This window comes from Podarcis melisellensis (genome assembly GCF_964234715.1).
Source record: "Podarcis melisellensis genome assembly, chromosome: 12".
NCBI classification, from domain to species: Eukaryota; Metazoa; Chordata; class Lepidosauria; order Squamata; family Lacertidae; genus Podarcis; species Podarcis melisellensis.
The window spans coordinates 38,441,620-38,551,940 of record NC_138544.1 but is presented as its reverse complement, the minus strand read 5'-3'; the positions used below and the strand labels follow the sequence as shown (position 1 = coordinate 38,551,940).

General features: G+C 42.4%; 1 protein-coding gene and 1 long non-coding RNA gene across 3 annotated transcripts; one reads left to right on the top strand and one right to left on the bottom strand.

Moving 5' to 3' along the window:
• The first annotated feature begins 24,303 nt into the window (after window positions 1–24,303).
• On the top strand, window positions 24,304–54,673 carry LOC309353421. Its single transcript, XR_014161833.1, has 3 exons — window positions 24,304–24,343; window positions 51,752–51,913; window positions 54,280–54,673. It is a non-coding gene; the product is annotated as an uncharacterized lncRNA (long non-coding RNA).
• A 220-nt stretch (window positions 54,674–54,893) lies between these two features.
• Window positions 54,894–102,952, bottom strand: SPAG6 (sperm associated antigen 6). 2 transcript variants are annotated; one of them, XM_081882523.1, is made up of 11 exons: window positions 102,206–102,941; window positions 101,323–101,418; window positions 86,835–87,001; window positions 82,396–82,579; window positions 77,085–77,290; window positions 75,737–75,910; window positions 70,669–70,821; window positions 67,946–68,137; window positions 62,195–62,311; window positions 59,369–59,514; window positions 54,894–55,669 (listed from the first exon to the last, which is right to left on the bottom strand). In XM_081882523.1, the coding sequence occupies exons 1-11, from the start codon at window positions 102,228–102,230 to the stop codon at window positions 55,603–55,605; spliced, it is 1,527 nt and encodes a 508-aa protein (XP_081738649.1). In that variant the 5' UTR covers window positions 102,231–102,941; the 3' UTR covers window positions 54,894–55,602. The 2 variants fall into 2 exon arrangements, with proteins under 2 accessions (XP_081738649.1, XP_081738650.1); XM_081882524.1 differs by lacking the exon at window positions 75,737–75,910 and having other exon boundaries at window positions 102,206–102,952.
• Window positions 102,953–110,321: the final 7,369 nt, after the last annotated feature.

Genomic DNA, 110,321 nt, shown 5'->3' with positions numbered 1-110,321 from the left:
CACAAGTGTTACTCAGTTGCTTCCAAACATGATAAACATTGTGTAGCATCCTTGTTTGCACGCCACACTAAACCAAACTATGATTTGCCAGACCTGCGCAAATATGCTGGCATCTGGAGGGGACCTTGTACCCCTTTTGCTGTTTCCCAGTCCATTTTGCTTGGGGTAACATCTAAAGTAAGATTTGGCTTAGGCCCCATCCTCACTATGCATTTAAATTCTGAGTTTCCTGGGAAGGGGGGATTGACTGTTAAATGACTGAGAATTGCAGCTTGATGAGCGGACCAGGGGGTCTCCTAACAACTCTCTGCACCCACAACAAACTACACTTTCTAGGATTCTTTGGGGGGGAGCCACAGCTGTTTAAAGTGGTATCATACTGTCTTAAGTATATCGTAGAGATGGGATCTAAGCTTGTCTGAACCTAGAATCATTGTCAAGATAACTCTTCCTTAACCATGGCCTATGGTCACAGGTTGTCTATGGTTAGAGATCATCCAATGTGGTCTGGAGTCTCTGAATGTCACACTAAGCCAAAAGTATCTGTTTGCTTCTGTGCCACACTGTGCTGAAAGGACGGAGAAAGGAGCAAAGTGGGTGCGAGCTCCTCTCTGAGGCTCAGCAGCTTTGTGTGCTCCCAGTTGGTCAAAGTTTGACTTACCATGATGTGTGAAGCAGGCCAATGTATTACCTTTTTTTTTACTGATTCATATTCACAAAGATTTGTATAATTTTGTTTCTCTTTCCCCTGCTGGCTCAAACATGAGCATTTTGGTCTCATCTCTTGCCACTTCCTTGCTTTGTCTTTCTGCCAATTTCTACAACTTACCCACTTCTCCCTCTTGCTTAATTTTCTCCAATTTTAAATACAGATCCAGTTTGGAGCCGTTCCTCTGGAGCTATCCATTTGCCAACTATTCTGTAAATGAATATTTTGTACATTCCATGTAACTGAAAAATCAGTTCTAGGTCAGTGTCTGTTAATGGGTATAGGTTGTATCTTGGACTGACTCCACCATTTCTATATCTATACACTGGTTTCTTTAGACATTGTTACCTTGACACTCTCAAAACATGTTCTTGATCTACCAAGTGCCTCTTTCTATAATAATTGTTCCTAGTCTTATTGATAGGTTGCACCAGTATTTCTTGCTTAACTTCATCTGTGGCACAGCTGCATTCTCCATAGATTATCCTTCTCCATCCAGATGTTCTCCAGATGTTTTGGGTTATAACCAGTGATTTTTCTGGGGGTACGTAAGGGTACACGGTACAGTGGTACCTCTGTTTTCGAACAGAATGCATTCCGGAAGTCCGTTCAACTTCTGAAACATTCGGAAACCAAGGCACAGCTTCCGATTGCACAGGCGCACCGGAAACAATAGCGGAAGCCGCATCGAACATTTGAATTCCAAAAAAGTTCGAAAACTGGGACACTTACTTCCAGGTTTCGATCGTTCGGGAGCCAAAACGTACAAGTGCCAAGGTACGACTGTACCAGCACCTTTTCTCCCCAAATGTTAAAAGTGGCACTTACTTTAACAACTTAAGGGGAGTATCAGCATCTTTTTTCAACAAAAAAAAGCACTGGTTATAATTCCCATTATCCCTGAATTGGACCTACTTGAATGGGTCTGATTGCAGTTATAGTCCAAAATGCACTCCTTTATTTCCAACCCATTTATTTCCAACCCAAGTTCCTCCTCTCCTTGTTCAGTCTCTACTTGGGCAAGATGTTATCTCCTCCCATGCTCAAAGATAAATATTTTGCCCTTATGGCATCTGGGCATAGGATGCAGGAAAATGCTAAGAAGAGTGAAAGTTGAATACAAAACCTCTCTTCCACCACCACACCCCAAGCTCTCTCTGCATACTTCTTTGTGCAAACACAGCACATAAATTGACTTTGGTCTCTACAGCTTCATCTCATCTGTTTTTTGCCTTATGGGGCCTATAGTTGGGAGTCCTGCATTTACACTGGTACCCATGTTTCTTATCTCTGCTCGCACAGTATTTTTGCAAATACCGTACTTTGCTATTCTATCTCTCAGTAGTCTTAAAGATGCAAACTAGTATTTGCTGCAGTAGCACACTCTGTCCTCCAGACCTAGCTTAACACACTGTTATAGACAGACATAAAAAGCTTATTGCAAGACTTACCAATCCTAGAGTTCTTCCTGCGGCAAAGGCGTTCAGGATTTCAGGATCACCTGAGAAGATACACAAGGCTGCATGCAACTCCTAAGGATGGCCCAGTCCTTTTTATGCCTGTTTTGGACAGAAATCCAAATGCGAGGGTTATACTCCGTATGTGATTAGTTACATCTATATGGTAGAATGCCATGTTATCAAATATGTTTACCTGTCTGCAAGTTTTATTCAAAATGCTGGTAAGAGACTGAGGAGCCTAAATAAAGCTTAGGGTTGATCTACCCTGGCACTTGAGGTCTTCATGAGCAATGGGAGCTTAACTCCCTTCCTAAGCGAAAGCCCACAATTCTGTCACCTTAGTTATCTGACAAGGTAACAGGCTTATTAGAAGTCAGAGCAGACCCAAGTCTCACTCCTAGCAGGCAGAAGCATGTCTATGAGAAGTATAGGTCAGGTTTTTCTCATACCCACTCCACCATGTCAGCCCAGTCCTGTAGCCCATCTCCAGGATCCAAGGCTATCCTGAATGCTTCTGCCTTGCCCCTTCTAGTGATGCTAAAAGTTTTGTGCTAGTATGCGTACAATCTTGCATTTTATGTATTTAAATTGATAACTGTGGCTTGGCTTGATTTATTTCTTCCTTCATACATGCACACTTTCTCTGGCACAACATGAATGTTTTATTTCATGCGATAAACAGTGGTTTCTAAGGTACGATGAGAATGTAAAGGAACTAATAGGAGGTACATGTTACAATAAAAGAGTAAATATTCCATTGTGGCCAATTAACATATGCTGCTTCTTTTTTTAAGAGTTAATTACATCTCTCTCCCCCCCCCCCCCCCGTAACAGTCTTTGTCACTCATTACTGTTAAACTGCTCAGAGAGGGTGAGGACAACTCACTTTATACCTCCTAGTTCTAAAAGCACATTCCAGACATGAGTAAGGCTTTATAAAATAAAGCACTTTGTTTTGCTAGGAAAACCCCTTGTCCTCTTTTCTTTCGTCTCTACCATGTGTTCAATCATTTCTGCCGTTTTATTTTGGGTGGTTTTAATTGGCAAACATGTTAACTTAAACTCAAACCCAGAAGGCTGCTTTTTATTGAATTTGATCTTGACATCTAGATTTGTTTCGTAACACTTCTGTGGAATGACATAAGGCGGGAGACAAACTTGATCCCCACTGCAAGTTCCTAAAGAGAAACTTAAGAGAAGACCTTCAGCTGTAATATGGAGTCCTCCACCCATTAGGCCAGCTATAGAAGAACTTTGTGTTCATAGTAGCTGGATGCATTGTATTGCTGCTTTGCAGAGAAGGGAGTGGGGGCATAACTGGCTATGCTGACATTAAACCTGCAAAGATGGTGGTGGTGCTGCGTTGATGCCATTCTGCTTCTGGAGCTACGTAGGCCCAGCCTCTGTATGTTTGCCTGGGTGGGAAACCCAGTGGGAATCACACAGAAGCTGCCAAGTATACCAAACATAAATAGCTAAAACTGCAGAGACATGCTTCTTCAGTATCCAACAGATGGAGCACGACACTCGAGAGAAGGAAATCTTATTTTAAAACTCACAACTTTAAAAAGTTTGCAAAGTAGTGGGATGCTGTGGCAAGAAGTCATGGCAATTCATGCAATGATCTAAATGAGCAGCTGGCACTTGAGCACCACAGCCTGTAACTATTTGTATGTTTAGAAAGGTTAAGCACAATGCCTTACCGCACACTTTTTCCCATACTAGCCTGCCCATAAGAACGTAAGAGGAGGCTGTGCAGTCGGGCCAGTGGCCCAGCCAGTCCGCCATCCTGTTGTTAACAGGATGCCTGTGTGAAGCCTGCAAGCTGGACATGAGCACAGAGGCACTCGGTCCACCTGTGACTCCCTGCATGATGCCACTGTGGTTAGCAGCTGTTGATGGGCTTGTCCTCCGTGAATTTGTCTAATTCCGTTTTAAAGCCGCTGAAGTTGGTAGCCATCACTGTCTCTTGTGGAAGTGAGTTCCATACCTTAACTACACATTACATAGAATCACAGAACTGTAGATTTGGAAAGGACCATCTCATCCAATCCCCCCTGGAATGTGGGGATCTTTTGCCCAACATGGAACTTAAACCCATGACCCTGAGGTTAAGAGTCTCATGCTCTACTGACTGAGCTGTCCCAGATGCATAAGTACCTTTATTTTATCTGTTGTGAATCTACAACATTCAGCTTTATTGGAATGCCCACAACTTCTAGTGTTACAAAAGAGGGTGGGGAAAAAACTTCCCTCTATCCACTTTCTCTACGCCATGCATAACTTTATAACTGTATCATGCCATCTCTTATTTGCCTTATCTCTAAACTAAAAAGTCCCAAACGCAGCAACCTTTCCTTAAGAGAGGAAACTTTCCTTGAGAGCCAGTGTGGTGTAGTGGTTAAGAGCAGTTGACTCGTAATCTGGTGAACCGGGTTTGACTCCCTGCTCCTCCACATGCAGCTGCTGGGTGACCTTGGGCCAGTCACACTTCTCTAAAGTCTCTCAGCCCCACTCACCTCACAGAGTGTTTGTTGTGGGGGAGGAAGGGAAAGGAGAATGTTAGCCGCTTTGAGACTCCTTAGGGTAGTGATAAAGCGGGATATCAAATCCAAACTCTTCTTAAGGGGAGTTGCTCTGTCCCCAGCTCTACAGAGTCCTTTTGAGTTGTGATGGCCAGAACCACAGGCAATACGTTCCAAGTGTGGTCGCAGCTTAGATTAGCATAGAAGCACTACTATGACTATTTCCCCCACCCTTGTAAAGTAAAAGATCTGGAGGAGTACACTGGATCTTGTCAGCTGGGCTTCAACATTGCTGTGAAATAAAGGTTTGTTTTGGTTTCATGCACGTAGATACTGCACCTTTCAATCAAATGGTTTCCAAAAACGCTCTCATCATAAAGAAACAATAATCAAAATTAGCCCAGATCCTTACAAAATCAGACATAACTCAAAACAAGTAGGATCAGCAGTTAAAAGCAGCAGGTTAAAGCATTTTAAAAACTAAAAAAAAAAAGCCTTGGAGAATTAAAAAAAGGGTTAGACATCAGCTTCTTGGGGGTAAGCTACCGTTGTCAGAAACAGGATACTGAAGTTGATGAAATGCAGAGTTGGTTTGGTAACACATTTGCTTCTGCCACCCAAATGATAAGACATAAAACAGACCCTGTCAGGACTGCAACAAATTGCAGACAGCTACTCACGCCTGCCTATGTATTCCTAGGAGATGCCTCTTTCCCGTTTGCAGGCAATGCTTATGTCTCTTTTACGCCACAGATACCGGGCCAAAATTATTCCATGAATAGATGTTCTCACCGCGCATTGTCCTGACGGACAAATTTAGGTCACAGCTACTTTAGGGGAAAGGTCGTGGCCCAAGGGTACAATGCCTTCTGTACGTGTACAAGGGTCCCGTGTTCAATCCTTTACAGTTCCAGCTTCAAGAGGCTCTGGTCATGGCAGGGCTGGGAAATAGCTTTTGCCCTGCCAGCCAAGGATGACATTTTGTAGGCTAGAGGGAGCAGTGGTTTGATAAGCTAAGGTAGCTTCACAGGAGCATCTCTGTCCTGTGCCCCCCCCCAAAAAGGACTGAGGACGACAAATTGTGGAAAGACTCCAGGCTAGATCCTTTGGCATAGACAGACATAGCTAGGAAAGAGCTGTGGAACCCTGGACAGCAGCTGCCAGTCTGTGATGACAATACTGAACTAAATGTCCCAAACTGACTCAGTGATTTGATTGCAGCTCTTAAGGAAAAGGAATATACTGCTGTATTTTGTTTTACTTTTTTCCTCTTTTTTACTTTAATTTTAACGCATTATTTTTCCTCAAAGTCCTTTTGAGTCCCCTCTTCACCACTCCACAAATCCCATTAGTGTATTTTTTATAGTGTTGGGAAGATATCCCACTGAGAACAAGCATTTAATCTCTCCTACTGTTCCATTACTTGCTTATTCACCCACCCACTTCTGAAAGAGGTTTACGGAGCACTTTTAAAGTAAACCTTAGCATGTTACAACCCTGAGTACTGTGGTAACTTGCTAAACCTGACTGCCATAGCCACAGATGCTCTAGGAAAGACGAAAGAGATCTGGGGGCGGGGGGGGGGGAGCGAAATGGAGCTCTGATGCTGGACTCCAGTTGAAGAGCAAAACCTCAAGACTGCACTTCCTCCCCAAACAACGCTGACACTGAGCTGCAAAGGAAGCGATTTCAACTGACTTAATGTTCTTGTGCTTCTTACCCAAATGAGACCTGACGGATAGACTATGACTCAGTGGTAGAAAACATGCCTTATAAGCCAGTGGTCCTGGGGTTCAGTCCCTGGCACCTCCCCTAATAAGGGTCAATTAGTAGGTAATGAGGAAAACCTCTGCTTTAGAAGCTGAAAATTAACCCAGCATGGCTGGTGGGAGTTGTACTCCAGCACCTGGTGAAGGGAACTGGAAAGCCTACAGTAAATAATACTGATCTAGGTAAACTACCGTATTTTTCGCTCCATAAGACGCACCTAGTTTTTAGAGGAGGAAATGGGGAAAGCCCCATTTTGCGGGGGATCAGCTCACCGTTGTGCAGCTTCTTTTGCAAAGGGGAAAAGCCCCTTTTTTTGAGGATCAGCTCAAAGTTGTTGAGCTTACTTTGCAAAGGGGAAAAAATCCTGTTTTTATGGGGTTCAACTCACAGTTCTGCAACTTCTTTAGGAAAGGAAATGGAGCCGTTTCTACAGTTTCCAGACAGATAATCTAATCAGCCAGTCACATGTCGCTGGGGAAACAAACAGCCTCCTTCTTCAGAATATTCAACAATGGAGGCCTGGGCAAGGGGGCGGGGCCAGCAAGGGAGCCAGCGATCGACCACACATTCGCTCCATAAGATGCACAGACATTTCCCCTTACTTTTTAGGAGGGAAAAAATTGCGTCTTATGGAGTGAAAAATACGGTAATACTGAGCCAGGCTGCCAGCCACAATGGCTATGCTCAGCCTACACAATTGGAAGCAGTAATGCTTCTGAATACCAGTTGCTGGAAGCCACAGGAGTGGAGAGTGCAATTGTGCTTTGATCCTGCTTCCTGGTTTCCCATTGAGGCATCTGGTTGGCCACTGTGATAAGAGGATGCTGGGCCATGGCTCCTGGTCCAGCAGGCTATTCCTGTGTTCTTGTGAGCAATGGCCTGGCTGAGTAAGAGACAGCTTCTTTTTGTTGCTCCTGCTTTGTAATCTGTACATCCTCTGCACAAGTTTACTCTGATACAAATCTTTAACCTTCCCTTTTATTGTGGCAATTTAGGGTGGAGCACCTATGGGGAGCTTGCATAACTTGACAAGAAAGATTTGCTTTTGCTGCGAAAGCTCACTAAAGTGAAACATCCTTTCCTGTTGGTCCGTCTGGGCTTGAAAACTTGGATCACTCTCTTCTGTGCAGTCCAAGCCTTTGATCCATTGTTCACTCGAGCCATATATCTGAACTGGTGCACGCAGAGCCAGAGAGGCCTGGAGGCTTTTCCAGCCATTGATATGCTTTAAAAGGAGAGCAGCCAGGATGCTTAGCTTCGCTCATTTCCAAAACAACAGCTATCACAACAAATGGCTGGCCTGCTCCAAGAGCTGTTAAGTCAGTTAAAAGGGTTCTGTTAATAACTCTTTCTTTTCCCACATACAAACTGAAGCACACAGCAAGGCCAGGTCTTTTGACAGGTCAACTTCACCTGCTGCAATTAATGCAAAACAATTCAGTGCAGTGGAACCTTGGTTCTCAAACTTAATCCGTTCCAGACATCCGTTCCAAAACCAAAGCGTTCCAAACCCAAGGCACACTTTCCCTTCGAAAGTAATGCAAAATGGATTAAACCATTCCCGACATTTAAAAACAATCCCTAAAACATGAATTTTACTATCTAATGAGACCATTGATCCATAAAATGAAAGCAATAAACAAAGTACTGCGGTCACACAGTCAATCAATCAGTAGCTGAACTAGGTTCCACACAGTAACACACAAAAAAGAGCCGCAAAACCAAACAGAGCTCAGCGTAACACTCAAAAGGGAAGTGTGGCACTCAAAATGGAACCATGGATCCCAAAACAGAAGTTTTGGCACTCAAATCAGAAGAGGAGCAGTTTTGGCTTCCAAAAAAAGTTCGCAAATTGGAACATTTTGCAGTGTTTGAGTATCAAGGTGTTTGAGAACCAAAGTACTACTGTATAGGGGGAATGTACATCTGGAGTGGTTTTGGCCTTACCATCAGCTTGACGAAGACCAACATCCTGGGTCAGAACATCCCCAACACTCTACACATCAACACTGGTGACCACATGCTTGAGGTGGTAGATGATTTTGTCTGCCTGGATTCCAGCATAACCAACAACCTTTCCATTGATGCTGAGCTAGACCAAGCGTACTGGCAACGCAGCTACAGCAATGGCTCACCTCTCTGAAAGCGTATGGGAGAATGTGATTCTAATGTCCAATACCAAGATGAAGGTCTACCAGGTTTGCGTGTTGAGCACGCTGCTTTATGGAAGTGAGTCGTGGGCAACTTAAACCTGCCAGGAGCGATGCCTGAATGTGTCAGGATGATTTTGGGCATCACATAGCAGGACAGGGTCTCAAACAAAGATGTGTTTTCCCAAGTCCACATTCCCAGCATGTTTGCACTTCTGTGATGCTTATGCTGGCTTGATCATGTACACAGAATGGAAGGTGACAGAATCTGCAAGGATGTGCTCTATGGGGAGATGGCTTCAGACACCAGGTCTGTTGGCAAACCAACTCTGTTACAGAGATGTCTGGAAATATGACATGAAGGCTGCAAAACATCAGCCCCACTGTGTGGGAATCCCTTTCAGATGACCTCAGAGCCTGGAGACAATCACTCAGTTGATGTATCCACAGCAGTGCCCAGAGGAGGAATGACTGCTGCGAGGAGTGCAGAAGGAAGAAACACATGGTACACCTGCATCAGCACAACTGGACCCCTTCATCTGCCCCAGCTGCAACAAAACATGTCTCTCCATATCAGTCTCTACAGCCACAGCAGGCGCTGCAACCTTCCAACAGTTAGACTCTCACCTCCAAAGGCACACTCTTCCATCGTCTCCCGAGACAGATGGATGCCAATGACATATTGTGGGAGGACCTAGTCATTAACTATGTAACAAAGTTGAGAAAAGCAATAGAGCAAGAGTTTTCTTGCTCTAAACAGGCTGGTAGCTTAGAAAACAACAACCATGAGAGAGAGAGAGAGAGAGAGAGAGAGAGAGAGAGAGAATACACACACACACACACATGACAAACATACCCTTTCATTAGAGATCCTCCCCAAAAGCAATCTTTGCAGACACTTTCTTGCAATAGATAAAAACAATCTACTCAACAATTAAGAGAGAGGCAGTTAATAGGTGTAATCTTCTGAGTGAGTCTCAGACTCAGATTTAAAACTGGTTCATTTTATAGCAGGAAACCAATCAGGAAGGAAATAGCTGGCTCCTTGCAATGGCGGCAGTGCCACTACCCAACAGTGAGATGTCCCCAGTATGACAGCACAGATTGAGCTTTGGTAGGAGATGGCTACCAGCTATTGTGTTTCAGTCAGCGCTAGCAGCAGTGTCAAGACTGTCAGTGTTTGTTCTGCCACATGGGGCCATCTTTCTGCTCCCTTGCATTCCGCTTGCACTTCAAACCAGTAATTAGTGCCAATCTTCTATGGTACGTTGCTCAGAATCCCTCTTTCCATCTCATCTCCTTGGCAGGCAGTATGGCTCCTATGACCTTCAGCCCGTGTTGGGAGACGGTACACTAATGTGTGACGTGGTGTATGTCACTGTATTCAAAAGCCTTGCCCCCGTCATGCAGCCCATGCCTATTGTTTTAGCATCTTTGTAAGCCAAACATGAGAGAGGAGTTCAGAGGAATCAACAATTCAAACTGTAAGAGGCACCCTGGGAAGCGCTTCTTCAATCAATATGCATGGAAGCTTCTTTATTTGGGGGGGTTGTTATACTGCCAGTCCGGCGACTCAACACTGCCACTAAACTTGTAATAAATTATCCATCAACCCAGTGCTTTCGAAAGACGTTTTAGAATTGTTCCCACCATTTTCTACATAGGCCCATAGCCAGAATGCTTGTGATGAGCAGTCAAAGGGTGGGAAGGAATCCTTGCAGAACAGCCAAAACATAAAAACAGAAGGCCTCAATTATTGCATCAAATATTAATACAGTAACATTTAATTTTATAATACTTTTTAAACCACAACAACAACAACAACAACAACAAGGGCCTGTTGCTTGTCAGTCAGGAGAGATGAACACCCCTTTGCTCACCCTGGGAAGTTCCGAGTGAACACTCACAAATGCTTGAGGGATCCGCACACATTCCGTATGAATGCACATGAAACACTCGCCTTTGCCCCTGCCCTTTCCCTTGCTGCCACCCGCTCCAAACAAACAAAAATCATCTAGAGGCTCATCTGAGGCAGGTGAAAGTAGAGGTTAAGAGTGCCAAATCCCAGTGGAGCATCTTTTTCAAGTAGTGGTATCATGGTACTTTAAATGTATAGTGTGAATGTGGCCTTGGACTGGCACTGTTTAACCCACCTTCACTTAACTACCTTGATTGATCCAGGCAGTAAATTCTACACAGGAGCTTTCTGAGGCCAGATGCAAAGGCAGGTGACTGCTTGGGATACTAGGGACCGCAATCAGGATTTCGCACGCCTGGCCAACTTGCTGCAAATCCTTAGACCCTTATACTTCCATCTGAGAAATGATTTGAGACTAATTTTAAATGCAAGTGGTTTGGCTTGTGGCTTCTGGTTTGCAGCCATGATTTTCAGACTTCACGCCACAAATTTGAGAGATCTGGCAGTAATCCAACTGAATCAATTAAACGTTCCAGAAGGATGCCTGGGGGGAACTCGGTGTCAAGCAAATTTCACCGCATTCAATACAAATTAATTCCGGAGTAAGTGTCTTGAGTATATTCAGAGACCTAGTACAAAAACACACGTTAAGAAAACCCGAGGTTAGGACCCCTTTGTACTTAAAAGTCCTTCCTGACTCTCTTGGTATAACACAGCTGACAGTACTGCACAATAGTCTCTGCACAGTTTCAGTGTGTGTGGTTTATTTTAAAGTCCTTATTTTGTCTCCCAACAGAGGGAGAGGGCTCAATACTGATCAGCCTTTAGGGAGAAATGTTGAATGCAACCTTTTTAATAGAAGGATCATCAGTGTGGATCACACAGATTTTCAGCTTACTTTTCTGTGAGATTCCATATTGCTGATGGAGTTTATCCCGGTGTCATCAAAACAGCATCCAGGTTTATCTCCTCATATCTTGCTTCTAAAGCACTATATTTGTATTGATTTTTCAAGGCGTTCCATATAGCATTTCATCTTGCAAGTTCTTGTAAGCATGTATGTAACCCTCCCCTCTTTTTCCCCCTAGTTTTTTGTGTGTGTGGATAGTCCACAAGATTTGCCAGCTAAAAGGGTGAGGTGAGCTCTGAATTAAGGACACAGTCTCCTCTCCCGTCAGGATTTGCAGTAACACAGCCTTCAGCAGCCTGGTGCCCTCCAGATGTTTGGGACTACAACTCCCATCAGCCCTTGCTAGTATAGGATTGCACCAGGCTGGGGAAGGCTTGCAGCAGCATAGGTACGCTGCAGGACATCACAAGCCAAAGAGAAGGGGGGTGTTTTTCTATTCCCCACCTTTCTATCCAGGTCCTCAGCGGGCATGCACCCTGAGTCTTGAAGGGGTTGATGCAACTTTATCTACAAGGGGACTGCTGGATATAGAGACCTGTACCCTCAAGCTCAAGGGCTGAATGTGTGTGTGTGTGTCTCACTCTTTGGCCCTCAGGACACTGGCCTTCCTCTGTACCCTCCTCAAATGATTTTACCTGGCGGGGCTATCATCACTGAACTGTTATAATATGGAGAAATGTGTGTTTATAGAAACCTCTGACTTCTGCTTGGCTGCAGTGTTTACCATGGTAAAATGGTCACATCCATTGTTCCACTCATTTTTGCCTCGGGCTCTGCCTGTCACTCACATGCAGCCACTGGACAGTTCCCCACAAGGAAGTGTGGCCCTCAAGCTGGAAAAAATTCCCCACCCCTGCTTTGAAGTGAGAATCTATTATTGCTGGTTGCCCAGGGCAGGAATGAATCAAACAAATATTGTCCTCCTTAGCAACTTCCTTTCATCAACACTGATGATGCCAAGACTGCCTACATCCATTCTCCTATCTGTCTCTCTCATACACATGCCTAATGACATTGCTCTGCTCTTCTGTTGAGTCTATCCTGCGCACAGTCCCCAAATGCACCACAATATTATCTGCCCAGTCTCCACCAATTTTGTAACATATTATAACTTCCTTTTTGTATTCCCCACCCACCTCAGGTCCTGTAAACCAGGAAAGTTCCAATGTCTACAAAGACGTCAGTCAGCATGCAGGAAAGATACTGCTATGCTCTTCTCGACCTGGGCTACAAAGGACTTTTATGGGGATGAGACTGAAAACCGCAAACCATCTACAAGGGCCTAATTACAAAACTGCAATTGACATACTACAATTTTCTAAAACAAACTTTAAATACAGCGGTTTCCCACATGCTGATCTATGTCCTTTTGCAGACAAGTGAAACCTACAATTAATGATCTTTTGTTCTTCCTTTACTGCTAAAGCACTTGGAACAAATTACTTGATCTCTAAGGTATCCTGTAAATGACTGTAAAATCAGTTGCTTTTTTCTGCTGTTGCCATCTGGTTTTATTTATAAAAACTGGAACACAAAGGAGCTATGTGGTCCACTGCATACCTGTACATCTCAGGACATTTTTGGCTCCAGTTTTATCAAACTTGCTTCAGGTTTTGCTGCAATTGTTAGCAGCAAAATTATTCCAACATACCACATCTAACAGTATATACTGCAAAGTTTAAGCAAAATCCCTGCAACACACAAATAACCTCATTGCTTGCGGAATTGCACTATGGATGAAAGCTTGGTATGGCTTTCAGTCTAGGCATTTATTTGCTGGTACCCTGATTTGGCGGTTCAAATCCCCGTGACGGGGTGAACTCCCATTGTTCGGTCCCAGCTCCTGCCCACCTAGCTGTTCAAAATCACATCAAAGTACAAGTAGATAAATAGGTACCACTCTGGCAGGAAGGTAAACGGCGTTTCCATGTGCTGCTCTGCTTTCGCCAGAAGTGGCTTAGTCATGCTGGCCACATGACCCGGAAGCTGTCTGCAGAAAAACACCAGCTCCCTTGGCCTATAGAGCGAGATGAGCACCGCAACCCCAGAGTCGTCCACGGCTAGACCTAATGGTCAGGGGTACCTTTACCTTTTTACCCTGATTTGTAAACCATGTCTGCACTGCAGGTCATTCTTGGCCCCCAGAATCTGTACCACTTCAGAAGGCAGGTTGGGAGTTCATTACCCAATACTTCCCCATGCTGTAAGCTTGGCAGGCAATCCTTGTCTGGTCTTCTTCCTGCTAGTTTTCTATCTTTTTTATTTATTACACTGGGAACCATTCAATCATGCAAGCTTCATCTGAAGTGGTGTAATCCCAAGACAGCTACACCATGCAACTTTCCTAAATACATGTTAGGAATCAGAATTCTGTTTCAGGGCTCACTTTCCCATTATAATATCCAATGAAGGTTGTCCACACACACCTGAGGGATAGACCTAGACCACTGTAAACTATGGTATACAGATATTAAAGGTTACTGCTTTTTAAAGGACATATTCTGGGTTCTTTGCACGGAGCCAGGAGGGCAGATAGTAATGACAAATCTTCTGGTGTCGCCCAAATCTCACTGAAATCAATGGCTAATTTACTGTGGGCTTTGCTTTTTTCAGGAATGTACCCTTTTACTTTCCTGTTTTATAAAATACTTAGAATAATTAAACACTGTGTTATGCTGCTGAGGCTAGCTTTTCTTTACTAACTTTAATTGGGGAAACACACATCTTGTATGAGGTATATTTGTGATTATGGCATTGCCTCCATTTCTTTGTCATGGGACCTAAAATATGCAATAGAGCATGCAACAAATGGCATCAGGGAAACGAGCGCTTCTCTTCCACTGGTCCGATAAAGATCACTTCCCATCCCAGGGAGAAAGGACACATTTGCATTTATCACTTACAGTTCATTGTCCAGGAAAATGCTGTCACAAACTAAACAAAAGCCATCTCACCCAGTCCAAATGTGCCTGGCTTTAGATTTGCCTTATCTAATTGCATATAGCGAGATCTCTAGCCTGTGTCATGGCAAAAGACACAACTGTCAGTTGAGGCAGGTTTTGGGAACCATAAATGTCAATGCCTAGCTTCTCTTCATTTTGCTGTTTTAAAGGAATCTCCTTCTACAGCTCCAAACAAAGAGGCTACAATCTACCCACCCACAGAAATCCACTGAGTTGAATGGGGCTGGATGTTCCTCTTTGCCCAGCCCAAAACAGCTCCACTCAGATCCACCCCAAAAGTCATCCTGGCTTCACTCCTCCAAGGTGGAGCTCCCTGTTCTGCTGATCAACAGGATTCTTACCAGCTGCAGAAAGTGTGGAAATTGGGTCTTCAGGGATCCACTGGATCCCAAGCCACCCCCCCAGTGCCATTGTGCCCCATTACTATGCTAGCTCCAGGCTGGCATAATGCAGGTCAGGGTTTTGCCAGTCTTCTAGCTTGGCTGGCATGAGCGGAAGAGCTGCAGATGAGGCAGCAGCTGGGCATTGCCTGTGCACCAGAGCAAAAAATAAAATAAAAAATAGCAGGAACTTCTGCCTCTTTGCAAATGAGTGGCTTGGCTAGAGGCCAAATATGCTTAGGGCCTATTAAGAGTGCTCAGATTTAATATACCCCAGAAGTACATGTGCCTGATCTTCCTTTATTATTTCTGTATAGTTATTTGTTTTGATGTTCTGTGCTTTTTTACATATAAACATCTCTTCTTCTTTTTTTAATGCTCATGCTTCCCTCCGGAGAAAATAAGCAGTATATGTGCAGCTGGAAAATAAACTCGGGACTGGGAACATTCTCACAACTTCCGTTCCTCTCAGTTTCTCATTTTTCCAATCTATAAAGTTCAGTTCTCCACATTTCCACATCAGTTTGGCAATTTAAAAACAATAAGTTGTCTGGGAAATTCATCGGCATTTTAGTATGAATTTCTCCTAATATACATATTTTTGCAAAGCAATTTTCCCAAATCGATTGCATTTTTGTATGCCGTTTTCACTAAGGGCTTGTCCACACTTCTGCTTGTCCTATGCCTGGGATCCAAGCAGTTTTGCCTTTGCCCCACCATTGGAAACCCCACTCTTTAGTGCTAAATCGGAACAAATGGCAATCCAAGGAAAACCCATTGCCATTTATTCTGATTCAGCGCTAAACCGTGGGTTCTCCTGGGGGAAAGTGGCAGGGCAAAAGGAAGTGTTGATAAGCCCTAATACATACACATTACATGTACAGTTTAACCCTAGTATTAGAATTTTTGTACACATGACTTGGCCAGAGAACTGCATTGCAAAATTCAAGCACGAATTTGAAAGGATGGCTGTGTTTTTGCATTGTATATTGTTTTGGAAGGTGCAAATTAGGTAGGTTTGATTTTAAAGACAAACTGAATCAAATTTATTCCCCATCCTTCATGAATGCTGGACCCAGCTCCTTATAAAACCTTGCTCAGCATTCTGCTCTGCTGATTATGTGACACTGCAGAGAGAAAATGTAAGCCTTTTGGGAACTTGACCTCTTCTCTATTGCTGTAGGTGCCAAAATGAAAGTGGCACCTGAAAGAGCCTTTGGGATTGGTTCAGGCAAACAGAAATGCAGGTTATCATCATTTGGTAATACAGATACTGCAAATAATACAAGTTATCTTTACTTAATACTGCAAGTGGAAGACTGCATGTTTAAATAAGTCCCCAACCTTGAAAGGAAGAGTCCTATACATAGAAGATCAGTATGTCATACCTTCTCCCTGGCACTTAGTTTTCGATGTGGGAGATTTTATTTTTATTTTAAAAAAAAGTATTGGGTGTGTTCAATCAGACAACATTCCCTCTACTATCTCAAATGGTATGGCCCACAGACAGTCACCGAGACATACAATTTGACATTAGATGGGATGGAGTTGCCATACTGGGGGGGGGCGGGAATTAAGTGCCCATAGAAAACTAGGCTCCAGGGAGAAGGATTCTCTATCCAAGAGAATATAAAACATGATGAGCTCTTTGCCAGGACTTCAATAGTCCTTCAATAGGCTAAACACCGGAAGTTGTGGGAGTTCAACCTCAGTTCTCCATCAAGATGCGCTTTGTTTTTTGCTGTTTCTTTTTTTTTTGTTCAACACTTCATCCACAGATTTGGGCAAACAACAAACAACCTGCCCCAAAACACTCAAGCCAATGAAATATCATCAACAGAAATGCTTAACAACAGGGAAGCTGGACAAAAGCCTATGCCTTCAGATCTAGAGCCGGATAAACACTCCCGCTGCAAAACTCTGCAGCTGACAAATCCAATCCCTGATTTAAAATATGTTGTACGAAGGACACAAATATATCCTGTATTTTATCAGCTTCATGCCTTTTCAGCTATATTAAATATATGAAACACAGATTAATCTGGCATTTAATCAACATGATGCAATCATTTGTACATCCTCTATGAAACAGAAAATCAAGGAACAGATTTGGATATGGCAGGCCACAGGGACAAACAATAACTCATCTTCCTGATGGCAGCACTGTACTTTCAAAGTGATCAAATAATTGCATTGAATTTCATGAGAATTTAGAGGCTACTTCTGGTTCCAAAATATCTCCTGATGCTGAAGCTTCTTTGCTGCTCCAGTCTTTACAAACTGAGATTGTGCAAATAATATTTTGAATTAAAACAATAGAACATTGTGTGCATGAAAGAGTTCTATCAAAACAGAAAATTATGGGACTTCATTTCAGTTGAATTTTCAGTGCCATTTTTGTTATTAAATTAAAACCACACGAGATCATATAATTCCCCTCTAATATGTGGCTGCGTGCCTATCAGATTGGAACAAAATTGGAAACACCCCAAAACAAGGTAGTGACCTCTGCATACTCACAGAAGTGCTTAAGTTTGTGAATAAGATGGGAAACAAAATTGCCTAAAAGGAACCTGCAAACTTTTATAATATGAACATAACTAGTCCGGCATCCTGTTCTCACAGTAGCCACCAGATGCCTCTGGGAAGCTTGCAAGCCGCAAGAGCTCTCTCCCCTCCATAGATTCCCAGCAACTGCTGTTCAGAAGTATTACTGTCTGCAGCTGCAAAGGCAGAGCATAGCCATCATAACTAGCAGGCACTGACAGCCTCCATGAATCTGTCCAATCACCTTTTAAAGCCAGCTGGTGACAATATGTTAATGGCAGATGAGCCTGCAGAGTGGAGTAGGGAGGGGCAAGGTCTAAGGAACCAGAGGTCAGGCAGAGTGTGAATTTACTAATCCAACTTTGTGCCTATTTGAGACACTGACTGTTTGGGTGTCAAAGGCTGAAAAGAAAAGTGGAAGGCAGAGAAAGAGACGGAACTAACCTACTTAAGACCCTGATGTCTTATAATAAATATCCTAGAGCAAGAGAGAAATTAGGAGGAGGATATGCCTCTGCATGCCCCCATTCTCTATTTAATTATAATATACTCGGGCACATGGGTGGGGCCAGAGGGGACAATAACATCAAGACAAATCTGAGGTTCTGCCCCTCCCCAACAAAAGCCTACCCCCTTAAAAAAGCCTTCTCCCCCCCCCCCAACTAAAATCCTGCTCAGGCAGCCTTCCATTCAAAAGATAACAATTCTAAACATGCTTATTGGGCAATAAGCTCAGCGAACACAATGGGACGTGAGTAAAAATTCATAGGATAGTACTGTAAATATGTATTATATAGCCAGAGAAGACAAGTATTGACCTGCAACCCCCTTTTTTCTTCTCCTCACTCCTGAAACACACACTCTCACACTTACCTCCCCAAAGACCTGAGCACTACTACAAGGTAGGTTGACCAGATGCACAGGAAGGCAGGGCTCCTGCATCTTAGCAGTTGTGCATAAGAGGGATTTTCCACAGGTGCAAAACATGACACATGGGCGGGAACTATGCAACTATTAAAGGTACAGGAACCTTTTCTCCCCCGGGGCCCACACACCTTTTTTTTTAAAAAAAATAAGTTTTGCATATAAAAACATAGATTAATAAAGGAACAGAAGTTTGTCACCAATACAGTCAACCTTGTGCATGTACCATAAGGAAGTGTATGAAGTCAAAGGCTGGTGTCTGCTTGATCCACCGTTCATATTTGTGATGAATGGAAACTCTGCATCCAGGAAACTGTCTCTGTTTCAGCTACTACAATCTGCCAAATATTGCTGATTCAATCACTAACCCTGCAGCCAGATACCAACGTCCAATTTTGTGCTGCTGCAAGCATGAAGATTGTTAAATGTTTTAAGCAAAAGTTTGGTTTTGAGTATCTGGAAATAAAGACAATGAACAAATTGAAATTCTGGAGGGATGGGTTATGTATGATATTAGGCCAAACAACTGGAACCCAAAGGTTTTCACTGAGAGAAATTTCTACCACATTTCTACCACATCCACAAGGATGCTGGCAACATAAGATGAGCCTGATGGGTCAGGTCAGTTGTCCGTCCAGCCCAGCATCCTTTTCTTACAGTGGCCAACCAGATTCCTACAGGAACCAAGCACAACTCTCAAGAACCTCCAGCCCATGGCTTAATTAAATCCACCAGGCCTCCATTTGGCCAAAGAGGCTGTTTTGGCCAAACCACACACACTGGCCCTAAACTTGATGTAATAATATGACATCAGGCGAGAGGCAACTACAATTCACAGCCACACCAAAAAGGCATTTGCAGGAGTCACCAATCATATACAAGTGCATTCTTTTTTCAGAATTTGCTTCTTAAAATGCTGTCTTCATCATCCTACTGCTATGAGTTTGAGTGTGGGGGCAGACTCCCCATAATGCTGAAAACCCCTGGATGTGGCGCTGTGGGTAAAACCTCAGTGCCTAGGACTTGCCGATCGTATGGTCGGTGGTTCGAATCCCCGCGGCGGGGTGAGCTCCCGTCTTTCGGTCTCAGCTCCTGCCCACCTAGCAGTTCGAAAGCACGTCAAAGTGCAAGTAGATAAATAGGTACCACTTTATAGCGGGAAGGTAAACGGCGTTTCCGTGTGCTGCTGGCTCGCCAGAGCAGCTTTGTCACGCTGGCCACATGACCCAGAAGTGTCTTCGGACAGCGCTGGCTCCCGGCCTCTTAAAAAACCCCGAGATGAGCGCATAACCCTAGAGTCGGACATGACTGGCCCGTACGGGCAGGGGTACCTTTACCTTTAACAACCCAGACCAGCTTGGCATAGTCATTAACAGGGGACAAAGAAAGCCAGTGAAACCATCCAAGGACAAGACTGCCAGACAGGGAGGAGGATGTCATGAACTAGCTCTCTGACAGAGGGGCTCCTACTCCAGCTGCGTGTGTTAGTGGGTGGCAAAAAGAAAGGGTTTAGGGTTTCAGTTTGGAGGATGAAGGGAAATTGTGGTGTTTTGCAAGTAGATTGAAAGGCGAGGGCGAAGTGGGGCTGACAGAACTCTTGGCAGGCTGGCTAGAGCAAGCTGTAACAAAGGGACAGGTGGTATGGTTGGTTCTTCTGTTTGTAGACCTAATCCCACTGCTCCTCAGAGAGGAGCAAAAAATCGTCTTGAGAAGTGAATACTGGAAATCCTTCCACTGTAGACTCAGGTTGTATATATGTGTAAATACATGATATTCCATAAAGACACTACAGTCTCCACTGCACCTTATATCTGAAGGAAACACAAACTCTGGGTAAGCGCTGTCAACTCCCCAGGACTTCCTGACAGTAAGAGCTGTTTGACAGTGGAATTTGCTGCCAAGGAGTGTGGTGGAGTCTCCTTCTTTGGAGGTCTTTAAGCAGAGGCTTGACAACCATATGTCAGGAGTGCTCTGATGGTGTTTCCTGCTTGGCAGGGGTTGGACTCAATGGCCCTTGTGGTCTCTTCCAACTCTATGATTCTATGATTCTGATTCTAGGACACTCGATCAGAGACTGGAGTGGCGTGTAACAATACCTTGTGGATTTGGTTTACCAAGCCATAAAGTTTTCTAGCGCTTTTATGGCAAATCTGGAGGGGAGGAAATTAAAAAAGTCTAGCATATGATCAGTGCTTCAAATAAAACAGTATATTATGGGATATGGAGGAGACTCTTGAGAGTCCCATGGACTGCAAGAAGATCAAACCTATCCATTCTTAAGGAAATCAGCCCTGAGTGCTCACTGGAAGGACAGATCCTAGAGCTGAGGCTCCAATACTTTGGCCACCTCATGAGAAGAGAAGACTCCCTGGAAAAGACCCTGATGTTGGGAAAGATGGAGGGCAAAAGGAGAAGGGGATAACAGAGGACGAGATGGTTGGACAGTGTTCTCGAAGCTACCAGCATGAGTTTGACCAAACTGCAGGAGGCAGTGGAAGACAGGAGTGCCTGGCGTGCTCTGGTCCATGGGGTCACGAAGAGTCGGACACGACTAAACGACTAACCAACAACAAATGGGATATGCACACTAATGGTGCTGTGTTTTTATTTTAACAGTTTATTCTTTCAGCTGCTAGTATAATTTCCTCCATGGAGGAAAATCACACGGGACAGCGTTAAAACAATTTATTCACTGCCAATTTCCTTCTGAAAGTGAACAATCATACTAGCATTTAGAAGAACTGGACACTTCCCCCAAAGTTTCTTGCGTGTAATCCATAAAGAAACAGAAACTCAGCAGCTTTCTTTATGTATAAGCTAATTTCATCAATGTATTTTGCCTTTCATAGAATTGTTTAAGACAAGGTAAGCATTTAATCTCTTGAACAAATGTTTCAGTGCTGCGGTCAAATTTACACTAGATTGTGAGCAAATTGGCAATTTTAATGGTCAACATAACTAAGCTAAATGTGAATGGTAAATATAATTTTATCTGATTTTGTATTTTTAGCCAACAGAATCTGATTCTGCAAACAGTTGTGCAGAGCTTCGCATTATGATTTTTATTGCAATTAGGTCAATTCCTTGAATAAGCTCCTATTGGTGGTTTCTTTTCTAAGAGCTTGTGCCTCTTTTCACAAGCTACTCAAAAGGGATTGCGGCTGACAACATGTCCCAAGGCACTTCCAGCCACTCTTTTAATTATGATTTACATAGAATAATGGCTTATTATGTAATCTATGGACAAAATTTTACCAGTGCTTTAAAGCAATGCTAGAGCAACACAGCAACCAATAAAAGTCATAGTATCATAGAATCATAGAATTGTAGGGATGGAAGGGCCTCCAAGGGTCATCTAGTCCATCCCCGGCAATGCAGGAATCTGAGCTAAAGCATCCATGACAGATGGCAATCCAAGCTATGCTTAAAAACCTCCATGGAAGGAGAGTCCACCACCTCCCAAGGGAGACTGTTCTCCTGTTGAGCAGAGTCTTCAGTCATTTTAAAGACTAACACATTTATAGTGTGTCTAATTGATTTATGACCCAAACTGATTACAGCTCTTACAGCAAACTCATAGGATCACTACTTATGAATCGCTTTAAAAAAAAGAGGAAATGCATAATCAAAAGAGAATGAAAGAGGAAATAATTTGCATAGAATGTGCATGTGCACCACACACAGACACTTAGAACTGCTATGATTTCTTACTTACAGTGAGGACACCTGTGAATCTGTGTGCCTGCTCAGTCTGTCTAGGTGGTGTTGATGGGAAACTTCAAGGCCACACTTGGTCTCCCTTCTCAGGACTCCTCCTATTTACTGAGGATTCCTCCTGACTTGCTTGCAGGCGTTAAGAAGGCGTTTGTTCTGATCTGTTTGCAGGGAGGTCCTATGACAAGGAGCCAATTCGTTCCTAGGAAATATAGCAAACAGGACATCAAAAAAATATTAAAACAACAAGAAGCACGATTAATATTTTTATTTAAAACATTACAGCCAGTAGGATTTAATTCCGAATTTGATCTTTCAGTTTTCATTTAATTACAGCAATGGGTATTGAAATGTGTGTCTAGATGTGAAATGTATGAGATGTAAGTACGAATAGTATCATGTCTATCATCTACTCCACCTCCCCACCTCTCTACTAATGTAAAACACCTATTGAAAATCCCATAATGAGAAAATGTGTGTATACATATACATATACATATATATATATATACATACACACACACACACACTATATATATATATATATATATATATATATATATATATATATACGAAAGCAAATATATATATATATATATACACATCTGTAATCAAACAGGGCTACCTTGCTAAGCTATTCAGTCTTGTATGCTTAAGCCAAGAAATTGTCTCTTCAAAGATATACAAGTGCATAATTATGAACTTTTGCGTCAAAATTGATTCTTTGTATATCGTGGGAGAATTTATATTTACTCTGTATTCAGTTGAACACCTAGAACTGTACAGTGGTACCTTGGGTTAAGTACTTAATTGATTCTGGAGGTCCATACTTAACCTGAAACTGTTCTTAATCTGAAGCACCACTTTAGCTAATGGGGCCTCCTGCTGCTGCCACGCCGCCAAAGCACGATTTCTGTTCTCATCCTGAAGCACAGTTCTTAGCCCGAGGTACTATTTCTGGGTTAGCGGAGTCTGTAACCTGAAGCGTATGTAACCTGAAGCATATGTAACCCAAGGTACCACTGTATTATGTTGATTCTGATAAGATTCCGTTTGGATTATTATCAGTTAGCACTAGTAAATGCATTGATGGCATGAGACAACTGAAGAAGCCCAGAAAACTGTGCTCAGGGAGAGTGCTATCTACCAACCCCAACAAATTGGCCCCACTGGGGGTGAAACAGCAGCCTCTCAACTGCATGGACTGCTAGGGCGAAACAGGAATAGAATGCTGGCGCCCTGCCTTTTTTTATTACTTCATATGCTGCTTCATCAGCAGCTAACAGAATGACTGCAGCAGCAGTGTTAGTAATGGGGAAAAGTAATATCTGGGAGATCCTGGATTTATCCCTCGGAGTGACCTTAAACTCTACCTCCAAATACAATTTGTGAAATAAGGTAGCAACTTATACTGCAGTATCCTAGAAGGGAGTTTGGCTTTAGGCCAGCTTCTTAAAATATGTGTGTACCTGTGAGAAAGAGAGGATGGGGTCACAGCCAAAAGCAAGTCAGAGTTGTAATTCTTCCTGGCATTTCCATTTAAAAAAGAGGGGAGTGGGGCACCTGTGGCCCTCCATAAGCTATTGGATTCCAGCTCCCATCAGCCACAGTTAGTATAGCTAATGGTCAGGGATGATGGGAATTGTAGTTCAACAGCATCTAGACATTTGGTCTTCAACCCTGGGCTGTTGTTGATGGGACTACAATTCTCACCATCCCCAGCCAGTTGGCACAATGATCAGGGTGATGGGAGTTGTAGTCTAATAATATCTGGGAGGAACCATGTTGGCTACCTCAACATATCCTGGTGCCCTCCACATGGTCTGCACTACAGCTCCTATCATTGGCCTTGCTGACTGGGGGCTGATGGGAATTGTACTCCAAAACATCTGGAGGGCACCAGGCTGAAGAAGGTTGACCTAAGGGTACAACCAGGTGGAATCTTAAAAAAAAACCACCTAATATGTTAAAAGTCATATAATTGAATTAAATATAAATACTATTTATTTATTTAAAAAAATAAGCGTTTGGGGTTTGTTAGATATACTAGTGCAAAGTTGGTTCACACCTGTGTGTTCATCACTTGATAACCGCAGCATCAAGTGACAAGCTGTGTCCATAAATGAGCCATAAATCGCGCACGGTCAGCTGCAAGTTCTCAAGTCCTAAGTAATCAGGTTGATTACTTGCATATGTGAAAAGGTGGAATCATGGAGGGAATCAGTATGGTATGTGCTGTTAGATTGGCATATGCAGGAGAACAAGTGAAATAAGAGCAAGAGAAAGGCTTCTCTTCCTACAGCACATTTTGCACTCTTATTTTCTGGCTATGCGGCTTATGAGATGCATCAGCGCAAGCCATCCTGACTCAAGGTAAGCTCAGTTTCTACACTGCACATCTGTTTCTTCTAAAGCTTTTCAAAGTAAGGGGCAGCTTGCAAGCTGGTCATCATTTAAATTGGGGACAGGGAGCCTGTGGCCCTCCAGATATTGTTGGACTGTGGCCTCCACCACAGTGCCATATTTAGTGTGGTGCAGGCAGTTCCCCTGCACAATGTGCCAAGTTGAGGGGGTGCAAAATAATAGCACCTATATTTAAACAGGTACCTACTGAGAAGATCCATTTAAAAAACTGTAATTCTCAAAGGAATTAATGTGAAAATAAGATTTTAAAATTCCTTCCTGTAGCACCTTAGGTGTTACCGGAAGGATTTTAAAATTTTGTTTCGACTATGGCAGACCAACACAGCTACCTACCTGTAACTGTGAAAATACGAGGTATTGTAAGGGCAAACTTTGTCCTCGCTCAGGCACCATATTATGAAAGTCTGCCCCTCCCTGTCTATCAGTCCCAGCCAGCATGGCCAATGGTCTGGGCCACAGGTTCCCCATCAATGATTTGCATCTTAGAAACAAAATGTGTGAAGTTTCTCTCCCCCACCTACCCTTTGTGTATAACTTAAGCTACGTAGCCACAGGATGATTCCTGATTGTTGAGAGGTATTTCCAGCAAACCATGCAAGGTTTAGGAGGGGGAAAGGCCAAGGTGAATAATGCCAGAGCTCCCTTTTGAGCCCAAACACCATGTTGTGTTCAAACAAGCACCTGCCCCTTGGCCCAAGAGTGCTCTAGAGAGCAGCTTCTGATGCCACCCACTAATCCGGAATCACAGGAGCTTCTCCAAGGAGCATGTTGTTCTCCTCGCCCTCATTTAATCCCCACAACAACCCTGAGAGGGAGGCTAGGCTGAGAGGCAGTGATGGTGAGCTCCATGGCCTAGTGGGGATTCAAACCCAGGTCTCCCAGGTCCTAGTCCAACACTCTAACCCTGTAGTTGCCAAGGTGAGGCACGTGCCCTACAGGGGGGCAATTTGATTTTTAAGGGGGGCAATTTGAGAGTTAGACCAAGTTAATGGCCTTTTAGGCTTCCTCCATGTGAATAGGAGTTCACTTTTTGAATATTAATTGTATGTCACAGGGGGGGTCAGGATATTAGAGATGCTTAAGTGGGGCATAGGGACGCGGGTGGCGCTGTGGGTTAAACCACAGAGCCTAGGACTTGCCAATCAGAAGGTCGGCGGTTCGAATCCCCGCGACGGAGTGAGCTCCCGTTGCTCGGTCCCTGCTCCTGCCAACTTAGCGGTTTGAAAGCACGTCAAAGTGCAAGTAGATAAATAGGTACCGCTCCAGCGGGAAGGTAAACGGCGTTTCCGTGTGCTGCTCTGGTTCGCCAGAAGCGGCTTAGTCATGCTGGCCACATGACCCGGAAGCTGTACGCCTGCTCCCTCGGCCAATAAAGCGAGATGAGCGCCGCAACTCCAGAGTTTGCTGCAACTGGACCTGATGGTCAGGGGTCCCTTTACCTTTTGAAGTGGGGCATGGCCAAAAAAAGGTTGGAAACCACTGCTCTAATCGCTATGTCACACTGGTATTTGAGAGATCAATTTTAAAAAGCACAGGTGACCTTTTATCAATGCAGGCGGGTTCCAAAGAGGTCGGCCATTTTAGAAGAGGCAAGACGCCACCCGCCACCTCAGAAGTGGGGTCTCGGGCATCCCAGGAAAGCTCTCCCGGCCCCATAAAACGGTTAGGCCTTCGAGGTGCCCCCAGACTCCTCCTCCTCGTTCTTCCGGCAAGGACAGACGGACGCAGCGCTGACCGCTGTGGGATTTCGCCCAGCATTGCAGGTAGCTCCTCCTTCGCCTGCTCTGGCGCGAGACTATGCAGCGCCGGTCAATACGGAGGCAGGAAAGCGGGGCTCTCCAGGGACTCCCGCCGCGCGGCTCCCATGGCAACGGGAGCTGGCGGGCTCGCGCTTGCCGCTGCTGCTCCTGCTGCTATCTTGCAGCCGAGGACGCACGGGGAGAACCATTTTGCTCCGCAGACCCGGGTGGGGTGTGTGACATGTCGAGGGTTAATTCGTCTGCGGCTGTTGGGAGAGACCCGCTGACCGGAGGAGGTGGTCGCCGCGGTGCAACCAGCAAGCAGGGCTCTTGCAATCCCATGCAGCGCTTGCTGCTCTGTGCATGGTTTGTTTTTTTTAATAAAAATAAATAGATACTAAGCGCACTTGCGCTTCAGCTCCGCTCAGCCTCTGCCAGGAGACGCAGTAGTCGGGGAGGATAAGACTTGCAAGCCCCAATCGCATCTGAAGGGCCACCGGATTTCTTATGGGCTCCCCCACCGTGCGAAATTGTTTCATTTTATTACTGTATTAATATTTTATTGGAATAATTTCATTTATATAAAAGAGTGACAAAAGAAAAAGCGAGAATGAAAAAGAAAAAACCCTCAATTACATTTCCATACATCGTATACAGATGTGTATAATCTTACTATCCTAATACACACATACACGTGGTTTCATAACTATAATGCAATAATAATTCTCTTCTTCCCAAGAAGAAAATCCAGCTGAATAATGTACAGTACTTGGTCATTTATGCACTGACTTGGGACAAAGTTGTTTCTATTTTTAAAAAAATTCATACTACATATATGAATTAGCTTATCAAACAATTACTGGTTTGGGTTCTTAGAATGGCTGTGCCAACCAATCAGTGGAACTTACTCTGTTTAACTTCCTCCTGATTTCATTTTCTTCAAACAAACAAACAAACAAACCAACCCATATTCTTGTAATACTGAATAACATTGCAAGCAACTGGTGGCATCTAACTACTAGCTCACATTTTCCCCATTTTAATCTGGTTTTACTCTTTCTGGGAGAAATCAGTAATACAGTATTTGATCTTTTTTAAATGTTACCAACAACCTGCTTGCAGTATTAAGCCCCCCCTGGAAGCCCCCTGGGTGCCCATTAGCTTGACTCCTCCATCATCATTTCCAACCATAACCAACTCCCAGACATCTGGTTTATTGAGCATTATCCTGATTTTGTTTGTACGGAGTTTGCAAGGATGTTAGATAATGCTGATTGTTTATGGAGTATATAAGTATATAAGATTGGGAATATTTTTGTTTATTAAACTGCAGTAGTAGCGTTGCCAAAGGATGGAACTGTTTTGCTGATTTTTGGAAAATGTGTTTTTGAGATAGAAGAATGCAAGGTTTGCTCTTGCTATTAATTATAATAGGAATAAAAGTTAACCAAAAAAATTAGAATGTGAATTTTGAAAAATACAATGAACAGATCATACTGAGTTCAGAGTTGCTTACATTTAATGTTAGGATGCTTATAAAATTGGGATCAATAATCAGTAGATATATTGCACTTTACTGTTTAGTCTGAACAACTGCTGTTAAGACTGTGCTTTTAGCAGATTCTGTATTTAATCCTACCATAATCTGGATCATTAAACTTATTAAGATCTTGTTTTTTGAGGGTGAATGAAGCACAATATGCTTTTTGCAACTGATAGCTTTATGACAAAGGGAGAGTCAGACCTTGACAAAATAAGAGTACTGTTGAAGGCTCTCGGGAACACTTTAAAAAAATTTAACATATTGTCCTTATTTATTTGCTTCTTTTTGACTTTGTGTGGTTTGTGGAGTTTGAACTATGCAGATGACACTTATTTATTTATTTATAACGTTTTTTTTCGCTCCCGCCATCCTTGCTTCTTTCCTGATTAACATTGAAATGAGTTTTGTCTACCTCATTTCCTCTGTCTTTGTGCCGTTTCTAATGATTCTGGGCCAATCCTAATTTCCATTAAAGTAATCGATAGACAGACTCCCATTGATTTCGGAGGAAGCTAGTTTAGGGCTTTGATGTTTCCTTTTCTTGCAGCTCAATATTATTTTCCCATTCAAAAATGTAAGAAATTGACTTGTTTAATATTTTTCTTTTTATCCTTGCCCTTTACACTTTTCACCCAAAGTGCTGAATAAAGGAACACTTACTGGTATGACCCTGCTCCATTAAGAGCCCAGATGTAAGATTTTTGCTGGCAAGTAAGTGCTTAGGAATGGGGTGTTCCAGGTCGCCATGTTCTTATTAGGTCTGTCAGTGGCTATTAGTCATGAAACCTTAATGGACCCTCCAGATTCTGAGTCAATAAATTGTTGATTATCCACTGCTGGAACCAAACAATAGGATATGGAAATTTCCATTGTTCCTATACGTGAGAGGCAATGGCTGATCAAAATGAACTTTGCTCTGTGCCATCAAGACCATTTCTCACATGCTTATATACTGGTGAAATGTCACAAAACTTTACTGTATCAAGTTGAGATTCTCCCACTAATTTTCAGAGACTGTATGGCCCAATGAACAGAAAGATAGGCAGGTATGAGTTCTGGTGCCTGCTAAACTTTGGTTTCAGTAGATGGTCCTGATTTGGGCAAGTCATTGGCCAGGTTTTTGGTGTAAGGCTAAACCATTGTTTGTTTAGCTTAGCTCTGGTTTGTTTGAACATGCCTGAAGCAACTAACTATGGTTTCTTTGGGGCCAACAACCACAACCTGAAATTATAGATTGCCTCCATGGCATTGGCATTTTTCAGGAAGGGTATACGACAAATTTAAGTTTGTGCAATTAAAGTGGATTGAAGTATTCTGCTGCCTTAGTGCAACAAATGACAAGAGAGCAACCAAGCAGCAATTTCCTGTCTTCTACAAAACACTTTTGTATAAGAGCCAGGTATACACAGAACGGGCAAGGAACAACAAACCAGTGTTAGTAAAACAAATGCGGTTTGCTTGATCATCCATGAACCTGGATTTTTCTACAAACCACAGATGTTTAAAGCAAATTAACAGTGGGTTTAGCATTATGCTCACATGCAGTCATTGTCTCAGTCTTGGTTTTCTTGTCTGTGAAAATGGGACTTCTACTTATCTACTTCTGTGTGTGTTATAACAGATGTGATAAGGATTGTGAAGCAGTACACAGTAAAAGTTGTTGTTTTGCAACTCCTATAATTGCTATTTTAATATTAAACTTACATGGGCCACTTCTATTGTAAGAAAATGGCTCTTCTAGCTCACATTAACTTAGTGTTCACATGAGTGCAGTGTGAGAGAAGGCCCAAAGTGCTGTTTGTGTAATGTGTATTTCATTGTTCATGTTTATATAAGGCTTTTTTAAAGTGTTGGTCCCATAGTTTGTTTCCCATTCTAACAATATGATGCTGCAAATTTTACAAAAGAAAGAAAGGTGAAAAAGAAGTATTAGGAGAAAACATATATTTTACCTATAGATGGCTACTTTGTATATTTTAAGAAGACAATTCAGTGTGCTGAATTTATCTAATAAATGCTGTCAGTTAAAAGTCTTTATCAATTATACAGAAGTTAAGTTAAAGATTTATTGGTCTGGAAGGTAAATAATGACCAAAGATGAACCCAAAATCAATATTGACTTTGAAGGATAATCAGACCTGAGAACTGCCTCAGTATTAAGTCTGTGGTACAAAAAAAGGAAGTCTTCGCATTTCTAAAACCCACCCCATACAAACCCCACTGCTAGGTTGTAATAATAGAAAAGCAAATGAATTATAATAGAAAAGCAATAAAAGACAATTTGCTTTGCATGTATGTATGCATTGTGTGATGTTTGCCCCAAAAGAGCTAGTTTAGGGAATCCTCAAAGGCTTGTGTATCCCAAATAGGAATCTTTCCTTTTTCTATTTGAACAATAAGCTTTTAAAGGAAAAATGCCTTCATTGCAAAAACCTGCTTGCCATGTAGCATATCAGTACATTCTCCTAACCATGATACTGCCTTACATATGTAAACTTTAGGGCTTCTCAATTTTAACTGGTAGATTAACTGACTGACAGTGCAATCCTATGTGTCTTTAGAATTAAGTCCCAAATTGAAACTGAATCCAGAGAAAATTGAAGTGCTGTCAGTGGGCATGCCTTATGTTCTGGAGCTGGCAGAGTTGCCTGTTCTTAGTGGGGTCAGTGGCGTAGCGTGGGTTGTCAGCACCCGGGGCAAGGCAAGTAATTTGCACCCCCTAACCCGTGGATTTGCGCCCCCTAACCCTAACCCCCAGATGTTGCGCCCGGTGCGGCCGGCCCCCCTGCACCCCCCACGCTACGCCACTGAGTGGGGTTGCACTCCCCCTGAAGGAGCCAGTGTGTTGTTTGAGGCTGCTCCCAGAACCACCTTTGGCTCTCAAGCCACAGGTGGCCTCTGTGCTAGGAGCACCTATGCCTGCCTGATGCACCATTTCTGCATAAGGATATCCTGGCTAGGGTTACGCATGCTCTGGCAACCTCCGAGGCCAAAATGTGTTCTAGGAGCCTTTGAAAATGTTCCAGAAATAGCACCTGATGTAAAATGTCGAGGCAAGAACGCTGTTCGGAGAACTAGGCCACGAATATATCTACACAGGTTGCCAATTGTTTTCCAGCTCCAATTCAAGGTGCTTGCTTTGACATTTAAATCTCTCAAGGGCTTGGGACTGCAAGAACACCTTCTCGCATTCTGTGCTCAAGAATCAGCAGATGGGGCCTTCCTGGTGGTCTCTCCCACGATGTAGTAGGTGGGGTGGGGACCCAGAGACAGGCCTTTTCAGTGATGACTCACATTTTCAGAACTCCCTACTTACTGAGCTGCACCCAATATACCCTCCAACATTTCTCCAATGAAAATAGGGTCATCCTAAGGAAAAGTGCAACATTCCAGGATCAAATCAGAATTCCAGGGGACATCCCTGGAAAATAGGGACACTTTGAGTTTTCCTTGTAATAATGTGTGATAGCTTTTTGATAACTAAATTTTTAAAGCAACTTATAGTTCCTTCAGCATCTTAGAAAACATAATAGACATATTTATTTTAATTTAGTGTATTTGTTTGGTTGACAGCTCTAATTATATTCATCGATTTGTCTGGTTTTGCTCTTTTTTATTAAAAAGACAACAACAACCAATGGGACTAACATAGTTGTGAGAGGCTATTAAAACCCTACTGGGGCACAGAAAATACCAGTACCTATGCAATTATAAATACCCTTTCCAAATAATTTATAATTCCAAAATAGTCCTATTTGCTTCCCCTTCCTGTGCTCCAGAGCAGGCTGTTGAAGGACTTTGCTTTTTGACCACAGTTCTAAAGAATCGTCAACTTTTAATTGGTCCTGGTAAATTTAACTCCAGGCTCTGCTTTTCCAGAATGGCTAAGACGTTTAAGTTTATCATATGCAACATCCTGAATCACTTCTTTTGGATTGCCCTGAATCGTTCCATGGCATTTCTGGCTCCCTTATGCATCAGAGAAGAATGTAGCTTTTATATACCTCCCAAGATTCATTCTGAATTTTGACAGATTACTTTAAGTGCCTTCTTCCTTTGTCATCTCTTTTAATAGATTCCCTGCCCCCCAGGTCTGTCAGTTTCCTGGGCCAAGAAGCTGCTTTCGTTCACCTCGGGAACAAAGAAACTGCTCCTGTTTAACTTAATCAAATACTCTCTTCTTTCTCATAGAAAGGGAAGCAGCCAATTTACGTCCCAGCTCTATTAAGCCTGAAAACAAATTTCCTGCATTCCGCTAATATGAAGTCTTCCCTCCCCTTGTCTACCTTTTTCTTCAGCTTTGTATAATGGTGAACATTTTAAAAGGACTTCACACAAACAGGTTCTATATTAGTTGCAAACCCCATTTGCGTCTTCATTAAAGCATTATAACTTAAATATTTCCCCTCCAAGTCACTTAACTGTTTTGTTTTTTTTCCAATGTAAAAATTGCTGTTTGAAAATCTGAAAGCTTTATTTTTAATTTTGTTTGTTTGCTCAGTTTCTAAGCCACTGTAGAACATTCTTTCTCTGGGTGACTTTGTGGCAAGAATCAAGTTGCATCAAATGCAATTATAATGTAACTGTGATTGTTGTTGTCGTCATGTAAGGATGGGGAAGAAAGTAATTTCAAATTTAAAGGTAAAACCACCTAATTCACACTTTCCAAAAGTATACAAAAAAATCTGAAACAGCCATATTTTGAAATTTGCAATTCTCTGAAGTTTGCAATGCAGTTCTCCTGCCAAGTAATAAGTGCAAAAAAAATTCATATACTATGGTAAACTCAGCATGACAAAGCATGGATTAGTTTTAATGACATACAAAATTGCATTATATTAGGGGGAAATGCATAGCATTTTAGACAAAGTAGCATACAAAAATGTGTATATTGGCAAAAATTATCGTTCAAATGCTGGTGGGGAAATGTGAAAAACTGAATTTAAGATTGGAGAAATGAGAAACTCAGAGCGACTGAAATTGACAGATTCATTCATCCCTAGCGCCACACAGAGAAATACACTGGAAAAACAATGAATGGTGTGGCTAAGTAGCACATAATTTAGATTTTACTTCAGTTGGGATGAGGATTTTGAAGGATTTCCCCCCCTGTAAAAATAAACATGAAAAGCATGACATGTGTCCATTGCATGTGCCCATTTCCCTGCAAGAAAGCAGCAATAGATATGAGCTTACCAGAACACACATGAACAGCAAATTAGATGTGTGTGTGGTTGCCACACATGACGAGGCTCATATTGATGAAACCAGCTTCTGCATGCACTTCTGCTGCAGATTTGTATCACTCTGTAAATCTACATCACAATACTCGGCTTCACTCATTGAAGGGGCTGAATTATTTTGGGGGGAAGCGGAGGGAATATGCACTGCAACACAGAACTGTTGTGCATGATCAGAGCTGAATCAGGAGCACAGTGTAAAAAGCCTGACAGTGCAAACCTAGGGAGGTTTCCTCAGAAGTAAGAAGTGTGTATAGGATTGCAGCCCACATATCAAATGAGTAAGTAATGTTTTATTGGCTATTTAGGTTCATTTAGGGGGAATCTCTGTTTTTGCATTTGTTTTGTCTCTCTGAGTTCTCTTTTTTTTAATAAATAGATTTATTTATTTTTAGCAACACATTCTTTTGAGGGTATTTGGCAGCATAGCAGAATTCCATTCCTGTGCTGAAAGTTAAGGAAAGTGATTACTCATACATATTTTACTTGGATGAATAAGTACTAAAATGCTGAGCAGTAGAGAAATGAATATAAAAAATATATGAAAATGCTCCGTATATAATACAATAAGAGAGATGTTTCAAATAGAAAACCAAATAAAACTGGCTTGAGAAAATAGAATTACTTTGTCTTTAGAGCTGCAACCTTTTACTCACTTCCCTGGGAGTAAATCCCAGTAAACACAGGGTGGCTGACCTCTGACTAGATGTAGATAGGCTTGCGCTGCACACTTATTATTTTCTGTTGATCTGTTTGCACATTGGATTAAAAATTATATATCACACACTTTTTCTCTCCATGATCTATTTTGCAATATGTGTAAATAATACTTTACGTTAATTGTTAGAGTTGTATATATAAAATTGTAAATATATATATATATATTTGTATATACATTTCATTTATAATAAGTAAGCACATCCTAGGTTTAAAAGCAAACCTAAGAAAACCTCTAGGTATATATATTTGAAAGGTAGCAATTTTTTGGAGATCTCATCTTTTTGAGGGTATTTTAAGCAATGACTAACACTGAATTGACACTGGAAGTGATGGTATTCCAGCTGAACTATTTAAAATTTTAAAAGATGATGCTGTTAAGGTGCTACACTTAATATGCCAGCAAGTTTGAAAAACTCAGCAGTGGCCAGAGGATTGGAGAAGATCAGTCTACATCCCAGTCCCAAAGAAGGGCAGTGCCAAAGAAGGCTCCAACTACCACACAATTGCACTACAAGGCAGGCTTAAGCAGTATGTGGACCGAGAACTCCCAGAAGTGCAAGCTGGATTTAGAAGAGGCAGAGGAACCAGAGACCAAATTGCAAACATGTGCTGGATTATGGAGAAAGCTAGAGAGTTCCAGGAAGACAGGAGTGCCTGGTGTGCTCTGGTCCGTGGGGTCACGAAGAGTCAGACACGACTAAACGACTGAACAACAACAACACTGAATTATAATTGTAAATATTGGAAGAGGCAATTCTTAGCATGTAGGCTTTATTTCTGTATTATTTATTTCCTAGAGTAGTTTTAGAATAGATTTCCAAGGAATTTGGGGCATGCCTTTAGAATGGTTTGCTGAAGACTTTAGCAAATGTCAGAGTGACCAGTGTGGCTTTAGCAATGTCAAAAGATCCTTGGAAGAAGCAGGCAGTTAGGTGATTATGTTGCTCCAAGACTATGCAGGCAATTATGATGAAATTAGGCATCTAATACTTTGCCAGACAAGTCTATATCTAGCCCAGCACATGATCCCCCCTAGCAAATGTCAGTAACCAGTAGAGACTGGTGGAATGCAGTTGCATCACCTGACCTCCCAGCACCAAAGTTATTGCTGTTACTGGGAGTGGCAAGGTGGCCCACACCTTGCAGATGCACCAGCAGTCAATACATTGCCTCTGCTGGTGTATCTCCTTGGCACCAACCTCCCTGCCGACTTCCTCTCCCACTCTAAGCAACAGTGACACTGCTGGTGGGAGGTCAGGTAAGTGTTGCCTCTTTGCCCATCATCTGCTACTGGCAGTAGCTCTCCAGAGTCAGGCAGACTTTCCCCGAAGTCCTTTGCAACTAAGCGTAAAGGTAAAGGTCCAGTCGTGACCCACTCTGGGGTTGCGGCACTCATCTCGCTTTATTGGCTGAGAGAGCTGGTGTATAGCTTCTGGGTCATGTGGACAGCATGACTAAACCGTTTCTGGCAAACCAGAGCAGCATACGGAAATGCTGTTTACCTTTCTGCCAGAGTGGTACCTATTTATCTACTTGCACTTTGATGTGCTTTTGAACTGCTATTTTGGCAGGAGCAGGGATTGAGGAGCGGGAGCTCACCCCCTCGTGGGAATTCGAACCGCCGACCTTCTGAACAGCAAGCCCTAGGCTCTGTGGTTTAACCCACAGCGCCACCCACATCCCTGAGCATAGCAGTGGTTGAATCCAGACCCTTTCCCTTCTATATCCAAAGTGTATTATTGTTATCAGTGCAATTCTGTCACAATTATCCAGCTGCAGTGAATCCAGTGGGCAGTGGCATAGTTAGGTCATGTGAGACTCTGGACTCAATGGTCTTAAGAGCGGCTTTCTTAGATGGTAATACTTACTATTTCACTGTACAAGGTGAGAGCCTTTAACAGGAAAAGGACAGGAGAGAGTATGAACCTGTTACTTCTGCTTGACAATTCAACAGCTTTTGTTATCATCAACCAGTATATCCTTCTGGATCCATTCTGTGGTTGGCACTTGGAGCACTGCTCTGAAGTGATTTCAGCCCTACCTTCAGGGCCAGTTCCAGAGTGGGTGACTCTGTAATTTCCCCCTCTCCCACCCCCACCAAACTTCTATATGAAGTCATTGGAAGTGGTCACTAGGATCTTTGGCGCATGATATCGTCAGTATGCTGGTGGCACTCAGCTCTATTTCTCCGTAACGTCTGAATCAGGAGTAGAGTCTTAAACTGGCATCCAGATGCAGTGGTAGCCTGGATGTGGGGGCCAATAAACGGAGACTGAATCCTGGCAAGACAAAGGCCCTGTGGGTAGGTGGCTTCTGGGGCTGAGAAACTGGCCATTTCTCCTTTTCTGGATGGAGTCGCGGTCCCGTTGAATGTGAACAGTTTATAAAGATTTCACAATTAAAAAAAAAAGATGATTTGATTTCAAAATGAAGGGAGCGGGTGAGAAAAATGTAAATAATAACACACACATCCAATTTGTTGGCTGCCAAACTTAATTCCTGCAGTGATCCCAATACTTGGCTGTTTCATTAATGTTACATCTATCAAGCAGAAAGCAACACATCAAGATGAGAGATATTAGTGGGTGGGTGTTTTTTTGCCATGTCGGTAACATCCTGCTTTGGGTTTTTAACATGGCTGCTTGAGCCCTACTTAATTGTGTGATGTGAGCATAGCTCCCTCTGTTGGTTTCTGTCCAGAGTTGCATCTAGTTGATGGTATTCTGAGTGTACCGATGATGATCTGTAGACCCTATTGCAGCGCTGTGGAGAAGATGCCAAGGGTTTTGGTATGCTTGGGTGGCTTGTAGTGCTGATATTCAGAATCATTATAATACCAGGCGTGCATATATTATATTGGGCCCTTTACTAGCAGGCGTTTAAGTAACAGCTACCTGTATGCTGTGGGAAAGCTTCCTTGTATTTTACAAGAAGGATTTAATAACATACTGGAAATTTAGGTTTCCACAATTAAAGTGGATTGGAGCGCTCTGGTGCTATTATACCACTTTAATAGCATCTGCCAAAGAATCTGGTGTAGTTTGCTTAGCCCGGTGTTAGAGGATCCCTGTTCCCCTTGCAGAGCTACAATTTCCAGAGTTCCCTGGGAAGAGGGACTGATTGTTAAACAACTCTGGAAATTGTATCTCTGAGGATTCCTCCCCCCCCCTTTCTCATCAGTTGGTGGTTTTTATTGGACTCACTGCTGATTTTTGCCTTGGTATGGTAATTGTTCCATGCTTGCTCTTTAACAAAAAAAAAAAAAAAATTTAAATGATGTTGCTGGTCTTTGAATTTGTTTTGGTTTTGTGGTTTCTATTGTGTTGTGCCATTCTGGGAGAACTTGGGGGGGGGGGGGCTAACAATGCTTTAAATAAATAAAGTAACAAACAAACCCTGGTGTGACTGTTAGCAGCCAAGACTGATTAAAAAAAAGTTTAACTAAACAAAACTAATTCCTTTCTTTATTTGGGGGAATTGATTTGGTCTGTGAGGGCCGCACTGCAAAACTATATGGTTAGATCCTTTGCTGTGGGCAGTGCCTGCTCTCTGCAGCAACCTGCCTATGAATAGTAGACAAACACATTTTGCTGTGGTAGTTTTTGGTGCCTGCTAACAGCATTTTGGTTGAGTCACACCTACTCAGATGCCTAATTTTTCCATGCAGTTTTGATATGTGTATCTGTTTTAAAACTTCTAGTTTCATTTATATTTTGAAGGGGGCATTACTTCAATTTGCTTTTAGCGTTTTATCACATTTTAATGAATATTTTATATTGCCTTATGCAAACAGCTTAGAGGTTCCTTTCAATTAAGGTATGCACCAATCTTGTCAAATAAAATTCAGAGGTGCCCTTCTGCTAGCATAAGGCCTCTTGCACTCATGAAAGGGCCTGTTTCCAGCTTAGCTGAAAGATGTTTCGTGGGGGGAAATGGGATGCCACCTCCCAAGGAAGTTCTTCTGTCCATACGAGTCTTTGTACAATGCCAGTTTACACTGGTGGTTGTATATAAATTAGTGATGTAACCTTTCCAGCAGTTAATACAATTAGGAAGGGGTAGGGTTAGAAATCTGATTTAGTTTGCAAATTCACACTTTCTGAAAAGCTATGGGAGCCAAAGCATAGCCCGCCCTTCAACATTCACACTTCAAGCCAACTTTACAAGTTAATTTGTACAGATATGCATTTACTAAGGTGGAGTATGCATATAAACACATATATTAGTGAAAATAACATACAAAAAAGGATTACATTAGAGAAAATAGCTTTTGTAAAAATGTAAATTGGGCAATATTGCGTATGAAATAGGAGAAAGTCATATTAAAATGATGACTTTTCATGAGGACTTATGTGTTGTGTGTGTTTATCAAAGCTGGAGCACTGAATTTAAGATTGGAAAAATGAGAACTGAGATGAACTGAAATGGACAGATTTGCTCATCCGTAGCCACAGTTCAGTGGCATAACTCACCCTTTTGCATGCAGAGGTTCTAGTTGCAATCCATGGCATTTCCAGGCAGGACTGGGAATGATTACCCTCTGAAACCTTGGGGAGCTACTGCCAGAACTAGATGGACCAATGGTATGGGTCTGTAAGGCAACTTCCTATATCCTTAAATTAAACAACTTCCTTCAGCCTAGCCAGTGTTCACAATGTGGCATATGAGCTTCTAAATTAAAATGAGTGAGTTTCTGAGTGAGGACTGCTTTGTTAGTTAGTTTCAATCTTACACAGTGATTATAGAAAAAAGCTCCTGGATATTTAATTAAATTAGAAGTGTGCCTTGTCTTGATCCCTTGAGTTACACAGAGACATGGTGGGGGAAATAACCCACAAAAGCTCTCCCCTTTTAAAAATACGGGGGGGGGGGGAGTAGTAAATTGTCACTGTCTCAAGCATTGGTTGGAACTTGCAGGTTATTGCTGAGGCAAAGCAGAGGACATGAATGAAGTAGTCATACGTTAACAAAGCTGGCAGATCTCTGGATGCTGCCTGTTCTTTTAAAAAAGTATTTTTTAAAATATTTGTTTATTAGCTTTCTCACTCATAAAATATAAATACAAATTTGCTGCCTTTGAGATGGCCCCACTGTGTCTCTGGTGGCCAGATTCCAGAATCACTAGCCTGTGATAACTCAGAGTAGATTTGTACTTGTACGCAGTGCTATTTTTCTAGAAAAAGAGGTGCCGGAACTCACCATGAACTAGGGGTGGAGGAAGGAGGGTATGGTGGGTGCAGTGCGCCCCGGGTGTTACCACTGAGGGAGAGTGACAAAATGCTGGGCGGCACTCACCGCGGGGCCTGCAATGTGCCTAAGCCACACGTCTCTCCTGGGAGAGACACGCTGGCTTGGGAGCGCACAGGCTCCGTGCTGCCCAAACGGTGCGCCTGCTGCCTCCCCCTCCCCAGCTGTGGGGTGGCTGAGTGGGAGGAGGCAGGCAGACTCTGGAGGTCCCACAGTGCACCCCGCCCCTATGGACGGCTCGCCCTGCTGCTGGCTGCAGCACCCCAGGCACCCAAGCGGCTTCCTCCGCCGCTGCCATGAACATCTCCCATTTTCTCTTATAATGGCAATGGGGCTTCTCACACACGCAGCCCAACAAGACAATTACAAAAATCCACCAACAGCATACAAATCAATATGGCTAACCTGACCCAAAGCACACACCCGTCCCACTCACACATGAAAACAAAGACCACCACAGCCAACCATAAATGAACAACCACCCCCTAGGCCAACCCCAACCTCTCTCACCACCAAAGGAACACAGGTGAGCAGCAAAGAACCTGCACAAGCAACGCTGACACCAAACCCCACATATATTAAGTAAAATAGAAATATCATTACCCCCCATCCTTCCCCCCCCCCACCTCTTTCCCCTTTTTCTTCCTAATGTCTCAACAAATGAAACTGATTTGTAAAAATGTTACATGGGGGGGGGGGAGGAACGAGAGAGAGAGACATTGCACATACTTTTGTAAATCAAGGAAATCTTTAATAAAAATACATTTTTAAAAATTAATAATAATGGCAATGGGGTCCAGCTGAGAGGTGCCGGAACTGAGTTCCAGTGAGTTCTGGCTGAAAAAAGCCCTGCTTTTATGTGCAGGTTATCCCAGCGTATTGCACAGCATATTGTCCTAAACAAAAAGGACAAAAGGGGGCACAGATCTGCATTTATATGTATAGCTGTAAATTTAGAAACAACTATGGTGGGGAGGAAGATTGTGACTGGTGCTCACAGCTGATGGGCAACTTCAGGGCCTTCAGTCTCCCTTCTTAGGGTTCTTTAACAGGAAACATTCAGCCAGAGAGCCTTCCAAATGAAGGACACATTGAGGCAGAGGTCTGTCTTCTGGCAGCCCTTCAACTAGACGTCTGTCGTCCGTAAAGCAGGACACCTGGGCACCCTAGTCAGCTTAAACATAAGTACTACCTCACCAAATAAAGAATCTATCTATCTATCTATCTATCTAAACCATACTGTGGATAAAGCTGTCAGAATGTTTTAAGTTTACACAGTGAGATGGCGGCCCTCCTTACGCATGTGGGGCTGGAGAATGATGTTCCTTTACCCTGAGCTCAGATGGAAGAGACACTTTCCATGCACAGCAGCTACTACTGCTAATAACTCCTGCTCCTGTAAACACGCCTGACCTCTTTTTGACAGTCGCTAATAACACTGGTGGAGCATCGACAGTGCTATAATTACTCTCAAAAATATGGCCATGTATATGTGACCTTGCCTTAAGACCCAGGCTGAATTTAAAGCAGTGACCTCAAAGGGAAGGGCTCTGAGGCTTTTAACGAAACCCCTGCGCAATACATTTTCCCCTGTCAGGATGTTGTAATCTAAACAAACTCCTGGAAGGTTTCGAGGCTTCTGAGCTTATAGGGTGGTAGCCATCAAGCTCCGGTGAAGATTGTGGGCCCATTCATGCATTGCGCTCCTCAAATTTCGAGGAGGATCTTGTCTCTTCTTTTCTATCCCAGTTGGGATTTTAGAAAGCAGCGTCCGGCAGGCTGGGTTTTAATTATTGCTTTCCGTTCACTTGTTTTGCGGAGAGTCCATCTTTGCTCAGATACTTCTGTGTGACAGACTGTGCGTAAGACTGAAAGACACTTCAGTCTCCAAGGGAACTGCCTGAACTATGATAAGCTGCTTTTGCCCTCATTGGGGACACTCTTTTCCTATTACTGTTTTCACAACCTTAGACTTGATCTGCACCTGGGGTGACAGCTGCTTGTTTAATTGGCTGTCGCTGACATTCCTTCAGGGTTGTCACAAGTGTGGAGAGGCAATGCCCAGAGAGAGAGAAAATATTGCATGTATGTGCTGCGTGCCTGTGTGTGGGCCTGACAGGCGCTTTCTCATATTCTTTCTGGTATACCATTATTTTTCGTACCACTGCAAATGCATGAGGGGTGGGGAGTGGGATATATATATATATGGTGTGATCACACACAGACCATGATACGGGATGCCAGGGATCATGTGTGTGTGTTTTGTGTGGAAAATGCCTTCCCTGTAGCAGAAGCACCAAACCGCGCCAGCATTTTCATTATGATTCCAATATTCCCGTTATCACAAAAGCTGGCAGTTTTAATGACAAACGGCTGTCATCGCATAAAGCATTTTAAGAACTAATAAACCTCTCCTGAATACCAGGGTGAATCATATTAGGGCTGAATTCCTGAATTCATTAGTAAAATCAAATAGTGTGTGGTAGGAATATATATTCTGAAATCTATTCAACGTAACTTGATTCTACGCTGTCGGGAATAACGTGGCGAGCAACTCTCTGTCTCCTGCCGTAGCTTTTCAGCCATCACGCAGCCTCCTCTGCCCTTTTGTGTTCCTAAGCCTGTAGATTTGCATATCATTTTAGATTTGCATATTTTAATTTTCAGGCTTGCTTGTATTTCACAGTTGACAGGTTGGTATTGCTTTTTCACATTAATCCCAGTCAGATGCAGAAGTTAACGAAAAGGCAGGGTGTGGGAAGCCCCAGAAACCAAACATTTGAGCGGTGATCACTTTATATTTGTCAGCAGTTAGTGGTTCCTCATGTCTGATCCCTCATGTCATGCCGGCAATCAAACACTGAAGGATGATACCCACATTGTGTGGCTACACTGAAATACTTTATTGTCACTTGTACAACTTGTATACAGTGAGATTTCACATGTGTCTCCCCACCCTCACCCCATTGGGAATAGAGTTTGCTTTCCCATGGGCAAATGCGAGGCTGTTAGCATGTGTGCAGAAACAGAGTTTTGAGGTATCCCAAAATGAATGATGAGGCTCTTGTCTGGTCCATGGCGAAGCCCTTGCATGGCCTGTTCACTGTGAGCAAACTACAATTCAGTCATGGTTTCAAAAACACAAACAGAAGTTTTCACTTTTCCTCTTTGATTTGCCCCTCTGGAACAGGCCCGGGCCCAGTTTGTTCCATGTTTAAAAACCCAGTACATTTTAAAAAAAATGGTTTGGCAACTACTCATGATAGTAACAACTTCCATAAGGGTAGTTTTAATAGTATGTTGCAGCAAACACAGCCAGGAGCTTTGTGACTCCTCTGCTGGTACAGGTTAAGTACTTAATGTGTTCTGGAGGTCCGTACTTAACCTGAAACTGTTCTTAACCTGAAGCACCACTTTGGATAATGCGGCCTCCTGCTGCTGCCGTGCCGCCGGAGCCTGATTTCTGTTCTCATCCTGAAGCAAAGGTCTTAACCTGAAGCACTGTTTCTGGGTTAGCGGAGTCTGTAACCTGAAGTGTATGTAACCTGAAGCCTATGTAACCTGAGGTACCACTATATAAGATTTTGAGGGGTACAGTGGACAGCTGCTGGCAATATGCACTCTTGAAGACCATCAAGCTTTGCCTGGCAATAGTATAGGTCCAGTGCAGGGTCCCACTGAGAAATCAAAGAAATGCTACGTCACATGATCTACAGTTATTGTGCAACTGTCCTGTAGACCCTAATAATGCACTGAAAGGCAGGGTGTCAAAAATTTAAACAAGCAACATTTGTGTACTATATACAACCAAAGTGAGACAAAAAGCAGCAGCAGCAGCAAAACTTATTCAATACATCCTTTCCTACTATCCTTAACATTCCCACACTTTTTGCAGTAAGGAAAGTGAAAGATAAATGTTCTAGAAATACGGGAAGCTCCATAACCTCTGGACAAACAAATCAGGATAAATGCTCAATAATCAAGATATTTGGAAGTGAGACTAGCACCATGAGAACTCAGTTGACTTCTCTAGGAAGAGGGAATTAATTTTTTTAAATCAGGTTTGCTGTGTTGATTTGCTTCTAGAGAGGCTGACTATCCAAGTTCCCCCTGCTGATTGCAGTAGATGACATCAGAGTAACAGAGATCAAAGCTGCATTAAAGTAAGCAGTGAGCCAGGCACGATTGGAAGCCTGCCTTCTCTCCTTTAAAAAATGAAGAGTGTGCTTGGCTGCCTTTGCAAATATCTATTTCTATACGGCCTGATAATGGAGAGAGCTTGGAGCTCGAAGGAACAATGTTCCTCAGTCCTATTCTGCAAAACCATCCAGTAACATGATTCAGTAGGCCTTTCGCGTTTCTTTTCTGCGGTGGCTCTGGGAGAAAGAAGTGTGCAGCTTATCGGCTCCCACTGCTCTGCCACACTGTGAAACCAGACACTCCTTGAAGGGGCCCACGGCAAAGCATGAAAAGATTAATAAGAATATTGCTCAGCGTTTGGCGGGTAGCTATGGGTTACCTTGCTGCCGACTCACATTACCTCTGAGTTTTCGCTGCATATCCAGCAATACTAGCTGTGTGTCCTCCTTATTGCTAGGACCCCAGAGCAAGATACCCAAGGTAGCTCATGTTTTTATATAAATAAAAGTCGTCCCTGGCAAAAACTTTGCAAGTGCTGTTCTTTTAGTCATGCAGAGACATAATAATGGAGTGAACCAATCGACTATACAGTGGTACCTCGGGTTAAGTACTTAATTTGTTCCGGAGGTCCATACTTAACCTGAAACTGTTCTTAACCAGAAGCACCACTTTATCTAATGGGGCCTCCAGCTGCTGCCGCGCCGCCAGAGCACGATTTCTGTTCTCATCCTGAAGCAAAGTTCTTAACCTGAGGTACTATTTCTGGGTTAGCTGAGTCTGTAATCTGAAGCGTATGTAACCTGAAGCATATGTAACCTGAGGTACCACTGTACAACAGTTACAGATATGAGTCCATTCTTCATTGGATTGCATATTGGGGAGTTTTAAATGAGACAGTTTTTAATACCTCATAATAACTGGAGATATCGGTGGTTGTCATCTGGAGAAGCAATCTTGTATTCTGGAAAAGCGAGGGGCACTGATTACGCCCGGCTCTCTTTATATGGCACCCCTGGCATGGCATTCACCTTTGGGGAAACTTGAACTGGAACTTAATCCTGGCAAGAGAGAAGTACAGTTAGGTACAAATACAGCTGATTTGGAAGAGGTGGCTTAGCTTGTATACAGTGGTACCTTGGTTCTCAAACTGAATCCATTTCGGAAGTCCGTTCCAAAACCAAAGCGTTCCAAAACCAAGGCATGCCATAGAAAGTAATGCAAAATGGATTAATCCGTTCCAGACTTTTAAAAACAACACCTAAAACAGCAATTTAACATGAATTTTACTATCTAATGAGACCATTTATCCATAAAATGAAAGCAATAATCAATGTACTATACTATATGAAATAATACAGTATTGTAGATGATAAAAAAATTAAAAAATCTTACCTGCACTGATGATAGTCATTGTTTGGATGGAGGGCTTCTATCCATTTCTGCAGTCACACAATCAGTCAGTAGCTGAACTAGGTTCCACACAGTCACAAAAACAAATTACGTAACCGAAAAAGCCTCAAAGACAAAAAGGCAAAATAGCAAAAACAAAAGCACCAAACTTAATCCGTTCTGGAAGTCCATTTGACTTCCAAAATGTTCAAAAACCAAGGCACAGCTTTTGATTCGTGCAGGTGCCCCGGGAAAAATAGCCGACAGCCGCATCAGACATTCGGCTTCCAAAAAAACATTCAAAAACCGGAGCACTTACTTTCAAATTTTTGCCGTTTGAGTACCACGGTGTTTGAGAACCAATGTACCACTGTATCTCTAAAGCAGGGCCAGGGAACCTTTTCTCACCTGAGATCTACAATCCTCCCCATGTAACCTTCCAGATTCTGTGTGCTAGTAGCAGGGCCCAAGCATCATTCCCCCTCCCCACCAGGCCCAGTGCAAACATGTAACATAAGCTTCCAAGTTCCACCTGCTCAGTTTCATCGCATCCATACAAACACGTGAGCCGTGATAAAAAGCTTTTCTTTTAATTATGTTTTCTACCTGTCTGAAGTTATACTAGGCCAAACGGCTGCTGATCTACCATACCTTGCCCCCTTTATGTGTGCCTGTTTTAATATAACACCCAGTCTGAATATGAGCCCCTCCAGAGATTGTATTTATTGCTCATTTATGATGATTTATGCTCACGATTCTATAATGGTGGCTATACACAATTGCACTCTCAGTGCCATTTGCACTTGCCGTTATACTTCTTTAGCTATGATCAGTGCATGCCCCGTAGTTTAAGGATAAAAAGCCATTACTTTTTTAAACTACAAATGTTCCGGTTCTCCTTTTTTTCAAGAGCAGCTTTTAATGGCTGGCAATGGGCTGTGGGGGGTGGGCAGGAGATATGCCAAAGTTGTCTTTTCTCCACACACATCCTTTCTAGTGCAGAAGCATCCCATGAGTGGAGTTCTGTTCACAGGAACGTTAAATCCAATCCTTTATGTTGCTTGTTTAGTCGTTCAGTCGTGTCCGACTCTTCGTGACCCCATGGACCAGAGCACGCCAGGCACGCCTGTCTTCCACTGCCTCCCGCATTTTGGTCAGACTCATGTTTGTAGCTTCGAGAACACTATCCAACCATCTCGTCCTCTGTCGTCCCCTTCTCCTTGTGCCCTCCATCTTTCCCAACATCAGGGTCTTTTCCAGGGAGTCTTCTCTTCTCATGAGGTGGCCAAAGTATTGGAGCCTCAGCTTCACAATCTGTCCTTCCAGTGAGCACTCAGGGTTGATTTCCTTCAGAATGGAGAGGTTTGATCTTCTTGCAGTCCATGGGACTCTCAAGAGTCTCCTCCAGCACCATAATTCAAAAGCATCAATCCTTTATACATAACAGTAATTAATAATATACAATAAGCTAGTCTCTGTTTTGTAGGCTTGATGTGTGTGTTTTTTTAATTGACATGATGTCTATTTTATATTGTATTTTAATTTCCTGTAGGCTGACATGTAGGTTTTTGAACCAAAAGCCATACGTTGGCCATTAATAAGTCATTGACTTAATCAAGTAAAACTCCACAATTGTGTCAGCTGAAGGAATTGAAAAAAAACCTGGATTTGAAATATTTCAGCCAATTATTTAACTGAAGGAATACTACAAGCTGTCCTTGTTTTAAAATAGTAGTTGCCAAATATACAGAATGCGGCAGTAAGACTGGTGACTAAGTTTTGCAAATAAGTTTTTTTCCTATTGTAAACATAATTATTTAAATGTTATTTTTCTTTAAAAGACTAAGCTTCTTGACCTCAGTATTACACTGATTATTTTGAAAACAGAAGCCCTTCATTCCTCCAGAAAACAAAAGCCAAGTTTTATCATTGTAACTTAGTTACTATTGAACGTTTTCAAAATATTTTTGCAACTTCCTTCATTATCTCCAAAATGTCTACATAAAGAGAATAGTACTCACAGCCTGTCACTTTGTGGTGCTAACAAGGTTCTAAAAATATAAATGCTTTTGAAAAGGAGGTTTAATGCCATATTGTTGAGTACGTTAATAGGCAAGCATGTTAATGAAGCAATGCAAATACTAATAAACCAATTCCATTTTGTGTTTCAAAACACAATTGTGTGCCATATCTTATGTTGCTTTATCAAACTCAGTAGAATTTCTTGCTCAAATTACTCCCATTATGGTAGAAGAACTTGCCTTGGGAACTACCTCTGCAAATCTATTTCCCTTTGGGTAGCAATTATAAGGAACTCTTAGTGACCCTTGTTTGTTCATACTGTATACTTAATTACAGGTGTTCCCACAACATTTGAAGCTACTAGTATTCGGGTATTAATGAAGTTTTATCTGTTGAATTGCCTCACCTTTTTATGAGAGATCCCTGGGATTAACAGACCCAAGAACATGAGTTTGCTTAATACCGGTACCTATAGATACAGACTATAGAGGAGAACTTCATACAGTGGTACCTCGGGTTAAGTACTTAATTCATTCTGGAGGTCCGTTCTTAACCTGAAACTGTTCTTAACCTGAAGCACCACTTTAGCTAATGGGGCCTCCTGCTGCTGCCACGCTACCTGAGCACGATTTCTGTTCTCATCCTGAAGCAAAGTTCTTTACCTGAGGTACTATTTCTGGGATAGCAGAGTCTGTAACCTGAAGTGTATGTAACCTGAAGCGTATGTAACCTGAGGTACCACAGTACTAAGGACTCCCCCCCTTAAGGTAGGGCATATGGCTACCCTGCTAGCCAGTAAAAAAGTGAGATATATCTATAGATACGGTATATAGATATATATTCCTAGAATCTGAATATTAAATGAAAAAGGCAACAACAAAAAAGATAATCCTTAATTAGCATAATTTCTCATCTGTAGCAGGTTGTCTAGGAATTAGTGAACATTAGCATATTATCTGCTACGCTGGTTCAGGAGTGAACATTTCAAATACTCAGGGCATTTCCCAGCATTGGGTAGGAGCCTGTTTGTGCACCACACTGCTGGGAAATGGGGGAGCCAGCCAGGCTCCTGACAATAACATACCTGCGCCTGGTCTGCCTTGTTGTTGGGCAGACTAGGCTAGGTGTAATGCTTCTACAACCAAGCTTGGGTGGCAGCATCATACAGGGAGAACCAGAGGGAAGACTTCTCCTACTTTGTCCACTTTGGGCCTACGTAATGAGCTGAGGCCTGCAACTCAACTTCAGCCCTTTTCAAGCTGCTGGGAACGAAGCAGTAGTGATACAAGTGGAGGATGCAGCTGTAGTGAGAGCAATGGGAGAGGGAAGCGCCTGCGTCTGGAGATAGGGTAGCATAGATGGGCCAGATAGAAATTGCTGGTGGTTTCTTACTCCCTCTTCCAAACACACTCCCCACTACTGGTGCATACTATCCTGAACTTCTTGAGAACTTATGGAGCGAATGCCTGAACAGGGCTGCTGCCTGGGACATTTGTGTTTCCCCAGTTTAGCCAAACACCCTCTCTTGGGTTTTAAATCAGTGGAGGGCAGGCTGTTAGTAGCCAGTGAAGGCTGCTTCATTAGGGCAAATGGGGCACACACGCCCAACCTCATTCTGCCTTCAGGCAGTCCACACCTGCCTGCCTTCTTACCGCCAGCCAGTCCAGGGGATGGCACTGGCTGTCAGCGTCATCTTCCTTAGCCCCTATAAACCAAAGTGGTTGTGGAGGACAAAAGTGTAAGTAGCTGTTTGCACCTGTCACTGGCTCTGGCACCACCCTCCTTGCCTTCTGCCCTACTGGTCTCACCAACGGAGCCTTTGGCAATGGTGTGGTGGTGTTTGGGGTCCCTTGGCAGTATGAGAATAAGCATGTTACAATGTTGGGGGTTGTGGAAGCATAGTTAATCAGGTTGTGAGCTATTATTGGTCCAGGCGCATTGCCTCCTTGCTGGCTCCTTCCACTTCTCTCAGTGCAGACGAACAAACAAGCAAGGGCAGAGCAGCTTGTGTTTTTCTTGATTCTTTTAAAAGTGAGTTTCAGTTTGAAACACAATCTCTCTGCAGGCTCGCCTTGCTTTGAAAAGTGAGAACAGTACAGTGGGAGATATTTATAATTTCCTTGGCCTTTCCCAAGATGGTCATACAGATGAGAAGCACATGTTCTGCTCTTTGTGTACAGCAAACATCAAGCAATCTGGTGGACAGAATAGAGTTGCAAGGAAAATAAATATGCAGACTTTCACTCTGCCATGCAACACAGCAGAGCATATCTCTTCCCCTTTTTGTTCTGGCATCTTTTGCAAACAAGCAAAAAAAAAGTCTTTTACATTTAAATATACAGTGGTACCTCGGGTTAAGTACTTAATTCGTTCCGGAGGTCCGTTCTTAACCTGAAACTGTTCTTAACCTGAAGCACCACTTTAGCTAATGGGTCCTCCTGCTGCTGCCGCGCCGCCAGAGCACGATTTCTGTTCTCATCCTGAAGCAAAGTTCTTAACCTGAAGCACTATTTCTGGGTTAGTGGAGTCTGTAACCTGAAGCGTATGTAGCCTGAAGCATATGTAACCTGAGGTACCACTGTATAGTGAATACAGTGGGGGAAATTCTAATCTGCACTTCTCTAAGCAACCATGTGAACTGAAAAGCAGCTGTCCTCTGAAACTCACACTTCTCTGAAACTTGTAATGCAGTTATTCAACCCAAAACTTGTATACAAGCATGTACATATTAGGGGAAAGTGTGCATTAAAATGCATATATTGGCAAAACTTAAACATTTGCCTAATATGCTTTTAAAATTTATCTTAGGTAAAGTTACGTTTAAAATTTATCTTAGGTAAAGTTACGTATAAGTCTACATAAATACAAGGAGAAACATGCACTGAAATGCTGAGAAATGCTGAGAAATTGTTCTGTGGTTTTTTTTTAAGTGCAAAACATGTGCCAATTGAACTTAAGGATGGAAAGAATGAGTAGCAGAAATAAACCAAAACTGGCAGATTCAGCTGGCAGTATCATACCAAAGTCATAGCTTTCCCCCAAAGAAGTGTGCTGAGAGTTGTTAGGAGATTCTTGTTCCCCTCACGGAACTACAATACCCAGAATTCCCTGGGAAGAGGGATAAATTGTTAAACCACTCTGAGAATTGTAACTCTGTGGAGGGAATAAAGGTAAAAGGTAAAGGACCCCTGACAGTTAAGTGCAGTCGCAGACAACTCTGCGGTTGCGGTGCTCATCTGGCTTTACAGGCCGAGGGAGCCAGCGTTTGTCCGCAGTTTTTCCGGGTCATGTGGCCAGCATGACTAAGCCGCTTCTGGCACAATGGAACACTGAACACCTCGAGTTACAAAAGCCTCAGGTTACAAACGCTTCAGGTTTACAAACTCTGCTAACCTGGAAGAGTTACCTCAAGTTTAGAACCAGGATGAGAACAGAAATCGTGTGCCGGTGGTGCAGCGTCAGCAAGAGGCCCAATTAGCAAAAGCACGCCTCTAGTTAAGAACAGTTTCAGGTTAAGAATGGACCTCCAGAACGAATTAAGTTCGTAACTAGAGGTACCACTGTACTTCTCTTAGTTCAATATTTGCTGTGCCCACTCTGCATTTGTAGACACACCTGCTCCTTTGGCTGAGTGGGACTCTAGACCTCAAAGTCCTATCCTAACAGCACTACGGTTTACAATAGTACAGTCACCACCTATCCGCACCTTTACTTAATCCTTGCCTAATGCAAATCTCACAGCAATTCTTCTAAACCAAAATCAGGAGCAAAGTATGATATAGCAAAATGATAAATAAGGGGAGAAATGAAGCCAGAATAACTACTAATGGCAGGGGACGGAAAACAGGGTCAACGTGAGGGAAGATAAATTCTGTGATGGTAGCAGCTGGGGGCTTCCACAGTTTGGGCCAGTCTCAAAGAGTCCAAAATATTTTATGTGGGGAGAAGCAACAACTTTGCCACTGAGCTGACTTTTATATTCTGTTCTGTTTCAGCTTAGAAATCTCATCCTTTTTAAAAATAGCATGTCCAAACCATGTTTAAACAGTCAGGTTACCAACTTTTACTGTAAAATAGTCAGGGATGCATTGTCCATTTCATATATTAGTTGTTGCTGTTGAAGAAACAAAGATGTGCCGCTAACAATGGTTGTTTTTGTTCCTCATGAGCAATTTAACCACTGCATTGCATATACTTTACTCCAAAGTTGTGCAAAGAGCTCATACTGTTAACCTGTAATATATTCCTCTTTAGTAGATCTGCATACTTTGGATGGTTTGCTTTACCTCTTGTCTTCATAGACCTTGCTAGATTGGGTGCCTCTGCAGATGCATTTTATAAAATTAAGTTGTCTACATATACTTTAAAGCATGTGTTTAACTTAATGTGTAGCTGGCCCCAAGTCAAATGGAAAGGATCATCAAACAAAAAGGAAGGAAATATACTTATTGACATCCAGTAATGGTGTACTAAGTGGTTGTGCTGAAGAAGCAAACATAGTACTATATAATAAAAGCAGTATGTTGTGACATTCGTTGCCATCTGCATTTTACTTGTCCATGAATAATACAGGTGATTGCAGTGTAAGTATTCCAGAATGTTGACATTCCTGTTGACAACTCGGTTGTATTTGTACAGCTAAAGAGATGTGGAAGGGGAATTTGAGGTCTCCGTAGTTTTCTCTTGTATGGTTAGTGTAAACATCACTGTGCAAGCCAATAATGGATTTTAGCCTGCTCAACTCAAACTGATTCATGCTGTTTTGCAATACATTTTTTTAAGGTTTAAAAAATACAACACGGGTGCTGTGAGGATAGGAACATCCTTAGCTTTTCCATCTTTCAAAATTACAAAAGACTCAACACTATCAAGTCCACAGGAATTTAAATTTGTTAGGATGTGGCTTTGGGGAGAGCGTAATCCAGCAAACAATTATGCAGCATTATGTTATTACATACAAAAGCTACCTTACCAATGAATCAGCCTTTTAAAAACCTGTAAACTAATTAGAAGTGTCTGGTCATAGGTACTATTTAGCAGAGCAATTCACCAGATTGCTTTCTGTCCAGCAGTCTTTGGCCTCACTGACGAGACAATGTCCAACTTTCACAGCTTTTCTGACATCCATAGGGTGAAAACAGGCCACCTCCATGCACAAATTCCCCACTCTTAAACAGCAACAACCGCAGTTACATGGAGTTTTAAACAAAGGTTGCTTCCAGTTTGTTCAGAATTCATCCTGATTTGTTTGCACAAAGTTTGTGAGACGTTAGATGACATTGGCTATCTGTTGAGCATTCACTCTGGTTTGTTATAGGGCAATTCAACAACTGATGAAGAAGGGCAGTCTTCAGTCACCACCTGCCATACCGCAGACAGCAGGGGCAGCTGAAGAAAGGACTTCCGAGGGCAATCTCTGTGGATGGGCGCATTGTCAGGAGCAGGAATCAAGCGTATGTCAGCAACAGAAAAACACGGTGTAAGTGCAGTTAACTTTGTATTCAAAGAAAACAGAACAGTGCAGGCCTAGTGATCCCAGCAGGTCTTCTCCAATAAGGCAGTTGTGAGGGCTGAAAAGTTCGCACCTTCCCACCACTCACTAAGGCTCCTGCTCTTCCCAAGCTATCGCAAACTGTGTCTGTGCACAACCAATCTCAGCTCAGCTCTTTTCATTTCTCTGTGTTCCAGACTGGGGGTAGGGGAGCTGGCCACCACAACAGAAGGGGGGGAGATTCCCTGGATTCTTGAGCCTGCCTCCATTCTGCCTCTTGGCCCACCTCCTCTCTGGCCTCTGCTTCTGCTTCTGGATTGCTTTCTGCCACAGCCTCTTCCTGCTCACTAAACCTTGTTACCTCTTCAGCGGCTGCTCCCTCTGATTACCTCTCCCAGTCTGCTCCCTCTGATCACTCATCATCGTCCCACCGCCAACCCTCTGGCTCTCAGCCTTCTTCCCTTGGGGGTTTCCTTGGGGGTTCCCCAGCTGCTGCCTCCCACCACGCAGCTGCATCCAGCCAGTCCATGACGGCAGTCCTAAGTCATGCAAGGGTTTAAATTGAGCTTAATAGCTGTCATAGTTTGCCCTGGCATATACCTTGCCCTGAAGGTGCAAAAGCAATAAACAAACACACAATAAACAAAAACACACAATCTTTTTTTTTCCAGTGATGAAAAATTCAACAAGCATTGTGATTTTTTAATGTTATAGAGCTTCTTTGATTAAATGAGTTATTGACATATAGTACATTGGCACTGGGACTGGGTTTGACCTTTCTAAATTCCAGATTTTAGCATGTTGAAACAACAGTGAGGATGCTATCATGATCAGTTAGGTCAGCATGTTGGGAGGCAGGTGGAGGGATGATAAATGTCCATCCTGGGCTATAACAAATCTTTGTCATGTCACTCTGTGGTCCTTTATACTGACCAAACCGGCTAAGAACCAGAAAGATCTGGCAATATATGCTAGTTTAAAATAAGGCAAGGCTAGGCTGACACAAGGAGGCTCCGAATCATCAGCCAGCACAAAGAATCAGGTTCATCCTCTTCTCCGAAACATGTTTTCTGTTCCTTATATATCCTTTAATTTAATCTTTTGTTAAACATGCCCAAATACTGTGCAACAGTAATAGTCTAATTGGTATTCACACTAACCCAAATTATAGGGCTGGCTGCAGCATGTGGCTTCTTTTTGCCAATGCCGATATTATTTATGTATTGTTTAAAAGGAAAGGGGGGAAAACAAGGAACTATTAATTTTTATACAATAGAGTGAACACTGGCAGTATCACTTGGATTCCTGCTGGATTTTCTTGAGAACGCTTTCAAAATGTGCAAGCCAAATAAAAAAACTGTACAGCTGCCATAAGCTGTGGAGCCAATTGAAAGTCTTTTTTTAAAACACACACACCAGATACTAGACACATGAATCTTTGTACTGATTAAAGAAATGATTGGCTAGAAGTATTTTGCATTATTTTAAAAGGTGCATTAGCTTCTTGATGAGAACGTTAAGTGATATATTATGATCTAAATTCCTGCCTTATTTGCATATAAATTTGACAGGCAGGATGTGTGCATCCATAGTTATACACAAGATCTACATCCCATTTTATTTTACTATTTCATTCTAATATTTGCTTTAAAAGGATTATTATTTTTTCCTTTTTAAAGGGATGTGTTGTGAACTGCCAGGGAAATTCAGCATTTTAAGTTTATGTTGCAGTTTATTTAGGTCTGAGTTAATTCTATTGATACTACTATGTATTATTTTCATACTGTTATTTTGCAAATGAACCAATCTAATCTAATACGCGAGAGCTGGCTTCATGTGCAATCACAACTAGACACATTTCAAGTGACATGCTAAAAAGTCAAATCTGCCTGTGACAGCAAATGCACACAACCAGTTCTTTATGGGCATGTAAGTGTCTGTACAGGCAAGCCTTTCCCCACTATCTCATGCCCAGCTGGTTGTGCAAAAAGGCATTAAGTACCAGTTATTTCAATGGAAATCACATTAAAATGTGAACCAGACTGAATCTGTCCCAGCCAGCATAGCCAATGATTGAGGATGATGAGAGTTGACCAACTGATGTGCTGATCGTGTTCATTTCTTTGGCCCCTCCAACAGGATGGCCAGTCTTACTCAGGCTCAAGTACCCTGAACTAGCTGAGGCACAGGATTGCTACTGGCGGTGTATGGTTTGGTCTAGTTATCTTCTCCAAATTATGTAAGAAAGGCATCCTGAGGAGGGGACCAAAGAAAGAACATGCTGAAGGAGGTGGCATTAAGAAGCAACAACACTTTCTGGAGTGAATTAAGAGTTCCCACCTTTTCCCCAACAGCCCAGCCTTCCAGGTCATACCAGCTTACCAAGATTTTATAGGATGGGGTGCAATTGCTGGAACCCAAAAGGAAGAAGGTGGTTGGTGGAGGCGACAATCAAAATTATGATCGACAAAAGTAAACCTCACTCCTCTTGGTCACGAGGTATTTAAGGCTGAGGTCAGTGACAAACATCATAAAAGAGCAGTCTTGTTGCTCATGACACCACCTTATCACTGAGCATCGAGGGAAGCCCAAACATCTTTCAGAAGTAACACAAGACTTTTCCTCTTGGGGTGCTTTTCATTGCTTAAGGCTAAGAGTGGCTAACTGAACCAACTGTTGTAGTCTGCACTAGCCCAGAAGACAGACAAGAATTTAAGGGTGTTTGTTATGTTAGCTTTGTAGCTTTTGTGCAGTGGCAAGACAGGCACCAAAGCAAAAAACTGCATGTTGGCTGAAGGAAATTGTCATATACATTCTGTTTGAATTAGTATGTAGTTTTTATTTGTTAGTATCCAGTGCTATCATTTTGAGTATGTGGAAAGTTGCCAAAGTGCAATTTTTAAATATTATTTTAAACATTCTCTCTTTCCGGAGTTGATAAATTTTCAAGTAAAATTCAATGCCATGCTTATTTTCAGTTTTCCTTTAATCACTTACCACCTATCCTTTCAAACACTTTGTTACCCAAATCACAGTTCTTTTGAAATCCACTCCTAAAAGTTTACAGAGACAAAAACTGTATCTTCTGGGGGGGAGGAGGTGAAATACCCATGAATTTGCCAGTTGCACCTTGGTTCTTCAAGGTGCCATGGAAAGAGTGCTTATGTGGAGGTGGTACAGGGGTCAGTGAAGAAGTGGGGTGAGGAAGTAGTTTGCCACTTGTTTGTTCATTTGAAGACAATTCCTACATGGACTGGGTAATCTCAATCTGCACCTCTCTGCTGAAATGAACAAAGGCTATGCTGGTCCAGTGCTTATTGGATGAGGCTGTAATCCTCTCATTCTTTGTCTTAAGGACCTGATTGGACAAACTGCTCTGAAGACCACAGGTATATCCGGGAAGAGCGCTGGCCCCTTCAGGTCCTCAATAACTTCTGAGAAATGCAGGCCTCTTAACACAGGTGTGTAAAAGTCTTTGTTCTTAGGTAAGGTTTCCAGAAAACCAAGTGTAGATTAAAGATGGAAAGGGTATGCCTTCCTGTTGTCATAATTGATTGGGAACAGAAGAATATAGAAAGTTAAATATCTCCCAGACTAGAAATATAGTCACTTGCCACTCAAGAACACAGATTGGAAATAGGGGGGTGAGGAATGCTCTATCACCAATGATGAAGGGTTTATAGAACTGGCTGATAATTTTCTACCCTTTCCAGAAGTGCTTCAGAATATCCAGGGGAATAATATCTGAAAGAGAAACAAGGGTGCCTTGATTAAAAACTCAACATGCTAAATACCAAACTACCATTGAACACAGAATTACGCATACTTAAACCTGCTGAAAGAAATCAGTGGGATTAAGTGCATTTCACTCTGCGCTGGGTCATGGCCAAAGATGACACCTGATACATACCAGCATGTTTATGAGGAATAAATCAAAGACTTAGGATTTCATCTTAAGCAAGTCTGCAACTATTAGGGCATCAGTCTTTAGTTAATTAGGTAATTGGTTGGCTCTATCAGCTAGAACATTTTAAAATAATAATTTGTGGGGCCAATATATTAGGGGCACCCGTTTTTTATTTTTAAAAAATCAAAACAACTACTTATAAAAACTGTAAATGGGAAGAACCATCTTAGGAGGGAATTCCTCTAAACAGGGCGAGAGGTGGATTCTCCATGTGGTACATCAACAGGGACTTTTCTCTGCCTTGAAGCTCCCACCACTCAGTTTCATTGGATGACTCTGGCTTTAAGTATTATGTAAGAGGGTGAGAAACATGTCTCTGTCCAGTTTCTCCACATCATAGATCATGTCATATACAGTACTGCTATCATGTTGCTCTCATTACCCACTTTTTTTCCAAAGTAAAAAACCTTTTTGCTGGCAGTGAATGCCTCCCCCCCATAACAGTTCAAGCTTCAGCCCCCCCCCCCCCCAATTAGGTCCACCACTGCTCAAACCTTGTAACTTTATATTGCAGAATGGATTAGATGTCCACCAGATATTAACAAGAGAAGTCTATACATGTTTACTCAGACGTAAGTCCCATTGAGTTCAAGAGAATTTGCAACACAATCCTAACAACTACTATACTTATTCAATGGAATTTATCCTCAAGGAAGTTGTTGTTTTTTCACCTTCCACATCTTCTGTGCTGTGTATTATGGTCCTAGTCATTTGCAATTTGATGTTACTGCCTAGGAAATGGAACCATGTGTTTGGGCCTGTGCAGGGGCTGATTAGTTCTAAAGACATTTTAAGCTGGTCACTGGCCCAACTCTGCTTGTCCTGGTATAATATATCAAGAAAAAGAATTACACATTCCCCTTCACCATTTGGAGAGGACAGATGTGAGTCTTCAGGATCATCACTAATAATAAATAATAAGAATACTATACAGTGGTACCTCGAGTTAAGTACTTAATTCGTTCCAGAGGTCTGTTCTTAACCTGAAACTGTTCTTAACCAGAAGACCACTTTAGCTAATGGGGCCTCCTGCTGCCGCCACGCCGCCAGAGCACAATTTCTGTTCTCATCCTGAAGCAAAGTTCTTAACCTGAAGCACTATTTCTGGGTTAGCGGAGTTTGTAACCTGAAGCATATGTAACCTGAAGCGTGTGTAACCCGAGGTACCACTGTACTGCCCTCCATCCAAGCATCACAGGGTAGTTTACAATATATCTGAAGTAATTATGAGGCATACATAGTATTCACACCCTTTTTAAAAAAAATATTCGCCGTTGGGTCTTTCTATCCAGAAAGAGGCCTTTGACCCTTGCTGTGAATCTTGCTTTCCTCCATTCTCACTGAAACCTGAAATTGTACCCTCTGCTCTATTACAGCTTTGCTTAGCGATGACAAAGAAAAACACAAGCAGCCAAAGGCTTCCCTCTGGAGAATTTGCTTAATGTTGTTTGGATCCCTTAAAGATTTTACTTGGAGGAATTTACTGCTGTCTAACGATTCCCTCTTGGGCATGCAATCAAAGTATAAAAATGTGTCCCAGCTTCCCTTAGATCCCAGCACAAAGGTCAGATTTAAAAGCAGTGTGTGGCATTTAAGACAAAACAAAAATCAACAGACAGTAAGAAAGTGCAAAGCAAGAAGCAGGGCAGAAACTAGTTTCTTAATGTTTCAAATGGCACTACTGTTGCCTTTTCTAGACAAAGAGTAAATAATTTATGAATGCAAAAATGAACAATAGCCTTAACTTCTCTAGGTGAAACTGCAAGGAAGTGGAAATATAAAATAAACAAGATGATATTTCAGTGGACCAACATCTGTTGGTGTGGGAGTATGCAAACCTTTGAGTAACAGAGAACACTAATACATTAACAATGTCTGAGTGCTATGTAAACAGAGAGTTTGCATAATTTCCCTCTTTCTGCTAGCAAATTGATGGTGTTCTCTCAATGAAACTACAATTCTATGCACACTTTCTTGGGAGTAAATTCCACTGAAACCAACAGGATTACTTCAGACTAAAAAGTCATGGGCTCAGACTATGTGCTTAACCTCCCCCTGCCAGTTAATATTGCACATCTTAAATCTTGAACACGAGATTAAAATAGACTGTCACATTGATCTAGCACATGGGTCAGCAACCTTTTTCAGCCATGGGCTGGTCCACTGTCCCTCAGAGCATGTGGTGGGCTGGACTATATTTTTTGGGGGGGTGGAAGTAAACAAATTCCTATGCCCCACAAATAACTCAGAGATACATTCTAAATAAAAGCACACATTCTACTCATGTAAAAACACGCTGATTCCCAGACGGTCCATGGGCCGGATTGAGAAGGCAACTGGGCCGCATCCGGCCCATGGGCCTTAGGTTGCCTACCCCTGATCTAGCACAAGGGTGGGGAAACCTATGACCCTCAAGGTATTGCTGGACTCCCATCATCCCCAGCCAGCTTGGCCAATGGTCAGGGATGTTCTGAGTTGCAGTTCAGCAACATCTGGAAGGCCGCACATACCTCTAGCACATCTGCCTACCAGGCCAGCATAATAAAATCTCTGACATCCACTTAATGATGTGCTCCGGTTTGGTGACAGAAGTTTAAGACACTGAACCATCGAAGGAATTTTCTTTTATGGGGAAATTCCAGGTCATTTAATTTTATTCAGTTTGCAGGTGAAACTTTCCCAGCTCCAACAGGACTGAGTTACAGAATGCTCTGGAAAATGCAGATGACCAGCAGAGGGAGTGCAATCGCATGGCATCTTAACAATCTGGAAGGAGCAATGGCCTGGCATAGGGATGGCCAACTTCTTCCCTCTTTGTTAGCACAGAGCTGATTGGGAACCCATTCAATTAGGCGTTCCTGGAGGAGGGACTATGGGAGCATGATGGGTCCGTTCCCCTTTAGGAGCTTATGACTCAGACAGGCAGGAAATTTGGAGGCTACGGAAGTCCAGAAACTAAGAGGAACGGGCTACAGCCATGTCCCTTACATCCTACTCCTCTCAATTTTCTTTTGTGGACAGGATAAAATCATATTGACAGCCAGACACTACATGCAATCCGTAGCCTAGCAAATCTAAAATCCTGGAGGGCTATTCCGTCTCCTCTGAGTGGATTTGCAACTGGAGTCCATTCCTCACATTTTCATTAGTGTCAAAAGCTACCCTCTCTCTGCAAGAATTGGCTATCCAGCCCTTTGTGGTGTGGTGGATGGACACTGTTCAGAGAGTGGTGTTACTGCCTACTTTGTGAACGTGCATCCTGAATATTCGGTCCAAGGACCTCAGGCCATCTAATAAGACTTCTAGATATAATCAAGTACCTTTGTGTACTCAGGAGTTGCTTCTGTTAAAACTCTTTTTACCATCTGAGCAGCCCATCCCAACACAGCCCACATCACAAATTGCTTTGGGAACTTCCCTCACTATCATATGTCATATGGCATAAATGAAACTACAGCATCGTTTCCCACCCTTACCTGACTATTTCCTCTGGATAACAATTGTTAATTGTGTAGATATACTCTTGAAGAAGTGACCCAGCCTCTGCTTTTATCTCCTGAACCTTTTTAAGGCCTCCACTCGTTACAAAAAGGCGCCGTGCTTTGGAATCATGGGGCAGAACCTATTTAAAATGAAGCATGTAATAGTAAGAAATTCAGCATTTATTTGCAAAGGTTATTATCTCCTGTGAAGTTTTAATATTGAAAACAAAATTGAGGGACACCAAGAGCACAATCTAACAGAACGTTCTCCTCTGCAAGCCTTGCTGAGACAAAACGGAGGAGGGAAAGGGAACAATAGCAAAGGCACTTGTGCAGAAAAACATACCACTGGACTGTGCCCAGAGAGTGAAGAAGAACTGCAGACTCACACTTGCTCAGGGCACTTTCATTAACAAGCAGGAGGCTTAAAGCAGTTTTTGCTCAAATTGATTTGTACACGACTGCAAAACCTACAGTGGTCAGCATGCACATCTGAATTACAAATGCCTCTCTTCTGCTTCCTGTTCCACATTAGCAATCCTGATCCTATGTGCACACTAATAGCAGGAAGAAGGTGCAAAGGCAATTTTAGCTTTGCAGATAAAAAATTCCCTAGTCGGATACAAAATATTCTGTTTTCTAAACTTGACCTTCTCTTGACTAGCCTTCCCCAACCTAGTGCTGTCCAGATGTTTTCCAGTACTCTAAAACTCCTATCTCTGGCAGTTGACCATGTTGGCTGCTAATGATGGGAGTCGGAGTCCAACAACATCTGGAAGCATCGGACTGCAATACAACCCATCATTTCAGTAGAAGCTTCTCTAAACTCAAACTGTTTTGTTCTGGTTAGCGTGCATTTATACTAGCTTTTCCTCTTGATCTGATCCATGCTGTAACCCTCCTAATAAAATCTTTAAAGAACAAAGGTTATCCTTTTATTTCACCTTCGCCTTTGTGATTATTTCAAATAGTTTAAGGTCCACTGAGTATTGACACCAACATGTACCACTCAACCGAGAGACAGATTCAGCTGAGGCTACTAAGGGTAAGCTGCAGCATAGAATGGGATGTGGCAGGGAATGTATGCCAGAGTTCTTTTGGCCCTGCTCCCCCCAAAAGCATCCTTGCCACATAGCAGAGAGCAAGGGACTACATAGGGGTTGGGAGGGGGCAGCTCTCAAAATAAAGGGCGGCCCTTAAAACAAGAGTGATATGGTAAACTACGAAACAGGGCTCCACTGGACTCTAAGTGTGCTGTTTCCAGTGCAGGGATTGCCTCTATTTAAATTTTCAACTAATTCCCTCTGCCCCCCCCTTTTTGCAAGACTCAGGGCTCATCTATACTTCCACTTGTGTGCTGCAGTGATAAAGCACAGGTCCGAGTGGTTTTCCCCTTGCCCCACTCCTTTCCAAGGGAAAGCCCACTCTTTAGCAATAGATCAGAACACATGTCAATCCAGGGGAAACCTCAATTGCCGTTTGCTCCGATTGAGCGCTAAAGAGTAGTTTTCTCTGGGGAAAAGGACAAGAGGAAGTGTGGATAAGCGCTCAGAGCTCTATTTGCGTTAAGCAGTCTCAAGTGGAAATTTTGCCCTCATTTCTTTAAAAATGGCAAGAAGAACAAAGAAAAGCGGCTTGATTTCTTTCTTTTACATTTTTAATAATAATAAAAATAGGAAGGGTAAAACATAGTAGACAATACGTGTTTGAACAATAGCCCTGAAAAGTTACTGCATTATTAATATAAGCAGGCAGTTTATTGCAGTAAGATATATAGGGCTGAATTCTATTAAGAGTTCCAAAAACTGATGAAGGGAGCCCCTTTTCTTATACATTTATTGGCTTGGGGTTTGCAGAGACAACTAACAAAATATATTGTGGCTGGATTTCTTGCTTCCTGCATTTCCTAACTTCAGTTTATTCTAGAAAAACATTGACTTTTCATTCCATCTGAGGCATAAAACCATGGAGTGTCATATTAAAAAAACATGTTAAAGAAGAGGGGACATTGGTTGTCAGGGGCTCAGGAGTTATGCAGAGATGCAGTGGTCTGTGGTTGCAGGGGGTCAAAGACCCATAACTAGTTCTGCAGCAGGATCCCTGTCTCTAGCATCCTATTGGCATGAAAGGGGAGCTTTTTAGCCACTGAGAAATCTTCCCATTCTTTGTGCTGACTGGAGCCAATCAGAGTGAAAGGAGGGGAGTCAGAATACATCCCTAGTTATTATTTTACAAGATTACTGCACAATCTTAGAAGGGAGCAGGTGGAGCTGTGAGAGGCCATGGCTGAGACTATTATGAAGAGCCCCTGCACTTCTGAATTTGCCACTACACTACTGGTTATGTGAGCATGGGCCTGAGAGGGCAGGTTCATGCAAGCACTGCCCCTTGCACCTGGCAGGCAGTATGAAGCCTATGGATTAGACAGGCCAGCATATATAGCAAGGGTATTTTCCCTTCTTCCCTTGGCTTGATCTACAGAGCAAAGCCTTTTTCCTGCTGCACTCTTGGCTGTTCCCAGCAAGTGATTTCAAGGGTCCTCAAGAAAACACTCCAGAACTGGATTCAGGTACAGCTGCCTGCACAGATGCACAAGAACAAGACCAAAAGCAGCTGTAACAGGCATCCCAACACAGAAAGAAAGCAGCAGCACAGAATGGTCTTTATTCCCCAAGTGTTAAGACCAACCTATGCCACTGTTGTTGTTGTTTTCTGTGCGCAACAGCTGCCCTGAGAGTGCTAATCAAGCTACCCAGATTGGTTTTAGAAATGTTGGACACGGATGGAGCCTTTAAGAAGTGTAAGCAAATGCTCATTTACCTTACTGAACTGGCCGACTATGTGCTTCAGGATGTTTGGAGGAGCATCATGCAATAAGGGTTCAAGTGCTGGCAGATGAGTGCACTTCTGCAGGATGTTCTTCAAAGCTTTCTTAGTCTATCAAAACACAAAACGTTTTCAGTAAGGCATTGGCTGACAATCATCATCAAGAAGTTACCAAGTCTGCTTGGGAAAACCCAGCCTTTTGTTATTTCTATAATGAATAAACTTTAAGTATCCTTTCTAGATCCGGGAATCTTGAAAATGTTTCTTGTGCATCAAGTCTGATTTATTTTGGAAGGCAGTAAGTTTATAAATAAGCAGGTGCACACTTTTTTTTTTAAAAAAGGAACAACCTAGTGAACTGTTCTGTGTTCTGTTATATCCCAATGAAATCAATGAGATTTAAACGTGTGTATCTTTCAACTTGTGTCAGATTGTGGGTGTTAAGTATTGCAGCCCCAATGGAAATGGAGGAGGAAGTCAAGGCACCAACTGAAATGAAAGGCCATGATGTGTAAAACATGTTGTGTAAAACAGGTACCGTTTAGTGTAACGTACAGCCTACAGGTTTATTCAAATGGATCTTGACTCGGCATGGCATGAGGCAAGGACTTCATTGGCATTCGCCAGCTCCAATATTGTAAAAGTTGTCTGATGCAGATATGACCTAACTCTGAAATTCTCAAAGTCTGGTTCATGGATCACTGGTAGTCTGCAAGCTCCGATCAGGTGATCCATGGAAAGGTTAGAGAACAAATGAAAAATACTTGTGCTTAACCCAGCACAATTTGTTTTTTTCCCTGATGAACAAGGCTGTTTTGATCAGAGATGTATTTATTGGATAGACTAATAAGGCTCTGATCTAAGGCCTACAGTTTTCATAATGCAGTGATGGTGCATTTCCTCCCTAGAAATCTGCAAATTAAAGGGGCCAGTCTCAGCAGCCTGGCACCTGTGATTTTCATAATTTGGTGCTGCTTTTGACAATGGTTTCAGTGAAAAAAAAATGTATTAAGTGGCCTGCTGAGACCCCTAGCAATTTTCAAGTGGTCTGGAGTCAGCAAAAAGGTTGAGAGCAGCTGACCTAACATGTACTTTGTCTCCTGCGACTCCACACATTCAGTATGCATTTCTGTAGTCCAAAATGGATCTTCTGTATCCTGCAGGGATACCTGTCTCTCCCTTGTGACTACCTGAGGCTCTACTAACCTCAAATGTAATTAGATAATGACATGATATTCTATCCCTCTGTACTAAGGTTGCAAGTAGATTAAAATGCTACAATGACTAACAGCTTGTATCCAGCTTCCCATTCTTGGAGTTTTAAAGGCAGACACAACCGAGCTACCCATGGCTGGGTGTTTAAGCCCTTTGTGTGGTTAACTAACATTCACCATTCAATTAAACCAGAATGCTGTATTTGAATTGAAAGACATGAATTCAGATATATCAAGGACATCAAGGAAACAGGCAGCCAATCCAAACCATAATTTTAAATGTCTGGAGGAGTGCTGTAGGTCGGCCGTAATAAGAGCACGCACACACAAATATAAGGTTCAGGGTTCAATAATAGAATCACAGAATTATAGAGTTGGAAGGGACCCCGAGGGTCATCTAGTCCAACGCCCTGCAATGCAGGAATCCTGTCCACAGCTGTCCCTGGGTGGGTTCAAACCACCAACCTTCTGGTTAACAGCCAGATGCACTGACCCACTGCACCACACAGACCAATCCCTAGGTAGCCGCTACTGGTCAGAGTAGACAGTCCTGCACTAGATAGACTAATGGTCTTGCTCAGTGTAAGGCAATTCCATATGTTCATATATCCTTGTGCCACAACAGTTCAAGCAGCATCATATGCAGCATTGAGACCGAGTGACATCACTCTTCTCCCATTTGCCTCTCCCAGCCTTGCTGCACCAATTTGTCAGAGAGGCTTTAACCAATGTTATCAAGATAGACCCACCTACCTAACCCCTCTCTCTGTATCCCCTCTCTGCCTATTGCAGTAGACGTCTGTATATGCTCAAATTCCCGCAAATTATCAGGAATACCTCCTATTTCTAGTCCTCGTTGCTATTTTCAACTTAAAAGTTAGTGTGAGTTTCTGGGGGTGTCATTCTACAGCGTTTGACTCCTTCCCGAGGATCTGTGGAAACTTAGAATTTCTGAGAGCGATGCCTGGATGCATCTCTAGTGCCTATCAGATTCTACCAGTCTCCACCCATAAACTCAAACCAGCATTTCTGAAATCAAAAGTTGGCAGTGCCAGTCAGCACTGAATGACCATCCAACTGTCATTCTAAGCATGTGCATGATCACCAAGCGCCAAACTAGATAAATGTGAAACACAGATATATAGATTTATATTTTTTTTTTTTAAAAAAAACACTAAATAGCATTGCAGCCAACCGTGCACCCAATCAGGATCTGAACAGTGGCATGGAGGAATGAGATGTTAACTCTGCCCCCGCCCAAGTCTTGCAGTTCTGATTAAAATCCCTCCTTAAGCTGTTATTCGGTGCAAGAGGGGTGGGTCCATAGCTCATACTTGGCATGCAGAAGGTTACAGATTAAATAATCAATGTTTTCAGGGAAGCTTTTAATGTTTAATAGACTATTGTATTTTAATATTCTGTTGGAAGCCGCCCAGAGTGGCTGGGGAAACCGAAACAAACCGGAGGGATATATATATATATATATATATATATATATATATATATATATATGCTTTCGTAGATTTTCACGGGTACAGGAATGCAGGTTTTGGTGTCCTCGGGTGTCTTCCCGTGTAAAAGTTGGGGTGTCTAGGCGACGTTTCGACGAGGTCTCACTCGTCATCTTCAGGCTGGTGCTTTCGGCTTCTTGTTACTGGAACAGAGCAGGATCTCAGTGTTTGAGTTCCTATAAATACTGTTGAGGGGGTGTGGTGTATAGCCTCCAATGTTCTGGGCAGAGAGGAAGTTCCCAGGCTAGTGTGCCTTTTCTTCTTTTGTTCCTTAATTACTTGAGGGATATCTTGAGTGATTTCTTGAGTGATATCCTGAGTACCACTTAGGTGGGTCATTAGGTGTGGATTAGTTGCTAAAGTCTTTGTGTCTTGACCTCTTGAACTTTGTGAAGAGTTTTTCTGAGAAGATGGCTGTACTGCACTTAGTTGTGCTCTGGCTTGGCTTCGTGTATAGGGGCGAGCTGTGGTTTTGTGGCCTGTGTCAGCCAGATCTGTGTAGGGATTGCAGGGGGGTGCAGCATCCGGAGGTGCCACCATGGTTTGGCTACTGGATGGTGTCTGTAATTTATCTGTGGAGAGGGTCTGGGTTTGGGTCTGGTGTGGTTGATTGGTGATGGCGTTCTGTGTGCCTCTGGATCTGGTGTCAGTTTTTGTGGGGAGGGCTAATTTCCAGATGTCTGGCAAGCGGGATGTGTCGTCACGCTTGTTCATGTTGTGAGGGTGTTTCTCTCTATCTTTCTCTATTTCTATGAGATAGAGAAACAGTGAGTCATGCAACCTCGATTATTGCAATGAACTCTATGTAGGCTATCCTTGGGTCATGGTCCAGCTAGTGCAAAATGCTGTGGATAGGCTGCTGGTGAGGAGAGACTACTACTAACACCTAATTCCAGAGTGTCGAAGCTAACACTAGCTGCCCATATGTTACCGGGCCAAGTTCAAGGGTCCCATATTAATTTTCAAGGGTCTTAACAACTTGAGTCTCGGATGCCTTAAGGAACACCTGGTTTCTTATATCCCTGCCCAGTCACCGAGATCGTTAGTGAAGGCTCTTGTTAGTGGCTCAGATGCATGGCTTGCGTCCACTAGAAAGCATGCATTCAGTATTATGGGCCTGATTCTGTGGAACTCCCTCCCAGCTGAGATCAGATGCTTGAAACAGACCTTTCTATTCCAGCAGGCATTTTAAGGAAGTTTCAACTTTTTCTAATTAATTTCAATTTATTCTAGTCACTGTAAGGTTTCTTTTCCATTTTATAAACACCACTTAGAAACTTCAGTGATTATGTAGTATACAAAAAGCTGAAATAAAATGAATATAAATAATCACCTACCACAACTGACAGGCAGCTACCCAAGAAAGCAGCTAGAAGCTGCGCTCTGCACAGGTTTATCCCATGCCATAACCCCAGCTGTGGAAAAGGCCAAGAAAATCCAGGAAGCCCTTGTTGTAATAAGAGATTTCCCCTCATGTGGTTCTCCTATGCTTGGAATGAATTATGACTCCTGGTTTCAGAGAGGCATGATTTGTAGCTCCTTGGATGGCTGACCATCTGGGAAGGTATGTGTGCACAAACTACAGTAGCAAATGGAGCTTAAGAAAGGCAGAGCCAAGAAGAGAGAAACAGGAGAGAGGAGGAGAATAGATTGGTGGACTCTTGCTTGTGTGGCTCCAAATGTTTCCTGCGTGAGAGTGCAACTTACGCTCTTTGTTACTTTCCATGTGTCACTCCCCAGCCTGCACACTTCTAAGCAAGTTGATTTACACTTTACACTCCAGCTGCTATCCTCAAAAGGAAGCAAAAACCTAGAGAGGCCCCAAAACTTTCCATGACTCAGACAATATTATGTCATATCCTGTACAGCAGAAACAGTAAATACGAACGCTCTGATCTTAACTATGCTTTTTTCTTGGAGGTAAGGCCCAATTGATATGTTACTGAAACACTGGGGGGAGCCACTTCCATATAGCTTCACCCTGTGCTTCTCTGGCAATGTCCTGGCCTATGCGCAAAGCAGAACGAAGGTGGTGGAATCCTGATGGAACAGAATGGACTGTACCATTTCAGATTACAGGTGAGGGGGGAAGACATTTCTGAATGTTCTCTGAAATACTATTTTCTGAAGTTTAAAATAAATCACTTTCAAGCAGAAAGCAAGCACAGCTGAAGTTTTCTTCCTGGTACACTAGTTTTCCATCTGCAAGGAGTTTTGTTTTCACATAGTCTGAAGTGGTAATCTACTCTAACACCTCAGGACTCTTACCACCTCATTCTAAGACATATATAGTGCACACCAACAGAGGAACAAGATGGTTGAACCAAACAATGTGTTTTCTTTTACATGCAAACACCACCTTTGGAGGTCTAGGAGATGCTCATGTCAAAAGAACTACATTATGTGATCCATTGATACTAAAGTTGCATGGGAAGCAGCCATGGGGAAGTGGCTCTTCCACTGATGCACTAATGTATAAATTGGCCATATCCCACTGAGTGGGTGGGACTGCAACTCAGTAGAAGAGCACCTGACTCCAGCATCCCTAGTTAAAAGGATAAGGTAGCAGGTGATGCTTGCCTAAGACCCTAGGGAGAAGCTGCCAATCACAACAGACAATACTGGGCCAGATGAGCAAATAAACTAGTTACTTGCTGTAACTACGGCAGGTTCCTATTTCATAGTGATACTTGCTTTCACATATGTAGCTTGGATCACAGCCTATAGGGATGGGATGGTTGAAGCAGAAGGTCTCTAAATGAGAATATTGTACCTTTAAAACAGCCTGGCACATCCACCAATTGTAGTTTGATAAAATGATGAATTGTGCTAACGGATCTATGCAATTTAGAGCAGCCATCTGGCTTACAATATATTCCTAGGCAGGGTGAGCAAATTGCCACCCATTCCCAGAAATCTAATACTTATTACCTTAGCACCAAACTGGTTGCTAACCCGTAATCGAACGTTATTTGTTTTCTAGCCCACCCTGTCTCAAAGTGTCAGGCAAATCTACTTACTTTGACTTGAAGATCTTCTGAACTTTCAGTTGACATATACAGGGAGAGCAGCACAGGCAAGACATTTGCTACTGCAACAGCACGGGCATGTTCCGGAGTGTGTCTCCCAATCTGTCCCAAAGACCAGGCAGCTGCTGCCTTAATATGATCTTCTGGCTCTTCTGACAAGCACACTGCCAGCTGTGGAACCCCCTGTGGTATTAATCAAAAGCACAAAACACTATGAATCCAGGCTGGGTTTGGAGAACCTTGCAAAGATTGCTGGGGAGGGAGGGGATGGAATAAAAAGCTTCTCCCTTTCTCTGTATTTATACATTCTCAACTCAAAGCACCTATGATGCCTCTGTCACTTGCACAGTCTGCAAGGATTACTCCTGAACGCTACATATTTAAGCATCAGAAGAATATTAAATCTGCAAATTTCTCCGAGATAAGGGCTGTTAGAGTTGACACGTTTATTGCTTTCCAAAGGATTCAGAGAGCAGGTGCCACAGTTCAGGCAGAAAGCAGAAAGCAAAGCTGGCGCTTTTATCAGGCACTGAAATTCCAGGGTTTCAGGTTTCTTTCCCAGGTTTCCTGGAAAGCAACCAAGCACTGCTTCTGTGCCCCCTCCGTTCATTTCAGTAAGACTTGCACGAGGCTGCCACACAAGCCTCACATAAATGAATGGATGGGGGACAGCCATGATGCTTGGAGGGAGCAGGGTGGTTTCTTCCACCACTCCAAGCAGGAATCGTTTAGATATTTAGGTCCTTTTTACTTGCTTTTCTTCATTTGCTCCACACAATGCCGTTAAACACAACTAACAAGTTATTATTAATGTGAGCGTTGACCCTTACAGATGTATATTGGAAGTTTCATCAGTCAGGTTGGCTTTTAGTCCTGACAATTTCATAATTATAACACTTTGGTGTGTTTTTTTAAAAAGCATCAATACATTCTACTATCCACCAGGAACCATTTGATACATTTTTTTAAGGGAGAGGGAGACACAATAGCATCAATACCCATATTGCTCACAACGCAGTGAAATATTACATTTTCTTCCTCACTGTCAGGTTATCTAGCAACCCTCATCTCAGATACAAAAGCTTGCTTAGCAGTCTAGTCATTTCAAATAAAGCAATGCAGGAAAACCAAAATAGAAGAGCATTCACAAGCGTTCAAAACTGCAAGTCATTTCATGATGGAACAGAGCATAAATGTGTTTCACTTTTTTGCAGCGTTTAATTCCCCACCACCACCACACACACTTTAAATGTACCACAGCAGGAGCAAAGCAGGTACATGTTTGTTTTATGCATTCTTATTTTGAAGAAATTTAAAGTGAGACATCAAATATTTATTCTAAGAAGCCAATTGCCAATTTTGTTTCTACCATTTGGAAGAACAACTTGATTAGCATCTCATGAAAATGCAAGACTGTGCTAGCAAAATAATCCATAACCTTTCTTCAAACAAAAAACAAAACCCAAGGCCCTGCTGTTCCATTGCATTCCAGGCACAATGAGTAAGAGCATAACTCTGGTTATGGAACACAAATGAATACATTCAAGTGATTTTTTTGCTTTAGAAACACAAACACCCTACCTTTAAGTGGACATAGTTATCATATTTCAATGACATTTTTAACAATGAATTTCTTTCTGATTTCTTTAATGCTCCCCAAATAACTCTGAACACCATTATCTCTATGGTATTTTTAAAAAGAATTATGGAAGTTATTAAATAAACAAAGGCACAATCCAGCCAAATGTAGGCACTGACTTAACACGGACACACACACACTCTCGAACACAAATGCAGGGAGAGAGGCACAGGGAGAGAGAGAATTAAATATGTGCATAACTCTCCCTTTGAAATCAACAGGATTTAAAAATGTTTAACTCTGGCAGAATTGTGCTAAAAATATTCTTTCTAAATTGGGATTAAACAAACACCTTTTTTCTAAAGATTTTACACATAATATTTTAAATACAACTTAGAATTTTTATGACTAGGTTATAAGTGGGATACAAAGTTCATTCTTTTGGGAGCAAGAGCCACTGAAACCAGCAAGGCTGGTATCTAATTGTGTTTAGATTACATAATGAAAGAAGAATTCCAGTTGAAGTGTGAAATGTTATTTTCATCCCTGTCCTACAGTTCATGAAAAACATGAAAAACAGACAAAACATGTTTGTTTTGTCTGTTTGTTTGCATTGGGCTGCATCCTATGGCGGCTTTGCCTTAGCAGATAGGGCTTCCAATTGTACAATCCAGATTTTTGCCAACCTCACCTTTCCAACATAATCCTCTGCAACATATCCCATACTGTTCTGGAGAGTCCCTGATTCTTCAGAAGCAGCTTTTCAGGTGGAACTTAAGTGGAAAGGGAGTGATAGGTAAAAATTGGGAGTTCCACCTTAACTAAAAGGAAGCATTTTCCAGCACGGTAAAGCCACCATTAGATGCAAGCCATTCATATCCCACCTTTCCTTCAAGGGACTCCAAACAGTGCACATGGGCTACCTAAGAGATAGTGACCAGCCCAAAGACACCCAGTGAGCGTCATGGCTATCAGGGGATCAAACATTTATGAAAAACAAACTTGCATTCTTTGTCTTCAGCATCCTCACCAGTCTGATAAACACATTGTTGTGAAACCTAGCCTGCACAGCCACGTGCATATGCATCATCTTCTCAGAATTTCATTATGATTATAGCAACCAGCAAGAACTAACCTTTGAAATGATCACTGCCATGGCCAGGTTCTCCGAATGAGCTGCCACATAGCCCAGCATCATGATACCAGGAAGTCTAACATTTCCTTTGCAGCAACCAACACAGTCAATGACAGCAGCAACTCCCCCTGCATTCACTATGAGTTGTGAAAGCTGGAAACAGATAAATCAGAAAGGATTTCAAGTAACTGTCAAACAGTGCAGTCAAGCAGTCTATGGCCAAGTGACTTCATCCCTATTGATGATGCACCCCTCAAAAAAGTGAGCCATTCTATTCATATGGATATAATTGAGCAGAAGAAGCCCCTAGTGCTTAATCAGCCACATTATATGCTAAACAGATGCTTACAGATGTATTCAAATTAGCAAAGTATAATACAATGCAGCCTTCCACTGAAAGGATGGAGAAACCGTGGTCCTCCAAATGTTACTGAACTATAACTCCTATCATCCCTGACTATTGGCCATAGGGCTGAATTCACAATATCAGGAGTGGAACAGGTTCATCATCCCTGTTCTACTGGCCCTAGCAACCAGGGCAAACCCATTTTGCTCCACAGAAATCTTAGGGTGCGGCTGAAGACAAGGAGCTTACTAGTAAGCATTGGGATGTATTGATTTGTAAGTGATCAGCTAGATTTGATTATTCTCGTGGATTCAGAGGTTTTGGTCCACAAGGACTTTCCCATTTGCTTCAGTGGAAGAGCAGTGCTGCACACACAAAAGGGGTGTCTATGTAAATACATCGTTACATATGCAACACATAAGGAGCTATGGTGTAGGGTGTAAACCACTGTCACCCACAGGCGTATAGATGCCCCTTCCGTTCAAGATATGTGCATAAGCGACGACCTATATGAATATTGGTTCATCTAGGTTTGTGCTGTCTACAGTGATTGGCAGCACTTCTCCAGGGTTTCGGTCAGGAATCTTCCCCAGCCCTATCTGGACATGTCAGGAGTTGAACCTGGGATATTTTACATGCAAAGCATATGCTCTACCACTGAGCTATGAAAGTGCTTGGTATACTTCCTAATAAAGAGTAAGGCAAGCCTAAATTTATTTCAGTGGGTTTAAGAACATGCAAACATTTAGGACTATGCCTATACACAAAACGCAGGCCTGTTCACATTCCTGGGTGTCCACATTTGCACTGTGCTGTGTAAAATGTAAACTCTGAAAGTTTCCAGCTCTTATCAAGCAAAGTTTGAAAATTATATTGTCTATGGAATTAAAGCAGAGCTATGGAAAAAGCTTGTGCGGGAATAGGATCCCAAGGATCCTATTCTTTCTCCCACTGACCTGCTCTTTAGTGTCATCTCTTTCTTGCCACAACTTTTTTCCAAATTACTCTATTTTTTTCAAATAGACAAGGCCAATCGGGGATGGGAAGGATTAAGTCAAATTTATCATGGACAAATGAACAAAAAATTGAACATTCTGAGCACAGAATGAATACTCTTAGTTCAGCATTCAGAGCCTTGCTTCCTTTTTAAGGGTGAACATTCCCAAGAACCCTGGTAAGTGAAGGTGTGTTGAGTCACCACTGGAGTCCTAAGAAAACTGGATGAAGATTATTTAAACCCAATACGAAACTAATTTAGCATTTTTAGTTTTTTTTATTTTCATCCCTACCTGAAAGGTTCAGTGTTAATCCCAAGAGAGAACTCACTCAATAGTAATCTTGACCTTTAAATTAGCCTAAATGGGATCTTGCTCCCACCCCAAATACTTCCAGAAAATATTCATTCTCTGGCTTTGGCATGTATCCAAGAGGAGGTAATTGGAAAGAGGCCATCAAGAATATGCTTTCATCACACAGACAGAATTGCCAGCTTTAATTTATCACATTGCCACCCTGCCTTTTCTCTAAGGAGCTCAACGTAACATCCACAGAGTTTCTCAATTCTGTATTTACAACAACCCTACCAGGTAGGTTAGGCAGTGAGGCCAAAAGCCACATATGTGAATTTCACAGCCACCTGGGAGCTTGAACCCAGCTCTCCAAGCATGCATTCTCCTTCTAACTTAAATTATAACAAAACTAGGAGAGCAAACTATAGACATAGCTGTCTGGAATTGTTTAATCCAAGACCTTCTAGGTTAAAACCAGCACCTTGAAGTGTGCTTGCAAAGCAAATTAAAAGCCATCAGAGCTTTTGGATCAGTGATGCAAAGTGTCCCCAGCAACTGTGTTCTCTTTTTTCCAAAACAGTCTCTAAAAGCAGAACACTGTAGCAGTTAGTGAACATGTTTCACCACTGAGAAATGATATTCATCATGGGTGTAGCCAGGATTTATATTAGAAGGGGCCTGGCTTTATGGGGGGTAGGGCAGAATTGAGTTATCTGCGACAGCTTTGGTCAGTTAAATAGTTTTAATTACTTACTTGATTTGGTGGGGGTGGGGAGGCAGCTACACCCATGATATTCATGGAAGCATAGCCTGCACAAATTTGCTTAAAGTTCCACTGAAATCCATGGACTTGTACACACATCACTGTGCTGGACTGCATCCTTAATGGATTTTTAAAATATGCTTTTCCAAGAGTCTGCTTATGCCACTACTTCTCAAGACTATACTCTTATCACAGTGAAGAAACCTTCAAACAGACTTTTTTTAAAAACAACAACAACAACAATCTCTACATATGTCTATCTAAAATGAGAGCCTTATCAGAGACCCTATTCTGGGGTACCCTGCTCATCCAATGTTTTGTGGATGGCTACTGGGGAAAGGGCCTTTTCATTGGAGGTGCTCCAATTGCAAATGCTGTCCCTACAGGCTCACCTACAGAAGGTTGCCAGGTTTGTAGGGTTCTGCGCAGTGGTTCCCCAGAGTGGTCCCTACAGTACTGCTGAGGTTGGGCACCCACAAACTTACCCAATGGCAGCAGTGGCACAGAAAGCAGCAGAGTGTGTGAGCAACAGAGAAACATCAGGTGAGGCATCTGCAGCCGCCGCCAACACCAACTTAATTTCCCCAAAATTTTCCCCAGAATGTCTCTGCGTCCCACCTCAGAAGCTGGAAGGATTCTGTGGGTATTAATATGGTGGCTACAGCTTCCTCACCTTATGGTTCTTTTGCAGAGTGCTGTGCTGATTTTTTTTATATAAGGAAGCTGATGTCTGCAGCAGTGGACCTGGCATTTGCCTCACCATGCTGGGGGCTGACACCAGACCTATTTGCCCGACACATATACTGATGGCATTTGAGACTTTTTAAATTTTATTTTACTTCAGTTTGGTCTGTTTTATATTGGCAGGGCTTATGGGTTTCATACCGCTCCTGTTGATTTTACTGTTTTAGTATATTTCAGAATATTTTAAAAGTCGTACATTTTAAATTTATTTTGCTACATTTTTAAATTTTGTAACTGCCCTCAGAATTTTATGGCAGGGCGGGTTATAAATCCCTCAGATAAATAAATAAAGCCATTTTTTTCTATTTTGAGGGCTATTTACTCAAGCAACTCAGTTGAAGACAAATAAATCTGTTTTCCAATATTTAATAGCCGCCTCTCCGGCTAGCATTTAAAGTCATACAAGGGCTGTGCACCGCTTTAATTTTTAACAAGACCAGCCAGCCTGACAAATGAAAGCCAAACAGTGAAACTAATACTGTGCGTTGTTTCAATTTGGCTTCATCATTTGATGCCAATTTTGTTCACTGAATCGCTTTGGAAAACTAACTGTGTATATGTAGTACGCTGTCCTTTGAAGAACAAGTATCAACAGGACTCTCTCAAGATCAAATCCTACATCCGAGAAAAGGCCTGGTGAGAAATAAATCCTCGGCGCTGGAGCCCAATACCAGATTCATCTACAGAGGCTGCTCCAGCCTGCAACCCAAGCAGCCCCTCCCCCTCCCCCTCCCAATCCTCTGCTTCAAATGCATGAGCTTTGAGAAGCAGAGGGAGGACTCCTGTGGAGATTGTGCTCCTGTGGCACAAAGGAAGTTTTGACTACAGCAAGGATTCCCCAAATCCTTCCTCCTCCCCCCACCCCCAGCAGCACCAGAGCTACGGAAAGCAGCACCTCTCACATTATCCCTGTGGCATCTGGGGGGTTTTCCCTAAAGCCCCAGAGCACCTGAAATAATGAGAATATCGGATTTCGACGTGGGGTTTTGTGGCTTAAATTAATAAAAAGCTCTCAATAATGAGACCCTAGTGTGCTCTAAATGTTCACAAACCACAAGAGGGGGGAGCTCCCCCTCACACACACTCTTGTTTCTTTACAACCTTCTCAGCCTAGCTGATAATATTTGAAGACTGGGGTTTTTTTAAAGTCAGGTTATGGAGCATTTGGGGTACTAAGGTTCCGCAACGTTTGCAGAAGAAATGTAAGGAGTAATGTCCCAAACCTGACATGTGGAGCCCCACATTTGTTTCAGAGGGAAACAATTATGCAGTATGTGATTCACTGTATTTAGTTCAATGGAGGTAGATGAATCTCACTCAGTTATCAGTTTATTTTTACTTTACTCCATAGTCCATGCACTGAGCTTAACTCAGATCTGCTCAAAAACATGATGTAGAATTCAGAGATTTTCACATCAGTATACAATAAGCATTTTAAAGGTAATGTAAGTATTAGTATCTTGCTAGGGCAGCACATTTAAAAATGGATTTCACACTGTTTGGACATCCTGAAGGGGCCACGTCGCAAAAACTGAGGGGCCACACTTCAATGCACCCTGAAACATGCATAAATCTATTGATTTGAGAGATCTTAACAGCACTTATCTGTGTGTTGAATGGTAGTTTAAGAAAAAACGCACTTCATAATTGCCTTCCCTACACTCTCCTTTGTGTCCTAAACGTTAAGAATACTCTCCATAATGAAACCCACAAGCAAGGAAAGCCTATTTTGCCCATTTCCCTATTTGTATTCCAAACACATTCAATAACAGCAACAAACATTTCCTCTCTTTTTTTTCCACCAATGGAAATTCCACAGAGCTTTTCGCTTTGCCTAATGACAGAATAATACTGGGAATTTTTAACATTTATTTAAAGTATACACACTAATAACATGACCTTGTATTTGCATTCTCAAGGTTTTACCTCAGGCGTATGCCTTGCTATCTCTCTAATTAGAGTTGCAGCATTTTTCTTGACATATTCATCCGAGTCCTTCAGGCATGTGAGTACAACAGGGAAAATTTCTGCTTCAACCACCATTTCTGCCAGATCCACAGAATGCTTTGCTATCTGGCTGAGAGCTGAGAGCACCTGACGCTGGTAAATAGGAAGGATTGTTTTATAAATGGCTTATTGGGCAAACACTTTACAGACGCAGACACACACACATATAGAACAATAAAAAAGAAATAAAACTTCCTCTCATGCTGTGAAAGAATGAAACCACCCACAACTTTTACAAAACTCACAGTCCTCCTAGTGTAACAGCAACAAACAAACAAAACATAATTATCAAGAAAAACACATTTACTTAAAGAAAGTCTCATTAAGTTCAGAGGGGCTAGTTTTGAGTAAATAAAATATGGAATCAGAGTGGAAGAAAACGCACTCATGCTACAAGAAATTCAAAACAGAAGACATGCAGTTTATTGGTCTCATTTAAAAGCATTACACATGAAGTAACTGCTTTTTTCTTTTAAATTACAAAGTACAGACCCCACAATTTTTCAGCAGCTGTTATAATTTAAATTTTAATATCTGAAATAACAATATTTTTTAAAAAAAACTATTTTAATTAAACATGCATGTGGAAATTGCCATTTGCTGTTAATTGGCATAAAATACTATATTATTAAAAAGACAAAGGAAGTTGAAGTCCTTTAAATAACTATCCATTTATTGTGTCATGATTTTCTGTAGAAAATAGCTATGAAATTAAACAGTAAAAAAGAAAACATATATATTATAAGAAACCTACAGTCGTGTACCAAGTTTCTCAGCTGATTTAGTAGGAACCAAGTACTACTAAAAGAAATGAAGCTATGACCAAATGCTTAAGAATGCAGAATTACCATTTTAAGAACACCATTACAGCACTATATATACACTATATATTAGACCTATTGAATCAATGTTAGGAAGGTTTAAAATGTAAAGAAAATACCACTATACCTTGGACTAGCCCTTGAGATAATTGTCACAGATATCTGAATATTTACTGCTGATTAGAAACCAAATAATCTCAACATTTAAAGGTGAGTGGGTTCACTCCTTTCCCACCAGTTATTTCCACTATGTATACAGAAGTCACATTAAAAACAGCCGGATCTCTACTTTGTTACCAATAGTCAAGTTAGCAATGTGTCTTTTGGGATAAGAGTCCTTTAGAATCCAACATTTAGATTAATACGTGTGGTTTTTTCCTCAACACGCCATCACAGCTAAAAATGGGTTCCATGTCATGAGAAGGCGGAAATAGTTTGAAAAGTACCTTTAGTTTGGCATCGGGGTTGAGGATCATCTGAGCCAAGTGAGCAATTGCCCCCGCGTCCACAACCGTCTGTGCTAACTCCGGAGAATGCTTTGAAACATCACTGAGCGCGGAAGCTGCAATCCTTCTCAAAGCAATCTCTGGCTCCTGGATACAGAGGACTAAGAGAGGAATGGCTCCAGCATCCACCACAGCCTGTGACAGTTCTGTTGGTCCAATGAAAGTAATTAAGCGAGTATGGGTGACTGACCCTTGTGCAAGCCATTTTTCACCCTGACAGATACAGCAGGAGGGGGAGAGGGGAGGGTGTACTTCAGTGCCTTGACATCTGCATTTCAAATCAGCCCTCCTAGTTTCATAAAACCATGTGGACCAATCCTTGGCTGAAAAGAATACAGGTCAATAGATGGACCTCCATTTACATGTACACATTTGAGGTAGATTAGGCTGAAATGGTTTTGTTACCGTGTGTGTGTGTGTGTGTGTGTGTGTGTGTGTGTGTGTGTTTAAAAAGAGTAAGCAGATGTCAGCTGTTTAAGCCCTGACTGTTGGGGCACTGATCAATAGGCAAGCAGTTTCTGCACAGCTAACAATAAAGAAAAGCCAAAATGCCAAAACGTGTCCCCCTCTCCCACAAAGCTAATTTAGATGGTATTAATCCCCATTCGTATACGAAGCAAAAAAATAACATGCCTAAATAAATGCACTCAATTTTTAAAAAGAAGAAGAAATCTATATATAATAGTACACTCCACTGCAAAATCTGGCTTGCTAATTTTGGACATCAAAATGCTCTTTCTTTCTTTCTTTCTTTCTTTCTTTCTTTCTTTCAACAGTGCATTCCTCATCAGTAAACTACCAATAACCGTCTTTCCCTACATTAAATCACTGCAACAGACAGTTGCATTAAGCTGCCATGGCCAGTTGCTTGCATCTTAACCCAAGAACCCACAATTAACTGATATAGTCAGCGTACTGTTATAGCAGAAATTCATTACCCTCCCTCCACATATTTGTCATTAGCTTCAGTACTGAAGTAGAAAATTGCGGGATAGCAAATGCATGGAATAGAACAAGGGCTATTTTTGGAGATGATGAAAAATGAACACAAACCCCATTAATTTCAAATGGGCTATTATAGGTTCTTAAATAAGGTTTTGTTAGGTCCTCTCCTTGTTATGCACATACTCTCTTATCTTTAACATTTAACCTGCCTTACACTGCCATGGCAACAAATAGCTGTTGTAATTCAAGGATTCAACTTTGATTTTGCATTTACAGTCCATCAATCAAAGCCTTCAGTGGAACTTTCCCAATCACCATGTTATAAGCACAAACTTGGATTCTCCACTGATGTGCTTGCTCATGGCATAATTTATATATTTTATTATTATATAGATAGTTACTAAAGAGCACCATTCAGCCACAATGCTCCAGTCCTCCACATTAGAAACAGGGATTGACACAGCTAAATCTAAATAAATTGGTGAATTTCGTAATTTAAAGGTTTGATAATCTGCAGTCCTGAAAGTTTTAAAATTTACTGTTGGGTGTTCTTATTTGGTTTTGTATTATTCATATAGTAACAGCCATTGGCTACAATCATTAAAAATCTGACTGATGATATTGTATTTTGCACCTATAATGGCACAAAAACAGTATTCTTAATTTGCTGTTAAATTTAGTTGACCATAGATACTGCTCTTATGGGCTGAAGTACGAAAGTCTACTGCACTATAATCAGGATCGTACTTAAGATCAAATACATAGGTTTTTCAATATGAAGCCTGCATTTTATTTACAACATACTAGACTATTTTGCATTTGTCATAAAACTCAAAATATTTTTCTATTGCCTAATATTGCAATAGATGCATATTGGTCTGTTTGCTTTTATAGCATAACTTACTGAAAAATGCAACATTCTGAACAACCTATCATAGTCTAGTCCTAAGACTTAACAGTGAAATTTCATCCCAATGGACTGGATGCTGGTAAGGAAAGTTCATAAATAAAACAAAACATTCTACTGAAATATTTTCCCCACTTCTTAGAAACTACATTTTACATTGAACAAGGAGAAGTAGGTTTGGAACTTAAATATGATACTTATACAACAACAAAACTGAACAATCCAAACAAAAATCTATAAAGGATCTTAAGCTAATAGGCCAGTGCATTTAATTAATAGGCCTTTGCTTGAATTCTTGCTCTTTTAGTATGTTGCTGTTAAATACTATAGGGTTATCTGAAGAGATGTCTGACTTGTGACTTCCCTCTTTTCCCTGTGTGTCAAGCCAACTTGTAGATAAAATATAATGAATATGATCTCATCTTAATACCAAATATTGAAAATATTATTGTTTACATTTTCAGATTTGAAGAGCTCTGTCACAAGTTTAGGTACATGCATGTTTATGTATAAAAGCTTATTTTCCCTTTCTCAGAAAATGAATACTATATAGAGTTTGCATTGTTTATCACACTCCAGAAACAACACTATTTCACTCCAACACCCACAACCTAGATGAAGAAGGGGATGGTGGTGGAGGGATTTTTAAAAAAAGAATTAGGCTATGGGAATTAATTCTAGTTCAGGGGAAAGGCACAGAAGGGTTCTGAACAAAGAATGTTAAGTTTAAATAAAGGGAGCAGATGGAAGACCTATGTGAGGTGATACAAGGGAAATATATATATTATAAATCAGATTGTATCAGTCCCCGTAAGAGTGAACTTAGGAGGTCAAATGCGTGTCAGAAAGCGAAATGGGGTCATGCAAGAGTAAGCCAGCAATTTTTTATATATTAAAAAAACCCTGGGGTTGTAGAAGTATATAAATGTGTAAGTTAAAATGTAAAACAAACATTGTCTGATGAGGATCTACAAGCTTCCAGGGTGTACATAATGTTTATGTGTCAGTGAAGGGAAAACATGTAATCTGGAGGTGGAGGGAGGGAGACAAGAAACATGCATGTTCAAGCTCTTAAGAATTTATAGTAAAAATCTTGGAGGAGTGGATTAGGCTTAGTATGAAGTGAGCTGGGAGGTTAAAAATCTCCCCTCCTTGAAACATACAGGAATTTTCTCTAGAACTCCACCCACTGCTATGTAATGCTTAGGTCTGGAGCTTGCAATGAAACCTGAAAACCTGATCCCTCCAATGCTATGGCACAATAGGGAAGACCTCAATATGGTGGAAAGGGGGGAAATGTACAGTATCCTATTCTCCTCTTCCCCTCCTGAAAATCTCCCTACTCCCCCACTTGCTGGGGGAGTGAGACCACTGTTCCAGGCTGGCTGAGGAGGCGCACCAGGAATACACTGCAATATTTTGTTGCAGGTTCCCCTAGTTTTATTGTATCAGCAAAACTGTGGCCATCTTGGATTTCCATCTTGCATGCTAAAATCCACATTAGTTCAGAGGATTGGGAAGTACATACTAAGATAGTCAAGATGCATCTGGAAACCCCTTAACACCATTGTAAAGGTCTTCCTTTAAACTCCAAGGTATGCCTTACTGCCCACTAGGATTCCAGTACCACTGATTGTACTGATCAGATTTCAGTTCACTTTCTAATTCTTACCTGCAACAATCTGCATGTTGATTGTCCACTGTCAATTGGAGCACTTCAGAAAAGTGGTTTGTGGTTTGGCTCAGCCCCACAAGGTCTGATGTCATTCAGAATCAAAGACTGTGATCCGTATGAGAGAGAGGATTTCCTGATCGGCTGTGTGGTCCATTTTGTTTGCTATGTATTACTGTTTCCATGGACACAGGTTCTCTACGTGTCTGAATCTACAATTGCTTCATGAGAGGAGAAGAGGCATAGCTCTCTAGAAGCATGCTCTGGTAATTTACGAACTCTTTGTAACAAGTATTTTCCCCTGTCTTCTAATCTTCACCGTCTAAACTAGGATAGTGTACATGTTAGAAATCTATTCAACATTTCCTTTATTTTCCTATATGTCTGGTTTTTCCTAAATAAATCTTGCTCTCTTTTTTCTTTTTCGTAAGTCATTATTTTCCCTCCAGTTTATTCAGGAGCTTTGTCATGCAAGCTTTCTGTGATTTGGAAAACAAATTATTCTGATAATTTAGTAGAAGATTTGAAAAATATGGCCAAGGATGTAAGTATAATTCTACGTTTAAAAAAAAAAAAATCACTTGGTTGTTTCTGGTTTCTAAACATACTTAAAAGGAAGTTGGCAGAGAGGAAACAGGGAGCACAGGTCTTATATATATGTTCTACAAAGTGCTAGTTCTAGGCTTGGGAGGGCGATCCTTGGGACACTTTTCTGGGTAGGCCCACCTCCTCTTTGTTTACAGCCCCACTGCCAATTGACATGCCCTCTCCCTCTAAGCCTAATCCACACAACCACTCCAGAGGGAAAACACAGGATAGGGGATGTTGCTGCTTCACCTCCTCACTCTTGTCCCTGCATGCTTGGAGAGGGCAGGTGAACAGGCAATGAGAACAAGCAGGCGGAACAGCAGCTCCCCAGGGCTCCAGGGATCTGCATTTGGGCCCTGCATGGGGTATGGGCCTTTGCAAGCCCCCCAAATCACATAGGTGCTGTCATCATTCAGATGTCAGGTGATTGACAGGTGGCTGGCCCTTGTCCTGTAGGGGGATGGTAGTAGGGAAGATAAGAATCTGGACCACAAACCAGATCCACTTCTCTACCTCTGCTGTACATTCTAGTAATATTATTTGTGAGTTGGCAGTTTATAAATATTCTTGCCAATACACAAATAAATATGGCCTAGAAACTCTATAACAAAGCAATTGTGATTATGGGCAGATCCACACCATACATTTATAGCACTGGACTCCTCGCCAAAGAGTCCTGGGAACTGTAATTACGCCCCACCCACAGAGCTACAATCACTAGATACAAGTGGGAGATTTAGGAAGTAGTGCTTGTGGTTTCACTACTGCCTCCCTTAATTCTTCCCTCACTCCTGATTTATATGCACTTTCTTGAGTGTTCAAATAATTTTGCATGCATTAACTCTGTGTTCCTGCCAACAATTTTGTAAGGTGGGTCAGTATTAATATCCCCATATTCAATTTTAAGGCAAAATTTGAACTGGGGAATCTCTTATCTGTTGTGCTACAATAGCTCTTATCTGCTAATATCGCATCTGAGACATGCTGTCCTATGAAGCTAAAATGGATGTTGCTTGGCCTATTACCTGCTTATTTGGCAATAAAGGAGCTGTGACCATGCTGCTTTCTGTGTTCCCTCTGACAGTTGTCACCATGTTAGCACACACAAAAACATTCTCAAAAGTTAGGAATGCTGTTACCTGCATTGTGTCTCGCTATATAGCCGAGGGCCCAGGACGCAGCTTCCTTTACTCCAGGGTCAAAATCCTCCAAGCAGATGACCAGTGTGTCTAGTGCTCCACAGTCAACTATCGCCTGGGCTAGCTGGGGAGAATGTTTTCCAACTGCTCGCAATACAAACGCAGCTGCTTTCTTGTAGAAGCGCTGCAGAAGCATCAGGGAGAGGAGAATACACTGCAATTATCTGAGGGCTTTTCTAAGGTCTTGCAAGATAGAAAAACTTTGCACTAAACGATTTTATACAAGTTGAGCAATTTGTTCCTATCACACATGAGGGGCTTTCTGGCGTATTTTTCACTGTGAGAATACTGTATATATAAAAGGAGTATATTTGGGAAAGGGCCAGAGGTCAGGGTCAGAGTAGCTGCTTTGCATGCAGAAGGTCCCCATTTCAATCTCCAGCATCTCCAGCTGGGCTGGGAGAAGCTCCAGTCTAGAATCCTGGAGGGTAGTCAAGATTGAGTTTGAGGGAAGGCAGCTTCCTATGTAGGGAATTTTACAGCATGCTCTTGCGAGGTCTCTAGAGATACATTTGATATGCAGCAGATGACTAAACTGGTCTTTGAATGTCCTAGCAGGTTAGGAAACTTTAAGCTAAAAGTGCAACCCTGCTTCCCCCAGCATGCTACATTGTGGTTTGCCCTGTAGAAGCCAAGCAGAACCTCCCTCTCCCCTCCCACAAGCCACAGTCATGTCCGTATACTTTATTACAGCCAAGCAATATTCCCCAAGCAGCAACCCATCTGTGCTTTGAAGGGACTATCCAACAGACTGTTCGTTCTCAGGACCCATCTATAACTCGGAGTAAAAGTATGAACAAACTGCTGGTTTGAAGTACAGCATTGGCAGTGTTTTTAAAGGAAAACAGATACTCAGGAGTCAGATACTCCAGTTCTTTCATGTCTGGGAGAGTGAAAACAAGCTCCTCCAGACCGCTCAACTGGACATCCCGTTTTGGGGGCTGTGCTCTTGAATAAGAGCATAGTGCCCAAAAATGAACATTTTGGGGGTGTCGTGCTCTCGAACAGGTCATGTGACTCACGCAGTGAGTGAGCCCCAGAAGACGGGCGTTCCAGTTTCCCGCTGCAACACATTGGAGGGTATGACTCCTCCCTTCCACCAGCTGTCTAAAATGATGGGTACTGTGGGGGAACCACAACACCTCTAGAGGCGAGGGTCCATTTCTCTATCGCACAAAATGGTTGGGGCCAGTTGTATTGTGCCTGAACCAGGGCAAAGTCACAGCTGACTTCCCCGTCATCCTGCTATACAGTTGTACCTCAGCTCCCAAACACCTTGGGAGTCTAACGTTCCAGCTCCTGAACGATCAGAAACCAGAATTGAGTGTTCTGGTTTTCGACCGTTCTTTTGGAAGCCAAATGTCTGATGGGGCTTCCGTGGCCTCCAATCGGCTGCAGGCGCTTCCTGCAGCCAATCAGAAGCTGCGCTTTGGTTTCCAAAAGTTTCGAAAGTCGAATGGAGTTCTGGAACAGATTCCGTTCAACTTCTGAGGTATGACTGTACGTATTGGAAATCAGTGTGGTAAAAGGTGGACAAGCTCCACCATTTCAACACAGGCCCATGCAGAGCTTGCCTGAGGCCCAAGGTGGGAGTCTTGTTAGAATAAAGTTATGAACTCAAACAAAAAAGCAGCCCATCCCTGCCAGGGGAACCTGGCCAGCTTAGCCCTCCAAGGCCTGAGGTAAGTGTACCCAGCTACATCGCCCTCTCTGCACAGGCCTGTTTCAACAGATGCATACACAAAGAGGTGAGAATGACTAAAAGGATGGAACCCACTTTACAGATTGTGAGGGCTGAACCAGGAAAGTGAGAGGGTGTGATTTTGAGGTTGTGGTGCAACTAGGCCTCAGCAGGTCATCAGCACCCCTGAAATGATTTGCCTAGCTGCTGTCCATGCACACATATTGCAAAGAATTGTGCAAGGCTTGCATATGAGAAACATACTATCTAAACAAGACTCCTACTTTTAAAAATAATGAGAAAATACCGTAAGAATGGTCAGTGTGAATAGACCTTGATCTTGAAACAGGAAAAAATAAACCCTGTCAGCAGTTGCTGCGTGTCAAACACCAACACTACAAAGACTGGCTATGAAATGTTGCAAAATGTTGATGGTTGCTCAGAGGACAACAGTTTAAGAGTGCCAGCATTATTATTAGCAAGTACTTGTATGTGCATCAGAGCATGCATATTATTACTTTCAAATAATTATGTTTTAAGCAGGAGGCTGTGTTTCAAAGGCTTTTTAATATCGGTTGGTAAAATCTGCAGGGAGGCCTATCTATGCAATTCCCATTCATTTCACTGGTGCCTGCACAGCAAAACTCCCAAAGGACTGCATCCATTATTATTATTCAAAATGAACTACTTCTGAAATAATACACATTACAAAGCATCACAGACCCAGGGGCTGGGCTGATGTCACTGCACCAACACGCTTCACACACTCAGAGCCAGCTCAGGGATAACTTTTAGCATTGGAGAAAAAATAAGACTAACCAAATTTCACATCAGTGCTGAGACTTTAATAGCTGCCACTCCGCTGCCACATTTTATGCCAAACCATGAAGAAATGCCCAAGCAGCTGGTACTGATGTAAAGTCTGTGCACCCCTTTTTCAGTGTCTGTTTACCATAGAGAGATTTTCAATCTTACCAGCTATCTTCCTAAGGAACCATTTATCTGAGTAACAAGCAGAAGAAAAGATTCACTAGTGAGAATGTTTTTATAGCTCAGGGCAAAACTGAGCATTTTTGACAGGGAAAAGATTTTACAGAAAAACAGAAGACAACGTAAGATCAGACAATAAATACCAAAGCAGCAACACAAATTTAGCTGAAACACTGCAGGGATGTGAGAAATACCATGTTCGGTACTTCATTCATTCTAGAGTATTCTTGGTTCCAAAAGGAAGTTATTAGTTCACTGATAGGAAAATAAGTATAGCCAGAAAGCACAGCTTATATAAGGAATTCTGGATTCCAAAGAGGGTCCTTGTTTAAAGGAGAAGAGAGCAGGAACAAGCAGCATTCTATGCAAGCAGCAAAAGGGCGAGGATGAGAAAACCAAGGACTGTACAGTGGTGCCCCGCAAGACGAATGCCTCGCAAGATGAAAAACCCGCTAGACGAAAGGGTTTTCCGTTTTTCGATGCGCTTCGCAAGACGAATTTCCCTATGGGCTTGCTTTGCAAGACGAAAACGTCTTGCGAGTCTTGCGGTTTTTTTTGCCCCCCCCCTTTTTCTAAGCCACTAAGCCGCTAATAGCCTTTTAGCCGCTAAGCCTTTAATAGCCGCTAAGCCGCTAAACCTCTAAGCTGCTAAGCCGCTAATAGGATTGCTTCGCAAGACGAAAAAACCGCTAGATGAAGAGACTCTCCGAACGGATTATTTTCGTCTTGCGAGGCACCACTGTACAGGCAAGACGTAGCTGCCCTGCCTGATGCTTTGCTGGTGATTTTAAAAGACATGGCATCCCACACCAGGTTGGAACCTGGAAACCCTAAGACTACAACTCCTATCATCCCTGATTATTGGTCATGCCAACAGGGGCTAATGTGAGCTGAAGTACAACAAGATCCGGAGGGTACAACATTACAATGGGAAACATTGTAACAGGTCCTTAAAGTCCCTTTTCTGTCAACTTCATTGAGTTGGTCTTTAAAAAAAGAAATAGCCGGAGGATGCATGTACCCCAGCAATCTGGTGCAAGACCTACACCATGTCACAAATGCCATGCATGTCGTACACTATTTCAAGAAGATCAAAATGATTGAACTACTTGACTATATAATACAACCTATTTATCAGCAAATATAAAAGTTTTAAAAAATATTTTGCTACTCAAACACAAATACATTTGATATTACACCGCTAAGGGTTTCTAGACTCTCATGTGTTGTGGTATAATTTATGCTACAAAATTTAGTCTTACGTGCATTTTACTCAGTCACTGTTAACAAATAGCTAATTACGGGGTGGGTTTTTTCCAGTTATTTCATTTATAAAACAACCTTCTCCATGCCATCACTTCATTAAACAGTTCAGGAAATAAAATTACCAGTAATATACTTCAGCTAATGAAGTAAGAATAAAATCTTTTCCTTTTTTTTTAAAAGGGTCATTAAATTACAATTATGGACACCTTCTATCAAGAGGGATCAATGCACTAAGCATGTATGTTGTGGCAATGACGAAACATGAATCTACAGAGTCTAATTAAGACAGAATAGTTTTTCATTAAAAAACATAATGTATACAATCTATAAAATATACTGTACATAAAACAGGTACATATATTAAACATAAACATAAGGCAGAAGATTTTAACGCCATATGGCAGTGAGAAAAGGCTTCTTTAAGAAAATAATAGTTCCTTACATTCTGCTCAGCCAATGAATACACGAGCTGCGGAAGAATATCTCCCTTAACTACAGCTTCTGCCAGGTCATCATTATAATTGGCAAGTCTCCCAAGGGCCAAAGCAGCTGTCTGTTGAATATTTGGAACCACATCCAATAGGAGCGGCCTCAGCAGAGCCATTACACCTGAGTTATGAGAAAGGAGGGAAAGTCCACACAGTAATTAGAAAAACGAATCAAATGCTACTTTTAAAAGAGAAAAATAAAACAAAACACACTGAATGCTAACGTTAAGGAAATCTGCTGCAAGTAAACCTAAGCTCTGTGTTAAGAACCATTCCTGGAGTACACATTTTACCCATCCAAAGTGGGCGACACCATTAGGAATTGGGGTGAAATTCAATTCAGTTCACAATTAAAGGCCAACATACCTAATTTGCCCTTCTTGAAGCATATGAGAACCAAAACAATATGAGAACCATCCTTTGAAATCCATATTTCCTCAAAATTTGTGATGCATGTCCCCAAGCGTGCATATATTAGGGGAAAGTGTGTGTTAGCATGAATATAATGGTGAAGAAGAAAAAAACAAAAATGCAAAGACACAGTAATCACAACCTACGATATAGTTTTATACTGCTAAATTATTAAACTAATTTTCTTAGATATTAATACTCTACTAATGTGGCTTGTTGATATTGCACAAATGCAGCTGGTGAAGCAAAAGAGACCATCTGATGATGTTCTTGCAGGCTTCCCATAGGCATCCGATTGACCACTGTGTAGTGTAGTGGTTAGAGTGTTGTACTAAGACCGGAGACCAGGATTCACATCCCCTCTCAGTCATGAAGCTCACCAGGTGACCTTGAGCCAGTCACACAATTGTTATGAGGAATAAACCGGGAAGGGGAATAATACGTGCCACTCTGAGCTCCCTGAAAGAAGTGGGGGGTATAAATTGAATAATAAACAAACAAACAAACTCAACCTATACCACATTCTTCAAATCCAGCAAAACTTCCAACCGCTTAAGTCAGCTTTTTAGTCAATATTAAGAACACTTCTTCAGCACAAACACACAACAGTCGGTTTGTAGTTTTTCACTGGCCAGTGATTCATTTCTAGAAAAAGAGATGCGCCAGATCTAATCTCTTCCTGTAAAGTCACATTCTGGGACACAGAAACCTGTCACCTAATCTCAGATACGGTTTTGACTACTCATAGTGAAAGGAGGGCGCCCATGGGGAAGTTTCCTCCAAAGCAAATGCCACCTTCAGTGTTGGAACTACTGCAATCCCAATAATGGAGCCGTCTCCTCCCTTCATTGACGCTATTTGCCTTAGGAAAAGAGTTGAAGAAATCCACACATCACCTCACAAAAACCAGTTTCCACTGGGTACACCACAGTGGTCTGAAATTTGCCTGTGCCCGCTTCCTGTGTGCATGGCCACCTGGTGGTGTGCAGCTGCTGACACATGCAAAACTCAACTCTTTGGCACACAGCTGCACATTTCTTGGGGCACCCAAGAAAGGTCACCACTTCCCATGGCTCCTGCTGAACACAACCAGCTGGCTCTGGAGAGGGAGCTGCCACGTAGGAATTCCAAACAGCTTTGTGCAATATCAGCTTGAGTGGGTAGACTTCTATCCTCTGAGAGAGCCCTTGTCTGGATCTGTTGTTGAATGACAACCTCTATTGTCAATCAGCAAGATGCTCACCCTCCCCCCCCCAAACACACTGTATTTGAATGACAGGTGTAAAATTTAAAATGTTCGGAAGCAGAGAGAACTAGCTTAAAATCATTGGGGGCGGGGAAAGAAGAGGATTAGAAAAATGGAGATCTCAAAATAGAGATCTGCATTATCTCAAGAGGATTACAACTGGTTCTTGTATGAGAAGAGGAGGCTATCGGCTTTTTCTCTGTGGTCACTTCCCATGCTGTAACCAGGAACACTGGAGCAGAAATGTTTGCATGTGGGAAGAGTTGGCACAATGGTGACTTTCCATGCCAATACTACATTTTTGTCTGGGAATAAGGAGCAATGTCCCATGTGAATTTCACATCCTAATGTCAGCAGAGCATTATGGGATGGAGTCAAAAGGAAGCAGTAACCACATTGCTCCCAAAATGAAAGTACTGCCCTTTCAAAACAATGTAATTTAATCAGCAATTTTGGTCTTCTTTTTTCCGCCTTCTTTTTTTTGCTCTAGTCTTTTGTAAAGTAAGCCTGTACTTACTCAAATACAGTGGTGCCTCGCAAGACGAATGCCTCGCAAGATGAAAAACGCGCAAGACAAAAGGGTTTTTCACTTTTTGCGTTGCTTAGCAAGACGATTTTCCCTATGGGCTTGCTTCGCAAGACGAAAACATCTTGTGAGTTTGCTTCCTTTTTCTTAAAGCCGTTAATACCCAGCAAATCCGCGCTCCGCAAGACGAAAAAATCGCAAGACGGCACAACTCGCGGAACGAATTAATTTCGACTTGCGAGGTACCACTGTAAATTATCTGTTTTAAGCATTCCCATCCCACCCATCCAAAAAAACATTCCCAGGACAGTACATAATAAAATATGCAAAATAATGTAAAATACAACAACAAAATTCAGTAAAATATTAGGAAAATAATAAAGCACAGGTGTTCTAAAGACACATGTACCCAATATGCATAAGACTGCACCGTTGTACATTGTGGTAATTAATCTGGAATAAGTATGACATTCCATTTGTACTCACATGCAAGTCTAAATTCCCATCTTACCCAACCACAAACAAAAGGGTGAGAAAATTTGTCCTTTAAAGATTTTAAAGGGCAGTTCATCTTTGTTAACAGTCTTAAATATGAGCCCACCAATTTACTTCAACTATCTTGCAGCCACTACCCTAAAATAACCTAGTTTACCCAACCACTATGGGCGATGAGCTGCTTGGCAGTTTATGATTAATTACAGGAACCAGAGTAAAATGACTTAGTTCACAGAAAACATGTCAGTGGGCTTAGGTAGGGAGCACTAAGCCCTAAACAAAGGTTGTCACTGTGAACTATCTGGAGATGTTCCAAGGACACGTGAGACCTGTTGTAACATCATGATTTCGGTGTTTTTTTAATGTTAAGCTTCTAGATCTCAGCATTACACTGAGTATTTTGAAAACAGAAACAGTGCATGTCTCAAAAAACAAAATTTGAAATTTGAAATAACTAAATTTAATGGGAATTTTAAAAATGCAACTCCCTTCATTATCTCAAAAAGGATCTGCAGTTGGTGTCTGTGGTGTGCAAATATGTTTAATTCAAACTGATAAATGAATTAATTAGTTAAAGGGCATATGATCAATAAAAATAATTTAATTGGTTGTGCAGACCTAGTTAATTTAGGAAACCTAAAAATAGAATAGTACTCACCTCATCTCACTGTGGTGATAACAGTGTTCCAAATATCTAAATGATTTTTAAAAGGTGGTCTGATTCTGTATAGAAACATATGCTAATATGTTTCAATTACAGCAAAGAAGAAATGTAAATAAAAAAAATCCATTGTGCGGTCCAAAACTTAAGTATGTGTCATATCAGCCCATCAGAGTGTCCTAAAGGAATAACACCACATTGTGCTACATATATGAGAAACAACTTAACTGGGGAACAACCTCTATAATCTATTCCCTTCGGATAGCAATTATAAGCAACCCTCAGCGACTCTTGTTTATTTATATACTTAATTACAGTAGCCCTCACAGCACTTGTGCTGAGTCAAAGCTAGACAATGGCACAGTCCCTGTGCAAAAGATTTAGCATATGCCTACTGTGTGATGCAAGGCTTTTTGAAGCAGTATGTTCTGTAGATAAGTGAAACTATCCAGAGAGAATACCAAAATTACTCAGTGGTAGTGTTCAGCCACAGTTTCTGACATGTACTTCTGATTTTCTTTTTATTAAAAAAGAAGCCCTGCTGAGCAGGAAAAAAATAAGTCACTTGAATGAAAAGAACAAATATGAACTAAAGCTTGAGTTTATGTGCATAATCAAGTGCCATGATAGCAGTTTATGAAGTTATGAACAATATGGAGAGAGAAATCTTTCTCCCTCTGTCATAACACAGGAACTCAGGTCACCCAATGAAGTCAATTTACAGTAGATTCAGGGCAGGGGAAAAAGAAAATGCTTCTTCACACTACACATAATAAACTTAGGGAATTCACACACATACACCAAAGATATGATGATGGCCGTTGGCTTAAATGACCTTTTTAAAGGATTAAACAAAACTCCTGGCAGCTGGGCCTATCAACAACTAGCTAAATAAAATCTCCATCTACAAAATCAGAATATTTCTGAATACCACCACTAACAGGAAATGACAACCACCTTCATGTCCAATTTGTAAGCATTTAGCAGGCCACCACTGAAAGCAGAATACTGGGCATCTTCAGCAGACCTTAGTCTCATCCAGAAAGGCTTTTCAAAAATAATCACTTCTTCTTCTTCTTCTTCTTCTTCTTCTTCTTCTTCTTCTTCTTCTTCTTATTATTATTATTATTATTATTATTATTATTATTATTATTTTGCCGCTGCTATTGCTATTATTAACATCACTTCCAAAATATCAAAATAAGACATGATAGAGGAAGGTAAGCAATATACATTTAAAGCAGCCTAGTTAAAAGGGAAACAAAATGCTATCTTAAAAAATAAAATCTTTACAGATAGAAATCCAATTCAAAATACAATAAGCTCCATAAAATATCATTAGTACCTAAACAAAAGAACGGAGAAAGGAGCTACATCCTCACACCCCTCTCTCCCCTGCAACACAGCAACCACTTCCAAAATGCATCCTTAGCAATCCTCCCTAGCCAAGCCTCACTCTCATGCGTTCTCATCATTTAGAACACTTGTGAACAACGTTCTTGAATGAGCACACCTTTACCTTTTCCCACATCAGAAAATATCTGCCATTTGTCCCAATGCACTCGGAGAATACAATAGCAAAACCTGGCCAGTACCCCTGAAACCTGATGGACCCCAAACTAAGACCTGGTGGAGATTGGGACAAGAGGAGAAAATTTTGGAAAAGCAATCTCAGCCCTGTCCAATGCTGTGTCTTAGGTGAGGCCTTAACTAATGGAGGGAAAGGCAAAGAGGAGAAACAGAAGAATGAGGTTTTCAGAAGGGGGCGGGAAGGATTCAGACCAACCAACCAGGAGGTAGGGAGAAGTGCAACGTCAAAGTGTGGGAGTGTCTAAACCCATTGTAGGATAACAGGTCAGAACTGTGGTCACCAGACACAACCTGACTTGTGTGCCTTAAGGTAATCTGTTGTCTTCAGGTGCAGCACACCAGGGGTGGGGAACCTTTTTGGCTCAGTGGGACAGTCTGTTAACTGTGAGCCCCACCCCTGTGAGCGAACTTTGAGGGGTAGTTGATTCATGAAGTCAGCTGAATGACAGGTGAGTTGTCCCTCCGACCTGTCCAAATCCCTGTGCAGTCCTTTCCCTCAGGCTGCAAAATGTCTTAGGATGGTCCTGGGGAGACAAAACTCTCCATCCATAGAAAGCTGCCTTATACAGTGGAATCTTGGTTCTCGAACGCCTTGGTACTCAAACATTTCGGCTCCCAGTTTTCGAACGTTTTTTGGAAGCCGAACATCCGATGCAGCCATCGTCTATTGTTTCCAAGGCGCCTGCAACAATCGGAAGCCGCGCCTTGGTTTTCGAATGTTTCGGAAGTCGAACAGACTACCAGAATGGATTAAGTTTGAGAACCAAGGTACCACTGTACTGAATCAGACCACTGGTCCATCTTGCTCAGTATTATCTACACTGACTGTCACGTTCTGCATGCAAAGTGGAAGGGTATTCTACATTCTGAGAGTAATCTTATATTCTCAGGAGAAAGATAAAATCCCAGTGGCACTTGTGGACTCTAAGAAACAGGGGGCTCTAAAATTCCCCTACAGTTGATTGGGGGAAGAGAGGATAGAGATAGTTTCAGAGAGATTAAATGCAAGCAAGAAAACACTGCTGGAAATGTGCCTGCAATCAGCGCTGACTGGCTCAGAAGAGATACTTCACCACCCCCATTTTAAAAGGCCTGGCCACCAGCTGCCTATAATGATGCATATTGAGACCAAACCTCCAGATCTGAAACTGCCAAAAGGATATAGATATGCTTAAAAGGCAATGCCTGAAAGAAAATATTAAACGCAGAAACAGACCCGGAACATAAATCACAGCAGGGCAGAAATAAAAAGTTGATGGGCAAATTGCTTGCCAATATTTTAGCAGCATTTTCATCAGAAGACGTGCTTCTCCCCACCCCCACGCCACCTCCATATGTCGGGACCTGAGCATCCAACATCTGCAGCCTTTCATCGGGCTGAAGGGTAGCACTCCCAAGAGAACACAAGGAAAAGTCTACATAGGAGGATATGGTGGCAAAAGGGCTTCTAAACTAAAGGCATCACATTCTCCCACATACGACATAATGCTCCCCCCAAGAGGAGCTCTTCCCTTGAAGGCTGCATGTTGCCAGCTGTGAGACATTCAGCAAGGATGCCTGCTTTTACTGCCGCAATGGGATGGGAAATGACTTGCTGACTTTTCAACGCTACAAAGCAAAGGAACTAGACTACCTTTCCTTCAGGTGTTGATAACTCTACGCAAATGGAATGGTTCAAATTGACCCCCAAAGCCTTTTTTATCAGTATTCAAATTACAGGGGGACAGTAATTTTGTGGTGCCCTCCCAGCTACCATTTTTAGAAGGTGGGGTATGATTTAGCTAATATTGAGAGGAGGGACAGGGGATGGAATATGGATTTCACTAAAGCGCCCCCTCCTTTCCTCCTAGAATTCAAGCATTGGTTTTTATACACTGTGGTTCTGCCGCAAATGACAGTGTGCTAGGGATTAAGCCACAGCTGAGGATCTTCCCCTGGAAACTTAACAAAGACCAAACCTGAACACTGGGCGGGGGGTGAGACTTAAATCAACATTGGGATTATTTAAATTCCCATGTTGTATTGTGGCATGTTGACTCATATTTTATTTACAGATTTGAATCTTCGTTTTAGTATAGCTGCCTGCCCAAACCTCTAGGGACAGGTGGGCAAGTAGTCTGATAGAGGAATATACAGATAATGAGTCTTCCCCCTTCCTCTTCCTCTTCCTTCTGTAACATGGAACCCAAACCACATAGAGAGGATCTCTGCATATGTTTGCATTCACTGTAAAAGTGCAGAGACCTGTCTGTGCAAGGCAACTGGAGGCAACTTGGGCTATTCTATTTTTAAACTCAGTTAGTACCATATATCTGTTATCACAACTGCCAACTGTTACTGAAGGAGCAGAACAAATCCACAGCAGGATCCAAGATTAGTATCCCAAGAAACATAGCAGAGAATCCAATTGCCTGTGCAGTGCAGCTTCTAAACTGATGGGTAGTAAATTTTACTCAGAGTAGACCCACTGAAATTAATGGACCTAACATAGTCACATTCATTAATTTCAGCAGGACTACTTGGAGTAAAACTTAGTTGAATACCGCCTATATATTTATTTATTGTGTTTACATTTTTTTATTACTTTTCCAAGGAGCTCAAGGTGGCCTACATGGTTTCCTCCCTCCTCAGTTAATCCCCACAACAAGACTATGAGGCTGGTTAGGCTGCAACACTGACTGGTCCAAGGTCATCCAGTGAGCTTTGTGGCTAAGGGGGGATTTGAACCCTGGTTTCCCAGGTCCTACACTCTGACCTCTACACCACACTTGGCTCTCAGTATTGTTACACCGCCTTTCTGAAAATTACCAAGGTGGCATAGGCAGATCAAGGTCAATAAAAACATCACAGTGAACAACGCCACAGAAAAATTAAAAGGTCAAATTTAAAAGATGTGCCTATACCTTTTCTAAAAACAGTTGCACTCTGAATAAATTTGCTGGTCTCTTCCTCACTGGGGATAGTCATGTTCCAGCCCCTACACCAAATAATTGATTGTACTCTTGTGCTGGGATTCCTTTATTTGATAATAAGCACATCAGAACACCATTTTATATCCTACTTCCAATTTCAGAGAGCGTCTGCACTTTTGAAACTGAAACAACAGTGACAAGCCCAAGAGAGGGAAGAACCAGCAGACTCAGGAAAACCCCAAGGTTTTCAGAAGCACCCAAAAAAAAAAGTATGGGGGGGGAACCTAAGGGAGGGGAATCCCAAAACAACCCAGTGAGGGACTATACACACTCAGTGGGGACAAAATGTGTACTGATTGCTGGGGGGAAACAGAAACCAAATGCTAAGAAAGAAGAGCTAAAAAGGGAGGGAGACAAACAGATATAAAAAAGCTTAGACAGACCAATCTCATTGTCTGGATATGTCATTTTCTGGCTCACACTGAGAAGCTATTTTTACATGTCCTCAGGGATGGAAATGAGAGCTGCCTATGGTAATTGATGGAGAAATTCAATATTTTAATATAGCTACGATTGGGCACCAGTGTGTCCACGCCACACACACAGCAGCAGCAAAGAGAAGACTTCCCACTCTTTCTAACTCAGTTCTTATTTAGTACAGAATATTAAAAGAACAACCCTACAAATGCCAAGCAAATGCAATTAATAGTCCATTTTCCAAAATGGCTTATGACAGACAAGTACCGTAATGTGTAGTTCACACTGCATACTAGGCTCTGACTGGTTCATAACAACCCTGCAGTGTTGTCCAGTGATATTAGATCCCTTACTGCTCATGGGGAGTTGAACTGAAGCTGAGAGATTGTAACAACCCTTGATTTTGTTCCCCGCATTGCAGGCTGGGCAGTAGTAAACAACAACTCTCCAGTATAACTCACTGCTTTACTCCTATCACTCCTAGAAGGGCTGCACTGCAAGTAGCTTACAGCAGCCCAGCAATGTCACTGTGAACACTGCAAGGCAGAAATGAGGCTAAGGCTGGCTTGCACTTCCCATCAAGAGTCTCACATATCTCTCAGGTTGCAGCAAAGGTCATTCTACTTACATTGCCCTCCCTCTAGGCCAAATCAAGCATTCAACTGCATGCCGCAACCTTAAGCTGTGCTGAATGGATGCAGACTGGTTACACTTTTAAAATGTTCAAAAACTACCGGTACTTCTTTTTTATTTGCAGATGGTTTAAGACCCAAGTTAGAGCACAGACTTTCTTGATATTAATTTTTGCTTGTTTTCAATCCCCTTAGCCACAGGATCAGGTCACACACACACACCAGGGACACAATACAACATTTTGTTGTGTGGCCCTACTTGTTCCCTCTGATAATGAAATTCCAAGGGCTTCATCAAAGCTGAGGCTGTTGAAGTGGCCAGAGACCATCTTGGCTGTGAGCCCTGGAAGATCTGCTCCCTGCTTTTCTGGCCTGACTGACTGACTCCAGCTACAAAAGCTGCTAGACAATTCTTGTGGTATTGTTTAGGCTGTTTTGTTGGGGGTTGTTGTTGTTAACTTATACATATTCATTTTTAGATATTATTAGGGTTTATGTGGAAATGATTTCAATTTGATTGTGTACTTTCTGATGTGGCTTATTTTTTGTTTGTGGCTTTTGTTACGTTTGTAATTATGTAAATCTTGTCATCTTGTGAGCCATCTTGAGCATGGTTTTAACTATGGAAAGGCAGCATACAAATAAAATTATGAACATGATGGTGAAGTTTTATTCCTCCTGTAGCCAAAGCAACAAAATCCACACATAAGAGGGATGTATCAGCAGACTTGGAGGAACATCTAGGGTTTGTAGAATTAAGAAGCAGCAGCAGCCCCAAAAATCGGTTCAGTCAGGACTGAACATGGGGAACAGAAAACTGGGTGAAGAGGGGAATGGAATGCTGTTGAGGAGAGCATGGCTGGCAGGCTGAAAAGCTGAAGAGGAGCATGGCACTCCATCTTGTTAATGTTAAACCGAATTCTACCGAAAAACCAGTATATTAGATTAGAATTGGGTCTAATGCAACCACGCACTTCTGGTGTGGATCAGTAAGACAGCACAGATTTCTTCTATTGTGGGGTAAGCTCTGATTACAAATTAATCATGGATGACCTCCATGCTGTGCTCAGGCTCCCCTCTCTCTCCTAATGCCTGGTATGCTTATCTGATTTAATCCTTACCTGGCACTTTGATATAGCCACTCTAGGGTGTGTGTTTTAGCTTATATACTGTTCCAGGCGACAGAACACGAAATGACTTCATGACTGTCAGAAGGCCAGCCAATCTGCACAACCAGCAGAATCAGGGGCATGCCTTCCACTAGGCTAGGTGAGGAGGCAACCTTAGGTAGTAGCAGCAAGGCGTTGGCAGTTGTTTTATGTGCCACGTGGCCTACCCTGCACTTACTGCTGCCCTCGGGTGCAACTGAAGACACCCTCCCATCACTAGCATTTCATTAAGATTCAATTGCCAATTTGCCTGCCTTCTGTATATGGAGTAGTGGGTGGAAATGCGGGTGAAGGTGCATCTCCCCTGCCTCAGGCAGCAAAATATATTGGGCCAACCCTGGGAAGGAGTTGACCCCAGGCTCAATTCTCTTATGTTGGTTGTATGTATACAGAGAAAGCTCTTAGTGATAGATAAGCTGATAGCAGAAGGAGATAATCACAATTCTTTTCCTTTTCAGTGCCATATAAATAGCCTCATTCCAGGCTTGGTTTTTATTTAGAGGCAGCATAACAGATTTCTCTGTTGTAGGCTAGACAAGTGTTTCTCAAACTGAATTTCATATTCCTTTATGGAAATAATTAACTACGCTCATTTTCTGCCGTAAGAGTTTCTAGTCAAAATATGACCACTGTACCAATTCATTAGTCAGAAGATTTGGACAAGAAAATCCTACTTTTAACAACAACAACAAATATTTAGTCAAGAATAATCACATTGGAAAAATATGTTATGATGCTTGTCATTTCTTTGTAGGTTAATTTAGTGATGAAGAAATAGATTAACAGCACTGGAAAGAGCTATGCATGAGGGTGTGATGAGGAGTGTTAAGCACCTCAAACCAGGGAGGCAGAATCTGTATTCCCTGAACACACTGGTAGAAATACTGACATAGTTCACCATTCCATGCATGGGCCTTATATTCTGAGAAAGACTGAAAAATATGACACTAAAATGTGCTGCTTCACCTGATTACTACATTCGTACCTCAGAAGTTAAACAGAATCCGTTCTGGAAGTCCATTCGACTTCCAAAATGTTCGGAAACCAAGGAACTGCTTCCGATTGGCTGTAGGAAGCTCCTGCAGCCAATCAGAAGCTGTGGAACCCGCATCAAACGTTTGGGTGCCAAAGAACACTCGCAAATCGGAACACTCACTTCCAGGTTTGCGGCATTCGGGAGACAAAAGGTTTGACTCACAAGGCGTTCAAATTCCGAGGTGCAACTATACTGAGTAAAAACTGGATTTCCCAGTTTGGTTAGTTGCAGTTTGTCAAATGTCCTTACTTAAAGAGGTTGTTCTTGTCTTGAAAGGATATACAGTATTTCCTTCTACACTACATATTTGTAAATCAGACCTGCACAACTTGTGGCATATGGGAAGCTCAGTTCACTAGCCACGTAGTGTAGTGATAACCCCCTCTGCTTTTGAAGATCCAGACTACAGCAACAAAAAGATTTACTGGGCTACAGGTAGACCACTGTATCAGGGCGTGTGAGCTACATTCAGCATGGTGGGTGGTAAATGTGCAGGCTGGGTCATCAAAATTCTTTGCATTGTTTCAACATACAGGTCCCTTCCAACATGAGAAGATTCCAATATACTCAGAGGTGCTGCAAGAAGTATGAGAAATATAACTGAAAAAGTGAAAAGGATACTTTTTATAGGTGAACATATGATTTAAAATATTATCACCAGTTTTTGAACAATACATTTTTCATCAGCCATAGCAACCATATTGTTAAACACAATGTTTATTTATATCCCTCTTTTTCCTTCAGCATTTAAGAACCAGCTTGTATTTTCATACTTTCATACTTCACAGGCTGCAATTCTTAAAAGAGTTTCCTCTCTTGCAATCGTTATTTAAATCAGATTTACAGATTACTGTATTATTTTTTTAAAAATTGAAAAATATCACACAAGTGAGATATCCTGAGATGTACAAGTATGGGGGTAATATAAATATTACCGTAATCATTTCTCATTAACATTTAAAAGTTATAATCTGAAATTAGAAGGATTTCAGTGATGGTGAGCGCTATTTTCAGGGCTGGAACAAGGGTTCTTTTTAGAGAAACAGTTTTTTCAAGTTTAAAATTTTTTCATTGTATTTCTACAGTGGATATTGCACCCTTAAACCGTGATCTGCTGTTTTTGAAGCAAACACCTCCATTATGTTTTTTTAATTTAAAAAACCTCCTCAATGAAGGTTACACACATTACAGCCTTGTTCTGATGCCTCTTATCCACAAGAGTATAATGCACAAAATTATAGCATTTTAAGATAGCTTCTTACAGTAGGTTATAAAGGTGACAGCTATTTTTTTTGTATGTGTCACCTTCAAAGCCCATCTTAAGAACATACCTTAACATGCTATAATTTTAACACAAAGCCCATTGATATGAAAATGTGTTTCTTTCTTCTTCCTTTTCCCAGGGCACTTCATGATAAAAGCTCAGTTTTGAAAAGATACATCTTACAAAATTGAAGAGACATATTACCAGCTTAAGAATTTTTGTAAGCTTACTGATATTGGGGAAAAAAAGAACTAGGTTAGGAATTTACTAACAACAGGGTAAATGTTGATAGTAGGAGAACAGGAGAAGGATTGGTTGGGGAAATCCTGAAAGGTTGCAAAAATGCATAAACTCACAAAATTTGCATGGTTGACTTATGGCAGACAACAGATGAAAGGATTTCAGGAATTAGTGGCTTCAACTGATTTAATTTATGAAAATCAGATATAAGTTGAACATTGACAAATACCGTATATAATGAACATGAATGGATCCAAGAGCTCTTACATCGCTCTTGTAAGACATCTTCTATATGCAGGGATCTTTATTATTATTTTGTATTGAGGAGTATTCAATCATGTCAGAACCTACTCCATCTGCAGTCTGACAAAGCACAGTCTAGTTACAGGTATAAACATCAGTTGCTGTTTGTGAGCACTATGCCATGAATAGTCAATATGGAAGAAATCAAGCACGTGGGATTACACACACACACACACACACACACACACACACGGCCACAAGTACAAATCATGTCACTATTTATAAACTACAGATCGGCTAAATTAGAAGAACGTGCATTTTTATATTTGGTGAGGTTCTTAGGATTGTTTTAGCATCACCATCGTATGAATATGGTTGTTGTTTTTTTCAGAAGTAGCCCGGCCCCCACTATGTTCTGGGACATGGGACTGTAGCCTAGCAGAACAATCCTTTGCATATTTACTTGGAAGTAAGTCCTATTACATTCCATGGTGCTTTGTCTCTATTAACTGTGATTAGACTTGCAGTCTAAAACTAAAAATATTAAAATTTAAATAGATCACTCTCCAAGTAAGTAACATTTCTGTAATCTGGCCTGGGAGGGAGGGCAGTAAATGACTCCTGCTACGAAAGCTGAGGTTGCTGAACACACTCTTGGGCTGGGGTATTGTTTAGGAGTTATGAGGGAGCCATTGCTGCTATTGATATTTTAAAAACTGCATCCTTATTTTAGATTTTTTATTATTTATGTTGAAATTGTGCAATTTGATTGTGAAATTCTTTAATGTTTTACTTACTGTTTATGGCTACTTTTGTTTTACTGTAATTATGCACGCTTTTTCATGTTTCACCTAGAGCATGATTTGAACTATGGAAAGACGACATACAAATAACATTATATATGTGTGTATGTATGTAAACTTTGGCAACCAAGTTTTGGACTATATATATGTTTTAAAGATTATAAAATTAAATTAAAGTAAAAACCAACATAAAACTTCTTTTTGTTTCATAGGGATGTCTTCTTCTCCGGATATAAGATTTGCTTGTCTGGGAAAAATCGTATTTTAGAAAAGCAGCATTGTGAATTCTAGAAACAGTTTGTTTACTCTGTTGTTTCAAGCAGCACCCTGAGAAGGCAATTGTTAAGTACTGTACAATTAATACCTGTTTTATACCCTCCTCTTCTAACAGCAATGCCTAGAATAGAAAGACTTGGCACTGAGTGGTGAATTGCAGTCCCCACCCCTGCTCTGTCTTTCATTACTTGAAATAGCCTGCAAACAGCTTGTAAATAGTCACACATGTGGGGAGTTCCCTTGCTGCAATGTGTGGCTATATGAAGCAAATATTTCAGCTGACTTTAATGGATAGACATATGTCTTACCTGCTCATTTTATTGGACCATCTTTAAGCTATCTAATAAGGAAGGGGACTTCAAAGTATCAGACTGCTCTCAGTTCTATGGCAAGATAAACAAAAGGATTTGTACATTTTTTTTATTCTGAAGCACTGCTTTTTGTTGTGTTTGTTTGTTTACCTGCATTCTGAAGAGTCTCGATATTTTGCGGCCTAGTAGCAAGTTCTGCAACAGTCTGAACAAACTGCGTTCGGGCTCTTTGATACTGCTCAAAGACTGCAAAGAAGGCAGAATAAGTGCATTTCAATGAGGGCTTCCTATCACACGCCTTCACACATTAGATACAGGCACAGATAAGCAGGAAATGTATTGTGACACCTTATAGAGTCTACAGACCAAAGAAAAAATGATGACAAAAGCTGTCCTGAGCAAGAAGCAAAGGCTGTATTCCGAACCCTACTGGTAAACGGCATTTCCGTGCACTGCTCTGGTTCCACAGAAGCAGCTTAGTCATGCTGGCCACATAACCCGGAAAAACTGTCTGTGGACAAATGTCGGCTCCCTCGGCCAGTAAAGCGAGATGAGCGCCACAACCCCAGAGTCGTCCGCAACTGGACCTAATGGTCAGGGGTCCCTTTACCTTTACTTACCTGTGAGTTAGCCCCACTGAATTCAACAAAACTTATTCTCATGGTTAAGGTTTATTTCCATAAACTTTTATAGGTTGACTTTATGACTCAATGCGGCTTACAGATTAATGGGGGGAGGGGGTTAGAAACCAAATTACAACAGTACATAATAGAATAAAATATAAAAACAGACAATTCATGGCAAGTAGACTCCAGTGAGTTCAGTAGCAAATACTCCTAGGAGGATTACTGTTCTGTCCTGTGTACACATTACCAGGACTACTCAGAAAGTCTCATTTAATTCAATGAGGTTTACTCGCAGGGAAATGGAAGCGTCTGTTGCGTGGGCGCGCTCCCCCCCCCCTTTCCTTTTCTTTTCAAGAAACTGTAAACCCCAGAAACCCCCAGTACACAAAACCCAGCCTTAGAAATACCTTGCAAGACCTGCCTCTGACTCATGGCTCTTGATGATCACCCACTTCCGAGAGCCTCGGCAGCGTCCTCGTAGGGTGGTGTCTCGCCCCCTGGATCCCCCTGCGGCCTTGAGGGGGTCTTGCTCCTCCGCTTCGCCTCTCCACTCAGAAACCCGAGCGGGTCCTGCAGCTCCACCTGCCCCTCGGGCTCCGCGCTTCCCCGTCTTCCCCCGGGGCCTTTTCAGTTTGGGCCGCGGTGTGTATCCTTCTCCTTGGCAACCGAACGGAAGGCGGCGCCATCAAGGGGCGGGAGGGAGGCCGCGGCCTGCGCCTCATTGTGACATCAGGCGGGCGCGGAGCGAGAGGGCCGGCCAGCCGGCGGCGCCTTGCGCTAGGCTCTCGCGCGGAAGGGCCGGCGCAACGCGATCCTAACGCAGCGTTCCTTGAGCCCTTTTTCTCCCCCTCCCTCTGCGCTTCTCCAGCTCGTTGGGAAAGGCCGCCAGGCGACGTCCTTGCCTCTTGGATCTGCAAAAAGAAAGTCTCTCCCTGCTGAGGTGTGGTTGGCTGCGATCCTGGTTAGGCGTACTTTACCCTGCACTAAGTACACCTGATCGTTGCATCTGAAGCAAGTGCGAGTCAGCAATTGCCATTAAGGCCAATGGGAGGTGCTTGAACATAAGAACGGGGGGGGGGGGGACTGCCTTACACCGAGTCAGACCATTTGGTCCATCTAGCTCAGCACTTGCCTACCTTGGCTAGCAGCGCCTCTCTAGACGGAGCTCCCTCTCCCAGAGATGCTGGGAATTGAACCAGGGACCTTCCAGCATAGAAAGCAGTTGCCCAGGCATCGCTCTGGGTGTGCGGGTGCCGCTTGCAAGGAGGCACTGGGGAGTTTGGTCATGAGATGGGTTACTTGTGATCTTATTATGGAAGACTGTAGTGATGAGCCTTTACTGCGCTAATCCGGCTCGTCTGCGTTTGGAGACCTTGCTGCGCACTCTGCTCAGTGGTTCGCGCGCGGGTTTCTGCCCCCAGCTCCTGCAACGAGATCCTCAGCCCCTCTTGGCTTCCTCCTCGGAAGTGTCTGAGTCTTTATTTAAAAACAAACCATTGCCTTTAAAATGGTTTGTATTCGGAGCAGCCCTGGAAGGTAGGTCATTCTTCTAGACGGGTTTGAAATGAAAGACAGCGATTTTCCCTAGTGAGTGACCTGGCAACCGCTAAATGTCTCCTCCGAAGTCAGTCCTATTGGATTCAGCAGGACTTACTTACTCCCCGGTAAGTAGAGTTAGGATTCCAGACTTGGTCCTGTTTAAGTTCAACTCTCTTTCCTTCCTAATACTGCGGTTCATTGCTGCGTGGATGCGATCCCCAGATCAGTTAAATCGAAGCATTTGGCTCTGATCGTGTATTACGTGTATCGAAAGGCTAGATGGACAAAGCTGCAATAAAGTAATAAAAATGAACATCGACTTTGTTTTACCCATTCCCTTTTCTCTATTTCTCTTGTTTTCTTCTCTCTCCCCTCACAAAAATCCCTCTCCACGTTTAGTAGTCCCCTCTATGTATTCAGTGAATGAATCCGAGGTGCTCGCTATTTAACTATTTGTAACTTTTTAATGCGCTTCCTATAGCCGATATACAATACCGTGCTGGGCTTGAGCTAGATGCGAAGTTTAAAGTAAACGCTCTTGTCGCGAATCGACAGGGCATTGGCCTCTCCCTGGGGACGCTAGTTTACCCCTAAACAGAACTATAGTTCCCAGCACCCTTAACAAACTAGATTCCTGGATTTTTTTGACATTTTTGGAGGAGGGTGCTTTAAATTTATGTTGTGTGCACAATGTCAGACTATCGAAGGGAAGATTCCCCACAACCCGAAACTCACTTTCGTGTGTTCCTCTTCTCTCCGCAGCCAAAAATCCTTAAAAAACAAACCAACCTCTAATGAATGAGTTTCTGTTCCTTCTAAGGATTTAAGCTAATAACACGGTTGTCCTTCTGAGTTTAATTTTAATTCTCCATTTATGTTGTGGATACTCCCCCCGCCCCCATATGTGACATGAAAGAGAAAGGAAAGCTCAGTAAAAGAGCTTATGCGGCAAGCCTTGCAAACTCTCTTGCCATTGTCACGCGAGGGCCACTTCACACGTTGTGCAGGAGGGAAGCGTTTCCGACCAGAATCCCCCATGCCGTGCAGAGTTTTACATTCCCCGCCCCCCGCACTCAGGAACGCGTCTTGATAGAAGAACTACTCCGTGTGCCTGACACCTGCGTTTTCTTTCTGGGTTGTGCCTGGCGGGTGTCGCTGCCGGCCAGGGCTGGAAGCAGGATGACGACCCGCAGATCCCGACCAAAAGTGGCTCCTGCCTGGTCAAATCCTCTGAGCCAAAGTTTCTGACTCTAGCTGATCCTCTTCCAGCACTGGAATGAATGCCTTTGGGATTCACATGCACCCCGCTCTCCGGATCTTGGGACTCTGAACCGTCCTTGAAAGCAGCGTGGCTTTTCTTCTCCCTTCTTCTCAACTGGAATAGATAACGCTCAGGTCTTTCATATCCCTGTCCTGCTCCTTCCTCGTTAACATATATGCTCGAATGACACTGTTTTTTCCTTATGGGCTCCCAAGCTTCAGGGTGTGGAGCTGAGATTATAGCTGGCCACTTGCGCCCCCCTCCCGCATTAAAAAAAACCCTCCATGGCAATGTATTACTATTATTGTGCAAGCTCTATATCACCGCGTAACCTTGCCAAATGCAGTACAGTTTCTTATACAATTTCTTCAACTCGCCCCTGGTCGCCTTTCCATGGTAGTGACTCTCCCTGAAATCAATAGGCAGCTGCATTGGACGGATTCAGAGTCTGTTGGTCTGTTGAAGTGTGTATCTGAAGAAGTGTGCATGCACAGGAAAGCTCATACCAAGAACTAACTTAGTTGGTCTTTAAGGTGCTACTGGAAGGATTTTTTTTTGTTTTGACTATGGCAGACCAGCACGGCTACCTATCTGTAACTGTGTTGGTCTGTTGGTTCAGCATTGTCGACACCGGCTGGCAGCGGCTCTCCTGAGTTTCAAATGGGATCCCCCCCCCCCCCGCAGCAGCACTTGGGAGATGCCAGCAATTGAACCTTGGACTTTCCCCTCCCCACCCGCGTATAGTCTGCCGCTGAGCCACTCTCTCATGTTTCAGAGCAGGAGGCCGAGAGGATGTCAATTAAGGTCAAGCAGGCCGTCCAAAGTTGGACTTCTGAGCCAAAGTCTCGCACTGTCTGATTCCTTTCATTGGCTCGTAAATTCAGGAAAGAATCTGAGGGGCGGTGGGTGGAGTTTCCCCCCTTATGAAAGCATACAAAACATCCGGTTCGTATTTCACACGTAGGACCGCCGCCCCCCGCCAAAGTCCCTAGATTTAGCTGAAATCGAACCTTCTTTCATTCCACTACCAATGATGACCTCCAAAGAAAAGGACACCTCTCTCCCTCTTATTCCTACCTGAGACTCAGGTGTCCCTGCAAAAGGCCACTGCAGCGCCTTTTGCCCTGCGCTAGTGTTATTATAAGCGTCACGTGGCAGGGCGAGAGCTTATCAAAAGTTTGAAAAAGAGGAGGGTGTGCTTCTCTTCAGCCACCAAAGATCTGCTCTGTGCTAAGGAATGCGGGGGCTGCAGCAGCCACGTAGGATCGAGGTCTGTTTGAACACCCCCTGTAGTCCGATGCCGGGTCTCGATTTAAAGGCTGCAGTCTTATGCCCACTGAGTAAGCCCCATTAGGTGCTTCTGAGTAAATAATGTTCAGGGTCTGCACTGCACCACAGTAAAGCATTGCGTGAGGAGAGAGAGATCCCCGCCCACTTAGCTATTCAAAGTGTGGATAGGCTGCTTTCAGATCCTGCAGAGGATTTTCCTGTCTGGCTGGGGTGGTTGGGGGTTGACCTCGGCGACAACCCGCTTCTGCATCGGCGACGGAGGCCGCGAGGCTCCGCCAAGCCCCGAGGGGGCGGCGTGATCTGAGCGGCCTGCTCTGGGCCAAGCCGCGCCCGGCTCAACCCGGCAGTGAAGGCCCTGCAGGCTGGAGACAGGATCGGCCCGCCAGCCTGGCTTTCCGGGGGAGGAAGCAGAGCAGGCGCCCCCGAGCAACCGCACAGCCCCACCTGCAGCCCCCAACTCCGACCGATCCTGGTGGAGACCGACCCCGCTGCACGTTTCCTCGGAAGTAAGTCCCAGCTAACCCCGAGGGACTTACTCCCGGGTAAGCTAGCCTAGGATTCCCGATGCAGCGAGGAGGAGCCTGTGGCTGGTTTTGCAGCATTCAAACCTCTTAACTTAAGAGACTCTGAACAGGGCAAGTCTAACCCTGTCTACTCGGAAGGGAGTTCTGTTGAATTCAGTGGTGCTTACTCTCAGGAAATACTGGAAGGGTCCCGCTTGGCATTTTAAGGATCGCAGCCCCGCAGGATTCCTTCTCTCTGCTGGTCAAGAATTTCGGGGATGATCGCAGCTTCATAACAACATAAAAATCCCCCCGGAAAAGTAAAACCCCTCTTGGAAGTTCAGAGTCTACAGCAAGGAGAATCCCGAGTTGCCTTTGGCGGGCAATGCGCATGCGCAGGGCGGAAGGATGCCTTTCATATTTAATAAAATCGCTTTCGCTTCCCCTGAGGACGTGACGCGTCACATACCCAGCTGGTCCCGAGCGCCTTGGCCAGCACGTCATGGACGTCTCTATGCGGCTGCGTCGGATGGGGGACGAGTCCCTTGGCCAGAAGGGACTGCGACGTCAGTTGCGTTGTTTTAAGAGCAGTCTCAGGAATAAGACTTCCACATGCACAAACACACAAGCTGTAGTAAAAATGGACTTTATGCATTAAAAGGTAGTGTTTCGGCATGCTGCTGACATTTAGCTCCGAAGCAATTATATATTTGCACCATATAGTTAAAGCACATGGCTTCCCCTCCAAAAAAACAAAAGAATATTGGGAGCTGCAGTTCACCAAGGGTGCTGGGAATTGTAGCTCTGAGAGTAGTAAACGACAGTTCCCAGATGTTGGCGTGTGTTGTTAAATGTGTTTTAAATGCATGGTGCGCGCGCAGCTCTATCACCTATTTTATGGAATTAAAAAATTGCAGCCTAGCTTCCAAATAATACCGGGGTCGCTTGTATAAGCGTGCACCTGTTATTTGTCAGCCTAATGAGATTCGATGCAATTATTCCCGAATAGCTCTTCTTAAAGTAGATGTCGGGGTAAACAGCTGGAAGGTTGCTGCAGCTAAGTCCACAAATCAGTTAAACGAATCAGTATCTGGATTAGACAGGTCCGACAGAGAACGCGGTCCGTGTTTCTGGGCTTGTTTCTCAGTAATTTGTGGGACTCGTTTCCAAATTAATGTGGTGTCCCTCCACTAATTCAAGTTCTCACGCTCAACTGCCTGGGAGAGCAGTTAATTTATTGGCCATGTTCTTAGGTGAAGGTTATCATTATTGCCCGTCATTTAACCTAGTACGAGTAAGGCCAGTTTAAAAAGCATATGCAAATATTGGTGTGGTTGTGCGTAGAGGGTAAGAAACAAATGCAATATTTGAACATCAATCCGATATACTTGGAAATGAACTCTACTGACTCTCCCAAGGACGTGGAAACAGGATCTGTCTCTGAAAGGAAGGGATTTGTGCAACATGTCACAACAGATCTGGATAACCTATTTCTAAATAATGTTCTTCACTGAAGAGAGCTTTTAAGTTCCCACGCACACCATCATTAACACAGGGAATAGGTAGAAGAAAAATAATTAACATCTATGAGGTTTCTTCCCACGGTGGGGCCCCACCAGGCCAAAGCATTTTAACTCTCATTTGTTCCAACGGGGGAGTCTTAATCTTCAATCCTGTACTCAGTTTTCCTGAGAGTCCCAAATGGCGCTTACTTTTAAGTAAACATGCATAGGATTGCACCATTAAGAATGTCCAATTCTCCTATTTACATAATTGGGCTTATTTAAAAATAAAATTTAAAAATACTGTATGCTTAGGATGGGAGGGGGGCAGCAGCCCGTGGCACTACTGCTGTGACAAACTCTGATCCACAATTTAGTAGACTAAGTGATATAAAGTTCTCATGTAGCATAAAATAAATTAAAAGTAAGGTGAAAAAATATCGGATGAATCCTAACATCAGCAGCACGCTCTGAAAGTTTCACAGCTATTCCAATTACATTATATATTTGCTAATAACTTTTTATAATAACACCTCAGTGTTTAATCTACTTAGTCCAGCCTCTGAGTATTTCAAACTACCAGAACATAAGCCCACAGTTTGAACACTTTTAAACATTTTCACTTTAGATAAGTAACTTGCAAAGTTACTTATCCTTTGAGGTTGAATATTCCCTTCCATCATCATTCTTGTACTGTTTAGAAGTCAAAGGAATTCTAAATATATGGAGAGGCAATTTTCACACCTAGATCATAAACGCTTTGCCTGGAAATAAACTCTTTGCCTGTCCTCCCCTTGATTCCCAGGACACTTCTAAAAAGTTTTGGGAAGCATGTGTCGCAACGGGTTGCCGACGACGTTCTCTGTTCATATTGCCTAGCATGCAAATAAAGAAGGCTCAAATTAGCCGTGTTCTCTTGCCAGACTGAGGCAGGCGGCGTTTCGGTTTCAAAAAAAGGATTAACTGTTTCTTTCTCGACAAAGAAAAGGGGACATGAAGCTGGTCTCGCGAGGAAAGAGATGGATAATACCGCAAACAACAGCAGAACGGGACAAAACCCCTTGCTCCCAAAGCAAACACTGTGAAGCGAAGTTCCATCGAAGTGAATGGGTCTGGCGCCCATTATTGTAAGAGGAACCACACACACACGTGTGATACTCGGGCGTTGGTCCGCGCATACACAACTTGCTCACAACTTTTCTCCTAGAGACTCCATTGCTTAACCCCAGGCAGTGATGGAGAGCCTTTTCCTTTGTATTTCGTGCTCATCTTTAGTGCTTGATATTTCTGAAGGATTTTGACGGTGGGTGTGTCCACCAAGGAATTAATTTTCAGTATTAAAGGTCCTAGACCTTAAGCGCACAAGCTTTGCTCCCTAAATCCACCGGAGTGAAAGGAGTCTGTTTGAGTGCCTTGGATATTCAGATAGGGACACTCTCAAAGCACCCTCATAAAGAGAATTATAATTTATAGTAATTTCAAACGTGTTTACTCGGTAGTAAGTCATTTCGATTTCGACGAGACTTACTCACGAGGAAGTACGGTTAGGACCGTAGTCAACGTGTTCCAGGCTGGAGACTTTTACTAAGAATGGGTTTCCCGGTTAAGCAAGCCCTGGTGGAATGCCCTTGGTCGAATGGAGCCCAATCAACAAACACGTCTCGGTTTAAATCAATCCTTAAATCGCCTTCATTCCAGCAGAACAACCTAATGTGTGATGGGACACAAATCAACTTTTAATTCGAACGCTTGTACTGTTTAGAAGTCCAAGGAATTCTAAATATATGGAAAAGATTAACGCCAACTCTTTCTGTGAGTCTCACACTGGCCTTGAAAATTACAATTAGACGGTGACCAATGAAATCCAACCGCACTCATCTTTACAACAGTCCTGTAAGGTATGCTCCTTTTATTGCCAAATGTCATAAGGCGATCTGGGGAATCGGACAGCCGCGCCTAGTCTCAGACTTATCTACTTACTAGCAAAGGCGGAGTTGAGATTTGAACCTGTGAACAGCTCGTTGATTTGCCCGGGCATATCCAAGAACAAGAGTGTAGGAACACAGAGTTTAAGCACTTGGCCTTTCAATGGGTGTACATCCAAATTCGTCAGTTGAATAGGGTTGCACTGTTCTACCCTTAAGAGAATTGCTCGGGTCGGCGATTCACTCTCTGAATTGATATACAGTCAATCCGTGGGAATTTTAAGTGCTTCAAACTTAAAGCAATTGGCAAAAGGGCATGGGAACAAAACAGGAGGAGTGCCGTTTAAGCATGTTCTAGATCAGTACGTTCGTTCCGTTTATGTCACTGGGCTTGATCTGGTTTCAATATGGGACTCAATTTCGGATTGGCTGTTGAATGCTGAGCAGAGAGGAAGAAGCACAGACTTTGCTAAGTTTACAGCCCCTCAGCTGCTGTTCTCAAT

Bases quoted from the DNA above. Each gene is read 5' to 3' on its own strand.
- SPAG6 (XM_081882523.1), bottom strand. From the start codon at position 102,230: ATGAGTCAGAGGCAGGTCTTGCAAG. The intron at 75,911-77,084 runs GTACTTTTCAAA...CCTATTTACCAG, and splicing joins ACCCCGATGCCAAACTAAAG to CGTCAGGTGCTCTCAGCTCT. The intron at 68,138-70,668 runs GTTAGTTCTTGC...TTAATACCACAG, and splicing joins TGGCAGTGATCATTTCAAAG to GGGGTTCCACAGCTGGCAGT.